Source organism: Dermacentor silvarum, chromosome 3 (assembly GCF_013339745.2).
Source record: "Dermacentor silvarum isolate Dsil-2018 chromosome 3, BIME_Dsil_1.4, whole genome shotgun sequence".
In the NCBI taxonomy this organism is placed as follows: Eukaryota; Metazoa; Arthropoda; class Arachnida; order Ixodida; family Ixodidae; genus Dermacentor; species Dermacentor silvarum.
The window spans coordinates 191,649,660-191,771,555 of NC_051156.1; the positions used below are offsets into that span (position 1 = coordinate 191,649,660).

Below are 121,896 nucleotides of genomic sequence, written 5' to 3' on the forward strand. Positions count from 1 at the left end.
CCGTTTTCTGTTTTCGACAGACTCATAGAAGTGCAGTGGCCTAGACAGAATTTTTTTTTCTGTGCCGGGGGAGGGGGGGGGGGGGGGGTCAATGTGTGAAGGCACCCACTGACCGGGGGCGAGAAGGGTGAGGGCGTGGGGAGGGACGGCTGGGCCGGTCTCATACACAGAAATTGGGTGGGGTGGGGGGTAGCACGTGCCCAATGCGCCACCCCCTGGTTACGCCACTGCAAAGGTCACCTATACTATCGCTCGTCTCACGACCAGTGGTAGGCTATCTACCAAGGCCCAAGTGATGCATGTCACCCGCTTAAAACCGTTCACTCCACGACAGACAAGTTGACTCACCCGGTGGGCTTCCGTCTGCGACGGGAGCAGTGTTGCAAACTATGAGTGCGAAAGACAACGACAGGTGGCCGTGCTATACGGTGTACTAGAAACTTTTATAGTACGCTGTAGTACACTGTAGCCGTGCCGGAAGTAGAAAGGAAGACGCCAACATCTACGACTTGCGTCGTTTCGTCTCTCGCACTCGCTACAAAATTACAGCGCCATCTAGTCAGGCACGTATCACTATATTGCGCAGATATACAGTCTTCTATCATGTCGTTGCCCCTGTTTCGCTCTGTACATTCAATATTAAAGGGAACCAACTCGCCTAATTTGTACAACTGCAATAAAGGCTGCCGACAACGTCGATGACCTCTTACCTCGGAGAGGGAGATCTCCTGCGGCCCAGTCTGGGCGTCGTCTCCGAAGCTGAGCCCCATGTGGTAGCGGAAGAGGAGGCCGCCCAGCGCGAAGCTCAGGCACCACTCCTGACCGTCCAGGGGCTTGCGCAGCAGAGAGATCTTGTCCAGCTCCTGAAGCTGTTTTTGTTTTTATTAGAAAATGATACACCAATCTTTGTGTGTTGCGTTTGACCTGTGGCCATACCTTCGTATCAAGTTTTATTTTCGCGCTGCTCTTCTTAAGAATGGAATACCAATTCGACCAGCAAGCCATCCCTCTGAAGCATAAGCAATGTCGAGCAAAACTTCAACACGGTATACGAAGGCGTAGCACCTTTACTGATGCGGTACTTGTCACACACCAAACATTCCCTCCCAGCACGTGACAAGAGGCAGAGGAAGACACAACGCGCTGACCGGTCTTGTCGCGTTCTAAGGCGCGCTGTTCTCGTCACGAAACTCCATGACTGCGCAAGAGACTCGCGCAGCTGTATTATTTTTTAACTTTTAGGAAAGCATGGGCCAGTGGGTGGGCTTAATTGACACACGCTTAGCATTCATTGATGGACCACTCTCGCATAAAGGGCACTGGATCGACGCAGAATATATGTAACTATATGTACAGTGGTGGTTTTCCTTTTACTACCACTGTCGGTATTGCTTGAATAAAGGGACACTAAATAAGAACACTAGTGACAAAGTGTTCTACGAAAACAATTGTCGTTAGTTTGACGGTAACATGTTTATTAGTAGAAGAAACAATGAACGGGTTAAGTCTCACCTTTGTAGCTTTGCGCCAAAATCCCAGCGCTGTATGTCAGTGTGAAGTCATCAAGTTTTTTTTTTTTTTTTTTTGTGTGTAGTCAAGCAGTTCTCCACTCAGTAAAACTTATTGAAGCTTGTTATGTTCTGTCTCCGGCTCTTTCAACACACGATGCAGTCAATCGCTAACTATTAAAAAAAGAAGTACTATAGGCTGGAGCAGTCGCTCCGGCCTATACAGTACATTTATGATTTGATGAAATTTGTGACGTCACGGTGGATAATGTATGAACTTCAAGGCGGCGCCGCCACCTATTCTTCGTTTATTGCGTCTTTTTCTGGCTTTTACCAAAAAGCCTTTTCCCACGGCAAGAGTAGCTTTTTTTTGTATTCTACGGGGGTCGATTGACTAACAGATAAAATAATTTCTTCCTTTATTGTCCCGTAATAGCTTTCCTTCGCTACGAATACGGAATTATATCATATCATAAAATGCGATAAAACGAACTCGTTCGCGATTACCTAAAACTCGCTGTAAAACGAGCCAGAATGAGCTGTTCCTACCAGAAACAGCTCGGCCATGTCGGCGCCGATGTAGCGCCGGTACGGGTTAGGCGCCCTCAGCACCCTGGTGCTCAGCTCGTGGTTCTCGGTACGGAACACCACCAGGTCGGGGCAGCTGCGCAAGTTGAACGGGACTCGCAGTTTAGTTCAGGGAGCAGTAAAAGGAGAATAGTTTAGGCTGACGCATGTTACAGCCCATGCACACTTGTGTTCTTTGTTTCAAACGCGATTAACTCACGCCGGAGTTTGAATCTACGAGCTGAGCTATCTCAATGCTGAGCAGACAATGCTCCGTTACGAAGAGCTGACGCGACGAGTATCGGGAACACGTTCACTGCAGGTTAAGGCACGAATGGACGAACACACGGAATAGGCATGACACCCACAAATCACAGCACTGCCCGAGTTTCCATCTTCACGGTAGAGCAGGCGCATTCGCCTCGTCACATACGCAGAAATTCGGAACGCTCTGCATAGTTTCGCTGCTATTCCACCACGCGAAATTGAGGTACAGTGTACGAGTATTTATCGGTAGGTTGCCACCTCGTGCTACGTAACGCCTACGTCGCACAGTCATTCATATCCATTCATAGCCATAGCCAGTCGCTAACACGGCAATGAGCTGCGCTTGCTAACACTCCCGAGAACTCTTCCCAGACGCGGACGCACTGGAAGTGAGAATAGTGCTTGGCTGAGCTTGTTGGTGGTTGAACATAACAAGAAAGGTCACCAGCAGAAAGCACTGACACGCACCGATCACGTGGCCCACGATAGATGGGGGCAAACGGGCAGGTGTCTCAATGACAGGACAAGAGAACATGAAGCATCTTTTGGAAGGAGCATGCTGCTTTTAATCGACGCCATTTACCATTGCACCGTACAATTTCACCGCACGAAGACTCTAGAAAATAAAAGTTGAGAGAAGCTGACGCGCGAAATTTTAGAAGCCATGGCCATTGACGGGAGCGGGCGATCATGCACAGGTGCAGCATCAACGCTACTGACAGGAAAAAAAAAAAAAAGCTACCCACGGAAAACCGGTCCATCAGCGTGCAGAAATGGATTATCCGCGGGACAATAACAAAAAAGGCACTGCATTGGTTGTGTTGTGCTATCAAAAGTGCCAAAATGAATATTGAACGTGAACCAGCCATGTGTCATCTTTTCTTCTGTGCATGCCAGTGATTTCTGCTGGAAACCTTTCTTGCTAGGGACTCGAAGTGCTGGTGAGCGATAATGTTGAAAGTTCGACTGCATCAAACATAGCACCTTGGATGTTCGGAGCGCATTACTTATTTCTCTAACTCGAGTTTCCATTTCACTACCAGTTAAAACGGCTATCGGTAAATGACTGCGGCTAAGCGCAAGAGCGGGCATGCGCATACGCACTCGACCAGTTTCTCCATGTTGTTGTTTGTGGCCAAAAAGGCGCCGTAGCGGAGCCGCAGGAACATTATAGCGTCCGGGTCGTTGGCCTTCAATTCCTAAACGAGAGAGAGAGAGACAGAGGTGATGCTTACTAATCGCAGACAGTAGGCGAACCTCAACGCCACTGAAATGCTAATTGTTGTGTCGGTGTTGCTCGCGTGGTCGCCAGTGCATAATCCCTCCCCCCTTATCTTCGACGCCACCCTCCTCCTGACACCGTGACCTATTTTCTTTCCATTCTTCACACTCCCACGCTGTTTTCTGTAGTGACCCCACAACGCCCTAAATGATATGCATGAGGCTTATCAGGAAAGCGGCAGTGAAATCTCCACAACTGGCCAGCCATCTGTAATGCAAGCTTCGCAAGACGGAGTGGCTATAAGAGATAGCTATTGCAACCTGTCTATACTCCATTTGTGTCGTTAGCCCTCCGCGAGTGGTCAAAAATTTGCGGACCACACCGACTTCGTCAGTATCGTCACGCCAAATCATGAAATCCGCGAGAACTCATCATCTCAAGATGACGTGTACGCACCGATTATACACGTTGAGGCTGAACAGGAGAAAAAAAAAGCATTTATTTCCGAATCTACGTCTTTCTAGTCATTAGCCCTACGCTATCAGTCAACATTATTCAATCTCCGCCCACTTCGCTTGTCTGTCACGCGACGCCACAAAAACGCGAAAACTCACCCTGTCAAAATGACGTGTACACACCGAAGATGCATTAATCATCATTAGCAGCAGCTTATTTTTTATGTCCACTGCAGGACGAAGGCTTCTCCCAGCGATCTCAATTACCCCCGCCTTGCGTTAGCAGATTCCCAACTTGCGCCTGCAAAGTTCCTAATTTCATCACTCCACCTAATTTTAGGCCATCCTCGAGTGCACTTCTCTTCCCTTGGCATCCATTATGTAAGTCTAATGGCACACCTGGTTATCCACCCTATACATGACCTGCCCAGCTCCATTTTCTTTCTCTTAATGTCAACATGGATATCTGCTATCTCCGTTTGCGCTCCCGATGCACAAGATGCATTAACGATTTTTTTTGTAGCGTTAGCTACACTGGCCTAGCCAAGCCCGTTTCGCGCGGCACACCAAGAGCCGTGCTGCGCATGCGCATGGATCAGTGATGTCACACGGCTTGCGCACCGGAGACAACGGAGCCGGCACCTCTCGCGCACTCCACCGCCGCCGCGCGCGACTCACCGCCGCCGGTCTGCGCATTCCAGAGGAGTGACGTCGTAGCCGTGGTAGACGCAATGGCGCCGGCGCGCGCTCGCTGTGCAGTCGCCGTCTGACACTGCGCTGGAGCCGCTGCGCTTCTGACTGGCGTTTGCCAGTGTGGTATAGCCATGGAGAAGGAGAGCGCAAATGCTGCTCAACAGCGCAGAAGAACGGAGAAGCTTGACTCATCGGATCCCGAAGTAGTTGCCTGGCAATTAGCGGTTGAGCGTAGGAGACAACCAGGAAAGTTAAGAATAATCAGCTGAACCTTTGCTAACGCTACGTATATCCTGGCATAGCCGAGCTAAGCCACTGCAACTTTTTTATAGCCGGAGACCGTCCCGTTCCGAAAGAGTAAGATGGCTGCCCGCCGATAGGTATGCCACTGGCTACTCGGAGCTAATAAACATTGTGCGAGGCGGTATTGCGTTCTAGAGCCCTTTCGGCACGTATGCGACATCGCTCTGCCAACTGCTCTTTACTGAGGCCTGCTTTTGGCAGCATATTTAACGCCCCTTGCACGCCGTCGCGATCGTCGACGAGCCATCCCAAACTAAGCAAGGGGAAGCGGACCAATCGCAGACGCCAGCACTACTCTCCTCTCCCGGTTATCTACTTTCACTGCGCTGGTTCAGCCCCACGATAGACCTCTCCCCTTCTGCGCGCTCCGCTCTTTCCGTCAGTCAGTTATAAAAGAAAAACATGTAACTGTAGGCAATTCTGTTCGCTATCAAACCAAACAAATGGCACCTCCTATAAACGAGGAGAGAGTTCGATTGGGCTGTTCAAACAACGTTCCGGGTCGCCGCACATGCTTGTGTCGGCGGTTACGTAAATGTGACGTCCGGAAATTGGAATAACATCAGAATGTAACATCAGAAAAGGCTCGCTCTGCCTTTATTCGAGCTGCTTGCTTTGCGTATCTGACGTTCCCAGAGTTGGCTACAAAAATTAATAGAGGGAACGTTGGCACTTGCGCCTTCGGGAGCTTCAAGTATATGGCGTTCCTGGAAGCATGGGAGAATGATGGTCAGTGTATGGATTTGCTTAAACTGTGCCCATCTGGCTTCAAGCGGCGTTGGTACTTCGCAAAATGATCATGTTCTACATACCACTGTGTGACAAATGCAACAATCTGCAATGAAAATGCATGCTCGCAGAGACCAATTGCCTTGCTGCGTTCAGAAAGAAAAACGTAGCCAGTTTCACGAAATGATATCTGTCCAAACAGCGGAGCTGTGGTCGTTCTGTTTCTGCGGACTATCGCGTATGTTTCTGCGTATTGCCCCTCACGCCGAGCAGCGTCCATCGTGCGAAGAGCGCGCGGCGCAAACACCTATTATACCCCGGCGCCTCTCCTCCTCCTCCCCGGCGCGCGCTCCGAATGGTCGGCTCCTCTCCTCCCGGCGAGGGGGTCACGTGACCTCTCTGGCTCTGCTGCTGCGTGACGGCGCACGCTCGACTAGGGACAGCTCCGCTGTTAAATGTTTTGAAATTTAGAAAGGATGAAGCACAGCAAATAACGCCGCAGGAGTTTACTAAACAAACCCATGTACTACTTACCATAATCCCCATGGTAACGAAAGGATCGCATGCCAGAGTTACCTCTAGCAATTTTAGCGGCAAACTCTACGCTTAGGCTCACTCCAATATTTGGCTTGCTTAGAAGTATTTTTTATCATATCTTACCACAATTTCAGCCTTTACAATTTAACTTTGCTCTTACACTCTTACGAACTTGTACTGTGTGTTCCTCGGCGTTGCAGCGAGCATCAGGAGGCACCTCAAAGAAACCGGTTTTCCTCCAGACCGCTCTACTGGCTTGCAACGTTGGAAATATTGGCCGTCTCACAGGTCCTTGTTAAGACCTAATGCTCGAAACAAACATGCTCGTGTACTTTTGATGCGCTTTTTTTTTTCATTTGTGTTGCAAGTTGTATTATGCCTCAGGGCAGCCTTTAGAATAATAACAAGGAAGCAGTCGCGAAGAAAGAAATAAAAAAGAACATTTTGACAAGCTCTACTGGTGTTGACCTTCTTTAAGGCAGCAGGAAAACTTGTGTGGTTCAGTGTAAATTAAATTCTGGGGTTTTGCGTGCCGAAACCACGACATGATTACGAGGCACGCCGTAGTGGGGGACGCCTGATCATTTTGGCCTCCTAGGATTCATTAGCGTGCGTCAAATGCACGGTACATGGGCATTCTGGAATTTCGCCTCCATAGAAATGCTGCCAGCGCGGCCGGGATTTGTTCCCGCGTTCTCGGGCTTAGCAGGGCAACGCCATACCCACTACGCCACCATGGTGCGTCAGATGAGTGTAAATTTTGTATTGTCAGACAGCTTGAGCTTTCTTCGCGTAGAATAGAAGCCGTCTCCGCTTCGTGCAAGTGAATTTTGAGGACGGTGTACATTACCGCTGAAAACGTCAATGAAAACCAGCCCGCTTCATTGAGAGAAATATCCGCACGTTCCACATTAACACAGAGTTGCGGCTACTTGTAGGTCGATCTCGCGGTGAATGTCATCTGTAAGACGAAGATACTTGGATCGTATGCAACGCGAAGGCAGTGCAAAGGCAGGCTTTTTCGCAACATTTGTCTTAGTGCGGAGAAGCCAGCTTTCAAGGCGCTCTTGAACGAATGATTGTGGCACTGGTGTGGGAAGCTTATGAAGCTTAATACGGGACAATGCTGACCGCACGATCACGCAAATAGGTGTTCGCATGTGCCACGTGTGCCTGCGGGTCAACGCGTCGTCTGCTGAGCCTTGAACTCATTCAAGAGTTCACGCCCAACTCGGGTCACGTCCGTTCGCGTCATAATTCACGCCAGTTCAGATGCCAGAACAAGATTCATGTGAAACTGGGCGTGAACTCAAATAAGACAAAGCGTTCAAAGGAAACGAAGGGATCAAACGGTGGTCAAACCAGGGAAGTCTCAATAGAGCGCTGCTGGTGGGCTACTTGGTTCATACTTGCAGGTTTAACAAGCGCTCACCTGAGATGGGACAAAAAGGAAAGGCAGACACCGCCTTCATTTGTCCGGACTAATGTGAGTGCTTGTACCTGCACGGAAGCCTGAGCCCGGGGCCGACGTTTTGGCTCGGGGACTAGTCTTCAATTGGGGGCCCACACTTGCCTTGCAGGACACTTGCAGCCTGAACAGGACGTCCTCGTTGATCGCCAGGGCGGGCGACAGGCGCACCTCGATGCCGTGCAAGCTGGCGTTGTTGATGAAGCGCGCCATGCTGCGACCGAAGCGGTGCCAGCGCACGTGGTCCGGCAGCCGCTCCCACAGGGGCGCCAGCGGAACCGAGGCCAGCAGCTGAGGCACCAGCGAACCGGGGCTGCCCAGCTTGCGGAAGGCCTCGAAGTTCACCGAGTCTGCAGCGTCGAGTTGATTGGCATATCAACTAGCGGAGATCAGCGTCGCAAAAGGACACTGTGGATATGAGAGATGCTGTAATTGGAGGAGCTCCGTATTAATTTTATTGCGACATCAATTATATGGACGCTACAGCCGCATTTCTCCCGTCGCTGTCGCCGCGAGGTTCCGTATAAAGTCCAATGGTGATAAAATCGTTGCCGCCCGCCGTATGCTGTGTGTGCGAGTGAAAGCGTGTGAGAGTGAGCTGGCGATCGCAGCTCAATCTCGGGCATGCAAGAGAAGGAAGCGGGAAGGAAGCGCGCCGTCTTCCGTCCCGCGCAACGCTCCGGGAAGGAAGCGCGCCGTCTTCCGTCCCGCGCAACGCTCCGGGAAGAGGGTAGGGAGGGAGGGGGGGGGGGGTGCGTTCTATTCCAGGCTTCGTAAAGCCGTCCACTAAATTGCTAGCGCAATCAATGTTTCGCCTTTCGGGCGAAAGTGCGACTTTTTTACCACCTGTGGTTCCTGAACCTGTACCGAAATCTAAGTACACGTAGGTGTCGCCCCCATCAAGACGCGGTCGTCGCGACCAGGCATCGAACTCGTGCTCAGCAGAAGAACGCTGTGAACACTGAGTCACGTGTGAGAGGATGACTTTGAAGCAGCGGTAACATTTGTGAAAATGTAGTGCTTCGCTTCTGTTTCTCTCTTCTTCAGGTCACTGTAGACTAGACAATACAATTTAGATAACTACGTCATAAAGAGTCAGTTCTTCCAGAGCGCCTCAAATAATTGAATGCATAACTTTTTAGTCGACCGCTTCAAAAGGCGTTCCAAGTACAGCGTGACTTCGGGCTTAGGAGAAAGGTGAATATTCACTTCACCGTAACCGAAGGTGGTGGTTGTGTGGTATCACAAGCAAATTAAGCGCGCGCCAGTCAGTCCAGTGTAGTGGTTGGAGGCCATACAATGACCGTGTCGCCTAACACTGACACAGTGGCCCTTTCAAATCTCCGCTTTTCTTGGAAACGCAGGGGGGGGGTCCTGTATCCCTTGTTATCGCGTTGAGAGCTGAATTCATTTAGCGTCTGACGCTGCGTTCTTGACCTCTCTTTGAGAAAAGTGTCGCCAGACAAGAGTCACCAGATGCAGCAGAGCGAGATAACTATAATGTTGGCAGCCCAGAATGTTCATTCAAGATGACCATATCAAACCAACAGATAGTGAACCCCAGGAAAGCATACGGGAAATTATTTGTCATGTTTAATTGAAATGCCGAAATGATAAGCTAAAAGAAAATGAAAGCAGACGAAAAAAATCAGCTTGCCGCTGGTGGGAGCTGAACCCATAATTTGTATACGTTTCAATTTAAAAATAATTTGAGTCTCCAGTCAACGCTGTGAGTGTGGCTGGACAGCGAAGCTGTAAACGATACCTTGAACGATTACGTATTGCGACGTAGCTTGAAATTATTCACATGGCGACATTCACATGCACTTTACCTAATTAGTAGCCTAAGACGTTTCAACGGCCTGCGCCGCTACTTCGTGCACCTACATAGAGTGGACCAGAAAAATGCACTCAACTGCACTTTCGCCGAGCGCCGTATGCGCGCTGCTCTTCAGGAGTCCTCACTATACGTTGCTTTCCCATAGCACTGTCACAACAGCTATCACTTGGTAGGCGGGTTCTTCTTTTAAATACGAAAGTGTAGTTACGTCACTCCCTTCTTCGTATGGTACAGCTGGTGCCCCCGGGCAACTGCAGATTATGCAACCGTAATCTTTACCGTGAAACACTTGTAGTCAACGCTTTCTTGCTTGTTTGTTCCTTCACAAGCAAGCAAGTGTTGGCCGCAGACGTTTCCCGGCATGCGCGAAGGCCTTGCTTTCTTTTTTTTTTTCTTTTTCTTTTCGGCTCACGGCCGACGCCGTCGAGGCCGCGGATGCGCGGAGGCGAGCGCCATCTACTGGTGCTGGAAAGAACCCAGCGGCGCACGCGGCGCGCGCCTCCCGCAGATTGGTTTTTTGCCCATGGACACGACAGATCCTTTGGGAAGTACAGGCATACAGCTTTGCTGTAAAACTACAAATAAGTTCCCCTATGCGTTCCTTGGTTTCATGATCTGTTAGCTTCATGCACTTTCGATTAACCAAAATGGGGCCTCTCGGTTTCCCTGCTTCTAGATCAGTTCAACATGACCGCCGTTATTCATCGCGTTCTTCCGCGCAACGCACGCGTATACATACCGGCAGGCAGGAGCGTGTACTCGACGCCGTCGCTGAATATGTCCATGTCGCCGGTGTAGATGATGTGCGAGCAGATGCCGGACAGTTCCGCCATGCCGGACAGTCGGGACACGCCGCACACCAACGTCGGGGGAGCGACTGCGTGTCGTGCATGCAAGGAAAGCGCCGATGTCGCTTTATTTCCCGGTGAAATCTGGACGAGTTGGTTACCGACATTGTTAAACGTACAAAAAGGAAACTAGCGAGCAAGAAAGAGTCTATCCAGACTAGTAAATTACTGTTCGAACCGTGATGCCATTAATTTGGCGTCAAATTCCTCTTGTTTTTTTTTTAATTCCGCGCCGATACTTCAGCGCAAGCGTGTAATTGTGACGTCATGGATGTCAAATTATTTTACCGTATATTTGTACCGTTCTGGCGCCAAAAAAAAAAAAAAAAAAAGACGAACAAAGCTGTCGAAACTTGTTACGAATGCAGTGGTTCGAATGCCTTTAGAGTGCAGTGCAGTTCTTCATCGAAAAACCACTAACGAGTACAGGCACAGGCGGCGTAATCGAAATCTTATGCCGTCACGACCAGGTGGTGCGGAAACTTGAAGGCGGCGTCGCCATTTGTCTTTTGTTCGTGTGTTTTTTCTGGTTAGCCAGACCTCCCATCGCATATTCTCGTCGCTGTTGTTGTTGTTTATGTGGTTGCTGTTGATGTCCGCTCTACAGTTTAGCGTGTTTTTCTATACCCGAAGGACAACTACTCGTAACGCTATTATTATTATTATTATTATTATTATTATTATTATTATTATTATTATTATTATTATTATTATTATTATTATTATTATTATTATTATTATTATTATTATTATTATTATTATTAGTATTATTATATTATTATTATTATTATTATTATTATTATTATTATTATATTATTATTATTATTATTATTATTATTATTATTATTATTATTATTATTATTATTATTATTCAGCCTAGGTAAATTACATGGACGCTTATGCTGAGTGACTTCGCTACTGATTGTATTGCTCTGATGTTGAAGCGTATATACTTACAGCTGTCAGCGTTGAGCCTCCCTGAAATCGAGAAAGAGTTTGTGGAAGAAATTATTGCAAGAAGCAAGAACATTCGCAGTACTTGGTATCAGTCGAACTACGTTACTCAGAACGCTTTTTTTTTTCCGTTGATTTCTGCACCCCCATCTTGGCGCGTCAGTCCAAATAATCTGGCATTTGACAGATTACGTCTTGCAGCAACAAATATTTCCATTTTCTGTATTGAAAAATTGGTACGGGATGTTACAGTTCGCTTATAGTGCGTACAAAAAACGCAGTATAGTTCGATGTCGCTTATTAGAATTTTCGTAATTGGCCTACATTTGGGAGCAAGGACAGCGCTTACCCTGTTGGTTGATTCTGTGGAGGCGAACGACTAACAGGCCTGAAAAGGAAGCGGAGGAAATATGTTATGACGTTGCGAGAACACGCGGCGCTACAGGAAAAGAATGCGAAACATCGCTCTGCTGAGTGTCATAACCTTGGAGGTTGTCTCTGGCAAGTGCATGGGGTGTCTGTCGCAGCGGCTTTCGCGGAGCTAGAGCACAGCTGGCAAGTGCATGGGGTGTCTGTCGCAGCGGCTTTCGCGGAGCTAGAGCACAGCAAAAAAATTGGCTGAAGTTTAACTCTTGTAAACGTAGCTATCACGAGCGAAAGGCATGTTTTTCTTGGTTTGATAATCTGGCCTCCCTTTGCTCCGCTGTTTCAGTAGCCAACCTTTACCTTTGCTTGAGATTTCGCAGCCTGCCGTCTAGCTATACCTACTATATGATTAGATTCAGCCTGTCGCTTGCGCTGAAGTGCACGCACAGACAGCCTTAACAGGCGCGCCATCCATGGCGAGACCGAGTGACCAAGCGCCGGCGAAGCAGCCGTTAAACCCTCCCCTAGTCACGTGGTAACGCAGCGGCGAGGCTCCGAGTGAGCGCAGCTGCGACGCCTGCTCGCAGCGGATCACGTGGCGTGACGTCACACCTGCCACACTTACGCTCCGGTGACTTAAGGACACTGGGACGCGACGAATGGCCTTGCGAGACATGGCGTAGTAGAGCTTTCGCTCTAAATCAACAAGGCTTGCTCCATGAGCATACTTCACTAAGTACAAATCCTATTGAACCCCGCCTGGGAGGTATGCACTGACGTCATCATTATGGTATGTAGTTAGTGCGGTGTTAATTTGTGGTATTATCCTCCTTAAGCTGTCTACAGCCAAGTCCAGCTGCACTGTGGTAGAAACAGTAAACATGACAACATGGAGCCCAGGACGCTCCTAGAACGAGGTGGGCTTTGTGCGTTATCGCAGCTGCCATTACATGGTGCAGCCATCTCGGTTAAAGAGTACGCGCTATCTCGACCGGTCCATCTGCAGCAGCACTGTGAAAGCTACAAGTAGGACTGGGCGCCGGTGACCTCATGTGACCACTAGCTCCCTCCATCGCGCGTCATGTGGAGTCAAGCGTACTCACTCTTCTGCTTGAACAGGTGACGCGTGGAGGCGGCCAGTCCGGTGAGCACGGCGAGCGTGATGATGAACCCGCACAGGATGACCAGTACGTCGGCCACCGACGGTGCCGGAGGCCTCACGCGACGGCGGGGACGCCGCCTGCGGCATTGGTCAGTTGTGTCTTGTTTTGATCTGACAGTGGCTAGACTGGCCCTCTAGCAACAGGAACTCGTTGTCCCTGTCCTCAATTATACGTGCTGTTCTTAAGCCGATAAACGGACTGATCCGCCTAAGTCTCAATCAGCGGTTTTCGTATGTCTTAAAGCGAATAGCTTTCTTCGTCCCTTTCGGCCGTTTTCGCGTTTGGTCGGTGGTCGAAGGTTGGTGGTCGGACTGTGCAAGAAAAACGCTCGCTCACTCGCCGTCATATTTCGGCGGTTGAAACAAAAGGAAGAAATGGAAGAAAGAATAACTGACGAATTTCTACTGGCGTGAATTTTCGCTTCAAGCAAGACTAGCTAGTCCTCACTCACTCACTCACTCACTCACTCACTCGCTCGTTCGCTCGTTCGCTCGTTCGTTCGTTCGCTCGTTCGTTCGTTCGTTTCGTTTCGTTTCGTTTCGTTTCGTTTCGTTTCGTTCGTTCGTTCGTTCGTTCGTTCGTTCGTTCGTTCGTTCGTTCGTTCGTTCGTCCTATACAATCATCGTTAATAGTTTCTACGCATTCTTATTTTTTATTCTCACTTGTCCCTGCTCAATATTGCTTCACTCGCCGTTAGTTTATATTTTTATTTTCAGTTTCACTTCATTGTATAAATATCGGTGCAATGGATAATAAAACCACAGTAGGAAGTGAGCGCTTGGCCTTGCCCCATCTACCTCCTTAAGTCACGACGTACACATTTGTGTACGCGACCATTTTAGGCCATTTCTGTGGAGTGGCGGCAAGGAATAGACCTCCAACATTGAGCTTATGATAAATTGAACATTCTGGTTACCAAAAGTATCTCCATTTCACTACTGAGTGAAACGCCTCTCTACAGATCACTTTGGTGACTATACTGTCGTTTTTGATGGGACGCTTCAAGTTAGGTGTTTCAGTAGCAATTGCGACCCATATTTTCCCCCTTATAGTAATGCTTGCCGTGAATTAACAAGAGAGCTTGTGCATTTATCTCGAGCGGATGATTCATTTTTTAGATGCGAAGCAGCTTATGGTCGGGGCTATGTCACTCACTGCCTCCCTCCCTCCGCCGTGCGGCGTCCACACCCCTACTGCGCATCCTCCTCCCCCTCCTCTCCTCTCCTTGTCTCCTCTCCTCTCCACTCGGCATTCCTCCTCTCCTCTCCGACGCTCCTCTCCTCTCCGGATTGCGCAACGAATGGCAACACCTGCGGCTCCGCGCGCGATAATGCGAAGTAGCTTACTAGGTTAGAGACGCGACGGTAGGCGCCCCAGAGGCACCGGCAACAGTCACCAACGCCGCGCGCGTTCGGTGCGAACGCGGGCAAAACGCCGACGGCGTCGACAACAGTTCTGCGCGTTGCTGGTGCTGCTGCACGTCCAAGTTTATACAGCTGATAAAACTACTTTGAGTCGACTCCCATGGCTGCTTCGCATACTACTCAGGGTTCCCCCTACGGGAAGATGGTGTAATTTTTTTCTATGAAGAAACGTAGCATGACTGACTGTACAACAAACAGCTATTTAATTACTTTATAATTGTGATGGCTCACCATCAAACGCAGAGAATATTTGCACCACGTTCGCTTGCTTTCACAGGAGTTTCGAACACGTTGGCATAAAGTTATGTGCACTTCACACATTTATCGACAAGTCGATCGTAGTTCGTGACTGAAGGGCATGCGCATCCGTTTTGCCTTAGCACTAAAAGCTCACTGTAATAGATCACCACAAGCCCAAACTGTCACCAAGGGGAAGGACATCGCACATACATCATATTCCGCTAACCCTTACAGGAAAATTCATTATTTCGGGGCATTCTGCGCACGCTCTTCTTTTTGTAAACAAAGAGCAATGCTTAGGTGATATAATGTTGCGGTCAATGTTGCGTGGCTATAATGTTGTGGTGAATTATTATATCTGTAATAGTTTACTTGTTGTTTTGTCAGTGTTTCATGCAGGTTATGCTTGATGTTGCAACACTATACCCCATGGTATAATTACGTTGAAGTTGCTTCAACATTATGTTACTTCTTATGGCACTTTTGTTTTGATGCGATCTGCATTCTCTTCGTGCGTAGTTGTGCTGCTGTGAATCCAGCATCCCTACATAGTGGGGGCTGTCGGCTCATCAAGCTGCCGAAGCCAAAGGTTTTATCCGCCACTCCTTTGCAAGCCTGTCTGTGTGGCTATACAAAAGTAAATTGATTGATAATGGTTTTCATTCGGTGCTCTTCCTCTTTCCCCCTAATTGTATAGTCTCCCTCCAAAGAGTGCAGTACACTCCCCAAAGGCTGTAATATACGCCCCAAATGGTGTATATACCCCCCCCCCCCCCCCCCCCTTCCAAAGGGTGTAAGCTTTTCTTAGAGTTACTTAGGTAAGTGACTTCGACATGGCGGCCACTCACCGACCTGTGCTTCGTGCTGCCCTTGCCCTTTTCTCCATCGTGTCCTACGGCTGCTTCGTCGATAAAGACGCGCTTGCGGTGGCCGTCACCGGCGGCCTGGCCCGCCCTCTGGTGGTGGGGGTGGTGCCTGTGGTGCCCGTGCTTCCTGGCGTGTGGCCTGTCGCCGCCGGAGCTGCTGCTGCTGCTGCTGCTGTTGCTGCCCGAGGACACGTTGCTTGGAGAGGGAGACGTGGCCAAGGACGCAGTCGCCGTTACGGCCACGGCCGCGGCTTCGGCTTCAGCCGGCGACCCAGCCTCCAGAGGCGGGGAAACTAACGCGGGGCCCGGGCTCGACTCGGGCGAGGGCTCGTCCGTCGGCGCTACTGGGGACGACGGTGCCTCTGACGGCGAAGGCTGTTCCGAGGCTGGGATGGACTCGGGTCTTTCGTCAGCTTGCAGGTCGTGCACTGCGTTAGCTAGTCGAATAAGACTGCTGGAGTAAAATCTACAAAGCCTTTGTTTCGCGAGAGATGTTTATCACAGGCCTGCCCCTTTCGCTAGTTATATTGTCGCGATGCACAAACACCAGCAACTGCGAAAACAGGGCAGGTCACTTTAATTAGGTAAACTGGAATGATTAGGCGTGGACCTCGTCTTCTCTTCTAGCCGCGCGAGATCCTCGTCTCTCTCGGTATGCCGCTTATTTTAGGTGGCAATATGTCCAATATGTCCAATATCTCGATTGGCTCGCACCTGCTCTCGCGAATAGTTCAAGTGCAAGAACTTTATTTTAAATATGGGCTCTGGGGCCGAATACACAAAACCTTTCGTTTGCTGTGGTAAGGCTGTCGTTGCTAATACGTCCAGCGTCACAGCTGACTGACACATGCACTGAACTTACAAATAGTTCTAGCGTACGAACCTTTCGTGAAAATACCGGCACAGATATTTGAATGCACTCTACGAGATAGCGCGTTGATAAGGCGGGACACTCTGCTACCGTAGGCGCCTTACCCGACGTCATCGCCTGTCGCGGGCCGTAAATTTTCAGAATACAAGAGCGCTTTAAACATATCCTAGTTTATCTCAGTGTCAACATTTGGCGCCGCCTATATTACGTATTGTGGCGTTCGTCTACAAGCTGGTACGTCTATCCTATGCCAAAGACAAGCGGCAGAGCGTGACGTCACGAAGATGCGGCAGCGCTCCCGTCATATTTCGGCGGTTAAAACAATAGGAAGAAATGGAAGAAAAAAAAACTGGCGAATTTCTACTGGCGTCAATTTTCGCTTGAAACAAGACTAACCCTCTCCTCTCTCTCTCTCTCACACACACACACACACACACACACACACACACACACACACACACACACACACACACACACACACACACACGCACGCACGCACGCACGCACGCACACACACACACACACACACACACACACACACACACACACACACACACACACACACACACACACACACACACACACACACACACACACACACACACACACACACCACACACACACACACACACACACACCACACACACACACACCACACACCACACACACACACAAACCAACACACACACACACCACACACACACACACACAAAAAAACACCCACACCACCACACACACACAACACCCCACACACCACCACACACCACACACACACACACACACACCACACCACACACACACCACACACACCACTCACACACACACACCACACACACACACACACACACACACACACGTCCAAGTTTACAAGAATTACTTGCAAACTGTCAGCTGCACTATGCCTGTTTGTTTGCCCACTTGCAACTTGTTTACATCACGTTAGCGACAGTTAGAACGGCATTTTACTAGATGGCAGTGGTTAGGCCGCACGTCTTCTCTACATTTCAACGGGTGTGCCTCCCATTACAACGGCCCTGCGGAGTGATGATTGGTACATGGAAGTGAATCAGATGAAGTGCACATGCAGCACTCATATTACGCAGACTACACCAAAAGGTCCTAAATAGGCTTTTCAAACAGTAAAGTAATCCATCCGCGAAATTCGTACCGACAGGCGGTGCAACGGCGGCTGCAGGTGTCACGTCGGGCTGCTGCAAGCTGTGCTTGACGGTCTCGCCCGTGTCGGGACTCGTCTCCACGACCTCCACTGAGTATTCTTGGCCGCCGTGGCGGAAGGCACCTTCCCTCGAGTGGCGCAGCGCTTCCTCGAGTTCGGCCTCTGACACCACCGCCACCATGTGACCAACTTCTGCGGCTTTTTTGCGGGAAAAGAGCGAGTTTTATGCTGGTATATATATGCATTAACGTCCGCGACGTAATAGAAAAGTGCAGTCATAGCGTTGCTTCCTGGTTTTAACCAAGTTTAGGTTTAGAAGTCCCACTTCCTGGTTAACACCGTACTGACCACACAACACATCCATTCTGTCACTCTAAGGGCCCATTCACACTTGCGACTAGGCGAGGTCGCGCGACCGATTGCGACTGGCGACCAGAAAGCTACTCAAGATGAACGGTGTTCACACTGACAAATGCGACCGACGAGTCGCTAAGCCGAAGTGTCTCACGATATGCCGTTCACGTCTGCTTGAAATGTCATCGCCGGGTAAAATAAGCGTCAGTGTATACGGACGTCCTGTTCCTTCGCGTCTGATTGGTTCAGCTGTTCTGCGACTGCGGTCTCGCTACTGAAAAATCGAGCAGTGAGCGACTGGCCCGAAACGGTCGCATTTCGAGAAAAGCAACCATTTGCGACTACTTGCGACTGGTCGCTTTGCGACCAACTTGGTCGCGCGACCTCGCCTAGTCGCAAGTGTGAATGAGCCCTAAGCGACTGGCCCGAAACGGTCGCATTTCGAGAAAAGCGACCATTTGCGACTACTTGCGACTGGTCGCTTTGCAACTAACTTGGTCGCGCGACCTCGCCAAGTGGAAAGTGTGAATGGGCCCTAATGGTCCACCGGTTATCCATCCTACGCATTACGTGGCCTGCCCAGTTCCATTTCTCCGCTTTATGTCAACTAGAATATCGGCTATCGCCGTCTGTTCTCTGATACACACTGCTCTCTTCATGTCTCTTAACGTTAGGCCTAACATTTTTCGTTCCATCGCTCTTTGTGCGGTCCTTAACTTGTCCTCGAGCTTCTTTGTTAACCTTCAAGTTTCTGCCCCATATGTTAGCACCGGTAGAATGCAATGATTGTGCACTTTCCTTTTTATCGACAGTGGTAAGCTCCCAGTGAGGATTTGGTAATGTGAGCCGTATGCACTCCAACCCACTTTTATACTTCTGTAAACTTCCTACTCAGGATCAGGATCATCTGTGAGTTATTGACCTAAATAAACGTACTCCTTTACAGACTCTGACGCTGACTGGCGATCCTGAATTCTTGCTCCCTTGCGAGGCTATTGAACATTATGTTTGTCTTCTGCATATTAATCTTCAACCACACTCATACACTTTCTCGGTTAAGGGGCTCAGTCATTTGTTGTAATTCGTCCCCATTGTTGCTGAATAGGACATGTCATCTGCGAAGCGAAGGTTGCTGAGATATTCGCCGTTGATTCTCACTCCTAAGCCTTTCCAGTCTAAAAGCTTGAATACTTCTTCTAAGCATGCAGTGAATAGCATTGGAGAGATTGCGTCTCTTTGCCTGACCCATTTCTTGAGAGGTAACTTTCTACTTTTCTTGTGGAGAACCAAGGTTGCTGTGCAATCCTTGTAGATATGTGCCAATATATTCACGCATGCATCCTGTACTGCATTACGCAATGTCTCTATGACTGCTGGTATCTCTACTGAATCAAATGCCTTTTTATAATCTATGAAAGCCATATAGAGAGGTTGATTGTACTCGGCAGATTTATCGATTAGCTGGTTGATGACATGGATATGATCCATCGTAGAATATCCCTTCCTGAAGCCAGCCTGTTCTCTTGGTTGGCTAAGTCAAGTGTTGCCCCGATTCTATTGGAAATTATCTTGGTGAATATTTTATACAATACAGAAAGCAAGCTAATGGGTCTATAATTCTTCAATTCTTTAACGTCTCCCTTCTCATGGATGAGTATATAGTCACAGTATTCGACGCTATATTTCGGTACGCGGAGTATATGTTGAGCGAGCAGGGCTAACTGCGCTGACCGAAAATGCTCTTTCTATACTTCGCCGCTAGCGCGAAGGCGTCAGCAGCTCCACAATGTTTATGGAACTATTTTGGCATTATCCTCTTTTAACTACAGTGCAGTGCCGATTCTAAAACGTTGCGGTTGAACAAAATCCCTCACGATGCCGCCACCATCGCTATTGCTTCCATCTACGTTATTATTGTGAGCCGGCATAGCGGTAATGGTAAATTGTATAGTCTACCAGGACGTACGAGATCTCCAGATAATAGAATTAATGTCTGAAGCAATTATAGTTACGGCGACCAAAATGGTTTCCAGTGCTTTATTTCATCTCAGTTTGTACACTTCTCTATGAAATAGCAAAGTATATGAGGAACAGTCATCTTAACGGGTGATCATTGGTGAACGTGCCACGAATACGCTTCGGCCATGCAGCGGGGCAATCGCTGAAGACGGCTATCTATAGTCGGATACGACTTAAGTCTGCAGTGAAGCCCCGCCCACGCCCTCATAACCACCAGCCACTGTTCCTCCTCGAGGCTGCAAATAGTTCGTACTTAAAACTTTCCCTGTTACTTAAATATATAAGGCGGTAACCACAAAATAAAATTATAAGTGCGTAATCTTATACGTTTTCACTCGTCTAATACAGTGAAACGTACAAGTACGACAAGTACAGTCGTATCAAGTACGACGCCATTTTGAAAAGGTCGCATGACGACGTTTTTTTTTTTTTTTTGCTTCTGTGATTGGCTGGCGGAGCAACACAACCCCTCGTGGTCCGTGTGCCTTTGTTGCTAAGTACTGTTTAAGTTGTATCCTACTATAGACAAACTCTGTGCCCTTCCTGTATACGGTCGGTATTACGTAACGATTCCTTTCGCTATATTTTCTTCTTTTATTATCGACCGTTCCGCGACCGGCCTATTCTGGCGATGACGTAGGTAGAACGCCGCCTGGAAAGAAACTGACTAATGTTTAAATAATGAGTGTCATGGCATGTTTCCGGCGTCTCAATGACTTCCGGTGCATGCAGCCCGCAAGAGCATATCCTTCGAGATCTGTTGGGGTTATTCACAGCCAACCGTCGCGGGGGCGTCGATTCGGACACACCACCTCCATGGGAGCAGAATCGTGGCATTCTGCCGGCTAAGCATGGCTCTTTGTTTTGCCAGCCGCTATGCAAACGTCACTCACCAATAGCCGCGGATTCCGGGGGCGTGGCCATGCCGTCCTGCTCCATGGCGTGCGTCGTCAAAACCGATTGAGCTCCGAAATGAAACAGCGCGAATACGAAAAAATAAATTGCACGTGCACACGTGAACGCTCTTCCCTTCTTCTTCTTCAGCTGTTCGGGCGCACCCACCAATGTTGATTGAACGAAGGCCGCCCAACCCTCTTCGCATACGACACATCATCATCGCCATCAAGTTACTCAAGTTACTGTGTAAAGCCCACCGTAAGACGACGACCTCTCGAACATATGTCTCTAGCAAGAAGGGTCTGTCGTGAGTTTGAATGGAACAGGCTCGTATATAGGTGGTTTCCCTTCGAGGAAAACCTCGTGAGGAGGCCGAAAACACCGTTCTTAAGGCGAACATTCTTTTTTTGCCTCTTCTTTCCACTTAGGTGGCGCTGCATTACCGAGTAGACAACTTGGGCCACTTGGTATGTTCAGATGCACATGTGACACTGGATATATGTGCCCAATTAGAAGAGTAGAACAAAAGGTAAAGAGTAAAGAAGTCCGCAGCAGCATATTCGGCTACGGAGAAACATAGGGAGAAAATGAGCGCTTATTGTTGGTCCCAGATGTCCTGGAGTTGAGTCCTTACTCTTCTTTTACTTTAAGAATTCCCAGGATGAACTCTACCAAGAACTTGAAGAGCTGTGGCTCGGAATCTTGTCGGAGCGATTGACTTTTTCAATGAGCTTGGTTGGAGGGGTGCGGGCACCTTGTTCATATATTCTCACATAAAAAAGTGAAGAGGGAATCGGCAGCAGCTGAGCGAAGAGGAAAAAGAAGTGAATTCATGTTACTGTTGCTGTTTTCTTGTGAAATGGGATGCAACCCACTCTGGGAGATCGGCATGAATGTATGTGAAACAGTATGTGAAACACAATTCCAAATTTTTAAATACTTCTTCCTCATAATCTTAGAGCCACTGGGAGGACCAATATTCAATAAACAGTTCGAAGGTATAGTCTGTGAATTTATTACGGAGTGTTGCATATTGCAACACTGGGCAGTAATGTACAAGACTGAGGCCAAGCCAAGTGAACAAACGTTTCTATTAGCACCATCCTATTTGGCGCATATCACATCCAAAACAATACAAAGCATAAGTAGGCCTGTTTGCAGCCTACGGGTGGTAACTTACAAAACAGTTGCGATCCTTGTTCAAACAAAGCATCACCTGACACTTCGAACAAGAGATATACGTGTACCTCCCTGAGCATGCCTTGCAGCGGTTCCGCCATGTATTCCATGTGGGCCAGTGTTCCTTGCTGTCTGTTCTGACATCGCGAGGGACATTTAGGCACACTTTCTTGAATGGTGTGACATTCTCAATTGAAGGGCACCCTGGTTGCGGCTTGTGCAAGATAAGGCTTGCAGCAAGATCAGAGAGGAATTCTCTCAAGGGTGTGGGCGACGATCTCTACTGCTGAAGGATTCTCTTCTGCATGAGCCATGTATTAACAGCAGCCATTTTCCGCGTATGCCAAAATAAATACATATATGTGACCTAGCCACCAAGGTTGCCTAGCAACCACCTCGCGGAGTGGCATGTGCTTCGCCTCCTCTCCGTACCGTGCACATGTTGCCTTGACATTGGACGTTAAAGAGAGGGACGGAGAGCATGCGCGCGGCGGGCGCAATTCTCGGGAGAGGGAAAGAGAAAATTAGAGCGAGAGAGAGAAAGAAATTGTAGCAGCACTGACTAGGCAACGCGCAGAGATGCTGCCGACGCCGCCCGTGTTTCCCCGCGTTCGCGCCGAACGCGTGCGGTGTCCGTGACTGCAGCCGGCGCCTCTGGCGGCGGCTGCAGTCACGGTGCCGGAAGTCACGGTGCAATCACGGTGTCAGAATTCAAGGCTGCATGGGGTATGCGAAACCTCCAAATATATAAATATCACCGCACTTGGTTGCAGCCTCTTCAAGGAAGGTACTCTCAACATCCGGGCGTCATGTGTAGAACCAGCGAAGCCAATGAAAACATCTAAAAACATGTTCTAGTCGTTGCATACTGCTTGCATGATTATAGTTGCCCACTTCATTCGGTTCATATGTGAAGACAGCAGTCGTCTGGCTTTAGAATCTCAATGTTACTGCCATCAATGCATCCCACAGTGTTGCGGAGAGATGAGGGCCATTTTGCTGCGGGCTATGTCGGCAGCGCTTGGCCAGCATATCACTTCAGCGCTAATCGATTGTAGAAAGTGAAAATTAAGCACCCTTTGCGTGTACAGCACGACCAACGACTCAGAAACGTCAAATCTATCTGCAATCGAGTACATGCTTGTTTCTGCTCTAAGGTAGCTCAAGGTTATAAGGAAACTCTTTTCTGCTGTGATTTGCGGACGACCGGAGAGACACTTTTCGGGTAGAACGGCGACAGCCTGAACCACGAGCACAAACTGCCAAAGGTCTCGGGCGACAGCCTGAACATCCTCTTGAATTCAAAGTCCAGGTATTGAGTTGTCACCAATTCGAGGTATCCGTTGACTCGGCGATGGTCGACCCGTGCCACTTTCTCCGAAAAGCGGAGTCAAATTCCTTATCGCGGTCAGTGTCAACGAGTTCTATGGCCGCTGCCAAGAAATATTCCATTTCCAACAAATGCACAGTGTTGAGCTAGTACTGCACCGCGCCCGTGGGAACACACGCGACGGACGCCAAAACCAAAACACGGGCCAGGAGACGAAGGCCTGCACGTTTCTGCACTTTTGCGCTCGATTTGACCGCTACACTGAAAGCGCTAGTGTCGTGGTACACTCACAGTGCAAGAACTGGCGCTGCACTGGCACGGCACTTTTGTGAACTAGTGCAGAAACTGCAGCCACGTAGGGAAAACATATACAATGTGGTGCTGTGAAATATTTGTCTTTATCAATGCCTGTTTGGTGGGAAGATCCGAAACAAAAAAATTAAGACGCTGGGGCAGGCTGGTCTGCTTAAGACGACAGCCCACATTCTTCGTCCGATGATTACCTATATACAAAGTGGGCAAATCAATGAAAGAAACAAATAAACGCTTCATACGACCTAACGCAAGAATGAAAACGTAATGGTTTGATGGTGGTTGCCGGTAGTGGTGGGCTGAGGAGTGTTTCATTCCTCAAGCAAGCCGTTATTTGTGATGCGTAGCAAGAAACTACCAAGAAAGAAAATAATCTTTTTTGCCGAGGTCGGATTCGAACCCGCGCACCCCCGGTCCCAAAGCGAGCGTCGTAACCACTAGGCTGCACAGCCTTTTTTAAAGATGATAGTCTTTCTTGGGGAACTTAAACGCTGAAAATTTGGTCTCTCTGTCTGTCTGTCACCCGATTCAACCACCCGGCCAAAGTTGGACCACTTGCTTACCGCCCACACTAGTTAAACTGGTACGGCTGTTCATACTTGTGAACGTTATCGATCACAAAGTAAATATTACGCATATCTGAGGCGCAACATCACTAGGTAACTATTAGGAGGTGTGTTCCTTTAATAGAAAATACATAGATACGTAACTCTAAAGACCCTAGTTTGTTAAGCTGCGCTGAAAATGCCATGCTATGTGCGCCGACGAACGACGTTCCCCGACTGCGCGCCGACGAGCGCCCTCTGCCATGGAGGAAGGAAACCCTCTGCACAAGCTCATGTTTCTCGATGTATTGCCAGATGGCGTCCATGTCTCACGCAGCGTAAAGCCCCTATATTTATAAAAGTAGCGCCATTCTTAGATCTTGCCGCCACCGCGCTCACCCGGGCGCTTCCTCCTCGCCCTCTCTTAGCCGCCTCCTGTCGCCCCAGCCTCCTCCGCTCCCCCATTGGCCAATCCGTGTCACGTGGAAGTTCGCGTCTTGTTTTTGTATATTTTTTTCTTTCCAGCGCGCTCCGACTGCCATTCTCGGGCCTGTGCGACGAAAGTGCTGTACGCACAAACGGATCAAACGTGTTAGGGACAAGAACTTCGTCGTGATGGCATGCTGCTGCGTCTTAAGTTGCCGCAACCGACAAGGCGAGGGCAAAAGGCTTTTTTTGTTTACCATCCGGCGTGCGCAAACGCTCGCTGCACACTTGATATTTGCGCCGTATCGCATCGTCGCGTTGCTACTTCCAAAACGGCATTATTAAGACCAGTTACTGACTGACGAAGCAAAATCGCGCCTCAAAAACGTCTCCGCAGGGCGCGATCGAAGTTTTCCTCGGATTTCCTCTGGTAGCGCGTTAGCTGTCGTCTGCCACGGCAGGCCCGACGCAGGCGGCGCCACTGTCGATATCGCGCCTCGATCGCGCTGGTCGCGCCGAGCGCGATAGTGGAACGGAGGAGGAGGGAAGTGGATGGCGCTACTTTTATAAATATAGGGGCTTTAACGCAGCGCCTCCTCAATTTTATCAATGCCAGCCAGATGCGGCCGATTCAACATAAAGGAAGCGCTGTCTGAGGCAGGGCAAAACATAAATGGCCGCTTGATGAAATAATGCGGTAAAATGAAATCTGTTCAAACAAACCTTCATGCCAGGACGGAAATGGTACGAGAACAGCATCACGGGTGGCCGCGGATCAGACCAGCACTCATGTAGTACGGCCGGCAGAAGACTATCGTCTTTCGACGACATTTGCAGCGAAGCACGCAGATACGCGGCAAATTTTTTTTTTTTCGTTCTTTATTGCCTTTATTCAATTCACACAGAAATACGGTGTACAATCATACCAGCCCATCAAGGGCTGAATAGGCTATACAGCCACGCCTGCAGGGCACGCATTTATGCGAACCATATGATTGCGCTCGAGCGTCGTCGTCTTCGTCCACAACTGGCGCGTTCGTACGCTCGTGCTCTGCGTAGTAGAGGTTGAGGAAAAGAGAAAAGATGCATGTTTCTGCAGCCCTTATCGGGAGCACGGCTTAGCATCTGAGGGGCGGGGAAAGGGGAATAGAAAGTAGGAAAAATGGGAGAAGGGGAGGGAGAGGGTAGTCGTCATCGTCTCTGCGAGTAGTAGAGGTTGAGGAAAAGAGAAAAGATGCATGTTTCTGCAGCCCTTATCGGGAGCACGGCTTAGCATCTGAGGGGCGGGGAAAGGGGAATAGAAAGTAGGAAAAATGGGAGAAGGGGAGGGAGATGGTAGTCGTCATCGTCTCTGCGAGTAGTAGAGGTTGAGGAAAAGAGAAAAGATGCATGTTTCTGCAGCCCTTATCGGGAGCACGGCTTAGCATCTGAGGGGCGGGGAAAGGGGAATAGAAAGTAGGAAAAATGGGAGAAGGGGAGGGAGAGGGTAGTCGTCATCGTCTCTGCGAGTAGTAGAGGTTGAGGAAAAGAGAAAAGATGCATGTTTCTGCAGCCCTTATCGGGAGCACGGCTTAGCATCTGAGGGGCGGGGAAATGGGAATAGAAAGTAGGAAAAATTGGAGAAGTGGAGGGAGAGGGTAGTCGTCATCGTCTCTGCGAGTAGTAGAGGTTGAGGAAAAGAGAAAAGATGCATGTTTCTGCAGCCCTTATCGGGAGCACGGCTTAGCATCTGAGGGGCGGGGAAAGGGGAATAGAAAGTAGGAAAAATGGGAGAAGGGGAGGGAGAGGGTAGTCGTCATCGTCTCTGCGAGTAGTAGAGGTTGAGGAAAAGAGAAAAGATGCATGTTTCTGCAGCCCTTATCGGGAGCACGGCTTAGCATCTGAGGGGCGGGGAAAGGGGAATAGAAAGTAGGAAAATGGGAGAAGGGGAGGGAGAGGGTAGTCGTCATCGTCTCTGCGAGTAGTAGAGGTTGAGGAAAAGAGAAAAGATGCATGTTTCTGCAGCCCTTATCGGGAGCACGGCTTAGCATCTGAGGGGCGGGGAAAAGGGAATAGAAAGTAGGAAAAATGGGAGAAGGGGAGGGAGAGGGTAGTCGTCATCGTCTCTGCGAGTAGTAGAGGTGAGGAAAAGAGAAAAGATGCATGTTTCTGCAGCCCTTATCGGGAGCACGGCTTAGCATCTGAGGGGCGGGGAAAGGGGAATAGAAAGTAGGAAAATGGGAGAAGGGGAGGGAGAGGGTAGTCGTCATCGTCTCTGCGAGTAGTAGAGGTTGAGGAAAAGAGAAAAGATGCATGTTTCTGCAGCCCTTATCGGGAGCACGGCTTAGCATCTGAGGGGCGGAGAAAGGGGAATAGAAAGTAGGAAAAATGGGAGAAGGGGAGGGAGAGGGTAGTCGTCATCGTCTCTGCGAGTAGTAGAGGTTGAGGGAAAAGAGAAAAGATGCATGTTTCTGCAGCCCTTATCGGGAGCACGGCTTAGCATCTGAGGGGCGGGGAAAGGGGAATAGAAAGTAGGAAAAATGGGAGAAGGGGAGGGAGAGGGTAGTCGTCATCGTCTCTGCGAGTAGTAGAGGTTGAGGAAAAGAGAAAAGATGCATGTTTCTGCAGCCCTTATCGGGAGCACGGCTTAGCATCTGAGGGGCGGGGAAAGGGGAATAGAAAGTAGGAAAAATGGGAGAAGGGGAGGGAGAGGGTAGTCGTCATCGTCTCTGCGAGTAGTAGAGGTTGAGGAAAAGAGAAAAGATGCATGTTTCTGCAGCCCTTATCGGGAGCACGGCTTAGCATCTGAGGGGCGGGGAAAGGGGAATAGAAAGTAGGAAAATGGGAGAAGGGGAGGGAGAGGGTAGTCGTCATCGTCTCTGCGAGGTGAAGAGGTTTTGCGCGCTATGAGAGCGAGAGAGAGGCGCATTCACGGAGCGGGTCTCCGGGAACGCGGTGTCGGCATTGCAAGCTGCGCTATTCAACGCGCGGCCGTAAGTCCGAGACGCGCGAAAATAAATTATCATCACCGTGAGTAATAAGATGAAACGTTCTCGCGCACTTCCGGAAAATATGCTGGGCTACGATCGCCCAGCTTCGCTGTTTCAGGCGTTGCGCGGCCGAGTGCAAGGTTAAGCGTTTTTTTTTTCGTTTTATTTTGTATTAGTGATAGACGGTACATGTATTTTTCAAGAGTAAATTAGATAAAAGGTTTGCGCCACATAACTGCATTGCGCCCCATAAGCGTGTTTTACAAGACATTATGATGTAAACAAAAAGCTATTGTAATGTAATGTACGTGTGTACTTTGAAAAGCAATGTAGGTTATACGAAGTGGTATCTCGTGGCCCTGCCGAAGCGACTGGCTTCAAAGACGGCTGGTCACCCTTGTATTTCTTATGATGTTGCGAAATGTGTATTTCACTTTATGTACAACAGTTCTCTGAACAAAACTTCTGCATATACACTTCAGACTGCTTACATGAGGCGCGCTCCTCATAGGTTTGGCTGTCGACGGAAATTAAAACACACACACACACACACACACACACACACGCGCGCGCGCGCGGGAGCCCTCCTGGCCATTTCTGTAAGTAATCCCCAAACGAGGGCCGTTTCTTACTGTCAAAATAATAATCTTGGGTGGTAGTGGTGGTAGTGGTGAATTCTTTATTTTGCCCAAAAAGAGGGGACCAGTCCAAGGACCGGCTGCGCTGGCTTAGAGGAGGTCGGCGGGGATCCCTTGGGATTCCGCGGCCTCCACCGCACGCTGGATGAGCTGGCGTTGGTCGGCTGGCTCGGAGGTACGTAGGAGGGACTCCCACGACTCTGGGGTGTTTGCGTTGTCGGTGTTGTAATGCGTACAAGTCCACGCCATGTGTATGAGAGTGGCCGGAGCTGAGCAGTGTTTGCACCTAGGCGTTATTTGTTGCGGAAAGATTTTACTGTATAAGAGGGGATGTGGGAAGCTGCCTGTTTGTAGTTTGCGCCATTGGACGGCCTCGCGCCTGGTTAGATCACGGTGTACGGGAGGATATATGCATCTTCCGAGTCGGTAGTACTGGAGGATGTCCGTGTCAGTGGTGGGTAGAGAATCGTGCGAAATAGTGCAAACAGAGAGAGAGAGAGTAGATTTTAATGAAGAGAAGGGAGGAGAGGTCGGCCTGGAGAGCGTGTCTCTAGCCTCCTACTCCTCACTGGGGTAAGGGGAAGTGGGAGATACAGGGAGAGGTAGGTGGCAGGTGATTATGATATCGTACAATGAGCTACTATTTACACACGTTGTCCAATACGCGGTTGTGCCCTTTTCACACACTACACGCAGGAGTAGTGTTGTCCAACACAAAAACTCATCGCGCAAACACATTTCGCGCACTGCACACTGCACAAGTCCTAGAGACGACCGTCTAAGCCCGTCTCACACATAAAGTTCAAAAGTGATCTTATGGTGCGCTGGGCATGATCAACGCTTCTCCATGCGCCTAAAACCTTGGCTTCCGAAAAGGGGCGGGAGTCCAAACAGTCAACACTACGCTTTAGTGTCCTTCGCTCGGCCGCATATTGAGGGCACACGCAAAGTATGTGTTCTATTGTCTCGGGAGTGTGACAGACGCTACAATCAGGGTCCCGTTCTCGTCCAATCTTGTGAAAGTATTTGCGAGTGTCCGCCACACCAAGCCGTAATCGATTGGGCAAACAGAAAATGCAGAATAGTTTGCAGGCGCTGTCACTTTACCGAATGCGTACAGTGAACGCCCATTGGGCGCGGTCGCCGTGGGGTCTCCCGAACCAGCTTCTTGCATGAAAGGTACTATGTGAAATATGTTCTTATAGTGTGCTCTCTGTATAACCAAACGGAGCACAACAGAATGAAGCCTCAATGCCGCGATCGCACGGTTTCGCAGCGACCGACTGCGCACAATAGACAGTTTTAGTATTGCGGAAATGGCACCACGCTAAATGCAATAAAATAGCGGGGTCAGACTGCGCATGCTCAGAACGCTATTTCAGTTTTGCGGGTAGCGTGCGTCCGCTATTTTTCAAATATAGCGGAGACGCTAAACGCTCGCTAAGTTCTTAGCGTTGCAAACATGGTGGCACCCTCAGCCCGAGCGCTTGACATGCAGGCTCGTTTCAAGGCTTGGCGTGGATCCACACGGCTAGTTTGGTTGTCGAGCTGCTCAATTTGCTGCTTTGACTACTCGCAGCTAGATGGTTTTGCGCTTAGCGGCGCATCGTTGTCTTACGCTATACTAAAACTCTATCGAACAGCGTTCCGCAAAGATTTAGCGTGCGTAACACGCTAACGCTAACGCAAGCATTTTCCGCAATACTAAAAGTCTCTAATGTTTCGCTTTCGCTGCGAGCGCGTTTTTGCACCGTGCCGTGAGCTTTAGGCCGCAGCATATGAACATTTGGCAGTACACAAGCAACCATTGTTGGGTGGACGCTATCAGAGCCGTTCAAAAATAATTTCGTTATAACTAGGGACTCTATATATACGACAATATAGGGATGCTATACGACAATACGTGATCTGCCATCGCGACGATTCAATCTATTTTTTTTTCTTCTAAATTCTTGGACGTTTCATTATTGTTATTTCTCATGTTGCGTCGCACTGTATGTTTATCGGTCTTTTCAGCGAGGAATTGCCCGCCGCTTCTTTTTTGCCAATCCAGTACATTCATTGTTTGGTGCTAACAGAAACATTAGCATATGCCATGTCTTTTTTGAATGTGCTTCTTACCGTTCCCTTTCCATTCTGGTGAACTTGCGTGTGCATTTTTCTTTATCTTTCTGTCTCCCCTTACCCATTCCCCAGTGCAGGGTAGGAAACTGGATATCTACCTTCCGGTTAAGCTCCCTGCCTTTCCCATCCAATTTATCTTTCTCTTGCCAGTATCCAGCATCAACAAGTTCACAGACCAAATCTTCATGACATTAACCGGGCAGCGCGCGTGGGCGAGCTTCTCAGCGCATGCTTTCTGCTAATCACCCAATATCGCAGCCCCAACGCAACAGAAATCTTACTCGCGGAAGTTCTTGCTACACACTATTGTGACTCGGGGTCGAGGACGAGAGACGGACTCTTGGAGCAGACGAAGAGGAAACGAAAGCTTTATACAATATGTACAGATATGTACAGATATAGCAGGGAATATCAGTTAATAGCTGGTAACAGCTGGTAACAGCAGTAAGAGCGCACCAGACCGACGGGGCGGCTGGTGGCGACTCTCTCTCACAAAAGGCCGGTTCTGCCTTAAATCTCTTTTTTGATCCCTCGTCGGCAGCAACGAGGCGGGGCGGGTGCTGACGTCAGCCGCGTCGCATTATTCTCTCGTCGCGGAGAAAACTTGTTCAGCTGGAAGTCACCCGCTTCTAATTTTGGATTCATCGCGGTGATCAGTCTTGGTGCTGAGAAGTACGCAGCGAGGGGGAGGGGGGGGGGGGAGCGCTTGTCACCTCGATGATGGGCATCCGGTCTGGCACAATAACACCCGAGTTGTAGCCGAGGGCTGCTTACTGGTTCTACGTTTCGCAATCCAAGCTACACGCAGCTTCTTGGCCTGTAGGTACGTGTGAAGGCTGACACCGGGCTCCGTTGCGTACGCGTCCGGCACTGCGGTACCGAACATTAGCCTACCATGTCGGACGCCTTCAAAGGCAGCAGCTATACCTATTATAGCGCTTTCAAGTGTTGTCACGCAGACACCAGAAGCAGGAAAACAACCCCACTTATTCAGAACCGTAGCGCAGGTGGGACTTTCGTTTTCAGCTCGCTTCGGAGCTTCCGAAGCAGACGACGCGGCCGCTGTGTCCATGGACGTGATCCCTCATACCACGTCACGCCGACGGCGGTGCCAGCTTTTCCAGTGGTGGAGCTCGCCCCCAATAGACCCTTTGGTGAAATGTTTTAGAGCACAGCTCTTAGGCTCCCGTTCCTGCGTTCTAAAACTTCTCGGGCAAGTTGGTGCGATTTGGAAAACATGATTATTGGGGCACGAAGGAGACACACGCAAGGGAGGAACACACATGCAAACAGGGCACTGTGCGTGTCGATCTGTATGTTTCTCCCTTGTATGTGTCTCTTTCTTCGGTAGACGCCCTTCCACCCTGGGGTCACCAGCAACTTACTGACAACAAACCCATCGGCCGCCTCCGAAATCCGGTCCCTCGTCCATCGGCTACCTTCCGCCGCCACATAGAAGAAGCAGATGCCGCACTCCCGACAGGTTCACTGGTGGCCTACACCGACGCGAGCTGCACGGACATACAATTGGTTACGTCCACCGTGGTGCCAGGGCACCAATCCATAAGTGCTAATTATGTGTACCGCCTGACAACTCCAATCCCATCGGTCAGTGCGGAGCTTTTGTCCATACGAGACGCAACAAACTTGGTGACAGCTGCTTCCACGTCGCAGGCACCGGTTATAATAATACGCACTGACTCCACCTCGGCCATAAAGGAGATTCGGAAGGTATACAATGCCCACCCTGTCGCAGACGAAATACACCGAATGACTGCACAGATGCCTGGTCATCTTCGGATACAGTGGATTCCACGGGACACTATTTCTGCCCACATACAAGCTGACACCACCACCCACAGTGAGCTGCCAATAGCTGTTGAAGCACCTTTTCCAAGTGAACCCCAGGGTGATTTCCTCCACCGCAAGGAAATTCTCCGCCGCACCACACGAGATTTAATTCCACCGTGTGGTTCAAACCTCCCAGGCGGCCTTACCCGCCAGGAGAAGGTGGTGTTGCGGAGACTCCGTGTGGGGGCGGCACTTACCCCATCGGTGACCTATATGCCTGGCCGCAACACCTCAGTAGACCATTTACGGATAGACCATCGCGTCCTCGGCGTAACCGAACGAACGAGCACGGCGAAGGATGAAAGAGTGAACGCGGAGTGCAGTGGCGGATGAAAGACGACGGCGAGAGAGAGGAGGACGCGAGGAGGAAAGCGGCGGAGGCGAAAGGGTGAGGAGGAAAGTGGAGTACCGTACGAGAAGTGCGTCACGGCGGTGACTAGACATCCAACGAGTGCGTCGACCGATAGCATATATGAAAACAAAGCACTGGCGTGGGCTTCGGACCTACTGCGCATGCGCCACAGCGAAAAAAAGATTAACCCTCAAAAGCCACTGAAATGGGTTTTGACGTGGGTACGAAGTGAAGGAAACACTAACGGATGGCGGTAGAAGTCATGGTCATGAGCATGACTCAGCAAAAATAACAATGAATCAGAGAAAAAAATATAGCACTCAAAAACCACTGAAATGGGTTCGGACGTGGGTACTAAGGGAAGGAAACACTAAAGGATGGTTGTAAAAGCAGTAGAAGTCATAGTCACGAGTATGGCTAAGGCTTTCGCTCTATGGTCTCCAAGTCGTAGCTAAAGGGACTCCTGAGGACTCATGACATGAATATGATGACATGCGTGTCATGTAGGTCATGAAAGAGCCCTACGTCTTGGTGCTCTCATGGTTGTTTCGTTAACTTGGTAGGCTCCCCGGACACTGCTTCGCTTAACATCGATTCCCACAGGGCGTGAGAACCGCCGCCTTTTTTTTCTTGGTAGTTCCTTTATACGCACCACAAACCACAAATTACTGCTGGCTTAAATAGCTTCGCTTTTAAAACATTCTCCAATATAGGGGCATAACGGTGGATTTCGCACGGATACTTTGGAGCCGATTTCAAAAGGGCAACAATGCTTGGATGCCATAACGAGGAACCCCCTCACCTGATCTAAGTAATACTCTCTATTTTGATCAAAATTTTCTTTAGCGCTCCCGACAATTGTTAAGTTTAAATAACATTCCTAACACGTTCAACGTTAAGCATGTTTCTTTTTACTTAATTATGACTGCATTCTTGTTGGAGACAACATATGTAAAAACTTGAAGTGCGCTTAAGCTTCGCCTTTAAGACTGGAACGCGATAGCGTTATTGGACGCCGTTGACGCCGACACCGTATTTTCTGCGACATTGGGCCCGATCTGTGTGGTGGCGCGGTCGGTTGTGCCCCGGTGCCGGGCACCGACGCGAAGCGGCGGTCGTTGGGGTGTTGCGTAAGCGCACCGTAGCCCCCCCCCCCCCCCCAACATCCCAAATAAAAAAAAATACTAGACAGTTTTAGCAGAGCGCCGCTTACGCTCCGCGTCGCTTAGATTTCACGCTCTGAGATACTGCAGGGAACTGCGTAGATTTCGCATTTGATAAGCGCGTCTTGCCGAGACGCGAGCGACGCGTTATCAACTCGGCTGCAAAACGACGAAGAGGCCCAGTAGACACGCTATCACGCTCCGCTCAGTCGGCTTTGTAGCGGAGCGAGGGATGCGGCCTTCGTTCCGCTAACGGTATGAGCGTTGTGCGCAAGCGCAATAGCGTTCCCGCTAAGCGGTTGTGTGGCATTTGCTAGCATATGAAGGTCTGAGCGGAGCGGACAGCAAGCGCTCAGCTAAAGCACTCTACTGCTCCAGTCAGGTCATAGCCTCCTATGACCTGATAGACTGCTCCTTCCCTGATAGTGAGATTATGTTTGGATCATCAAAAAAAAAAAAACACCGCATATCCACGAAGTGAATGATGATGAGTGGGCGAAGCACCGGCCGGGGGATCATTCGGGCAAAACGCCGGAAGCATTCTCCGGAAGCCCATGGCTTCCGGTTCCGGAACCGGAAGTTGACGGAGCGTGGCGTATATATATATATATATATATATATATATATATATATATATATATGTGTGTGTGTGTGTGTGTGTGTGTGTGTGTGTGTGTGTGTGTGTGTGTGTGTGTGTGTGTGTGTGTGTGTGTGTGTGTGTGTGTGTGTATACTGATATACTGTACATGTGCACAGTACAGCGCTTATACAGCGCTTATATAACCCTTGTGCAACGCAGCGCCCCTAGCTACGGACGAGAGAGAGAGAGAGAGAGAGCGTTGGGAACGAGAGAGAAAGAGAGCACAGCTGCGCCTCTAGCGGGAGCGGCGAGTACTAGCGTGGCTACGACCACACCGTGGCTACGACGGCGCGACAAGGGACAAGGCTCGACCCTACGGAGCTTCGCCCCTAAAAGTGATGCATTTATTTAGGAATACCATCGATTCCTTAACAGCTGTGCCTAGTCACCACCAGTCCAGCGTGTTCTGCGTTCCAACGCCGGCGGCGGGAAGCCAGCGACGCACAGGGGCAGACATTTTCATAGAGGAAAAAAATTACACCATCTTCCCGTAGGGGAACCCTGAGTAGTGTGCGAAGCAGCCGTGGGATCGACTCAAGGTAGTTTTATCAGCTGTATAAACTTGGACATGCAGCAGCACCAGCAACGCGCAGAACTGTTGCCGACGCCGTCGGCGTTTTGCCCACCGTTACCAGATGGTTGGTTTTGCCCGCGTTCGATCCCTGGCTGCTTATCAGGCTTTTTTCTCGTATACTCAAAAAAAAAAAAACGCTTAGCCGTGCACTCCGCCGCGCAACGCTTGAAACAGCGAAGCTGGGCGATCGTAGCCCAGCATTTTAGGGAAGTGCGCGCGAACTTTTCATCTTGTTACTCATGATGGCAATAATTTATTTTCGCGCGTCTCGGTCTTAACGGCCAGCACTGCGCATTGCATATATAGCGCAGCTTGCAACACCGACACCGCGTTCCAATGCCGACACCGCGTTCAAGGAGACCCGGTCCGTGAATGCGTCTCTCTCTCTCGCTCTAATAGCGCGCAAAAGTTCACCTCGCAGAGCACGAGCGTATATGAGCGGGCCAGCTGTGGACGAAGACGACGACGCTAGAACGCAATCATATGGTTCGAACTTCGCAATCATATCGTTCACATAAATGCATGCTTTGCAGGCGTGGCTGTTAGATTAGTGGTTACGACACTCGCTTTGGGACCGGGGGCAAGTGGGCTCGAATCCCGCCTCGGCAAGAAAGTTTTTCTTTTCTTCTTGGTAGTTTATTGCTACGCACCACAAATTGCGGCTGGCCTAAACAGCTTCGCTGTTAAAAAAAAGAATCCGAGGACACCTAAGCACTTAGTGAATGCGACAGCTTTTATGTCCAATGGAACGCCGCTGAACGATCCTTCGAACTCCTCGGGTGCAAGCCAGTGCGTTGAGATTACATTACATTATGGGTTTTACGTGCGAAAACCACGATCTGATTATGAGGCACGCCGTAGTGGGGCACTCCGGAAATTTGGACAACCTGGGGTTCTTTAACGTGCACCTAAATCTAAGTACACGGGTGTTTTCGCACTTCGCCCCCATCGAAATGCGGCCGCCGTGGCCGGAATTCGATCCCGCGACCTCGTGCTCAGCAGCCCAATATCGTGCTTCATAGTGCGTTGAGATGCTTAGCACGTTTTGACTTGGCCTTACCGAGGCACAGCTAGAACGTAGGCGACAGCTTGCGCGGACAAGGAACGCGTGCATAATACAGGCCTAAAAAGAGCGAGGGCTACGTTGCGTCGCAGCGATGCCCTCTCCCCTCATGCAACACCTGGCGCGTTATCGCCGCGATATCCATCCTATATATCTATCCTATCCAACCTCTTAGGCTGACCGAGTGGCCCCAAGTTGTCTACCAGCTTGGGCCACCAGGTCGTGATGCCGTCATGTCGTCATTCCTGCTATGTCGTCTGACTCTCGTAACGCCGTCGCCCTCACGACTTCTATACGCCGACACAGTGGGACAAGTCGTCTAATAGCGTGGGCCGCTACGTATGTACTCACCATGGTGATGCCGTCGTGGTCATTGCAACATCGTCGTTCCAGCTTCGTCAATAGCCTGTCGACATGCCATGGTTGTCAGGCCATCATCCTCATACCGGATTCATGATACAGTCGTCGTTACGCCATTGTCGTCATACACTCGTCGTCATCCGATTGCCCTCGTACCGTTGTCGTGCCATCGGCCTCACTGTGTCACCACACAGTCGTGTATTCGTCGTCATACCGTGGTCGTCGTGATGCCGTCATTCCAACTTCGTCATCAAACTCTCGTCATGCCGTCATCGTCACATTCGTCATACCATTGTTGTCACGCCGTCGCAGACACGCGCTGTCGTTTTACCATTGCCGTCACTTCAGTAACGTCACCCATTGTCGTATTCTGCCGTATTCGTCATACTGCCTTCGTTCCACCGCCGTCAGTCCTTCGTTATTCTATCGTAATTATACGCTGTCGTCAGTCAATCGTGATTATGCCGGCGCTGTCACGCCATCATCACGGCGTCGTCTTCAGACAGTCGTTATCATGCATCCGTTCTCATAGCGTCCTCGCCGTGTCGTCGTCGTCATTTTAGCTTAGTCATATACCGCCTTCGTCACGCCGTATACTCATCGTGCACTCGTCGATCGTCATCCAAGTGTCCTCATGACGGCGTCTTCACGCTGTCTTCGTTATACCAACGTCATCATTCTAGAATGTTCATTTCAACGTCGTCGTGCCGTTGTTGTCATACCAACATTGCCATTCCATATGGTTACTGCGTCGGCTTCATACAGATCGTCATGCGCCCAAACTCAAGCGTTACTATGGCAAGCGAGTGACATAGCAAACTGGAAGGATACCGGGTGATGCTATAGATATAACCATAGAAACAGTAATCTTAGAATGACAATTACAGTTGGTTAAGCAAACTTGGCTTCAGAAATGCGGTTTGTCACGACATTGCTCGAATTCTAATCGCGTTACCATCCACATTAATCGTGAGAACAGTTCTGGCGTCAATTTTTTTTATTACCAACTGTCTCTGCATGACCAACGAGATAACGCAGCGCGCGCAATGATAATGTCGGTGGCCATTGTCTCAGATAAGCGACGAACTTCGGCACGTTTGAGACTATATGGCTAATATAAAGAGCATATAGCGGCGGAAATTCTTCGTAATACCTCGTTTAGAAAATTCAAAAAAACAATTAACCCTATAAGAGTCGGCGATATACAGCAAGAGCAGCGATATACAACATAAACAAAAGAAAAAATAAAAGGAAAGGGGGAGCAAAAGAGGCTGTGCAAAAATATATACAGCGTGTACGTCTCTGATTGCCACTGTGCCCGACTTCTCCAGTTATGGTCGTCCTTCGCTGGATGCCGTTTTGATGCCATCGTGCACGTTGCAGGCAGGCAGCGTAAACGTTCGGAAACCGGTTCAACGCATTGCGAAGATAACCCGAGCAGAGGGCGCATTAAACAGTATGCTCGGTTAGTGCGCGCGCCACGGTGGCGTTCTGGTCCGCTGACGCCCACTCGGGGAAGCTGTGCAGACCGAACACCAGGGGGCCCAGGGTGTGGATGGCCACCAGCTCAACGACGACGCACACCAGGTTCATAACGAACCCGGGAGCCGCCTGAAAGCAGAGAAGCCGAATTTCAAAGTAGAGCAAAGAGATAACCCTGAAAGTGAAAGTTGTCATCCACTTGACTTTAGCACGAAGCTGTACACGAAGCTACTACGAGGACACATTTTTCTTGAACCGTGACGCTTTCTTTCCGAGAAACCCGTAAGGGTTTTCTTTGTAGCTTCGTGGCGTTCGTTCCGCGTTAGATACTGGGATCTAGGATGAAATTTTCTTCAGTTGCCAGACTTCCTTTATGAGAAACTTGTGCGTGTTCCCCTTAGTAGCTTCGTGCCACTGTCAGGCGGCTGACACGTCCAACTACGTTAACCAAGGCGAGAGATACAACTGCAATCGGCTACAACATCAAGCCTAACTCTGCGTATGTAAACCCAACGGCCCGTCAAGATGCGTCCGTGTGTGCACGCACCATGTCGACGATGCGGAAGTTCCCCATCTCGTAGACGATGGCGTTGGGTGGCGTCGCAGCGGGCAGCATGAAGGAGAACGAGCAGGCCACCACCACGGGGATGGCAAAGTACAGCGGGTGCACCTCCAGTGCCACGGCCTGCATGCCGCGGATGCATCCAGTGTATATATAGGGTGTTCTATTTTTTTTCTTCAGCTGCACCAAATTTTTTAAATTCTCAGCTCTCTATCTCTATCTTCAGAGAGCACAGTTCTAATCATCGAGCTAAATTACTCGACTTGTACGAGAAATCAAAGTGCATGTCTTCGAGGTATGCTGACTGCAATAAACACAGGCGCCCTTTGGATGCCTAATAAAACATTTGGTAGTGGCGCTTGGCTTGCCTGTCGTTATACCGTACGTGCACATGTGTCAATTTGTGCCCGTCTTCTAACAGCTGCGATTTCACCAATGTAGACAAACATGAAATGCTCCTCGAACCCGTGTATTCGTATAGGTGGCCTACAATCCGTATACTCGTCGCACAGTCCCACGGCGTGCGGGTTACTAAGGGCTTTGCTATTGAGGGGAATAGTGCCCACTTCACCGGCGCACCGAACAGCAGCGGCGACATGCCCAAGGAACAGGCTATAAGGTGTGGAGTCCAGGATTGACCGTGACTAGCTAGCCGCGGGGCTCGTACCCGGGGCTTCCCCGTCCATACAAATTTAAACGTGAACAATATACTAAACTACGTTATTTCTTTTTTTCCTTCTCTCTGGTCGCTAGCGCGTATTACACAATATTTGTCCCTCAAATGGTAGCTAAAGGGCGTTGAGTGTTTAAGGATAGTGAACCAGGAAATGCCACTTCGCACATTCATGCAATCCTTGGTAAGACGTGTCTTACGTTAATTTCTCTTTCCTACCGCGTTTCAATGTATACCGATGTTGCGTTACCCGTCAGTATAGTAGTGGTTCTCCAGTAGCCACTATATACGTATAGACTGCTGCGAGAGCCACGTGTACACAATATGATGACTGCGTACAGCTCCAAGCGAACAAGGCCCTCAACAGCTCTGACCGCCCGTCGCTTGTGCGTCGAAAAAAAAAAGAAAACTGCGGCAAAACGTAAGGCTGTAGGAACGTTTCTGGATATAGCGTCCACCAAACAGCAGTGGGGCTCCCGCAGAATGGGCACAGAAGAGGTGTGTGTGTGTACAAGTAAAGGCGTTCGCCGGACTTTAAACTGACCATCTCGAAGATGATGGGCAGCATGATGGCCGTGATGGCCGTGTTGCTGGTCACCTCGGTCAGCATGGAGGCGAAGAAGCAGAGCACGCTGACCACCAGGTAGCTGGGCAGCACGTTCAGGCCGCGCATCTTGATCACCAGCATGGCCGACAGACCCGAATCCTGGAAAACGAGGAATTAGGCCGGGAATGAACGCGATTGCTGTTTCAAGCGCCGTGCGCGAAACGACACCTCTCATTCTCGTCACCTTATTCGATAAGAGCGTCGCAAAGGCCTTGCAGCTCTGCCAGCTTGGCCGATATATTCTACAGCAATTCCTGAACGCAGTGGACTATATGGCTAAAGGGATAGCATACATCTGTGTGAGCGAAAGCATGGGGAAGAAAATGGTAGTTGTAAATGGAGACTAAAGAGAAACGCTAAAGAAGTTAACACCGAAAAACTAATAAAAATAAAAACTACTTCCGGTTAATTTTGTTGTAAGAGAAGAGAAAATTAAAGTCGAAGTTACATTTTATGAATTTCGCTCCAAACCTAGAGAGCCGCTATTGTCAATGTGACGTCATGGTTGTCGGAGTTTATTTATTTATTTATTTATTTATTTATTTATTTATTTATTTATTTATTTATTTATTTATTTATTTATTTATTTATTTATTTATTTATTTATTTATTTATTATTTAGGCTGTTGTGGCCCGGTAAATGTTTTTGAAGCTTGCCAGGTTTAGTTTCTTGGCTCTTTCAGAATAGCATGTATATAGTTCATCTTTACTAATAAAAAAATTAACTAGGCCCGACAACAGCCGTTGTCGAATTTCATGACGTCACGGCGAGGTGGTGCGAGGATTTCAAGAAGGCGTCGCCACTTGTTCTTCGTTCCCGCGACTTTTCGAGCTTACCAAGCCTACTCTCACAGTAATAGTGGCCTTCTTTAATATTTTATAGAAGGATAATTTAAAAACACAGCTCAAATTCGTTTTTCCCTTGGTGATATAGCTGTTATTGGCTCGGCTCTAAGTACGGGGGCTCGGCCGCGCTCCACGTAAGGTGCGTCGCTGCTCGCACGCGTCCGTTCAAGTCGAACTTCCCAGTTCCCAGTCGAACTTCCCAGTACCGCCGGGACCGGCAGTACATGTGTTCTATGTTGCGTTACCAACGCTTACGTTATCGACGCCTACGAGGTGCATGACCACAGCTGTGCCAGGAGCTCCGATGACTCGGGGCTATACACAGAGTCTGTGTGTGGAGTCCTCAAGCTTACTTTAAAGCGAAGTTTCCTTTGCCAACTGTCCCTGACTATGCTAAACGTGACTGATGCTCCTTCGCTGAATATCTCTCGCGCACAAAAGAAGAGAATTGTGTGTCCAGTGGTGCGTAGAATCAATCCTACATGGAATCTAGCCCCCCGGGCAACATTCAAATGCTCTAACCCTTAGGCCACAATCGTGCGCACGCTTCTCTCGTGTGGTACCTCTTCGAGACGATTGGCACGTGCTTCACGTCAAGCAGCACATGCTAGCGAGAGCACGTGCGCATCGCATTTTTTTTTTCTTTTTACAGAATTTAATCAACCGCTTCACGAAAGGATTACTTCACTTACGTTCCAACATGCGCGTTCCATCTGCACAATCTTCTTAAAATATTTTTTTTGGTTATACCTCCAAGTTTTAAAGAAGGTAGAATGTATAATGTGCATCCATTGCGTAATTAAACCCAACATTTAAATCATGTTTCACTCCTGTCAGGTAGTACACCCGCGGCCACTTTTTCGCCGTGAGCGACATGCCTTGGAGGCCTCGGCCAGCGTCATTCCGCCGCAGATGATGAAGATGGTGCCCCAGTGGATCTTGACGCTGGCCTCTTCCCAGGTGAGCAGCCCTTTGCTGCGCAGGCCCTGGCGGGGGTCCTTGGGCACCACGAACAGCAGGATGCTGACCAGCACCGCGGGCACCGAGGACAGGATTTGCCTGCAGTGCACGGCCACTTGTGAATGCTATGCGAACGTTGATTCTGAAGCGAGCTAGCGAGAGCCGCTACGTCGCTTGCTTAATTGTCTTTTATCCTTGCGGCTATCTTTCTTCTCTGCTCTTTCATTCTTTATCGCTCCATTATGTGGGTATAGTTCTTTATTTTATTCTATCCTTGAGTGACATCGAGTTCACGTATTCTAAATTATACACTCACTCATGCATTCATTCAGCTATCTGGTTGGCCAGATTGACGGGGCCTCTGCTCCTCATAAGACTCGATTACTCCTTAAGCTACGAGTGGAGATACTACGTAGTACAAATACTAGTCAGTGATGACGTGACCGTCACGAGTAATATACATATGGGGTATATTCGTTAGAAGTGCATACTGTAAAAAAAAAAATGTGGGGAACCAATTCCGGTTGCCATCAAAGAATGCATGTAGAAGGCTTTAGGATGCGGTTATATGTCGTACTATATCGCACTGTGTGCAGAGGTTGACGAGTGCACGTTCTTCGCACTTACTTGCCGTAGGGAAACAGGTTGGACCAGCCGGGGATGACGCGCGGGTTTTGCGTGAGCCACAGGAATATCATGAAGGTCATCAGCGCCAGCACGGCTGCCTGGTGGAACCTGCGGCATTCATCACATTCGTCGTGACTACCGATGCAGTGCAAAAAGCGCCAGTGTGGGGGCGCTCTGTCAGGCATCTACTGCATCAACAACCTGAATAACTTGAATTAACTGCTCGCATTCATGCATTCTTACAGCTTCCCTGTCGGTGACGTAAACGGTTGCCAAATGACTGCACGGAGTCGGTAGGAATTTGTTTCTTTAGAACGTTCCCACGTTTAAAGAAAAATTGTAACGTCGCATAAACAGCTCTTCACTATAAATGCATTAGGTTTGAAATGAAGGAATACTGGCACATGCTTACGTCATCGGCCCGAGCTGATGGTAGCGGCGCAGGAGCTCCAGCTTGACTCGTTCGCGGATCGCCTCTTCAGCGCCCATCGGTCTGCAGGGAAGAACAGTGTCGTTTAGCGTATAAGCAGCACTGTATAATTCCTAGCTCGAACCTGCACAATCCTGTTTCTATCCAAGGCACTTAATGCGCAGAATGCCGGCCTGTAACAAGTAAGTCCGGCAAAGGAAAAGATTTCTCAAGAAAGTCACAGATTCATCGAAGCTGAGCCCAGAACCACCCGTCCGCCCGCGTTCGTTCATTTAAGACTTGCGCCCTCACTACTGGCTGGCGTCGTTCGTGCTTGATTTAGCTCACAAGAATGGCTCAGCGAATAGGGGACTTCGATTTTTTCTATCAAATTCACGGTTTAATCAAAGGTAACCCACACAGCACCGTGTGTTGTGGATTATGATGCTACGTGCTATGTGTTGATTGTACGACACTTGTGTGCTGTGGCATAAAAGGTGATGAGGTCTGTGCGATTTGTGATTGCTTTCTTCGGGTTTTCTTTGCCAAATTTACAAGGAATATTTTTGCAACGAGCACTGGCATAAGTGAAAAGTGAAGTCATTAGCTGCAACGTGGCGAGTCAGCGCTTCTGCGTCACGGTGGTATCTCTCTATCTTTCTCTATATCTCGTTTGTTCGCCTTCTGTTTCTTCGTGAATATGAGCCCATATTAATCAGAAGCGAGAAATGGGCGAGTTGGTATGAAAGCATGGCTAATTCGGAGCGCAAACTGCTAGGACACAAGCAAAGGCACTAGGAGAGACAAGACACAACGCTGTGTCTCTTCTCGTGCCTTTGCTTCTGTCCTATTAGCTTGCGCTCCGCATTAGCCATGGGTCAATGTGTTACGAAGGAAACGCCCCGTGCATCGGACTTCTGGTTGTTCCACCTTTGTCACTTTCGGGGGAGTGAATGAAAGCAGTGGACCACTCACGTCAGCTTGGCCACTTTCCATTGCACGTACAGCCATGCCAGCATGGTACACATCAGCATCGGCGGAACGTTGTACGCCATCCACGAAAGGAAGGTGACGTCGTCCTGGCCAAAGAGCCTGCGCGACCACAACGCACCCGCTTGTTGCAATGTTCGAGGGCGTACGTCGCTCATTTGGCGTTAACGATCGCGTATATGTCCGCACATCCGCATGTCACAATATAACCAGTCTGCCTCGTGGACAGTATGTCATAAAGGGAAATATTTGACCTTCAACAACTAAAACCACTTTCATAAATCAGCACGAAAACAGCAACACTACAGCAACAGATTCTCCTGCAAGGCGGCGGTTTCTGCGCGGTGACACCGGTTTCGCAGCAAGCACAGAAGGCAGATAATTTCAGCTCAATAATGTTTAGTCGCCGAATGATAATGACTTATCACGAATTTGCTGTCTCCATTTATTGCTTGGCCAGCCTCACCGTGCCTGCATCCTTCTAAAAAAAATGTGCGTTGATGTATTATACACATTTCTCTCCTTCGACGAACGCAACATTGTACTTGGATCTGGTGACGTGCAACTGCTTCCATTGTTCATTGACCGGTATCATCGTCCCGCTGCACCAGATAACCGAAAGCAGGTGTTTATCACTTACAAGCTCCTCAATTGTCCGAACGGCCATTTCCGAAAGGTATTACCTACATGCATCGAGTAATGTATAGATAGCTTTCACGGGACGTCACGGACGCAGAGTCCCGTAGCGCTAGTACCGAAACATGGCGGCCACGATGACGTCACTGCACCTTATCGTCACGCCTACATAGTTTTCCTTTTTCTTTTACCGCGAGCGTTTTCACCGGATCGTCGGTGTTATCGATTTTTCGCTCGGTGCAAAACGTGCCTTTCTTGCTGTCACGTTTCTTGTTTACGCAGCTTACCCTAAGATGGCGGCCAAAATGACGTCAATGAAAACTATGTATACGTTTTTATTACCAAACGGACTCCCCGTTGCAAGCTCCCTATTTCACATGGTTTAGGAACGATCTACTCGGTAATCGGAGCTCGTCTTTCTGTAATATTTGTATATTCCACTCGATTAGGAAATTTTATTAATTATTCTAGGCATCCCTAGTTTTCCGCTCATTTGATTCGCCAACGCGCTCACTTGGCATACTCGGCCTGTAGGATTAGGTTGGGAGGCGTTCCGATGAGCGATCCCGTGCCTCCGATGTTCGCGGCGTAGGCAACAGCCAGCAGCATCGCTCGCCGCATCTCTCCGGCGCGCATGTCGTTCTGCGGCCTGCATATCGTAAACCGTATAATTAATGCGTTGGAGTGCTTCCATAATGAGGTAGCAATAATTATGTGTGAATGAATCAACCGCGATTACCTTAAACGGACTGTAAAGAATAATATAAAGTCAAACTATATTGACATTTTAGGCTTCTGTAATAATGAATTCATTATTCGTGTCTAAAAATAAGGCATTTGTAAGCGATAAAAAGACGAAAATAGAAAATCGGAGTGGCGCCACCTGTTTTAGACTGCGATACCTCCCGTGTGACGTCAGCACTGGCTGATTCACAGAGCGCAGCAAAAAGGGAAGTCACGTGGAGATTTCGTCAACCAATTGAAGGCAAACGGCATATCTTCCTTTGCAATCAGGTATACAGCATGTATATGTGCTATATAGTTGCAACTCATTCTGTTCATTTAAGACTACCATGGGTAGACCACGGAAATTAAAGACACCAGAAGAACAGCGTGAATACAATGCTCGACCATGTGTGGTGTTTGAGACAGCTTCGCTGGACATTCACGTTCGCAGGGTGGGATGGCGGCCAATTTTTGACGTAACTGACGAGCATGTAATGTCATTGATGTCACAACCTATCAGTCATGTTAGTCATACATTCGTACCCTTCCATGCTAATTTTCGTATATACCAAGTGAACGAGACGCCACAAGATTGTTGCCTACTTCCAGTGTACACGGACGCGATCTCCTGGAACCTAGCCCTTAACAGCTTCGCTGCAAAATTAAAAAAAATGCTCCGTGTACGTTACAACCGAGGAGCCGAACTTTTATACTAGTCCATCGGCGCAATTCGCGAAGGAACAGATTGGTGACAAGAAATTGCGAAGATTCCAAAGCGAGAAACGGGGTTGTACGGTTCGAGCTGCTGCACGGATACGCGTATGAATCCCTTAGTGCCTTCATCGATGATGAAGGCAGTGCGACAGGGTCGTCTTGGTCCCACATTCTGCAGGTGATCCATGAAAACAAGGCTAGGGGGGAAATGGGGAAAATTAATGATTGGTTACATAACTGAAACATTGCGGAAAAGCCTCGTTTTGACGAAGGAGCATGTAGCAGAACGGCAAAGCTTTCGATGGGAAAAGTAACGGGAGCGGATTCTTGAGCCCACTGCAGGGTAAATGATCCACAGCTTCCTCCGCACGTCGTGCGTGATCTATAGGCAACTCCTACAGTAGTACGTGGACGGAGTTCATGGTACTACGAGAAATCACACTCACTGCACAACGGCCGCATCCTCGCTAGAAACCTCTCGGTGTTCCGTGGATTCCGTGTCTGGATCGAAGAGGGTATCTGCAAGGATCGCAAGGTAAAGGGACACATCACATCAAAACGCTCCAAACAACTTCCATACTACTTTTCGTTCTTTATTCAAGAATGGCTCCGCATTAACTTGAAAGCACCAACTAGTCGGTTAGTCATTTTCAGACGAGAACAGCGCCAAATACATGAACGAGGCGTCTCGTAATTTTGCGCACCTTCACTTCGTCCTTGCGTTTAACGCCGTTTCCGACTAAAGACGTGTGCAGACACAATCGATGCATCGTTCGAAAGACACGCAGCTTCTTCACGCTATCGCATGATAGCCAACAGCCCCCATAAACTTCGCGAACCCTTGACGCTGTCGATACAATCTCCAATCGCTTCCAGTTGTATTTCCCTCATCTTTGACAACCACTGGGCTGCATCCGACATATAGCAAATTTGGTCCTATGCTTCCGACAAACTTCAGACGCTACCCATCAAAGATATGAACGCATATGTCTCTTTCGCGTGTAATGCCTTCAATAAGCCCAGCTTCTCGTACCGCTAAAGCTTGTCCTCAGTTTGTGGCAGCATTTCTATTTGTTAGTTCTAATGACGCTTACCTTTCCTATGACAAGTTACTCGGTTACAAGCAGGCATAAACACTTCCGACGTGTAGTTAAAATCGGTTACAGAAGTGCGCTTCTCCACAAACTGTATCGGATTGCGATGAAGCCAGCTCTGGTGACGCTTTCTTGACGAGCTCGGCTAAAACACAACTCTGTTTCTGTTTTGCAATAATGTCGCTCTGGAGCGGAGGCTACAGCTCACGTAAGCCACTCAGGGGAGCGAGACCACGCGAATGCACCTTTCTCTGCGCCGCGTATACTTCCGGCGGTCTCAAGTGCGGTCTCAAGTACGGTCTCAATTGCAATATTGATGGCCACTGCACGCCCTGTAGCTTTCGCTTCCGCCAGGGCCTGTGTTCACAAAGAAATGTTCACAAAGAACGACACGTCCAACACCACCCAATCGTGGTGTTGGACGTGTCGTTAGCGAAGTTGGCCAGTCTATAGCAAACAGTTCTTGCGAGCAAAAAACTGTGAATTCTACCTCTGCTGTCTTGTAAAATTTGAGCGTAGTGATACAACTCCTGCACTGAACCCCCCCCCCCCCCTCTTCCGCCTCTTTGGGTTGTCCGAAACGTTGCCCTATGCATACAGCTCAACCTGCGGTGACAAACCTTCGGACGGGCTTCTGCTGTTTCCATGAACTTGGTTGAGAGTGGCCACGACTATGGGCGTCATGATGGAGGCGGACGCGGTGTTGGGAATCCACATCGACATGAACATAGTCACCAGCATGAAACCCAGCAGGATTCTGCAAAGTTAAGCAATCAGGCCACAAGCACGAGAAGGGCTCCTTAAACTGCCGCATAAACGACCTTCGACCACAGCGACAGCACAAAACTATGAGTAATTTAGCGATGAGGGTTGCACGTGTTGACTACGAGGCACAGTTAATATAAAATATGCGGCGTTATTTAAGCGGTCAAGGAAAACGCCACTGCGAACCGAGAAAGTGACGTGACGTGACGTGACTTCTTCAACCAATCAGTCTCCGCTTTCTGAAGTTCGTGTGTCCAACAGATGAGTAGGAAAAGGAAGAAAAAGTCACTATACACTCACGGAGCGGCGCATGTTTATGTTTTGAGGCAACAACAACAACAACACGCACAGCACTCACTTACAACCTGTGCGCGTCTGCCCAAACTATCCGTTCCATCCGCTAAGAATGTGCGAAACTATAAGGTGCAAATTAGGTGCTTTGTATCGAGAAATAGCTCAATACTCGGTCACTGTGGATTTTTGGGGGGATATATCTGTGGCGGCAAGAGATTGAATTTGTAGGCGGTAAATACTCATAGCTGTCGTCAAGATCACGGAGATCACCTTCGATTGCTCGTCCCGATGCGCAGCAGCGACTTGAGGGCCAGTCGCTGATGCAAGCGACTCGTTTCCACGGCAGCCGCTACCGCCAGCGATCCGAACAGGACGAATCCGATGTTCTGGAACGGGATGCACTTGAATGACACTAGTCGTGACATGGGCGGAACAACCCGCAAGGTTAATTAATGTGGTAAAAAATTATGGATGAGAAATACATATAGATGTGGAGAAAAGAAAAGTGTGTGGCCACGTGGGCATCGCAACTGCCTCACTGCCTTGCGGGCACCAGGGAATGGTGGAGAGAATCAATAAGAGACGCGGGTGAGGTGTGGAGGTTATTAGGTATGAAAGAAAGGAGCTCTGCAGGCAAACAGGAAAAGGGCAGAAGGAAAAAAACTGATTTTAGCGACTCATTTTCTCAGCTCAATTAGCGAAGAAAAGATCATTTTGAATCTTGCAGCAAGTAACGGAGTATAATGTGGCCATTCTTCTTCTTTCTGGGGTTTTATGTGCCAAAATCAGTTCTGATATGAGACACGCCGTAGTGGACGGCTCCGGATTAATTGTGACCACCTGGGGTTCTTTAACGTGCACTAGAACGCAAGCACACGGGCGTTTTTGCATTTCGCCTCCATCGAAATGCGGCCGCCGCGGTATGTGGCCATAGTCATGCGCTCGTATTCTGAATCTAAACGTTGTCGAAATGCATGACGTCACAGGGCGCTGGTGCGGAAACCTTCAAGGCGGCGTCGCCACCACGTAATTCGTATTTAGGTCCTTTCTGGTTATACCCAACATCCCTTCATGGTAAGAGTGAATGTTTTACCTAATACTACGGAAGAGTCATTTACTAATTCAGCTTTAGCTTAAAGAGAGGATAAATAGACATTTATTTGTACATGTAAATTACGCTTCTACAATAACAAGCGTGGCACTGTTACCGTGAGAAGTGGCTCGATAAGTCAGAAAAGACACGAAACACGAAAGCCAGGCGGTGACGTCACCTTGAAGTTTCCGTACCAGCTCGCCGTCAGATCATGGACATCGAAACCGTCTGCTAAGGCCTAGTTCGTTTTTGTTGCGACAGCAATTATATGGACACTCCAGGCGTATTTCTGAAGTCGCCGTCGGTGTCGCCGTCGCCGTGAGGTTCCGTGTAAAGTTCCAAGGGCGATAAAATTGCCGCCATACGCCGTATGCTTCATGTGCGAGTGAAAGCGTGCGAGGGTGAGCAGGCGATCGCTGCTCAGTCTCGCGCACGCAAGGGAGGGAAGCGGGAAGGAAGCGCACCGTCTCCCAGTCACGCCCAACGCTCTGGAAGGAGGGGTAGGGAGGGGGCGTTCTACTCTGGGCGGCCCCTGCGCTGTGTTCTCGCAGATTAGGTCACGTTGATGCAAGACGCAGCATGAAGGTAAATTCTCCCGGTGCTGCCGCCGTGCTTCCTCACTCCAGCGTTTTGACAGCGAGTTTCCGCGGTCATCCAGTGAGATGTGTTCATGTTTGCTTGGGCGCGTGTGACACCATGCTTGTTAATTTAGTTAGTATGCCTATGTTCGCAAGTTTATACGGCCGATAAATCTACTATACTTACTTCGTATAGCTGCATATTTATTTGTTGTCGCAAACGATGGTTCGCCTTTCGGGTGAAACTGCTACTTTTCTCTCGATAAAAGTTGACTACATTGGATTCTAAATAGCCAAATACTGAATTTAGCATGTTTCAAAACTTTTACTTATATATATCCACGATGATTCAAATGTGAAAAAATAAAGGTAGCTTTGAAATTTGCGACGTCAGACTGACGTACCAGGTGGGGTTGGTGCGAAACTGGAAAAAAAATTCGGCTTGCATTTCTTCTTGGCATAATCAACTTATTACAGCAACATGGGCGGGAAAAATAGGGGTTTTAAAGACTAATTTATCAGTAAGCAAATTTGACGTTTCTCGTCGGTGTCCCTTTAAATCCCTCTTTAGTGTCCGTCCAACGAAGGAATCAGCCTTCACCAGCCGCGGTAGCCCAGTAGCTGCGGCGCTGCGTTTTTGAGCTCGAGGTTGCAGGCTGAACCCCGCCGCGTGGCGGCCTCATTACGATGGGGGCGGAATGCAAGAAAAAAAAAAGGCGCTCGTATACTTAAGAATTAGGTGCATCTTGAAAAAAAGCCCATGTGGTCAAAATTAATGCGGAGCCTCTCGTCCGTCATAATCAGGTCGTGGTTCTACGCGTACGTAAAACCGCCATAGTTACATTTTAATTAGGAGCGGGCCCTTAATTGTCGCAAGGGCGCTCACATTGAAGTACAGGGTGGTCGTCTTGGCGGTGCCCAGGATGCCGAAAAGCGGGAATAGCACCAGCGGCATGAGCGCCGTGACCGCCAGCGGGATCGGCTCGAGCGTCCAGTAGGCCGCCATCCAGATCATGGCGTAAGCGCTGAGGCCGGCCTGCACGTGCGACCGGAATATGTATACCGGATGTTCAAAATTAAGCTTTACATAATTTCTACAATTCGTCTGTGGCAGGTAGCATAATTCTTATCGTTGAGCCGGGTTATTCGAAGAGGCGGACGTCAGTAGCACGAGAAATCGAAACACATATTCAACTAATTAACGAAAATTGACTAATGAACTTCTTAGTTAATTACTTTACGGCACGTAATGCGATTTACGAATTGTAGCCGGTGAGCTTGCAAGACGCATCCACTTGAAATGAATTTCCAGGATGACACCAGTTTCGAGATATTGTTTCCCAAAGTGTGGGACGAAATGCATGGGCGTTCCAGTTACTTTTGTGCTTTAATGTATAAAACAGCATTTTGGTTAAAAAGTAAGTGGAACAAGGTGCATTTTTACGGCGAGTTGGATGGCGCATATCTCCAAACTGGTGTCATTCTGGAAATTCATCCCAAGAGGATACGCCTCGCAAGCTCATCGGCTACAATTCGTAAATTGCAATATGTGTCGTAAGGTAATTAACTAAGAAGTTAATTAGTCAATGTTTTTAATTAGTTGAATACGTGTTTCGATTTCTCGTGCTACTAATATCCGCCTCATCGAATAACCCAGCTCAACGATAAGAATTATGCTACCTGCCACAGGCGATCTTTAAAAATTCCCTAAAACTTAAAAATGAACACCCGGTATATCAAGGGTGAGCATCGCTCAACGAGGCGAAAAAAAAAAAAGTGACGGCTTTGAGATCACTACACCCAACACTCCCTACACTGTAAAATAATTTACACCCTTAACTCTGAGAAACGGAGCAAATCTGCCTATAACTCGCACTCTTACACCCAAAAAAGGGTGTACGAATGTGAGTTATAGACCTATTTACACACTTATTGACTTGCAAGGGCGTAAATTATTTTATAGTGTAGTTACAGTTACAGTGTCCTGCGCACGGGCCAACTGAAACTCGTGCTTTGCAAGTAAGTTGACCATGCTAAGCGTCCCCGCGTTTAAGTGCAAGGGGCCCTCACCTTCCGGTGTGACGTCACAGCTCGAAAAGAGGGCACCCGTTCTTGGAACGGCCGAGCGGATCACGAACATTCGAGGTGAGACTCTCATAGGAACGACAAAACAACGGCATCGTCGATGCAACAAACCTTCGTTTTATTTATTTATTTATTTATTTATTTATTTATTTATTTATTTATTTATTTATTTATTTATTTATTTATTTATTTATTTATTTATTTATTTATTTATTTATTTATTTACAGTACTGCCCAATCTCTTTGGAGATCATAGCAGGACGGGACACAGAATAAAGTACAGCAACAAGTCGTGAATTAGGAACAGGCGAATTTACAATGCCCAATATTCAAGTGTAACATAACACAGCGCGGCAACTTTTGAACATAAGCATTGTAACTGATGTCATTGGTAAACGGCAATATAAATCTGGCTGGCTAAGGAAGCGGTACAAAATATTACGAAAAAGCCGAAGTGCCGCCATCACAGGTTGGTAACATGAGCGTTTTTCTAAGCCTGTATTGGCAAGGCCCCGCCCTATAAGGACCTATGTTTTACGCGCCAAAATGGTCGCACAGACGCCTTTCGCGTTTGATAATTTGATAAATTGACATAATTGCGCGCTTAAGTATGAAGGTGCACGTGTTACAGCCTAATGTGGCGGCGCGCATGGAACCGAAACTGCTCTGCACCACGACGGACAGTTTAAAAAAAATAGGGGGAGGATTTAAGCTAAAAGCTTAAAAGCAGCACGTTTTTTCTTTCGAGCACTAAGAAACTGCATGTGACGTCCTAGTCTTAGTACTGATGAGGCTTGCGAAGCTACCGTTGAGACTGATTTTTCTATTGCCAGTCTCAGTTTACTTATGTAAGCTGAAATAAACTGATTGATTGATTGATTGATTGATTGATTGATTGATTGATTGATTCATTCATTCATTCATTCATTCATTCATTCATTCATTCATTCATTCATTCATTGACGTTGCTCCCAAGAGGAGTCAATGTTTCCTACATTTATGCGAAGGGCCTCCTTCGTATGTTCCTTTGCGGAGCTATAGAGTCTCACCTTGTTTCCCATGTATATAGGCAGCGGCAGAAGCAGCAAGGGCACCGCGAATATGTACCACAGCTTCCAGCACGAGCACACCTTGTGAAACCTCGGGCATAAAGGCATGCCGGTTCCTCACGGGGCAGCAAATCCTACGTGACACATAAGACAAGGGAAATGCACGCTGCTGTCAAAACCCTACCAAGCTGCGCATTTGTAAACAAAAGATGCGCTGCCACAGCATAGTGTTCGAAAGCGCCGAGTCGCGGTTCGGTACGAATGGAGTTTCATAGCTTAGTATTAAATTCGGTGGTAGCATAAGTACGGAGCAAAAAAAAAAAAAAGAGCAGACAACTGTGTCGGCTTTCCTGACTCGCCGCCAAAAGTTCTGCATCAGTCAAGTTTCATGCAATAGTTCAGTGACGTCCGATCACGTGATCCAGTTTCCGTCGGATTTCAATAGTATACCCAGGTTGGAGGGATTAGCGCCTCCGAGAGCTCTAAATTGGAGCACGGCACTCTAAATTAACGAGGCGAGTATGTCCCGAGTGTTCGATTTCGACCAGCCGAATGCAAATCGCACCGTGAGAGCGCTCTAGAGAGCTCTAAAGCGAGCAGTCGAATGCAGTGTATATGAACCAGGCAATGGTTTCCGAGTGTTCGATTTCGACCCGCCGGCTCTAAACTGCACTGCTAGAGCGCTCTAGAGCGCTCGAAAGCGACAAGTCGAATGTGCCATATCGTTTCGTCGTTTACTTGAAAGCTTTAGCACGGGGACAACTCTGATTTTCCTATATAAATTCAGGCCAAGATTCGAGAACAGACAAGGGTAAGTTCATCGCGTACGCGATGAGTAAAACCTCTAATACGCTGGCTGCAGAGATTATAGGCGGGCGTTCTATTTGTCATTGCATAGTAATCGAAAATCCGCTTGGCAATCCAAGCGCGAGGTCGTTATCGGTAGCTGCTACTTGGGCGAGACAATGGAACATGGTTCAGGCATTACCGAATCCGCTGGCAAAAGTTGCGACGCCGATCGGTAGGGCTGAAATTGGGAGAATCCCTCTGCAGCGAGTTGTAGATCCTTCGGATGAACTGGCAAGTATGCAGCGAGCTTTGCATCCCCCGAGCACCGATCTTCTTCTTCTACATTTCGCCTCATTCACCACGCGCTGGCGGAGAACGCTTCTTCTTCCTCGGTCGCTATTCGCGACTTCCGCCCAATCGACATTTTCTTTTTCTTTAAGACAGTGTCTTTATCGGTGGTTTACCACTACATTTCCGTATAGGGTATGTCTGTTTCTAGCCTCTTTCGTGCAAAGATCGGGAAAATAGTGCCGTCTAAAGCTGTGACAACGCTGACGATGATGACGATGACGACGATGATGATGAACCACAGGATGATCAAGGAAACGTGTTTTTTTATTAGTCTTAAGATTGGTGGCTGGTCCCCCTATTCCTGAAATCCGTTGGAACCATATAATTTATTTTGAGAGCCGCGTCGATGATGACGATGATAATGGTGATAATAATGATGATGATAACGACGATAACTGATGAAAAAAAGTTGGAAGGCGTATCAAACTCTGTTAGACGTCATTCAAATGTCGCTCCAGCACGGCTCTCACAATAAATCAAACGGTAAAAAAAAAGAACATTCTACCCCCCAGCTCACCCAGAGATACATTGTCTTTCACCGGGTTCTACAAGACGTTCAATCGCCTGCTGACTTCCCTTTTTATTTCTGGGAGTTGCCGCAAGCCCGCATGAATGCAACATAAAAAGTAAGACAAGAAACAAAAAGCTCAAATATATTCTTGCAACTTTGTTATTATTTATTTATTTATTTATTTATTTATTTATTTATTTATTTATTTATTTACTTATTTATTTATTTATTTATTTATTTATTTATTTATTTATTTATTTATTTATTTATTTATTTATTTATTTATTTATTTATTTACAACTATTCCTATCACCCAAAATGGGATTTTCACAGAACGAGGTTACAAAAAAATCACCAGCCCTTCCCCTGCCGACAAAATGGGGGTAAGCGAAGCTTGTCGTGTGTGTATCTGACCTTCATCAGGGTAACGTAAAGTTCGCGACATGTCACGGTAATGAAACAGACGTTTATTAAATGTATACATCGAGGGAAGGAAATATACAACGCAACGGAAAGAAAAGTTGCACGAAAGGGAAGCAGAAGTAGAAGGAAGGGGAACGAAAAGTACCACGAAAGGGAACAGAAAGTAGTGGGAAAGGGAAGGAAAAGTAGTAGGTCAAGTACACACAGGACAAGCGTCGCTTACCTCCATTTTCTCGACAGGGGATGGGTTGATGAATTTCTTTCTTTCTTTCACTCTCTTTCTTTTTTGTCCTTAGTGTGTGCCATTGAGCTTGGACCCTTTCTGCACTATCACCAGGATCGGCCCACTTTTCAGTGTGGTATGACAGTGTCATGCAGATAAATCACGATGGGGGCGATAGGGACAGGCCGCGGCCGGAGTGTGAGGAGTGCTCACTTTATGGGGGACCATTCAAGGCAAAGGTTTGCCGCGTGGGCAGCTATAGCTGTGGCTGCTTCTTGAAGTGTCGATTCTATGTCGCCATCCGAGCCGTACATGGTCCAAACCGTGATATCATCCGCATAAAGCGTGTGTCCCAAGAGTGGGATGCGGCTTAGAGCCTTTGCCATGGGAATGGGGGTAATATTGGACAGTAATGGGGATAACACCGCCCCTTGCGGGGTGCCAATGTTACCAAGGGTGAATGAGGGCATCTGTATATCATCTATATGCAGGGAGGCGGTGCGCCCGTTTAGGAATGCCCGAATATAGTTATAGGTCTCAGGTCATAACTGCAGCCCTTGGATGCTCTGCAGAATGGCACTGTGCTTAACCTTGGTGCAGCACGTCAAGAACGTTCTGGGCCAGGAGGCATGAGCCTACCAGGAGGCCCGGACTTGGGCTTTAGTTCCTTCGGGGCTAATAAATGTTATTTCTCTCTCTCTCTCTCTCTCTCTCTTAACCTTGTCAAATGCTTTATTGAGGTCTACTGCCAGTATTGATCGGGTGTGGTGCAACATATCATTAAGGACGGCATAGAAATCTGTAGCAGGGCGTCCTGTGCCGAGAGATGAGGTCTAAATCCTACCATGCTATGGGGATATGGGATGGGATTCCATGTGTTGCACGAGACGGGTGAGGATGACATGCTCAAACAGTTTGCCCAGGCACGAAGTCAGAGAGATGGGATGGAGATTTTGGGCGTTAATTGGCTTATTGGGTTTAGGGTTGAAAATTATTTTTCCATGCTTCCATTCTGCAGGTAGCTCCACCGTTTCCCAGCATTCATTGAAGTACTCGGTGAGAATACAAACAGAACGGTTATCTAGGTTTCTGAGCATGACATTGGTGATTTGGTCATCTCCAGGAGTTGAGTTTCGGAGCTTAATGAGGGCTGTTCTGACTTCAACCTCCGTAAAAGGGGCGTCGAGGGAGGGTTGATCGGAGCCTATGTAGTCGGGATATGATACTGCTTGGCCCACAGTGGGATAACTTTATTGAAGTTCACTTAAGAGTGCTTGCTGATTACAACGATTTTTATAGGTAAGCCTGTTGAGTGTAAGTCGGGTTTGCTTTTTAGTTTGAGTGGGGTCTATCATATGTCGAAGAAGATTCCAGGCCCTGGAGTTGGAAAGATTACCTCATAGTCCGTCAGATATTTGGTGCCAATTAGATTTACTAAGGGCGGCACTGTGCTCTTCTATTTGTTTTTGAAGTTGTGTCAGTTTGAGTTTAAGTTTTCGATTCTGTTTCTGGGTTTTCCAGCGCGTGAGAATATTGTGTTGTGCTTGGAATAGGTGCGCTAACCTCCTATCTGCAATGCGAGTTTCAGGGGTGGCGTCAAACGTTTGCACGTCCTGCTTGAGTTCTGTCATCCATGTGTGGCGGTTAAAAGGTGACTCTAATGTTTTGGCCTCTCTATGCTTGCGTAGATTATCCCAGATAGTCATCCGGACACGTTAGTTTTTAGCTTTTTTGGCAAAGTCAAACTTTATAGTTAGGATATAATGATCACTGCCAAGGGCCTCTTTGGAGTTCCGCAAGACTGGTGTGGGAAGATTGCGGCCTTGAAGCCTTGAAGTTACTGGCACATAGCGGCCATGATGTCGAGCTTCTTCTTCTTCTTGTTCTGCGGAAGCCAAGCGCACTGTCCACTACATGCATGGCTCCCCCCCCCCCCCCCCCTAGCGATGAAGGCATTGCCGTCGAGCGGTTTATCTGCTTCAGATGGTGTTGCCAGCGTCCATGTGAGCTGGCTTCAAACGGTCTATAGATATCGTCTCTTCGCGTCCGTTAACAAGGAGAGTACTTAGGATCGCGCTTCTGGACTTTAAAAGGACCGTCGTAAGGTGCTTGTAGTGGAGTGCGAGTGGCATCGTGGCGGATGAAGACATGGCTATAGTATGAAGTAATGCAGGGCTTATATACACGGTCTTGCAATCCTGACGAAGCGGTGGTGGTACGACAGTAGCCATAGTGGTTCGCAGGCGGTCGGCGTAAGAGTGTAGCTCGGCTGATGTCGGTTCCGAGGCAAAGAACTCGCCGGGTACTCGAAGTGTCGTGCCGAAAACCAGCTCTGCGGATGAACACTGTGTGTCTTCTTTCACCGCGGTGCGAAGACCTAGTATATAACCAGAGGCAGGCGCTCTGTCCATGGAATTGTTGAGTCCTGCGCACGCAGTGATGCCTTCAGTTGACGGTGGAAGCGTTCCACCATGCCGTTGGAACTGGGGTGGTAAGCCGTAGTTCGTATGTGTGTTACGCCTAGAAGGCGGGAGAGAGCCCGAAAGAGGGACGATTCGAATTGTCTCCCTCGGTCTGTCGTTATGGTGTGTGGGATGCCATAACGAGTGATCCAGGTGCGCACAAGAGCCTGTGCAACAGATTCTGCAGCGATGTTGCTTAGCGGCGTTGCTTCCGGCCAGCGGGTAAATCGGTCGATACAAGTGAGTATGTAACGTTGGTTCGCGGACGGTGGTAGTGGACCCACAATGTCGACGTATCCAGAGGTCGACCCACTACAGAGGTATCCAGAATACGTGGCGCATATCTCACATCGGAATCGCGTTGATTGCGCGCCTCGTCTGAATCGCATTTCTTCGTCTGCGCCTGCGCACGTTGCGTTTGCAGGCACCTTAACTAGATGGCGCCACCATACTGGCGGAGGCTCGGGTCGTCTAACGGCGGCAGCGGCGGCGACCATCGCCCATAACAGCTTGCGCTGTAAAAGAAGAAAGAACAGGGTGTATCGCTCGTGACACAAAAAAAGCGTGTAACAAACGCACGTCATCGAGCGAACACAGTAGGTGCACCGTGAGTATATACGGTATATACCGTGCCCCAGCTAACACGGGTCATGCTGTAGAAAAAAAAAAAAAGGGAAATGCTGTCAGATATGACAACTAACGGTGTTGTATTAGCAGTCGCCTTGCGCACACTGGTGAATTTTCCCCTTATCATTGATTAGATAATTAGTCAAAATTAATCGCCTCAAAATTATAATTGCTTGCATAATTGCATGAGTGCGAATGTCAAATGGTGCATCGTATTCGAAAATGAAGGAAGTCATTGAAGCGAGGGGTCCCTGGTTTCGATTCCGCGCTATTTTTTTTTTTTTCATAAAAGTAGACGTGGCTACCTACTACTACTATGACGACGACTACTACTACTACAGAGGAGGGACAGACCCACACCCTAAGGAGCTTCGCCCCTAAAAATTCCGAAAGTTGTGTCCGTAGCGCGGAATCGAACCAGGAACCCCTCGCTTCCGAACGCGCGGCGCTAGCCACTACGCCACGAAGCGCACATGGACACACGCACCACGATGACAATAAATACCCAACATTAACGAAAGACTGCGCGTTTCTAACGCGTTTGTGCTAGCGCGTTACGGCCCGTGTAAGAAGCTGGTGTAAGACGCTGTGGCCTCTCCGCCTTACCCCCGTATTCATAAACGCTCCTCGACTTGAACTTGACTTGCCACCGCCTTGGGCAGCGCGTTCGAAACGCGTTGAAGGCGGTGGCAAGTCAAGTTCAAGTCGAGGAGCGTTTATGAATACGGGGGTTATACTCTCTCAGCAGTCATGTGATGGCGTCGGCAAACGCGGTGCACGTTCCGGCATGTGTAAACGGCTGCATAAGACCCTGTGGCCTCTCCCCCTTACTAGAGAGTACTGCACGTTTCTAACGCGTTTGTGCTAGCGTCCCCTTAAGCGGGAGATGGTGCAATTATAATGAAGGGCGCTGTTATAAAATAGGAATGACGTCACATATGGCGCGTGTCATTGGTGGAAGTCAATCGTTCGATTTAGTGCGGCGAGACTGGGCGAATTACACGGAAGATTCACGGTTTACCGATGATTCCCTCGGGAGCTTCGCCCACTCATCATCATTCACCCCGTGGGTATGCGGTGTTTTTTCCTTCAAATTAAGGCTCCCTTCGTCTGTAACTTTCGCACTATTACTGTCAATGCTCTACGTCCTGGTTACCCTCTTTCCCTTGCTGCGGTTAGGCTACCGTGCCATTGGTTTCTCGTAATTCGTGTCTGTTACCTTGAGCGTCGGTCTTCCGCCACCCAGGCAAGCATAGATCCCAAACGCTGCTTAAACCAGGCTGACTTTTTTCTCACTCTGCTTCTGCAAAATTATATTTCTTTGCTTTCCTCTCTCCGTGTAGTCGGCACGCTAAAGCTAAAAAATTGGAGGACGCTTAAGCTTCCCCTTTAAGAGTGGAACGCGATAGTTTTATCGGGCCCCCTTCCAATCGCGTTGTTTCAATGGGCTTCACCGCAACACAGAACATGGGAAAGCCAGCTTACAAAGACCAAGCTTACACCGATCCCCTTAAAGTCGGCTTCACTTTTAAACAGAAGTACATTTCTGGGAAGACATTTTTCCAGGGGCAATATGTCGCCTCATATTAAAATGTGAAGGCCCTAGCACCTTTTTATTATTTTATCGATTGTTTGCTATTGCTCCCACGCGCGCGCGTGTCCAAAACGCATTAGGCAGGCGAAGTCCCAATTTGACCGATGATGATGATGATGATGATTTATTGGCATCTCCTTTGAAACGGGGCGGCGACAAATAGTCGCCTAGCCTGTTTGATTTTGAAGTTGAAGTTGGATTTATTTTCACCAGTAGTACAAAAAATAACAGGTGATCAGGTATATTATACATGTTCTTTATCTAGCATTTTTGTATACCTCTCATTAATCTTTTTCTTTTAAAAAAGTTTACCTTGTACCGCTACCTATGATTTTAAGAGATCATGTCGTATCAATCTTCTCCCTGCTTTTTTTTTCCTACCAGTACTCTATAATAGTCTCTTGCTTATCTCTACGGCCGATTTGATGTTTCCTTCCACTTTAAACCCAAGCGCCTCTGGGAGTTGCACGTTACCTACGGTTCTCACTGGGTGGATCCCGTCGCATTCCATTAGGATGTGCTGAGTGGTATCTCTGGATCTTTACTGCAGCATACACACGTCTCATCTAGTTCCGAATATTTGCTCCGGTATGTTTTGGTCCTTAGGCCTGCGCGGTCGGGGTGTCTGGTGATTTTTTTCCGCCACGGACGCGGACATACACGCCGACGCCGGATTTTCTGCCGCACGAGGCCCTTAACGATATCGCGTTAAAACCTGCGACACGTGTACTCTATGCCCTCCACGTGGTCCATTGACACACAGCCAACGTGTAAACTACACCGCCTTATTATTAACTCCTTCCACATTATTGGGTCAAACGTATTACAGGTCCACCATCCGTACACTTTCCGCTTCCTTTATTTATTCATTTCGCTAACATCTTCCTATAATACTTTCATTTTCATACGTACGAGTACAAGTCATGTACTCCACCCTCAGCCTGAGCAGACATCGACCTCTTCTCAAACTTGACGTCGCCAGAGTACATGTTCTTCCTGAGCACGTCTAGGCTGCGAGCACCAATGTCTTGGCAGCCCAGCCTAACACCTGCGATGAGGTACGGCACGTAGCGATGGACCGATCCTCTGTCCGCCACGTTGCCCGTCACTCCCTGGGCCACGCGCACCTTGTCTTTCTCGCTCTGGTGGTAGCGGTTGAGACTGCCGCTGTCCATGGCGCTGGCCATGGCGTCGAGGGATCCCATGCCGCGGTACTTCTTGAGACGCACTCCGTTGACGAAGAAATACTCGCCGGGTGCCTCGGTCGTGCCCGCCAACATGGCGCCCATCATGACGGTGGTGGCACCCAGGGCCAAGGCCTTGACAAGGTGGCCCAGGCAGCTGACACCGCCATCGGCGACCACGGGCACCCCGAACCTCCTCGCATATTCGGCCACCTTGTACACCGCCGTCGCTTGCGGCCTTCCGCACGCCAGCACTTCCTGGGTGATGCAGATGGAGCCAGAACCCATGCCGACGCGAAGTCCGTCGACACCGGCGTCGATAAGGTTCTTCGCCTGAAGAGAGGTGACAACGTTTCCACCAATGATCTGCAGGCTCGGGTATTTGCTCTTGATGTACTTCACCATAGTGATCTGGTAGAAGGAGTTGCCTTGAGAAGAATCCAGCACGATGACGTCCACGCCAGCTTGGACCAGAAGCTCGAGGCGCTGCTTGTCGGATTCCCGTGTGCCGAGGGCTGCGCCCACCAGCAACTGCTTGTTTTCGTCGTCAGAGGCCAGTGGGTAGCTACGACGCTTCTTCAGATCCGCGCGAGAAATGAGCGACACCAGCTCGCCCTGCGGGTTCACCACAGGAAGCTTGCCTTTCTTGCTCTTTTGGAGCAGGGAGTTAGCTTCGGTCAGGGTGATGTCGGAGGGCGCCACGACCAGGTCCTTTAGCGGAGTCATCACCTCAGACAGGCGCTTGTTGTGGCCTTCCGGCGGAATGAAGTCGATGTCCCTGGAGGTGACCATGCCGATGAGCTTGCCACCGAGCTTTCCGGTATCGGTGATGGGAATGCCGGCAAAACCGCGTGTCCTCTTCACGTCGACCACATCCGACACGCAGTTGTCGGGGCTGAGAACAACCGGGTCGTTGATGAAGCCGTTCTTGTATCTCTTTACTTTGTCCACCTCACTGGCTTGGCGCTCTGGAGTGCAGTTGTGGTGAATGATACCGATGCCCCCGCAGAGTGCCATCGCGATGGCCATGTCTGACTCTGTGACCGTGTCCATGGGCGACGAGACCAGAGGTACCTCGAGGGTGATTCTTTTGGTGAGCTTGGATGTGAGGTCTACATCTTCGGCTTCGAAGTCGATGTAACCGGGAAGGATGAGGAAATCGTCGTAGGTGAGCCCGTCGCCGGATCCAAGTAGCTGTTGGGCGGTGAGGCCATCCTCCTGAAACGTCGCCTTCTCCGACATGATCTTGTTCTTACTCATCAAACAATGGCGCTTACCCACTATGAGGCCTCGGCCAAAAAGCGCGTGATGATGATGATGATGATGATGCCTTATTTAATGGCACAATCCCACTGTGGGGGATATGCGGGTGGTAATATGATATTAAAACAAGGGAAAATGAATTGTAGATGAGACAGAAACCGATAATAAATGAAATAAAATAGTGTGCATTAAGGTAATCAGCCTTGCATAAACAGGTAGAGTAACATGAATATTAAAGATACTTAAAGTCGACGTAAAGAATACGTAAGTTAAATTTTTGAATAGTAATATTCTAAACATTATTACTTGGAATTTGTGGTTTAACAATGTCCTTAAAATTCGTAACTGAAATTATACACGAAAATACTTTTTATATCATCAATGCAAAGTAGTTCATAGTTGAAAAATCTTGAAGACATTGGAAAACCTTTATTATCGAAAGAAATATCGGGCAGTGATAATTTCAAAGCTACAATGACTTTCATGAATTTAACTCGACGCGTGTTTTCTGTAATGGAGAAATGCTAGGAAAGGAAGCGTTGACGTGTCAAGGTAATTGACAAAGTCGATGCTTGAACTTCTCACGTAACGGCGATGAACGTAAGGACCTCTGCGCCTTTTGTAATGAACCAGAAAATATTGACCATTTTTTTCTTTCTTGCCGCCGCTTCTCCTAGTCTATAGCAGCAGCTATAGCAGCAGAGCGAACAGCCCGAGCTCTCTGGCAATCACAGAACGGGTCGTCGTCTTCGAGCTGCTACCGAAAACACGAGGCACGTCTGCTTCATTACATTGGCCCCGTGTGAAACGGAGCCATCTTGGCGACTCAGGTAGCAGACAAGATGAGGGGGTCGTAATATGGCTTCAGCCGGTTAACTCTCTCTCACGACCGCGCGTGACGTTGCGATGTTCATTCTTCGCAACTTCATCCTTCGCCACGGTGCTCCTAAAGAGCTACTCAGCGATAGGGGTCGTGTCTTTTTGTCAGCAGCGATACAACCCCTCCTTCGCGAGTGCGAAGTGCAACCCTTTTTTTTATCCAACGGCCGTGCCAGTAATATCATTCACGCAGCCTTGTGAAGGTTTTAAGGACGCCGGCATGGGCGCTTTGAGGGTCGGCATGGAAATACGTGCAGATATCGGAGCGCATGTGACAAGGGATAGCCAGAAGCCATTTACGACCGTCAGGCATATAGTTATGGCGGTAGAGGATGTTGTCTCGCACGGCAAAGTGGGCTGCTTGACGGCGTAGCGTCCGCGTTGAAGGAACGACCGATGGAGCGGCAAGGTAGTCGAGCATCAGGGCAAGCGATGGGTCCTTGCGTTGCGTTGCAGTGAGTAGTGATGGGTCTGAGGTCGTAGAGGGAACGGAAAGAGAAGCCAAATCAGGTGTCATCGGCGAGCGGGAGAGCGTGTCAGTGTTGGAATGCTTTCGACCAGAGCGGTATACGACACGAATGTCATATTCCTGCAAGCGGCCAAACACCTCGGTGAAATGTGTCTTGAATGCGGACCAACTCAAGATGTCATGTTCGTGATTCGTAAACCATTATTTTGCGACGTCAGCAAGGTAAAATATGACGCTATTCAGTTTTGTCTGGTCATCCCACTTATTGTGAGCCCTTGCACGTTCATAGGAGGACAGCCAGTCTTCGACGTCATGTTCTCCGGTGCCGCTGAAGATGGTCGGATCGCGCTGACGGAGAACGCCGGCGCAAGTGACAGGGGCAACCATGGTACGGTGGCTAGATTGAGGGGCAACCATGGTACGGTGGCATCTAGCCACCGTAACCATGGTTTCAGTCGGGGCGTTGGTCGCGTCAGCCATGGTGTTGGTGGGCAACGTACGAATGTGGAGCTCCAGGGTGACTTGGGGGATCCCAGCACCTGCACCAAATGTAATGAGGTTTAATTAAATATTCATCAGTCCAGTCTAGCAGCAGCTAGCAGCAGAGCGAACAGCCCGAGCTCTCTGGCTGATGATGATGAACCTCTGGCATGGCTCGCACCCACTAAGGTGGGCTGGCAATCACAGAACGGGTCGTCGTCGTCTTCGAGCTCCTACCGAAAACACGAGGTGCGTCTGCTTCATTCCATAACTTATTTTTATTTCTATTTATTCAGTTTATGTATGGCCCTCTTAAAAATCTGTGTTACCAGTTAATTGACACACGCTCTGTTCTGCATGTTCGCCTTTACCCTTTGTATGTTCTACGGTGTGCGCTTCAATTTATCCAGTGTGGCTTACATGCCAGAGCCTATTCATTCGGAGCGTCGTTAGTGGTTTATCTTTACAAAGGCAAGCACTTGTCTGTGATAGGATTTACATTTACTGAGATCACTTGTTTAGGAATCTAACGTTTTCATGTGGCTTTCTTTTGCCAGTGGGGTTTGAATTTCTGTATTACGAACAGAACTAAAAGTAGTTTTATTCACATTAGCCATTCCCACAGCAGGGCATTGTGCCGTGTAGAAAAGGAAGAAGAATAGTTCAGGTCGATAGGCGGACAGCCGTTTTTACTTCTGTGACATTTTTTTCTACTTCCAACGTTATGGAGATTGTTCAACAACCCGAGTGGCCAAGGCAAGTCAACAAATGCGCGTTTTGTATTCGCACGATATGCTCGGTCGCGGTACAGGTATGATGAAAACATCAATGAGGAGGGGCGTTCAATAAGTGAGGCGTGTCGGGCAGAGCAAATGCTTATTCTGGTGTCGGGTCATCGGTGATTATTTAAGATTGTCTCCTGGTAATCTGAAGCATCGCATGTATGCTGTCTTACATTTCTTTTTTTTTCTGCACATATATTGTACAGAGGACTCTCATAACTTTATCGCACCGATTTTAGGGAATGGTAGCTGCGCCAACACTTCAAATCGTATCAGGCTGTCGTTTCACGACGTTTCTCCTTTTCTTTTCTCCCTTGCTCCTAGGACGGCTGTGTTGGACGAAGGCGTCCCGGAATACCAGCTTCGTCAGTCGGCAAGGGCTGAGTGAGTGTGACTTCGCAAGGCAGTTAACATAAATCATTTATATCTTATAAAAATACACCGGTACTTCGTTCTTGAGGCAGTTGTTCTTTGACTGACTGATTGATTGATTGATTGATTGATTGATTGATTGATTGATTGATTGATTGATTGATTGATTGATTGATCTCTAGGCTTAAAGCAAGCGTTGCGGGTTATCTAGAATAACCAAACCTGCACATATTCCACCCTAAAGGCCGGCAGGTTTTACATAAAGGAAGGGATACATCAGTATAAAGTAGGTCAAACAAGTTGTCATAAGGAAACAAAACTCGATAAAACATCAGTAATAATCTATAATACATCGGTAGTAACACAGACATAGCACACACACGCAAAAGTAACTTCAATGTAGACGCGATGAAGGTACTTACTTTTTGTTCCTGCAAAGTAACATGTGAGAATACCGGGGAACTTCTTTGTGGTCACTACAAGATACTATACTACTATGGAGTGAATCCCACAACGGGAGCTACTGATAGAGGAAGGAGATGGCTTTTCACTGCTAGTCTGCGGCCCGAGAGGGTGCGCAGTGAAATTGCTATGAAAATGTTATTAAAATGCTATTAAAATGCTATGGAATAACTCGGAGATTGCTCTTAGGGACCGGTTTATGGATTGCGTATCGTAATTCTTGATCGATTCAATGCTAATACGAACCGAAATCATTCGCTTTAGATGACTCGAACAGCTCGTATGCGCTGTGCAAGACATTGTGAACTGGAAAATCAGCGTTCTTCAGAGTCTGGCCTTTATTTCTTTCGGCACAAAGCAGCGCTGGCACCCGCGATGTCAACGGCGCCGGGGACACCCGTCAGAGGCTGAGCGCCGCAGGCGTCAGCAGCGGGCACACGAAGTGGTCCATGCTGTACTCGCTGGTCGTGGCCGGTGTGGTCGAGCTGAGCCTCATAGTAGCCGTGGTGTACATGCGGCGGATGGGAAGCGGCGGCGAAGGTGACGACCGCGTGTTCCGCCTATCGGGAAGCGACCTGCGCATGGTCACACCCTACGCCAACCACACCACCGTGGCCGACGTGCCCGGGCTGTGCGGAGCGATACCCAGGTGAAGCGCGTCTTACAGGATTTCGCATTACAATTCCCTTGATGGCGTAGCGATTTTTTTTTTTTTTTTGCAAGGGGGGGCGGGGGGGGGGGGGGGGGGCGGGGGGGGTGTGGGGGGTGTGACCCATTTGAGCGGACGTTGGGAGGGGACTGGGTAGGCCGCATTATGCCATCATAGCCACATATAACACAGGAACGGACGTTTGCAACAACTGTGGTGAATGGGAAACCCTCGAACACTTGCGGTGCAGTGCTTTCGGGTCACGTGGCCCCCTCACGCGCGGAAACAAACTCGCAAAGCGCAGTGCGACTTCCTGTAGCAGTCGGGCCTCGCCACTCGGCTGCTCTACGTGACCTAACAGTGCCGGTGTGCCCGTGCCGAATGACAAACGTTCTCGAGGAAGTCACTCCACAAGCGAACTGTGGATATTGTTTACTCACTCGCTATGGTATAAATAAATAGTGATCCTTTACTCTATCCTCTTTCCCTGTAGTTTTACTCTCTCTGCTTGTGTCAACAGACTGCGCTAGACGGTTATTGCAGTCAGTAGCAACTTCACTTCCCTTCTTTTTCCTTTATTTGTATAATTATTTAAATAAACAACCGATTACTACTACTACTACTACTTGACAGTATAGACACGCGACCATAACCGAGTCACTTCGCAGGAAGGTGTACAGTCGTGGAGGCACGGTCGCCGACTGCACGGTAGCCTTCGCGCTCTGCATGGCCGTAGTGGCTCCGCACCGGGTTGGCCTGGCCGGAGGGTTCTTCGCCACCGTCTATGAAAGGTGCGATACCTTTTAAGGATACATCTAATCCCCCCCCCCCTTTTCATAAAAAAAAATCGGAATAGCTTGCACGAGTGGCGCAAGGCTAAAGACACAGCGGAGCTGATCGGTTCCTAGCTAAGTTCTACAAAGTAATGCCAAGTGATGCTAAGTTATACGAAGTGTATAAGCATTTCCTCGTGGTCCGGGGCGTCGGAGAACGCCTCGCGATGCACTTGCAGTCCGAGCACACGTAGGGGAAGTTGGGCGAAAGCTATGCACAGTGTACGGGCGGCGCGCAGCAGACGACACGCCGGGATGACGTCACGGCGCATGAGCAGTAGCGCGCAGCTGGTGGGAGCTCGGCCGAGCCGCCGCCAGAGGCGCCTGCTGCAGTCACGGACACCGCGAGCGTTCGGCGCTAATGCGGGGAAACGGAGAAGCGCGGATGGCGTCGGCAGCACCTCTGCGCGTTGCCCCTTTGGCGCTGCAACAATTTGTTTCTTTCTCTCTCTCGCCCTCATTTTCTCTTTCTCTCTCCCGAGCACAGCGCGCGACGATCCGCGAGGTGGTTGCTAGGCAACGCAGTGGCAGGCGGCACACATTACGGCCGGATTACAAGGCATCTTAACTTCAAGTCAAGGCATCTTAACTTCAAACCCACGCTTGACTTGATGTAGATCACGCCTGTCGTGAATGCGCCGAAGGAAACGCAATTGGCGTCCTCGGAACGTGCAAGCCAGGCGTCATTTATATAAAGTCAAGCATGGGCTTGAAGTTGAGATGTATTTCTGAATATGGGAGTATACGTATATGAGCGTTTCTTGCATTCCGCCCGTACTGGAATACCGTCGTCGCGGCCGGAATCGAACCCGCGACCTCGAGCTCACCAGCGCAACGCCACAGCCACAGGACTGCCGGGGCGGATCTCCACGCTATGAATGCCTATTAAGAGCCCAGTTTTCTGTACGACTGCTTCAGATGTTTTTGTAGGTTGTCTCTGGATAACAGGAACAAATCTCGAAGGCTGTGCTTCTCCTTACTGCATGTACCGGAAGAAACTCCAGTACCGGAAACACGTCATAGACGCCACGTTTTGAACACGCGATCGATCAATCAATCAAAGCACGTTTTCTTGGACGCAGGAAATCCAAGCAGGTGGTCGTACTCGACGCGCACGCGATGGCTCCGCGGAACATGAGCGAGGCGGAGGACGTCAACGCTTCGAACCGTAAGCATCGCGGTGACCTGCTCGGAGCCGAAAAAAAAAATTCAGAAGCGAGCGCGTATGCGAGCGAGTGCAAGAGATACAAGAGTCTGCATACAATAGGGATCATCAATATAATACTGCACTGCTAAAAGAAAATGTAATTGTAGTTACTACCTAGTTGTCATACCGTTTACTATATACCTTGGTACAACTGCGCTTGCTAAAGATGGAGTTTGTAACATTACTGACTAAACAAGGCAGTCTCTGTTACTAATGGGCATCATTTACCAATTCGAAACGCAGTTGGCACCACCAGATTCAAGGCTTATAGTCTATAACGCACTTATCGGGCCCACGGGAATATGCGTTATAAGCTAGAATTTTTGTATCCGCAATTATTACTGAAGATAAACAACGTGTGAAAGGCTACAGAGGACGCACTGAAAGTGCCAGGCCAGCTGGTTCTGTTTGCTGTATTTGTGTAAAAATGTATGGAGGAATGTAGTGCTAAAGTAATCGATTAGATTTTTAGTAATCGCTCAGTTATTTTCGTGTGGCAATAATTGGCAACTGTAATCAGTTGTACTTTGTATTCTACTGTTGTGTGTACGTGCTTCACTGTATAGCCTTCACAAGTCCGATATATAGAACGTAAGTTGTTATGGCAATATATTGAATCAAAGAAAATAGAAAGGGGAATAATCATAAACGACATGAGTCTCAAAAAGCTGCGCAAGCTATCACTGTCACTGCTTCGAACTTTGAGAGAAAACACGAGGTTTTGTTTTTGTTCACTTGCTTGCGGACGCACTTTACGGCCCATTGCAGCTGCGTCGAGTGCCGGAGGTAAGTTCATGGCCACTCCGGGTTACCTTCCGGGGCTCGAAGCCCTGCATTCGCGGTTCGGTCGGCTTCCGTGGCCATCGCTGTTCGAGAACGCCATCTCGCTGGCACACTTCGGCTTCCCCGTATACCCGGAGTTGGCGGCCATCTTGGCACGCTTCCGAAACGCCATCTCGCGGAGACCCTCTCTCAGGTAAGCGGTACACTGGCTATGTTCACTCCGCTGTAGGGTTAGTATCTGTATTCTGAGAGCGAGAGAACGCGAGGAGACCGCGACCACATTTGATTGAAGATCCCTCTGAGGCAATAGCGGCTGGCGGACATGTCACCTCAGCCTCGGAGCCGGGAACGTCCTGAACTCGCTCTCTTTGTCATCGTTCCCGTCCTCGAACGGGGAGACTGCTTGCAGATGGCAACGCCACTACACGCGGAAGGAGCATCCACTTCCGCGAATCGGTTTCGATCATCTAGCGGTATTTACTGTGCACCTAAAAAGCACGGTAACCGAATAATTTGGGAGCCGCCTCCATTTTGAATGCCGTCGCCATGAGCGGGAATCGAGCCTGCGACCTTGTGCTTAGTAGCAGAATGACAAGCAGAGCTCCACCACTGCGGGTGCATCTTTCCTAGGATTGTGCTGCGCTCAACATTCGTGTTAGCCTTTTAAAGCGAAGCCTTCATTGAGAACCCTCCCGGAGTTTCCTGACCTTGGCTGCTTGGGGGCTGCTGCTGTCCAGCCGAATAGCCCACACTTTTAAATAAACTTGAATTACGTGCCAGATGCTTTTTCACTTCACTTTATTATCTTAAAGACCCCCAATTTGGGGGTATTACATAAGTGGTGGGTACATATATACAAAAAGAAGTTATTGGTTGACCACGATTGCACGCATGCCTTCTATCGGGCCAACGCGAACTAGCACTTTTGAGATTATCACCGCGTGTGTCAAATTGCGTAGCACGGGTACGAAGGAGCTTCGTTTGGTCAGCTTGTAACGTGGATGATGTGGTTTGGGCGACGGCCTTCGGTATGACCTTGCACTGACATTTCAGTAACGCAGAAACTAACAAAGATTTCATCACTCTCTGTGCATCGGAACGGAGCTTCGCTGTATGTCGATTCCAACAAGGTGCGTTTGATCTGTCACAATGTGTTTTTTTTTCTGTCTCTCTTTCTTTCTTTCTTTCTTTCTTTTTCTTTAGTTCCTTTTTTTTTCGCTCTCTATTTCTTTTTGAAACGAACATAATTCACCTTCCACCCAGAAAATAAAGAAAACTCTAGTGCTTTGTAAAGGCTGCTTACCCGCAATAAGGGACTTAATGCAGTGAAGCACGCTTGGACGAGATGAAGAGCTTCTGAGTTTTGGGCTAAATAGGCCTTGGGCTGTGCGTGGGCTCGTGCAGGCAGATTTTCTGGAACCGGCAAACCAACGCGGTGTACAGCGTGAACGAGACGCTGCTGCAGCCGAAGCTCACTCTCACCCTCCTCCGAGTGGCGCGCGAGGGCTCCAAAGCGCTCAGCCAAGGAACGCTGGCCAGGCAGTTCATCGGCGACCTCGAAGATCTCGGTACGTGTATGGGCGCATTGCGCTGTGAAACAACCGGCACACTCTGATATGACACGGTGAAAAAGACGACTCCGATAAACGAGAGGCAATTGTCGAGCATCCTTTTTTTCCGCTGATAGAAACCTAAGAAAGACACGTCGATGTGTGCCCATCCGTCAAAGTATTCAGTAAATCAGTCAAAAGTAAAGTAGTCGGAAATCTCGTATGAATACCTGCACGCTCCCGTTTGTGCAACCGTTCAGTATTTCTCCGCTTGACAGTCAATTCGTCTTTCGTCACAGGATCCATGGTGTCGCAAGAGGACCTGGTGTTCTACCGGCCGGCGTGGAAAGCTCCCGTGCGCAGCGTGCCCTTGGCCGGAGTTCGGCTGCACGCCCCGCCGCCTCCGGGCGGAGGTGTCCTGCTGGCATTCGTGCTGGCCACGATGGACATGTTCCGGTCCAGCAGGAAGGACTTGCTGAGCGACGGGCCACTCACCTACCACCGGCTGATCGAGGCGATCAAGTTCGCGCACCCGTTCCGGGAGGACCTCGGCGACGACGCGGTCGAGAACGTCGTCGACGTGAGCGTTAAATGACTCCTAAAACCATCTACGACACTTTGAACACATTTTTAAGCAGACAAGCTCATCGTGTATAGAATACTGCGACGATCATCTTTGGTTAACATTGTAGGCCACAAATTCAAAAAACAATCCCCGTTTTCCTGTCGGGGTTTTTTTTTTTTTTTTCGGTCCCGTTTTCGTACCTCATGACGCCAACAGGGTCATGCACATGACATCGCCAGTGTAAACGCTCTCGAGTGACTGGCCAACGAGGGACTATAGCGCCAAAGTGGGGAGAGCCAACTGTGTGTTCTATAGAAGATAAGGGGGCTGCTTGTCCATTGTGGTCACCGCTATTGACAATTCAGTATTGCTGAAGCCCACAAGGTGGAGGAAATTTCATGCATCCACCTGCACTGTGGCACGAAGCTACAAAGAAAACGTATACAGACTTTTTTTTGTATATTTGTGCTACTGTCCAGTTGGATGCTAATTTCTGCCTGTCACCAGCTGCCACTTTTACAACAAACTTTCGAGAACACAGTAGTTTAGGGGCCCTTTAAGCAGCAAACACTTGGCATATACGACGCGGCGTCCGGTCTGAAATACGGCTGATGAACCCTAGATTGATTAATATCAGCTTAGAACCTGATTGAAGTTGTTGAAGCTTCCTAGATGTAATTGCCGGTGCAAAGGTCGTAGATGGGATCGCAAACGGAATCGTGCCATGCGTCTTCTTCCGCACATATTCATCGTTGGTATACGAACGTTCTGGGGACTAGAAGGCCAGAGGACAACATAATGGCACCCCGTAAGAATAACACTGTCCCTCGTCATCCTCACAATCACACCCATAGGTGGACGAAGTATTCCGCAAAACTACATTCGATCTTGCACGAGAGCAGGGCACATTCGATTGACAAGATGGAGGGGTCGGGGGAGGTGGTGGTTCCCACTTACTTCAGTTCACGATTGCGGGCAGCGTGAGACAGCTTCGGGTCGGATACAGAAACAGCATAGAACTGAAACCACACCTCGGAAGTACTGTGGTATTTAAACGATTCAAAAGATCACCAACTACGCCGACCTTGCAGAAGGATGAAGCTCTGAATAATAATGCGGCACGAAGAGTAGCACGAAGAGACGAAACAGCGAGTCAGTGACAGTCGAGTGAATGCATATTGCGTAGTGGGCAGAGCACCCGAAGTGTATTTATTGTCTCCCCACGATGCTGCCGCGAGGTTTGGCCTCAACTATAAGAACCTACCCTCCATCCACTTATGGTCAGGCCTATCACGTAAGCCCAGTTTTCCTCCCTCATCCTTTTACCAAAGCGCGGGTATATGACACCCCCTGTCATACGGACAGTTCTCAACGACTTTCGTTGAGAACGAGGCATCGACACGAGCACGCTCAAAAGTACACGCGTGTCAGGCCCGTTATACTCTCCACCTATACACACCGCTGTAAGAAATTTCTTGGCTGCGTCACCGTAGCCATTTCGTCATGATCTCGAGCGGTCCGGATCCCAAGTGCGTTCGTTGGACGAACGCAGACGGTGGCCAACCTGCTGTCCCGCGGCCAAGCGCTCAAGACGAGCGGGCGCATCAGTGACACGTCCACCTACTCGGACGCCATATTCTACGTGTTCGACATGGAAATGGTGCGCGAGGCCATTCGCGGCGTCTCCGAGAAGGTGGCGCTCGAGCACTACTCCGATCTGCCAAGGGTCCCCGAGCACGACCGCAGCCGAGGCAGGCGCGATGGGAGCGTCCACTACGACCGTGCCACTAGGAAAGGGAGGTCACGGTAAGCCTAGCGCGTGCGGGGTAAACCACAGTCGTCGCGATTGAGGCCATCTCGCTTTACTTTCTTGCCGGCCAACGAAAAGAGGCAAATAGATCTCTGAATGAGTAATCTGCGAGTAGAAACTGATTGACAGTTCCTTCAAGACATAAAAATGCTACAGAAATGAGAACTGTCTGCTAATGCGTAAGCATTCTTTGGCTAGGCTGTTACTTCGTTTTTGCTTACTTGATTTTTCTAGCTTATGCATCTCTACCCATCGCTTCTCCGGTGCCAAATAAATGAAATCCGTGTGCTGAACGGTGTGGATATGAGTTGCCGGGAAGCTGCATGGCCCCTTCAATGCGGTCGTATCAACTGAGCCGGAACGCCGTCACGACCGGTTTCACCACAGCTGTTTTCTCCCTTTTTGTACCACGCATACAACATACAGCACACGGCATTCGTTTCAATAAATAACAAGGACAAAACAAGCATCCAAACCACATATGATAAGCTATGATATGATATATAATAATATTGATATGGCACTCCTGCTAACAATGCGAAGCCCGTAGCGCTCCACGCATACGTTTCCCCGTAAAGCGCAAACTGCCGCGGCGACGGCAGCTTGCGACGTGGGGAGTGGCGCGACTATAGCCTTTCAGATATAAAGAAACCAGCCTAGCAACTGATTTGCAGCACCGCTATGGGTTGGCAACGGATAATTAGGATTCCCGAAGAGCGGCAAAAGGAAAAGAAAATTCACGCAGAAACTCATCTGGGAGTTGTCTAAACATGCGTAAGCATTGTGCCCACTTGCTCATCTCCACGCAGCCCGGTGTCATTATCAATGTTACGAAACTTGATGCGACGAGCATAAAAGACAGCACTGCGGCGGCACGAACTGCTGCGGACGGCGGCGCCAGGTGGATTGATGACGCAAGCGAACTACTGCGCGTGGCGGCGCCAGGAGCGCTGATGACGCTCCGATCATTATAAGCCGCTATCGCTCTTTAGCGCCTTACCCATCTGCGGCGAACCATTACCAACCGTGATGAACCGTACTCGGCGGCGCGCGACCGCGGGGCCTATCTTGAAAGCGACTTGCGATGGGGACAGAGTGCGCCGAATGTTGATAGCTTCGTGTGCGCTGTGTTCTCGCCGCTTAGTTCGCGCTCAAGCGACGGGCAGCATGAAGGTCAATTCGCTCCTTGCTGCGAGCCCTATCTTGAAAGTGGTCGTCTTACGTGACGGACGGACGGACGGGTTTCCTCGTGGGTAGGCATAGCATAAGCATTTCTATACGACCATCAGCGACGTGCTGCCGCTGGTCGTATTGCCGTGGAATTCCAGCCCAGGGGAAGTCAGCACATCCACATTCTCCTAGGGTTGAATAATGCGCCGGATGAATAATTGAGCAACAAAGCATTGCATACCCCCCTCAGCAGTTGTAGTGGTGGTTTTCAATAGCTTCGCTGGACAGACACTTTCACAGGGCCGAGATGATGAGGCAATCTTTTTAGCGCCACAAATTATTATTATTATTATTATTATTATTATTATTATTATTATTATTATTATTATTATTATTATTATTATTATTATTATTATTATTATTATTATTATACTGTTATCACATGTACCAATCAGTTATACTGTTTATACTCAGCAGCCCCACGGCAGGCTTCTCTGCACACATACCCGCAATGCGTGAAAGTAAGCTTTCAAGGCGGCCTGACGACAACGGTTTTCTCTCTGACCAACTTTCGTTTTTTTTTTTTTTTTTTAATTGTTCCTTATCGCTTATAAAGCTCCCAATCGTCTACCTTTACAATACTATAACGATTAAATGTCTTACCTTCGCAAATTACGCATTTTTGTGCAGATTCAAAGCATTACACTTTTCGCGTGACGGACAGGTTTTTGCTGGGGTACTCGCCAAAGAAAGCTTACCCATTAAAAAGACAGTAGTCTGGATTAGGGAGCAGTGTTACTGGTTGGTTGCTCAAAGAGGATGTTGGCGGCCGAGCTTAATTAACAGGAGTGGGTGAGGAATGGTCATTTCCTAGATAAGGCATAACTGAATAGTTATGCTATGAAGAGGGAGAATAATCGACGAAACGCAGGACAGGTGTATTCAGAAACCTCTGGGAATTGCCTTCTACCTGCAAGTGAGCCCGATAGTAATGACGATGACGTGCGACTTCGTCCATTGTTTGGAGAAGTCGTACCTTATAGACTCTTAGAAAACGGCATCTAGCTGCAATAACCGTTAAATACTGCCCCCCCCCCCCCCCCCCAAATTCAAGCTTCAACGGCTGATAGAACCCAGACGCCTGCCTACCTGTTGTACTTAATACAAAAACTATAAAAAGTGCATCCATATATGGTTATCTTCTAACTAAATTTAGTTACTAATGGAAGTTCTTTCAAGTGTAGGACGAAAACGCTACGAGTTCTTAAACGATTACTCGGCTTCGTTAAGCTGCGTACGATGACATCTACTAATTCGTAGTTTATTCTAGCTGCGCGAGTTGATTTCTAGGTCTGCTGATGTGATCTCGAGCTATAAGCAGACACAAACTATGATGGCTTCTTTTTATTCTTACTTCTTTCACTGTGTGCATGTGTGTGCGTGTTCGTGTGTTTTAATTCATTAGGTTACGCTGTATTCCTCACCCCGCCATCACGTACCGCGCGTCCCTGCAGCTCTTCGAAAAACCGCACGCCGAAACACTTCGATGTCAAGCACGCAGCAGCGAACGCGGTGTTCCTGGCGCCTAACGGCGACGCCATCGCCTTCTCCGGCAGCCTTGGCATGCTGTAAGTGTGACGATGGTTGAATTCCTCGAAAGGCACCTTCCTGAAGTCTTCTTTTAACTCATAAATTCGAACGGCCGGTTCCACAAAATGTCAAGTGTATATATATAGCGTCGCTAGTGAATATAAGTACAAAACGCTTGGGCCATAGACTCGAGTGCGCTGCAGTTCAGGACGCAGCTTGTATCTGAACGCATCTCGTGACCTATATGGTCATGGAACATCTCATAATAAGTCTCTATTAAAGTTCGCGGGCTGTGATGCGGTGGCGTCTTCGTCGTTTTCTGCCTCTTGACTGAAGTGGCCATTGCGCTTCAATGACACTCAGCGGCAATATCCGACGAAAATCTGTAACCAGGCGATATCCACCCACTTGATTGCACTGAATTGAAGGTGTGTTTCTCAAGCAACTCCTCGTCATGAGAATCGCTGAGAAACGTTATCGAAGCGGAGTGTCTTCTGTCGAGAGGCGGCGCTGTGTTTCATTCCGCATTAGGGAGCCTACATGCAAGCGCTGTTTTCGGGTGGTGACAACGGTAAGGGTACTTGCCGCCGCCAGCTAAATTGGCGAGTAAAGTTTTCCGCCAAGTTATAGAAAGTGGGAATCAAAATGGCAGAAGACCAGCCGACAAACCACGTTTCCCGCAACCCTTGGTAACACCCCCCCCCCCCCCCCCCCGGGGGAAACTAACCCACTTTTTAAAATAAACTTTGGCCTCAGCAGCCAGAGACACATAGCGTGTGTGAGCGCAGTACATGGCACGTCTACCTTTTAGTTACACAGGCTTGTAAGCACAGTTTTTTTTTTTTTTTTTACAACACACTTCGAAAAACACCCTTTATATAGTGTGTACAAGTGGAAGGCAACGACAATACTTAATTCAGTTCATATTCTTGGCGTGAGATACTACCACAAGCACGCCACCGTGCCTTATAACTTGTTGCTTTATATGTAATGTATTCAAATAAAAGGAAAAGGCAACTTGTATATTATAGATGTATGCAGCTTTCGTGTGTGCATTGGTGCAAAGCTAAATTAAAGAAATTTAATAGATCGCGTGCCAACATGGGTACATCGGAGTGTGACAGAAAAAAGCAGGAATGCGCCGCGATTAGGAATCAAAATGGCTACTCACCAAATTTGGCGGTAAATAGCGGTCAAAATGTTGGTGTTGTCACCTCCCTAAAACGGCGCTTGCATGTAGGCTCCCTATTCCGCATTAGGAAGCCTACATGCAACGCTGCTTTGCATGCAGGCTTCCTATTCGGTATTAGTGCTCTCAGCATATGCAGGAACTCTCCTCAGTATATTTGCCCTTACTCAGTGCAGTCGAGGAAAAGTCCTGAGTCGAGGCCAGTTTTGGCGAATACGGGTATATTACACCCTTGAAAGCATCGGATGGTCGTACTGTATCGCACGCAGGATGGGCTCCCACGACGCCTCGGCGTCCACGGGCCTGGTGCTGAACAACGAGCTACACGCGTTCACGTCGCGCCTGCCCGACCGGTACCTGGGCCACGCCGGCGTGTCGCTCAACTTCGCGCGGCCCGGAAAGCGGCCCCTGTCGCCCCTGGCGCCCTCGCTGCTGCTGGACGCTGCCGGAGGACGGCTCGTTGCCGCTCTGGCCACCTCCGAAGACTTCGAGCTGCCGCAGTACGCCGCCTTGGTGAGCATGCACTGTTCGGCGGTAGCCAGTTTTTTTTTTTTTTTTTTTTTTTTTTTTTTTTTTTTTTTTTTTTTATACGCTAGTCTGTGCCGGCGATGTAACGCTAAAACTCCGGCTCCAGCGGCGGCTCACCGGCGCCGGAGCGTGAGTCATTAGGCACGATGCCAGCTGCGTAGGCGCACGCTCACGCCACATGCGCAGCCAATCAGTGCCATTTCGCTTCCGCGGGGGAGGGAAAGGGCAGGAAAGGGGGGTATCGCGCGCGCTGCGCCCGCTTCGTTTCCGTTCAGTTCAGTCTCGGAAAACCGATGGGACGGCCGCGCATTGTGCGTACCCCCGAGCAGCAGGCAGCTCTCGCCGAGTGCCGACAGGAGATCGCCCATGAAAGGGCACGTCGTCGACGGGCCGATCCTACGGTCCGAGCCGCTGAAGGTGCGGCACTCCGCCAACGCCGAGCAGATCACCTGACCTTCCATTGGTCACTGTCAAGTTGACTCACAAGAAACATAACCGTCAAACGCAAGGTGCACCCAGGACAAGCTTCGCGTACCCCCCTTTTCCGGTAGAGAAAGGGCCGACGGTTTTTTTTTTTTTTCTGTGGGGCCCGCACTTCACCTGGGAGGAGGATGGGGCAGGCGGGTGTTGTCGCACGTCGTTTTATGCCAGGTATCTTGATACACAGAAATTTCACGTAGGCCAGAAGGTGTCATTATCGAACAACATTGTTCCAATATTGGCCCCGCTTACATGCATGGCTACCTGAGTACAACACCCTAAAGCAGAAAAGCTTCGGCTCGATGTAGTACATGGCAAGATTATCTGAGCCCCACGGGAACGCACCGCCTTTTTTGTCTTCTGTTCCCACACTGTACAATCGCAGCAGATAAAAGCTCTTAACCATCAACGGCAGCGCAACTTGTTAGCAGTTATGAGCTTTTTGTTTTAATGGCTGTTTTAAATGAGAAGTCCTGTTTTAGACAACAAGCATTTGTAGAAACTTTTGAAATTGATTGATTAATTGATATTCCAACACAACAGCAGGGCTATGATAAACGCCACAGTGAAAAGCTCTGGAATAATTTAAACCACCTGAAGATCTTCAACGTGCATATAAATCTAAATTATGCCATTAAATTTCATACAACCTCGCGGTTAGGGTATCGAACTCACGGCCTCGAGCCAAGTACCAGAACGTCGTGCCCAGTGAGTCACCGCAGCGGGTCAGAAAAGCAGATAACGTATTTCTTTCATATTTTCCTGTCATTAAACTGTTTGCTGATGCCATATTTAATGACAGCTTTTGAGCCATGAAAGAAAAGAAGAGCTTAGCTGGCACCTTCTTCATTCTATGGCCAATCTGCATAATGCTGCACTGTTATGTTCCACAGTACACATTGCACAGAGCTGCACAGCCTTATCACATCCGTTGTATGCAGTGTTACGTAGCCGCAGTGAAAAATATTTTAGTGCACCATCGTGGACCGCCCCAAGCATAGTTTATGGTCAATCTGCAAATAGGCGAAATTATCCAACCGACACATATACTTGTGGGACTCAGACACAAGATGATCTAACGCGTGTCCTCACCTTTGGTCCGCGCTGTGTGTTCCCTGCACTAAAGATCACAATGCAGTAAAGCTGCATTAAAGGCCCAGTGCTGGCGAACAGGGGCGACATATTCACACTTGATTTTCACCCTTGAGCAAAACATAGTTCTCTTTGCCGAGAAAGTTTTATTGTACGCTCCTGCAAAATTAGTAAGTTATCATGCTTCTAAAGTATGAAAATTGAGGCTAGAGGCACGAAGCACGCTTACCAATGCATTAAAACAGGAGGTTTCATTTCTTTTAAAATGAACATTATCATTAAACCCCCGAAAATAAATTGCCCTCCACACTGCTGGTAAATGCACTGTCTGCAGTATTTTTACACGAACCGCTGCAGTATGTACTTACTGCTGGACATGTGTCACAAATGAAAACTTTAGACTTAAAGCTTTCTTTTTCTCATATACTGTGCCTTTTCCAGTGTTCCAAAACTTTTTCACTGATTTTCTACACCGTAAACAAGAAGAGGCTAACATTCAAAGCTGAAAACATCTTGAAAAAAGAGCTCACATATATATATTACAGATCTCAAGTTGTAAAACCTTTTTCTTTTGTGTACTATAACTACATGCAGGGAAAAAAGTTACACCAACTTGAAATAACCAAGAATAGATTCTTAGCCATGTTATGAATTAAGCACAAATCTTGATTTAGTACCTCCACTACAGTATGTCGTGTCCTCTACTGTGAAATTAGAATAACACTATGCCCCCTGCGAGGGTTTTCCTTTTTTTTTTTTCCAAAGATATTTTGAAAACGCACGTCCCGACATGTGATAAGTGATGGCCAGGGTTCTTCAAAAAATGAAATGATGCCCCTAGGCATGGAATGACACATTCATAAAACGAGGCTCAGAATTCCGAAAATGCTAACGCCCGTTGTCGGCAACTCAATTATAGGTCTGGTCTACAGACAATTTCGTGTACGTCCTGTCTGTGTGCCTCGGCGCAGGTGCTGTGCCAGCTGTTACTGATGAACAAGACCGCGGCAGATGCTGTGAGTGCATCCAAAGTCCGCTATCGTGCCAGCATCAAGGGCATTCTCTACGACAGCGACCTCCCACCGGTAAGGGAGCATAAAAATTAAGTGCGTCTTCGAGTGGTATTCTTGTGGCGTTATTAAAGAAAGAGTGGCAGTTTCGCCCAAACGGCAAGGCATTGACAGCGATAGCGAGGTATAGCATACATTGCACTCCAATTCCTCGTAGCACGCAAGGCAACTCCTTCTGGGCAGAAGAAACGCTGCCCTGGAAGCTATCAGGCGTCTCACAATGGATGGATGGGTGGATGCCATGAGCGTCTCCTTTGAAACAGGGCAGTGGGTTGCGCCCACCTAGCCCTTTTTCTTATTTTAAAGCAATAGCTTTAAGAAAATCCGGCAGCATCGGCATTGTTCCGTGTGGCAACCGTGGGCGAAAATGATCTACCAATCACAGAGCACCACACCCTGCGTGCACTGCTCGTTCCGTTGCAGCACCACCAGATGGCGCTCGGCTCCGCAGATCTGCGGCGCCAAATTCTGCATTTTTCGTATCCCCTCACAGCATGCAGCTGCAATCTCTTACTAATGGAAAGTTACAATGCATCCATGACAAACATCATTATCTCACTTATTGTACACAGGAGACCGTGCGGACACTCCGGAGCAAGGGTCACCGCATGTTTCTACTAGAGGACGATGTCACCAATGCCGCCGCCATTTTCAGCGATGAAGACCGCTTTGTCTACGCTGCAGTCAACAATCGTATCGGTGGTTATTGCGACGGCAACTGAATTCAAGCTGCGGCTACGCCATCTACAAAGGGCACGCACACCTATCTGCAGTGCTGGAGGGTGCCACACATGAATGATTCAACAGTTCCATGTGTTCGATCTAATATGTCATAGAGACTACAGCGTAGCACAAATTCGGTGCTTAATGTTTATTGAAAATAATGCAATGAACTCTAATGTGGAAGCTTTTTAGCTTGTACATTATTCAGCAAGTGATAAATATGGAAAATGAAGTCATTATGAAAGCTCATCTTGTGCGACTTGTGCTTCCTTAACAGGAGAGAAAGACATTATCATTACTATTGTTAGCGCATGCAGCGAGTGACATTGTGCATCTATCTCAACAACTTTAAAGCATGCTCCTGAGCTTAACAGTGAGTCATTACTATTCAAATCTCAAGTAAATATAAGGTTTTTTCTGTTTGTTTATCTTATCTGTTTTGTACTACAGTTCATTTTGCATCAGTATACTTAACCGGCAGAAATGAAAGCTCACTTTGACTATATCGAAAACAGCTTTCAGTCAACAGGGCAGAATGCACTGCAAAGCAGACCCATCATCAATGAACACAAAAGGCCAAATTCTACCATTTGTTAATATACAAAAAAGAAGATTGATCCAGTGACTCCATGTGCGATAGCCAAGCAAGCTAACCACCGAAGACTTTAATGCATTTCGATTTTGATGCACTTGCAAATTGTTACAAGGTGTGCATACTTATAATAAATTCACTATGCTTTTTTTCATCATACCTGGAAAACCAACCAGTGATTCATCATTACACATGACACAGAACAGCAACTACTTCGAAACATGCCGCCAGTTTATTTTTTACCAAGAGGTATATGTATATATTGACCTGCTCAATCCATATAATGATTTGAGACAATCAATAGACGAATAATGTATTGAAATGCATAGTCAGACGCAGGTGGTTTCATTTTATAATGTAAAAACAAGATCATCAAGCCAAGCCAGTTGGCCTATTATGCAACACCTCCTCCTTCCTTGATTCCACGGGTTCCTTTGTGCTTTTTGAATTCTGCTCTTCGCTCTCTTCCGATTCGCTTGACTGGAAATCAGAGAGAAGTTGTCTGTTCTTACTTTTTGCAGAAGACAAATGATAAGACAGGCAAGCAATGTTCTATACATAATACTTCAATACATAATAATACTTCAATACATAATAATGCTTCCATACATAATAATACTTCCATACATAAATTCCACACAGTCAAGTGTGCCAGCTTTTCATTCTACAGAATACCCATATAGTATCAAAGTGTCTTTCCAACCCTAATATGGACACCTTGCATAGTTCACATTTGGCGCAGGAACACGGAAATACTTGTTTTTCATGTAGAATGGTCTGCTGCAAATTCAGAATCAAGTTCATAAATGTGAAGGTATGTTGCAATGTATAATCATATACAAGAGGGGGGCCCAAAGTCAGTCACTCTGGACCTCCTTACAAAGCATGTGTAAGATGTAAAGAGCTATTGTAATGTGAAAAATGTAAAATGTGAGCAAACATGCTATTATAGTTGAGGACTTGATTAATATAAACGACATGAGCTGAAGACAATAGAGCACTATTATTAAGTACCAAAAAAATAAAATATATAGAAACAAAGTAAAAATTATAGGCACTATGTACAAGAAATTATGATAGCAAAAATACAAGTACAGTAGACTCCCACTATTTAGTTCTGGTTCGATCCCGACTTGAACTCCCGGCCGACACCAATACATTTCTATGTATCCGAAGTTTCTTTATTTTGATCCAAAAATTGGCCTTCACCAGATAACTTGAACTTGACCAGTCTGCACGCACACGCCTGACCTTTATGGTTACCCCAACAGCAACGCCTTTATTGGCAGCGTCTGTCTCAGTAGAGCCTATTGGCTACCATGAATTCATGAAACACAGGTCACCTCCCTGTCCAACACGCCTATTTTCAGCCTGCCCCAGGAAGATTTTCAAGAGATAACTGTAGCTTACAATGTCTAATTGTGGAATTTGGTCGATTCTAATGCATGCCTTTTTTTTTCACCCCAGAATATTGAGCAGACAACCACAGTCGCAGCGTTTGCATGATTTGCCGCAGAGAACAACTGCATAGCCGCGAAGTTGACTCTAGAGAAACAGTGCGGCAAAGCTGACTGCACAAGATCGGCCTCCACAGTGCAACACATAGTAGATCCTTGCTTATATTTCTTGCCAAAACACTGGATGCACGTTCGCTTTCCATTTTGATGAGGAGCTTAAATGTTATCACCACGTTAGTTTTCTACTTTGGACACATAGAAAGTGGACACAAGTTTGGTTCGGGAGTCTGTTAAATTCGGGCGAATACTGCTAAGTAAATCAGTGGTGTGTTTTGACATATTTTCTGTATCTTGTTTAACTCGAACTGCCAGATAATTTGATCAATTTCATCAGTCCCGTCAGGGTCGAATTAAGGAAAGTCAACTGTATAAGCACATTTTAAAAGTATGTGCAATATAACGCCCAAAAAACAATTTTTACTCATAAAGCAGTATAATGAATGGAAGGCATAAATCACTGAGAAGAAAAGGAAATATAACTACAGAACTAATGCACTTTTAAGAATGCACACGAGCTTATGACACTGACCGGGTCACTACTTTTTCCCACAACTGAAATCCTGCACCATTTGGACACTCACCTCAGAAGCAGCGCCGTTTTCTTTCTCGTCATCGCCATTGCTTGAGAGTTGCCATGTGGGAATGCTAGGCACAGGCGGAGTCAATTTCGGCGCGCTTGGAAACTGATTCCTGCAATGTGGATAGCATGGGAAAGGAAAAAAGAATAACAAAAGCCACCTCAAGAGTGGCTCCCCTGCACAATACACAAATCGGCAGCAGATTTCTCATAAAAGAACATTATAAAAGAGACATTAGAGGCCACTTCACATTAGCAGTGCATTCTCTCAAAACATTCATCTGCATTCCTGAGGTGGCAACCTTTAAGAATTTCACGTCCATGCTAGAGCACCTACCATAAAATACCGCGGAAGCGCCCACCCCACTTTCACTGAAGATTGGGTTAATCTAAATATGGGCTGTTGTCTGGTCGAAGCAGTAAAAACCAAGATGGCAGCCAACGAAAAACTTCTAGGCAGGGCTACGGTGGCTACGGAATCGAAGAAAGCATGTTTATTTTCTAATGGTAATTGATGGGGAAGCAAATACAGTGAACGACCGATTTTCTGGATGCCTTATTTTTCAGACATGCCTGATAATTCAGACACCTTCGCGGCACCGCCACGTACCTCATATAGTTAATGTATAAGAACGTCTGAAATTTCGGACGCGAGAAATCTTCGCCGTCGAATTTTACAGACTTTTTGCCATGACTACCAGGCCCGAAACAGCATTAATCAAAGCCACCACCGCCGCCATTTCGATTATCTCACCGCCTTGAACCAGCGCTCTCGCACGCAGATCCGCTGGCAGCCATAGCCACCACCATAGCAACGCGGCCTACCTACTACACGTTTGCTACCAAGCGTCTTGCTATTTGGTGCCGTGTTTTTCATCGAAACAATTCGCTGCTATTAACAATGGTGCCGACTCTGCCTTTATAATCCTTGCGTATGGCTTCGAAGCTTCGAAAACACGACACATACAATAATGCCGGTTCCCAAAAGTCAGCTTCGCCTCAATACAGCATTGTTATGCGCTGAAGCATATGCAAAGTATTGCAGTGAAGCCTATCATGAGTGGTTAGGGGCAACTGTCATGGGACAGAGTATGTATTCCTTAATTATACACATGTGCACCCGCCGTCTCCTATCACAGTACGAGCACCAATACGCCTAATAAATGTACCGGCAGGCCTTTAATGATATTTCGCACGAGCCTGTGGCGATTTAAGGCATTAGAGGCAGTAAAAGGCACACATTCATTTTTTCAGCTATTTTCTAGGCCCCTAGGGAGTCCAAAGAAAGAAGACGTTGACTGCATCTCCATCATCGCCCCTAGCGGTCTCGTAGCGACCGCAGTGGGGTGAATATTTCAGCTGATACTGGTGCTTTTGAGGGGGTGGGCGCTTAACATATAATATTCCGAATTCTGAAGTTTTGGAAATGTTAATACAGGGCACTTGTGCGAAACTGGGCGCTTCCACGGTATTTTACGGTAATAGCATCAGTATGGTCTCGCACGCTGCACTGTATTTTCATGTTTCTGGGTCATTCATGTGCAATAAAAGCTATCAAAAGTTGCTTGGTTGGATACAAGTTCACTTTCAAAAGCAATGTAATCTTCCTCCATTCATAACAATCCCCTAGGCTTGACAAGATTTTTAATCATTGTCAACTAGTTGCACATGCTGAGAAAAGAACACACAAGGTGGAACACAAAAAAAGTTCAAGTGCAGAACTTTCTTCGTATTCCTCCTTGTATGTTTGTCTACTCCTGTTTGGTGCAATTAGTTATTCGTTAAAATGAAGCAACTAGCCCCTCAAGATTTTCTACTTGACAAGATTCGGTCGAAGTCCATGATGTTACGAGGAGGCGCTACATGAATGTGATGGTATCTTCACCACAGGACTCTCGTCCTTGGAACTCTTTAAGAAATGGCAAGCCTCCATGCACGATAAGCTTGATCTATCTGCAATTCTGGCAGTGTAAATTTCCAATCTAGCTTGACCAATTATTTCCCGTTGGTGTCCCTGCGACTTACCTGTAGAAGAGCTTTGAAATACAGAAGCTCTGGCATCATGCTACACAAAGTGCCCAAATAGCACGACAGAGGGCATTTAGGTTAGAACATTTAGAAGAACTTCTCTTTTGCCAAGTGTCGTGAACGTTCGCAGCAACTAAGGCAGCCACAAGCCTATCAATAAATTGCATCATTAGCTGGCTCAAAAGGCAACTGCCCCATCACCTTCTATTAGCATAACACCAAGCAGATATGTAATTGGCAAGCCTGCATTCCGCGCCACCATATGGCACCCACTGTGAATGGGAGCAAGCAATGCAGAGACAAGACGTGAAACGACACAAAGCTGGTACATGCACTGACCTTTGTTAGACATTCTGCCCCCCCCCCCCTCCTCCTCTTCACAATTCACAACAAACCAACCCACCCACCATAAAGTGTTGCTGCATCACGTACCAATTGTACCCCCTCACTAACCTTTCAGCTACTCATTATCTAGACTTTATTCTTCCTCTATCTCAATTCTCCGAGCCTTTCTTTGTAAGATTACCAGGCCACCTACTCACACAGGAGGCAAGAGGAGAATTTCGCTCCCACAAGTTTCACGCTGTCATTTGAGTGAACCTGTGAGATTAATGCTAAGTATGTCAGGCAGCTCTGAAAAGCTTACCCTGCTTCCTCTGCCTCAATTGCATAAACTAGAAAGAGAGAAAAAAAAAGAATCGCAAAGGATGCTTGCAATTGTTTCCTTGTGCGGAGGGGCTATACGCAGCATGAAGGGCAAGGTCACGTGGCCCTTACAGTCACCTCACGATTTCCTTCTGCAATTGAACACAGCGGACTTCTTGTAACTGACGGCTGCACAGTCAAAGCGGAGCCAGACCTTTTATGGAAAGCCAAGTTGTTCCCACAGTAATAAATGTCACAATGACAGCAAGCACACGGCTGCCAATGAGGCCTCCAGACACAAATATGTATGTATATATAAGCACATTCTACTGCCTGTTTTCAGCGTAAATACTTCTACACCCCTATTTTTCTCCTTCTCGCTTCCCACTCTGAGCAGAGTAACAGAACAGAGGACTTTTACCTCAGGCTGACCTCACTGCTTTTCCTAAAATAATTTCTTTCTCGCTCTCTACACATGGCATAGACCAAATCCTGTTCAAGGCATCTGCTGCACACAAACCCTATTAACGTGTTCAGGTTCTCTAGCATCTGACACTGGATACAAGCATAAGTCAAGATTCATGGAAAGTGCCTTGTTTGTCACAGCACGAAGTTGCTTTTCTTCAAGAACATTGCCCTTGATTCTTGTTCGTAGTTAGCTGTACAGGCACACATATGAACCTAGTACAGAGCTTATAGTACATGCATAGGAAATGTGGCTTTGTGCTAGACAAAAAGAAGGTATCAGCAATTTCAGACAGTGAGAGCGAGAATGAGGGAGAACAAAACATGCAATGGGCGGTAAAATTCCTTTGGAGAACTCTACCTTATCTTCAGTGGCACCGGTATGGTCTGCCCTCGCCCCTCTTCTTCATACCCCTTCCCACTTTCACACACCACAGCATAGACCACAAAGCCATCCCTTTGTAAATAAAATTTATTCATTCATTCATCTCTTTTCACTTTTCAGCCTAGGAAGCATATCTTCCCAATGCAAGTGGACGGCCAATCTATGCTGCACCGAAACCTTCTCGGGGCCTTTCCCCAAATGTGAACCTGTTATCTCCAGATCTCTCTACATTGATATGCACCCAGGTTTCCCTCAGCGGAGGTTCCTTACGTAGTAGTGGCCGAGTGTGTGGTGTGTTGATCCTGTGTGTCGATTGAATTAGGGCATGCAACACCACGAGCAACATTTCACACGACATCTCACAGTATTCCACACAACACAAGATTTGAGTTAAAAGACTTGCTTTAGCGCAAATCACCTGCCACCAGCACAGTGCAGCACAGAGCCCTGTCCTGAAAGCTACGTCTGTCACCAGTCAGTAAGCCCTCAATGCATGCTTGCTGCCTTCAGCACCCACCTGCTCAGCAGCAAAGCCTTGACCGACAAGACCTCGGATTTGAGCTCAGAGATGGTGCGGTCCTGTTTCGCAGAGTCCAGGGCCTCCTGAGATAATTGCGGGGCAGCGTCTTATTCGCAGAGAACTTGGAACCACTCGTACAGTCTAGTGTACTGTCAGCGTCAAATGGCTGAATGCCACTGGAGCAGCAATCGATTGACAATGGCGTGATTTCTCATGACATGGACTTTATCAACTTCAGGCGCTGCGCGCACAATTGCGCACGACAAGATAGTGAATCAAAAGTAAAAAGACTGAAGAAGATTATTTTTTAAATGTGTCCCGTATAGTATCTTGAAGCACTTATTGAACCTGTGCTACGAGTTTGAATACTACGAATAAAGTGCATTATTAAACCAAGTTGGAAGGTAGACAGCTGAGTGTTTGCTCTCGGTGTCAGTACCTTGTCATTTAGTGGCTTTACTTAGTATTTCATTGTTCTTCACAATGTTTTACATCAGGTACTATATTTTTCCAAGTGGTTGAATGCATGCTAGACATTAAACAGTTGATGTTCTCACATGTGAAGTTCCTGCAGAGTGTTCTCGCATGAAATCTACATTCTATTGGCTGAAGAATGTGGATTGAAAATTCTTAATCTATTCTGAAGCTGTACACTTTTCTTGATTTTGAAGATGCAATAAATGTTGCAAAACTAAATTTTCAATGGACAGAGTTAATTGACGCTGGAAGGAGTTGCAGTTACTACTTCTACAATTTAAAATGCAACAGCGAGGACAGCTAAGGAAGACACAGAGTTGCTTCAGGGGCAGTGTATGTGTTGTAGTGACGTGCGTGACATGACAAAGCCCAACAGCACATGAGAAAACATGTCAAACCAATTGGCCCACTTAATGTTGTTCCTAGAATCAATCTAATCATTTGTACTGATACCCAATGTGAAAGTGTGCAGCTACAAACCAAAAGATAACGGACAGATACTGCACTGCGAGACATCACTATGATGCAGTCCAGTTGCTGCTTCAAGATGGGGTGCCCACTCTCACCTTGCGTCTTCCATCTTACTCCCACAAAAACAGCACACACTTGCACATCCATGAAATCCTCATTAGCATAATGTTACAGCAAACCTTGTTAATACGTACCCACTCAAAATAATTAAAACGTAGTTGTGACAACTCCCCGACCCAGTCTCCACATCACCTAATGCATTGATCGACCACTGAAGTCATAGCAGCTTACCAGTTATATGCTTACCAGTTAGGGTGTACCATGATCACTTTTTGTCGCGTAAAAGCTAACTGTGCCATCTCTACTCACAGTGTGGCTGAAGCTGCGCTGTGCCTCAAAAAATCTTCCGCTGTCCCAGAAATTGCAGAGACCAGTCTACCAATGATTGTGGCCTATCAATTTGACCTACTATGACTATGTAGGGTAAGTTACGTATCGCAACTTACCCTACATAGTCAGAGTAGGTCAAAGATTGCTGATAACACTCTTAAAGCAGTTTTCCCCTGTCGGCACCACCATGTTTAAATTTCTTCCACATAAATTATTTACGTCGACCGTAATACCACAAAATTCTGAAAAAGGAAAGAAAGCTAAATGGCAAGCCCGCCTCGCCAGCAACACACACCAGGTCACAACCAAGGGGTAGGAAAGAGAGCTTTACGTTCATGCTGCCTCGAGTCAAATTATTCATTTTTGCAAAACAAACTCACAGCTGGCTTTTGGAGCTTCCTGTCTTGAGCAACAGCCAACTCAAGAGATGCAACCGCCTCCCTAAGTTGCTGGATGGCTTCGGTGAGGGCACTGATTTGTTCCTGCACTTGGGACAGCCGGTCTGGTTTGGACTTTGGACCATCCCAGCCTCTCAGGTAGGGCTCCATATACCTCTGCAGCAGGTAGCACGCAAATGGCAAGTGCCTTTTTTGAAAACTCTGCGTTTTCCATGACATACGCATAATGCGATAAAAAATTATGGCAGTGACATGATGCCTTTTATAAACACCAAAATGGATTTCCAGACATCGGCAAGCAACACGGTAACGAAACTGACGTGCCCTAAAATTACAACAGGTGTCAAGTGGCTAGCTCTAAGCATGTTCACAGTAAAACACAGCTGTAAAAGAAAGACAGTGATGTTGCAGTTGACCAAAATGTGTACAATTGTGTCACTTATAGGAAGAAAGCTGACAGCCTACCTAGCAAATAAACGATCAATCAGTTCAGTATTTAGGAACTCCATCACCGTTTCCTAGGGGCAAAAACTGGTTGATTATTAGAACCAAAATTGCGTAACTGATGACATCAGCAATATGTCACAGATTTCAAGTTTATTATATGTGTCAGTCCTTCCCATGCAGAAGCAACCAACAAAATGCATCCAGGTTGCTACTTTCCTTGCTTTCTAATGTGATGATGTAGTTATTTCTTAAATGACAAACAAGTAACACTTCTTTTTGCCGATATTGCTAAAGCCTCCCAACGTCCCCACTATCTGGAATACAAATTTAAAGGTGAAGCTGCCACTTATCTTTAATGTACCATCCTGCCCAACTTGCTGAGCCCCTGCTAAGAATAAGATTGGCCTATTCGGAATCCTAGGAATGTACTCTACCAATTTGGCTGACTAATATTTCACTTTAGTGTGTTCTAAGGATGAAGCTCTCAATGCAGACTGCAAATAGCCCATCATAAAGGATGTGATTAGGGCACCTATCCTCCTCCCCCCCCAAGGCTTTCTTATTTTTTTTTTAATATAGTGTCAGATATATCTTAAATTATGCACCTTAACCAGTATGATACTATAAATTCAGCTGGCAACAGATAGTTCTTGAAAATGATTTGCAGGTTTTCTAATGAGTGCCAATAAACCTTCCATATTGTATGAGACAGCTATTTACAATTGCAAAAGGAGCACAAATTGATTAGTAGCAAAACTGTTTTCAAAAACAGTCATTGCAGAAACCTCTATCAGAAAACCTCTGACACTGTCTCAGTAATTCCATGCAGCAACTGTGGAAGCAACAGGTGTCTTGACCAATCAAGGAGAAAAAAAAAATCAGTCGTTTTAAATGCCAAAACCGCAATCCGATTGCAAGGCACGCCGTAGAAAGGAAGGGGGGGGATCTACAGATGAATTTCGACCGCCTGTGGTTCTTTAACGTGCACCTAAATCTAAGTACACGAGTATTTTTACATTTTGCCTCCACTGAAATACGGCCACAGCAGCCAGCTTTGGAGAGCAATCACATCTAAAGGCATCTGTCTCTGTTTTGTTGCCATCCTGCGCTTTGTTGCCCGTGCAAGCATCTGCATTTGCAGACCTCTCAGCCTTGCCCCTGCTGCACAGAACTATTGAGACAAAGTGTAGCGCCACTGTGCCCATTTCTTGCTGCAACTCCCACTTATACAGAGAACGGGCACATGCACTGAGTAGTGTTACTAATGCAAAAAAAATAATGGAAACAAAGGCTACCTTCAAGAACAAAGTACACCAACTTACATGGCCACTGTACAAGCACAAACTAGGAATAAAAATGGAAACCAAAAAAAAAAAAAAAACATTCAAAATAGGTATAGTTACCTTGTACATGTAGTAAGCGCCATAGCAGGCAACCCCAACTATCACCATCGATGAAGAGAAGTGGCTCAGTTGGGACCAGATTGAGTATTCTGAAATCAGAAGCAACAACAGTTACATCAGGTATGTGTCATGTGCAAATGTCTGAATGTCTTGCATTTTTCCCTAAGCAGGCAGCAACAGAAGTCCAGATGTGCCCGTTATCGTAGTTTCACCTCAGTATGACAACAAAATCTAACACACGCTTGGTGAAATCAAGCACAAAGCTGTGAAGCGAAACTTTCTTTGGGGCAAACGTATAAAGAGGTTACAGATCCAAGTGCTTGCTACAGGTCATTGCAATAGCGATGCAGCTTATGATTAAACCCGAGTAGCCATTTCTCACAGTTACAATTTCCAAAAATTCTAAAAACTATGAAATGGTAGCACAGAAAAGGAGAACAATCTTCAAAGGACCACAGTTATGAGTAGCTACAACCAATATTATGGCTGCCCATGTAAAAATGGTATAACATGCCAATTAAAACAAACTTAAGCATGCTCCTAACAAGCAGTCAGTGGTGTCATGCAATGAAGATCCCAGACAGACCGCGTAATCCTTGACAAAATAGAGCCAAGCCTCGGAACACCCTAAATAATTGACAACAGCTTTTCTATCAAGCGGTTCCATTTCCATTTACCAGGAGGCATATGCGTCATGACGCAGAAAATTGTCGCACGGGAGCAGACCATTGCAATGACCCGCCACCGTAATCCAGAGACTATGGCACTGCGCTGCCAAGCTGGAGGTTAAAGGATTCGATCCCTGCCGCCGCTGTTGCATTCCGATGGGGGTGGAATGCTAAAACGCTCATGTACTGTGCATTGGGTGCGAGTCAAAGAACGCCAAGTGGTCAAAATTAATCCAGAGTCCCCCACTACAGCGTGCCTCACAATCAGATCATGGTTTTGGCACCATAAAACCCCATAATTTCATTTAAACATTGCAACATTTTTACACTAGCTCCACTGCTCTCGGTCTGCTGTGCTCCTGCACCAGGCCCCGCAACGAGCAGCGGCATAGTGGACGGATGCGCGAGTCGGAGCGAGTTTCGGAACATCATGTTGCTCAGCTGCCACCATGACCACCTTTCGCATCATGACACTTACACACTTCCTGGGAAGTGAAACCGCTAGACAGAACAAATGCTGTCATGGTAATTTATTTAGGACGCTCAGAGGATCAGTATTTTTAGTGAGGTTACAAGACCTATCTAGGACCTTCATTTGTAGCAAAAGTATAAAAAGCCATAAATATCATGTCAGTACTCATTCAAACAGTGGGCAGTCATGTTTTGCAGCAAACGGAGATAAATAATGCATCACCTGGTTGTATCAAACGTGGTGGCAGAGGAGGGGGCAACTGGGGCGGTGACGTTGGGTATTGGACGAGTTCATGCTGGGCTACAGTGTTTGGATTCCCAATCCTTGCCCTTTCGATGGCCACATCGATTTCCTCAGGTGTCAAGCCTGCATGTTGTGTCAACAGTCAGGCTCTAAAGCACAATAGATTAATTTTAAAAACATCCTTTCAATAATACGCACCCATCATTATTTAAGACATCATTGTCTTTTCCTGACCGAGTGCTTCTTTAAGTGAAAGAAAGCAGCTAGCAAGCACATATGTGTGTAGTTATCGCCCCAACGGCCTTTAATAATGTTATTATGTCCGAGGTCAACAGGATCTTATAGTATTTTTACAAATTAGACAAATATGCTGCTTTGTTGGAAGACCCAAATTACAGATTTCAATACTTCGGTATTGAAATACCCTCTATAAATGTCTGCAGCAATCGATAACTCGTTAGTTTTAAGCACTGCGATTGCACTATAGAGAATTTCAATGCATAGCCGTGTTCTCAGTCGGAGAGTAATTAAATCACCGCGCACCTTTCTTGAGCAAGAACGCTCGTTTTTGAGAAAGCGGACTGCCTTGAACGCGAGGGTTTTCAAGGAAGTTGACAGCAGTGGCTATCTGCAAGAGGCGGAAAAAAAAGTAGGATAGTCGGCGTTCAGACACAGTGTTCTATAAAATGCAAACGGGGTATCAATTAATTTTTTGTGCCACTCACAAGGTTCTCCCTAGGTAATTGAAAATCCGGCGTTTTGTCCACACTTTTGTCCTCAGCAGTGCACACTTCCGACCCATCCTGCAAACGGGACAGAAACACGACGTCATCGCACATAACATAAGAACACAAGGGCGAGACGACGGAAAATCACGACGTGAAATGGTCCTCACAGACGTCGAGGGAGGGCTGTTCACAACTTCCTTGCCAGGTGCGTCGGTCGACGGACCCGTATCTTCCATTTCTCCCCTCGGCGATCAAAAATGAGCACTCGGAAGGCAAAGGGGGTACCGCCGGACCGTTCGGCGTGTTGGGATGACGACGGCGCAGCAAATTGCGCACTTTAGTGTGCACGCATTTTAAATAAAAGCAAGCGAAGACACTTCGCAAGAACCCATATACCAAAGGAAGAAGTCCAAAGTCGTCGCACCGCACCACACTCCCGCACGCGACGAGTACAAAAGTAAAGCAAAAAAACAACTAAAGACGCAAAGACATGCGCGAATCGGTTCGCGACTGCCGTGCCTCCTACACGGATACCATGCGGATATGCCGGGTACTCGATTTTTCACGCTGTTAACAAAAATCGTTTATTCGGTGCCGTAAGACTGTTTCGTGATAAAAAACATCTTTTGCTTGAGTTTTTTTGGGCGACGATACTGCGGGTTCAGAGTAAAAAATAAAAAAAAGAGGTGAAACAATAACAACAAAAACGAAACAAAACAGTGCAGCAGGTTCACAAAGCAAACAAGCCAAGCGAGGCGGATGGTGTGGGAGTCAAAGGGCTGTGCATCTTTTTGCTGGAATATCTCGATTCACCGCGAAATGGCGAGGGATCAGCGGGAGGCGGGCAAACCTTGCGGCTGGAATTAGCCTGCGAGCAAGTCGACTATAATGACTACAGAGGTGAGTTGACCCGGTTTCTCTCCCGTGTGGCTCGACGGGCAGTCCGAAAGCGCCAGGGGCACCCATAACATAAAACCGACAGATGTCAAACGGGACCACGTTAGGCTTCGTCCGGCCAGTTTCTGGTCGAAATAGAGAAATCACGAAAGCTTCTAACGCCTATCCGACGACTGGCCGAGCTCGCACGATGCAGGGATGGGCCACGCGAAGTGGTCGATGAGCGCTGGGGCCGCCCGATCCCAGTTGTCCTAGTTTGCCCTCTGGAGCCCACCTCTGCTTTTGATGAACGGTGTAACCGGTGTTGCAACGTACGAAAGTTCTGAATTTTCTGGGCTTTCTTTCCCTCGGATCGTAGCTACGCTCAGGTTTGGCGCTAAACGCACGTGAACGATCTCGTTGCGAGATCTGAGGCAGCCGATAAAACAAGCCATACCATCGTGTCCGCAGTCGTGTCGCATAGTAACGTACAGCGTGTAGGCTGAATGAAACTCCTGCGATGCTGCACTTAAGTCATAACGCGGCGTTCCGAACGACTGAATACGGCCAGGAATGAGATACATAATGCGAAGTTTTAACTTGGTACTCTTTTGTGCGTTCGATTGCAGGATTTGGCAGGCAAACCGCACAAAGTGTGGAGCTGTGACAGACAAACCAGAAAGAGTGTCGTCGCATCGTCTCTGGATGAACTCCGAACAAAAGGTTGGTTTTGCGGGGTTTGCGATCGCTGTGTAGACTTAAGTACCTGCATGGTATAACCGCACTCGTATTTACCTGTCGTTTGTGAAGCGAATATATTTCTCACCCGTTACAACAGTCAAAACTAGTTTCGCCTTGATTTTTTGGCACTGCTACCTCTGAAACATTTGAAGTGACTGAAGAAATCTTGCAGCATTTTTGTAAGTACCGTGCAGGAAAAAGCACGCGGCAAATCATTTTGACATTTTTAGGATTGGGGGATGCTGCAAATTTGTATCACAAATATAACAACTTGGGAGTAAGGTTGCTTCCATTCCATTCCACTTCTCCAGTCTTTCATGATGAATAAAAGAAAGGGCTGTGTACTGACACATTAAATATACAAAAAAAGAACAAAGCCTCATTTCATATAATCCACATTTGCAATTCTAAATTATTGTCATAACTTTTGTGTCCATTTCTGTCATTGTAGCCATATGACAGTCCTAATTTAATTCTAATGAGCTAGAATAAGTACCATCAGTAGAGGCTCACTTCTGCATTTAATGTTTGTCATCCACCTTGAGTTATTGGCTTTACTCATAAAAGAATCACTTCTGAGTTGAATGTTTTGTCGTGTATTCTTGGTCTTTGTCATAAAATCAGAAAAATACAGTCATTGTTGGTATTGAGTCGGGTCAGAGCATGCGCTTTCAAGAAGATTGAGTTGTTGGCATTTACTGTAGGTTTTGTATCATTTGAAGAATAATAATCTGCCGCTACTGCATTTTTGCTGAACAAAGCCTCACTAGCTGTAGCTATAACTTCACGTTCTTCTCTTTTCCCCTTTCATTTGGTGATAACATGTTTCCTTAATTCATAAGATGTGCAATAAAATTAACTTATGGACATGTGTTTGAGCTTTGTATTCGCTGCTGTAGAATTTTTCGACAGTGACTGACTTGCATTGAATGTAAAATTCAGGTGATAGGAATGATTCACCAATCTTCATGTTGAAAAACGGGATTCTTTGGAAACATTCCAAAATTCGGGAATGGCGATAAATTTAGAGACAGAAATCAGCACAGTACATCACTAATACTCATTAAGTAAAGAAGGGATCCTCCCAGAGCCCACATTTCATCAAGGGGATTTTTTTGTCAGGGCCTGTGGTGACCCCTTTGCCCAGCATCTGTTGAAGTGTTACACGAATTAATCCTTTTGGAAACCGCACAGAAACATCATTTGGCATACCACTATAGCACTGTGTTTCACATAGATTTAGCCTTTGCATTCACATACTTTACATGGTTAAAAAAAAAAAGAACATTTTATTATTATAGTAGGCATGACAGCATGATGTATATTGGTGTAGTATTTGTGTCCTAGTCATTGGCTTTCCATGCATACTGTAAGAAACTTTTTTTTTTTTTTTTTTGAAGCAGACATGGCAGCAGGCACAAACGATACAATAAAATTTGTACTCACTGAAACGCAAGGACATAGAAGACACTGCATGCTTGACCTAGCCTGGCTTGTGTGATTATTAACGTTAGTCTCCATCACAGTCATTAAATTAGTATGTGTATGTGTGAAAATGAATGTTGGAATTATACTATTTAGCAACAACAGTAACGCTTTTGAAAGTAGAGATTTCTTGGATGGCAGGTAGTTCGACCGCCCCCAGATTGTACATAAATTCAGAAGTAATCAAGAAAATAAGATACTAGTGGCTGTTTAAAACGTTCTTAATTGTTTATGTTGTCTTATGCTTGCATACTACAACATGCATTCTACATAGCTGCCACCATTATCAGGCCACTTGTTGCATAGACAGCATCAAATTTTGCAGCATTGCATCCCCGAACAATTACTTCTGTGATGAATACAAAGTGTGTATGACATGTTTGACGTCTTTGGCTTTCGGAATATTCCAGTCGCTAGGAACCCTTCATATGCATAAATAAACATGTATGCACAAAAGGCTGCCGAAAAAACACATTCGAAATTGTTGGCTGCTCACAAATGTTCTCTTGAATACTTGTGTGAAATTATTGTTAATATACATGGTTGGGTTCCTCACTCCCCACCACAAACATTTCATGACCTTCCTTGACTTTTCTAACTAATTTACTATCATGGCGGAATGAAATGCGAACAACAGAGCGCGCGGCTCTCGGAACATGCTGTGTCTAACCATCACTCACCTAATCAAAATTTTGGTATCATGCCGATGGAGCGCTGCAAGCCTCTGCTTTCCTACAATGCTCATCGGCAGTTGGATGCACTGTACTGCGTGAGAGGCAGAAAATATATGTATATATACTGTATCTGCTTAAACGATAGCACAAGACAGTACAATAATGACGTCCAAAAAGGATACGGTAGCCACTTGGCTGAACACTGCAAGAAGTGTGCATGTGTTTCTATGTTTGCCAACTTGATTTTTTTTTAAGCAAAGAAAAGACTAAAACAGAATGCAAAAAAGTTAATGTGTATTACAGAAAAAAAGCTAGTGACGACTGCTTCAGCTGTCTGTCTTTGGCACTGCATGAGAAAGAGTTATCATTTCTTACGAGGTGTCCATAGACACTTGAATTCATTGAGTGTAGGCATGGGAATCGGTTGAATCATGCTATCTTTGAGATGATGATGTGTGGCTGATGTGCAGATTGTATAAAATAGTCGGTCATTTGAAATAAATGCTATACTCTGTTTCAGTAGTTCTGTGCAGCAGAGCCAGGGTTATGCGACCTGTGAGCGCAGATTCTTGTGCAGCAAGATGTAGTGCCACAGTTCCTAACATGTTGGACTACTAAATGGCCTTGACAAGAGGTCTTGTCGGCAGGTGTTCACTTGGAAGCTTCTCTGCTGGCTGCAGGGCAATGGCGCGATTTTGCTTCGTTCTTTAGTAAATTATTTATTGAACCTCTATGATACTGGAAATAGAGTTCTCCACTTGTTAGAATGAAAGCGTGCAGAGAACGAAAAAACTTTGAGGACACTTAAGCTTCGCCTTTAAATAGATCCCTGAATGCTTGTCAGGCTTCCTGGCAACTGCAGCTTTCTTTTTTCTCCACCTTCACCTCTCCGCGTCACTACCATTTTACGCTGCCAAATAGGTGAGCGCCATCTGGATGGTGTTTTCGCAAGTAACCTACCCGGGCGTGCCGCTGTTAGTATGGTACAAATGATGGAAAAGGGTTTTGTGTTTGAGTTTCTTCGTAACAGAATTATGTTTTCTCGTACATTCAAATTACAATCCGACACCATCATGTCTGTAGGTTGTAGTTAAGTCGTACTTTATGATTTTTCTGACGGATTTTATTTTGAGAAATTCACTTTTCTTCACTAACGCCCCAGCGCCGCCACGCGGGAAGCCTGCATGGTCAGGGTAGTTCGAGATAATTGTCTGCGACACTGGGCCCTTAACGCTGTTGCGTTAAAATTAGTTTGATGTTGCCATACAGGCATTATTTGCATTTTAAAAGTACAAACAATTAATTGATTTGACTGTGGCTAAATTCATACGTGTAGTTGGCACAGCCACAACACCACGGAGGGCTCCCTCCTGAGTATTGCTTTATCCTTCGCAAGAATGGTGCCCGCAGACTTGCTTGTGTGGTATCGTTCCAAGCTGCTCTTTTATGCGAAAGGAACGAATAAGTTGGTGGTGGAACATGCTTGGAGCAGTGCGGAAGGAGTGCAGTAAACGTGCACAAATTCTGATGAATAAAACAGCTGCACTTACGAATGTCAGTGAGTGCACCGTGTACAAGTGGTGTTACAAGAACGACCAAGAGATGGCACAGCATCCTGTGCGACACGCTGGCCAAGGGCTTCTTTTGAACCCTCCACTTCCACCATCTCTGCAACCCTCCTGCTGCTCTGTATCTCGGAAATACCTTGAAGATGCACGTTCCTTTTGTGGTGTTTGGGCGAATATGGAATGAATTTTCTACCACTGCTATCACAACAGCCGATCTCGCTGCACAGTTGCAGCATTAGCAAATGCTGCTGCCGCTGCCTGCACTGCAGCGCTCACCACTAGCAGACAACAAGGTGCAAAGGGGCACCTTTAAGGTGCGTTCACCCTCCTGATTGGTTGAAGAAGCCTGTAGCTTCTACTGTGCTGCAAGGTACTGAAACAGAGTATAGTTGCTAGTGCCCATCTTATCATATGTTTTCCTTTTTAACACTGCCAACAGAAAAAGAAAAAAAATGTGCCGTAGCACATTTCACGATGACTGTTGACGGCAATGCGTCTGGCATTGAGTCAACATAGCTACACAGCATATTGCCACCGTCAAAACGAGTTATGTGTGAGACGTATACTGCAATGGGACTCCTCTTTCGCGCTTCCCTAAAAACACTCGGCGCCATCTAGCACCGATGCCGCGAAGGCTGCGTGTGGCCTCCAAAATTCATGGTGCGCCGGTGCATGAAACACTTGGAGGCGCGTCATGCGCCAACCGAGCTCTTCTGTCGCACTTCTTTCTGGACACGCTGCGCCATCTAGTGGCGCTGCCGAGAAGCGTGGCGCGCCGCTGCCTCGCGAACATCGAGACTTGTTCCCTCACTTGTCGCACACCCACTGGAACATACTCTGACCCAAGTTGGCGAGTGGTTCATTGAAGAGCAGCATATACCCAGTGCATTCATAATGCACCCTGTAACCGAACTTGGCATCAAAGACGTTCATTGAAGAACAGCACCGACAGAGTGGCCCATACCCAGTGCTCCAAGTCGGCGTCAGAGATTTTCTTCGAACAGCGGCACCTACCCAGTCCCGCCTTTACCGTGACCCATGTCAGCATGAAAGAGGTTCGTTGAAGAGTGACACATACGCATCGCCACATACTTGGTGGCATTTTTTAATGCTGGTCATGAGCCTTTTTCAAAGCTGTTAAGTTGGATTTCTCGCGTAGGTGGACACCCACCGTAGGGGCGGCAACGTTCATCACTAAAATGTGTGGGGATGCTCTACTCCCTCGTCCCACGACAATGTGACTCTCACATCTCCTGATGTTTGGGTTTCCCTGCACCACACGCACACACACATTGTGCATAGAAAATCGCACAGGCAACACGCAAATTTGACAGGTATATAATATGGAGACATCGGGTTGGCCAGTAAGGCATCATAGGCTTCTGGCTACCTTGCTGCTTGTGGAACAGGTTCCGCTGTGCGTCACATAATGCTTTTACGCTGTACTGCTTTGTTCAGTCTATGCTTCGTTCCATACATAGCAGGCAATGCTACGAAGCTCAATGCCACTTCCCTCACTGCTCACACTTGAAACCCCCAAAAATGGTGCGTCACATACTGGGAGCACAGAGGTGCACAAATTATACGTGACTTGATGTAACCTTACATTCACAAGTTGTAATTATGTGAAGAATAGTTACTTCAAAGAGAGCATTGCAGATCAAAAAACATCTGCACTGTGAAAATGTGCAAAGTGAGACACCTACAATCGCACTACTTGCACAGTTTCCGCAACATTACCGGCTAAGTATGAAATGAAATGTAGACCTGCTAAAAAGTGGCCTTTTATATAAGCCCTGGTTTGCTGACCTGTGGTCGAGTCTTGGTGTAACAAACACGGATAAAATGAATTATAGGATATAACAAAGTGGCTCAAAAATGTTTCTCTCCAATGTCGGCATGTAGCAAATACAGTGGAATGTCGTTGATACTATCTTCACCGGAACCGGAAAATAAATACTATCATCCAACGTATTATCCAACAAAATCTTATTATTAGGCAAAGAAAAAAAAAACATATTCCGAAAAACGCATTACGCAGAATCGTATCAACGAGGTTCCACTGTATATGCTTATAACAAATATTGGGTATAACAAAGGTATTTTCATGTTGGATGTGACTTCGTTGTAACAAGGTTCGACTGTATATTTATTCCAGGCTTATAGTTAGCAGGCTGAACCCTTTGAATACCTCGTATTAGCGTGCTAGAGGTTCCCACAGTTCCTAGCATCTTGTTCTCTCCTGCCAGGAGCTGCCAAGTTAGGATACAACAACCCGTTCGACTTGAAGGTCGTGCTCGAAACAGATGGCACCGAAGTGGAAGATGAAAACTATTTTCAGCGAGCTGAAAGGGACACGATATTCCTAATGCTCCAGCCAAACGAAAAGTGGCTACCACCCGGAGTCGAGGCCCTCAGGGCAGGTAAGCATCTCGAGAGAGAGAGAGAGAACACTAATATTCTTGCTTTCCCATATTCAGCTGGTGTAACTTAGCCCACAGCTGATGGTATTCGCAAACCCTTTCTTTCCTCCTTTCTCTTTCCTCTTTACTCTGCTCTCTCCCTGATAATATATTGTGAGCCTGTCGCATTTCCGTCATGTGGATAAGGACTGGTGGTGTTGCATTAAATGTTTATAGCCTCATTTTGCACGTTAATTTACTGCTGTGACACTCAAGCATAAATTTGGCAATCCTTCAGATACCAAATGCAGTTTTTTTTTTTTTTTCCTGGGATGCTAGTTTGTATCATTTGGGGATGTCAATAGCCTTGGTTATGTGCTTTAGCTTATTAGTGTCATTTTGCTCAATAGACCTCTAGCTCAAAAAATTGTGACTCTGGTTTCATGCTCTGTGCAAGGCTAGATGGCTAGTTGTTTATGGCAGAAATAGCATTGAGAGGTTTGAGGTGCACTACTTTTGGCTAACTGCAAAAGAACATGGCATTTTGATTTGCGCATGTAATGCTGAAGGCACATGATGTGCCAAACAGGACACTGTGCTTTTGTATGAAGCCATAGTTTAGGTACTACACACTCTACAGCATTACTTGTAGCATTAGTTTTGTTTTGCTACTGCACACACTTGACTAAGGGTCGCACTTGTGTATGGAATGATGCTTCAAATTTGCAGTCAAAAATCTGGCAGGAAAACAAAAAAAAAAAAAGGTCAGTGGAGAGCAGTTACACTTCACGCGTGGATTACATTTTTATGCGGCTTGTTCCACTGATGGTAGGAAGCTACCATGTAGTATAGGCTGGGCCGCCGTCTACAGTGTGTGCAAGTTGTATGCCAGCTTCAATATCATATCGCTGCATTGACTCCCTGCATCCGTACAAGGCTGCATTGCATCATAATCATGGAAAAGAAAGTGTGGGCCTTGAATGAGTTCATAACAGTGTAGGGTTCAGATAAGTTCTGCTGTGCATGGCTGGTGACCATTTTTAATTTCGAGCAAAGAGATCTATTTTGCTGCCTGAGTGCCCTGTTTGTGATCTATTTGTGATCTAGTGATCTATTTTGCTGCCTGAGTGGAGGAACTAATCCTGACAGATGCGTGAAGTGTCTACCGCATCTCCTCCGGAACGGCAGCAGCGCGCTCAGTGGCTCAGGTGACGCAAGCAGTCGTACCCTCTGGGTAGCGTCCCATCATGGCAACTCGCTGAACTAAAGCGCACCAACGGCTGCCATTGCAGAGCGAGCGATTGCACTGGCATTGAAAAAATAAAGGAGGCGCTGGGGGGGGCCCAAATTAAGTCTCTTAAGAAATTCCCGATGTGATATAATGAAATCTCCCAAAACATGTTGCATCATTTGTTTTGTTTCGGAATGCCTTAATTAAAGTGGTCACTGGACATGCCCAGCCAAACATATGTGAACACACCCTAAGCTTGATTTTCGGATCTTTGCGCCACCACAGCTCTTGACTTAGCATTTGTACACTTCGCACCATGCAAACCATTATGCCTAAACACATGCATATGTGGCATATAGAAATATCTGAAAAAATAGAAAGGGCTGAAATGTGTGCGCTGTCATTCCTCAGATTTCGCTTTTGGGCTTTCCCTCTTTTGCCATGTCATTTTCTGGTGACACTGTGTTATTGGTTATCATTTATTGGCCAACCTATATCTGCTCGAAAAGAATGAGCATATGTTTAGTTCAGCATTTGACTTATTTTTGCGCCAGTTGATCCAGTTTCAACAAATTAAATACCTGTATACAGAATGCAATGTTTGTTGCATTCCCCTACTTTGCCTGAGTTTGGTTATATATTTGTGATAAATCTTTGTTCATATTTTGTATGTGCATATTCTTTTTAGTTTACTCCGTGTGGATTTATTTCATGTCCTTATTTTCTTGTTAAACTTTTTGAGCTGATGCCAATAAAGTTCTGTTTACTTTTTCGCTTTTCATTTGTTTGTTTTTCATTTGTTTTTGTTTTTCAAACACATACACTTGTGTAATGGCCATCTCGAGAACATGACACCATGTCACTTTCCCTTTAAAAACAGGGGAATTGTGGCCAGAAAAGCAGCTCACTGCACAGTTCTGAACACATTCTTTGAAAGAGAGCTTTTGAGTGCTTTGTTCATGTTTGGATCGCAACTAGTTGACTGATTAAATGCAGTTTCCTCAAACATACTGTTACTGATTATGTTTGCATGACTCAAATTGTAGTGTATCACAATATCATAGCTGCTCTTTACTGAAACCTTGCTTGCTTGAGTTTGGTATGCAATATTGAGAGCAGATATTAGCACCATTAAGATCCAAAAAAAGTGCAGGCATTAGGCTGTCTTGATCAGTACACTAGCTGCGTCTTGCATCACTGCAGTCCGTGCACATGTGCAATCACGTTCCAATACCAAAATTCTCTCGGGTTGTTCTATCGACCCTCGTCCCTGCTTACCCCACTTCAGCCATCACAGCAATACCACGCATCGTGTGCGACGCCATTGCCAGCCTGGAACTGATGGACCTGCAGCCCTCGTGGAAGATCATGGACAACAAAGGGCGTGTTACAGTCGTACTCCACTGGGACCAGCACGAAAAGTGCCAAGGGCGCCGCGTACCCGGCTCCGAGCCTGGTGGGGTGCTCCGCGTAGAAGTCTCCTCACAGGAGGCGCAAGCTGCCGGAGCCATGGACGCAGGCACCGTCGGCACTATTCCGCGGACTCGGCTGACGCTAGAAGGCTTGGGACCCCGGCCCGAGACGCGCACACTGCCTCCTCGGACGGCGTCACGCGACTCGACGACGGCTGCCGCCCCCTCCTCGAATGGCAACAACGAGACGGGAAGCCCCGACCACAACCACGCGGAGTGTGACTTTCACTGCGCTGCGCTGCACGGGTCGCACCAGATCCAGGTGAACAAATCGGTGGCGACGTCGCCCATTCAGGAATTTCCTCCGCGTGGAGGCCCGTTCCCTGGCACCTCGGGCATGCAGAGGATGGCGCCACCACAGCAGCCGTCTACGTCGGGTGGCAAGGGCCAGCACGTTCGCTTTCTGGAGGTGACGGAAGAGGCACGGATCCCCGCCGTTGACGAATCGGAGTCAGACACAGAGAACACTGCTTGCGAGGAAGAGCAGCTAACGGAGCGTTACCTGCTCCTGGTAGACCAGCTCTCGCTAGAACAAGACCGGCACCTCACCATCCGGGACATTGGCGTCATCCTCGAGAGGCTTGGGTCGCGCATCGTCGACGTGGACCGGCTAGAGCGTGAGCGGGAGAGTGCAGACGTTCACAATTGGACTATCAAGGCGACGCTGCGCGGCGAGGTGCTCAGGGAAATCGGAGTCATCTACAACGGACAGTATTATGGCATTATGGAACACCCCGGGTACTTTTGATAAGAGGTGTCAGTGCTTTTTGGTGTGTTTCCTTTCCTTTCTCTTTTTCGGCTCACGTAGAGGCCATATGCCAAAGAATTGCCACTGCCACTTTTTGGGGGCACGGGAGAAGCCTTGCTTGCCCGGTTAAATGGTGGTGCTAAAAATCACTGCTCCCTTCGACATGCCAGCCAACACCGTGGCATTGTATCGGGTTGCAGCAATGCACCACTAGCTCCTTTGATGGGTCACGTAAGCACAACTAGGTCAACATATGTAGTAGCAAGTGCCACCAGTGTTTAACATCCCCCCATACTTTTCCTACTCTGGATTGAAGTGTCGGCTCACATTTGAGTGATGTTATTCCTGCTCACCACGCTGTATCTTCTGTGTTTTTTGCTTGGTACCTAAAAGCTTTCTAGAGGCTATGAAAACGGGGTAGTATGCCTTTTCTCATTCAAGAGGGAGCCCTCGGTCTTGTTCAGTCCTATTTTTCTATGCACGTTTACATTGCCCATTCTGTAAACCCGATCTGTCTTCGTGGGCCCCTTGTTTCCTTTTGCTTGGTGCTAACATCAGCCCTCCTTGTGGCTTCTTTTTTTTTTTTTTTTTTTTTTTCGAAGGCTGTTTCACTTCATCTCATCAGTGGCGGCAGGCCGCCTCTTTGCCCGACCCGTGGACTGCATGAACTGACCCTCTCACAACACCCGGCCCTCGGAGGGCTTTTAAGTGGTTTAGGATCCAGGCCTTGCACTTTCCCTGCTCAAGACACTTTTTCTGCAGTCTCCTTTCGCCGCAGCAACTTTTTCGGGCAACCCCCGTTCTCCGAGCATGGCACCACACTGACCCCTCCCCCATTTCCTCCTCCCGACCGGTATGCAGTGTTTGTTGCCCGACGGCTTTGTTTGTCACGTTCAGTGTCCGCCTGTGGTGGGTGCGTCTCTTTTCCGTTTACCTTCTCTTTGAGTGCTCTGGACTTTGTGCCGACTCACTGCCACTGCCTCGGAACATATTGATGGGAGGCGTTGCTCCTATTTCGTCGGCTCGTTCCTCTGACCGCCTCAGCAAAGTCTCCGCTGGCTTTGCCTGACTGGTGCGGCTTGCCGGACTGTTTGCGTTTGCAGGCATAGCCACCTGTCGTTTCCTTGCGTAACATTCCTTCTCAATTCCTTTTGTACTGTGCCCATTGTGGCCGAGCTGACGTCTTGACAAAGGCTAGCACTTTCAATGCATGAATTAATTGTACATATGTGTGTGTGTGCGTGTTTGTATATATGTGTGTGTATACGAGGAAAAAAAAAAGAAGACAAATGATGAACATCACCTTTTGGACAGTACAACATTTTCACTGTTAACAACAAACATTTTACAATTCTTGGAGGTTTATCGCAAAAGCCTTCAAGTCGATGTTTGCCTGTCAATTCTTGGATGTTGCTGTTTGATGAAACTTGGTTGGATGCAGGCATCGTGTTATAAACTTATGTTTCTTTGCAAGCATGCCACTCATGGGAGGTCAGTCTTAGTGGAGAATTACTTTTAAGTCTTCACGTTGCGCATTACTTATAGTCCAGGTTACTTGTCAACTAATTTTACACAGTAGAACATTCTACATTTGTCCCAGCTTGGCATGCTGTTGTGATATTTTTGTTTGCTAATTTCAGTCATTCCTATTCTTGGCTTTAAATTATTTCCAACCTGTTGTTGCATGTGTGTCGACCAAGGTGTCAGTGCTCAAACCGGTGGTGTTAGGAGAGTGCGCTAGCGCGCATGGACACACACACACACAGACGTTACACACTTTGCTGGCTCTTCACAGTTTTTGCGAGAACCTAATCATCGAGCAGACTTTTTTTTTTTTTTTTTTAATGCTGTCATCTTGCACGTAAGTTGTTTCCTGGCCATCTCTGTCCGAGATCCGTGGCGTTGTTGATCGAAAGTTACATTGATTGTTGCAGAGTTGTCGAATAAGCAAAGTGGAAGATGTATGCAGAAGTTTCCTAAAAAAAAAAAAGACAAGGGACTCTCATTTATTGTTTATTTTTTTGTATTATTATTATTATTCTCATCACGCGTGTTAGTAGACGTTGACATGCTGGCTGCAAAGACTTTTTCAAAGTGGGAGAACACTCGGTCATCCCCGCTGATGAGATTGCGAGCTTTTTGGGTGAGCTCATAGATGGCGCTCTAGGCCTCATCCCCTCCCCCACCAACCTCCTTTCCAAAAGCCTTGCATCTCTCTACGCGGAGAGCAGAAACGTGAGAGTCGTACGTAGTGTGTAGGTGTGTCTAGGAACTGCTGCCCCCCATTTATTCTTGACCTCTCTTCACCTTCCCACTTAGCTGCCAAAATGGAAGTATAAGCCCGTTCCCTTTATAAGCTACTTTCAACACCCCCATTGTTGGAACTGCCATTAAGAGTTAAGAAAAAAAAATGCTAAGTAATTATTGCCATAGTTTTGTAATGTACATAGGAGACAAAAGAAAAAAAAACGATATATATATATATATATATAACTGATATCTAACAAATCTACAAGTTATACATGTACATATACTATACATGCACTGTGGGAAGTAACCCATTTCCTTCTGCTACAAGCCTCTATGTACCCAAGGGCCACCCTGTTCTCCACTCCTTTGCCACCACTTATGCAGACATGACGACGAGGGAGGCAGAAAATCTTGGCATTTTCAAGTATTCTTTAGGTCTTCCGTCGGGGGCAGTCTTCTTCAATCTGCCGTTGTGTTTTTCACCGTCAGGGTACGATGACGGAGCTAAGTTTGATAGTAGGTCGGTAATGAACCCGTGGGTGTTATAGCAGATGGGGATGGTTACTGGTTCTAAACCCTGTCGCCTTTCGTACGCGCGAGCCAGCGAACCAGTGCTGCATTTTCCCCTTCCCCCCATTTTGCTCCTCCTCACTTCCTCCACAGTTTAAACTCGTTGCCTGTTGGTTTGTTCGCGTTGGAGGCTTCGGTGAAATTGAAGTTATTGAGTGTGACCGGGGGAATGCTTTCGGACTTGCCATGAGGAAAAAAAAAAAGTTTGGGCCAAGAGAGAGCACGCATCCTGCAGGGAGTTTCATGAAAGGCGTGATTTGTGGCTGCTTCTCTTATTTATTTTTTTCTTTTTTCGATGTCATGTCGTGAGCAACTTGGGGTAACTAGACAGGTGAAAGAGTTTGCTTCCAAAATGTATTTCAAGAAAGATGCATGTTTTGAGTGACAGGGTACATATGTTGACTTTTATGATGCACTTTTGCTTTGATTTGTTTGTTTATTTTTTGTGTATGTGACGCTACAATTTCTGGTGGTGACACATGTGGTCTAGACGTTCAACGTTCATGTTAGCTGACTGCAAGCCCAAATTGCAAGTTATAGATAAGGAAATATGTCGCTTCATTTGGAACTTGTTATTTCACTGCGCTTTACTATTGGGGGATCAAAATAAAGCAACAGGTCCAACAATATTTTGTTTAACCAAAGCTAGCTTTATGTAGTGTACACTTTATTACACCGTTGTGTTCTCTGAGGCCAGTGATCATTTCAGTGCATGGTCTGAGAAAGGGGGAGATTTAGCTTAGCTTCAGAATCAGCGGCAATCGTTTTCTTCCTCGTATTTCTGACTGAAACATTGCTGTAAGCACTATTGTGGTATTCAATGTGATTAACTTGCAGATCCAGTCGCAATCAGACGCTCTAAAACTCAGCATCTCATTTATCTTGCTGCAAGGTTTAGGTGGTATCTTGTGAAAGTACAGTAGGCCACAGTTGATGCATATTTTTTAGGACGATAGAAGGAAATATACAGTTGAACTTCGATACAACAAATTATTGGATGTAACGAAGTAAATACATGTGTCTCTCCAATATAAGGGTGTAAGGAATATATGCTTATATTGGATATAACAAAGGCACTTTCATGTCAGATGTGACTTTGTTTTAATGAGGTTCAACTGTATAAATAATGGCTGCATGAACATGGGAGTCTTAGGGCATTTTACAATGACTGAGTTATTACAATGTAGCAACCACGAAATCATTATAGCCAAGGATGCATCAAAGCAATTTTACTTTACAATGTTGAAGGTGACTCAATACAGCTACATAGCCCATGCATTAAAATTTTTCAGCTAGTCCTGTTCTAGCTTTATAGCTATTGCAGGATGTTGTTAATCTTAAAGGAGGCTGAGTGACACCTGTGTGTAAAGCCTAGTCTGTCTGTCAACTTTACACTCGCAGGTCAACCAAGTCTTGTCATTCTTTTCAAAAGTTGTTCGGTGCATGCACGTTTGAGCTCAAGCACTCTGTTACTGCTGAGCTGTTTTGTTATGACTGGTCAAGTCTTGAGCTAATTACCTGCATTGCTCGCGGTTATGGCTGTAGTGCAGTATGCTCATTTGCTCACTTCGTTAATGTTTGTATTAGTGGAAATAGATATCACAAGGACGCGAGCAGTCTCCAGAACTTGTTGCTGTACCATTTGCTAGCGTCTTGCGCAGTCTCAAGACAATGGGGCTTATGACACTTGTCTAAAGAGATGAATTCACTAAGAGCAAATCCTGGCTGCGTCGTGTCATGGCCATGCAACTGCTGGCACTAGAAAGCTCTGAAAAGTGAGGATGACTTTTCGTCTTCCTCTTCAGAACTTTTGAGTTGTCTTAATACAACTGCAGGCCTGTCAGACGTCATGGCTTGTCATGTGCATAGTAGTGACGTCGTTTCTTTTGGTGAGGACGGTACGTGTGCTTGCAGGCATACGTGTTCTCCTGTCCTTCAAAAATGTCATAGTTGCCTCAAAATATGATGCAGTGTGCTCTTTGGTAGTCACCGTAGTCACTTTTGTGGAAATATCGCACAGTTACCGTAGGCGTCACCTGCCTAGCAGACACCAGTTATCATGCCATCTACTGGAGCGGCACATCAAGCGAGATTCCGAGGCAAGCGTTGTGCTGTAAAAGGCAGGAGAATGCACCTGCCTGCAAGCATGTTGCGAAATATGCACCCCTTTGGCTGTAAAGAAAGCAGGCAGGTCTACATCAGGTGGATGGAGCAGCAGTAGCAATGGCATACTGCTGCTTGTCCACTCCGAAGTTTGTATTGGCAGCTACTCTTTTGCGATAAGGCGTTCTCATTTTTAGTCGGGCCTAAACTTTCGCAGCTGTGACATTAACATAGATTCTTGAGGCACTGGGCCTTCGTATGGGAGAAACAAATTTTTTCTTTGACTTGTCGCTCTCATTTTGTTTCAACAGCTGTCATATGCTGCAGCGTAGAAGGTTGAAGCTACATTTATTACGTCTAATTGTAAAATGAGCTTCTTCTCTCTTTTTCACGTGCTTGCACACCAGACAGACACTATTTATTACTTAAGATAGTAATACTTAACTTCATTTTTAAGAGCATGTTATTCCAGTTAACAAAGATGCTGCCAAGTGCCGCATCACAACTTAAAAAGTTCTTTGTATACTAGGGTTACATTGAAAGCAGAAAAGCAGCGCAACAGTTAGCGGGGGGGGGGGGGGGGGGGGGGTAGTAAGGCTGGGCAAAAGAATTCTTAGCCTGGAGCTAACGTTACGATCAGAGGGACGCATCTCTGTCAAGATTGTCGAAACATTAGCTCTAGGCTGTGGCTTTTCTTGTTTGGCCATTGTTCATCACTTTACCTCCTTTCCATCTTTCTGGGAACACTTTGTTTTATTTTGGTGGCAAACAAGAAAGTTGGGCTCTGGCCTAAATGCGACTTCATTGCGCCACGGCAAATACTAAACAGATTTTTTTTTTTTTAAAGAGATACGCTCACTGTCGCATCACATCTAGTACGGCCCTGACATTTCAGCTATGTACATTTGAACCCTTGTTTCAAAGAAAACCACAAGATGTTCTAACCTCACGGTGAACCTTGCAAGACTGCCTATGATATGCAAAGCTTATGCTTCCCTTGTGAGAGGTGGTTGAGAAATTTGTGGCTGGCAAGAAAGTCGTTTCCTGCAAGAGCAAAGTGGTGTGAGAGATTTCACTCTGGTCACTCATCTGTCTTCTGAAGATCATAATTTTATTCTGCGAAGCTGGTTATGTGCCAGCATTGTTGAATTTGACACATGTTGTTGATGTTTGCGCACATTTAGTTCTCAATGTTTCACGTGGCAGGGGGCATGCCTGAAGTATGAATTGTTAACATTGTCCCAGGGCGTTCCTTCCTTTCATTTACTGTATATGTATCTCACCGGTTATACGATGCCAGTACTTATATAGTTTTCTTTCTTTTTTTGTACATCATGTGCCAAAAGTGACATTGAACTGCCTCGCTTGCTCTCATTTGTGAAAGCAAGTTTGGCACAGGTTGCCGGACGTTTCGCTTTGTATGGTGGTTTTAGGGTGACCAGATCTGCTAATTATGAGTACTCTTGTTCTTCGTCACTTTTGTGCAGGCAAGTGTAAAATTTTCCAGTCACTTGTTATGTTGTCTTTCCATCTTGTGTTGACATTCCAGCTTTACTAACTTTTTTGTGGATGACCATTTGTTGTACATTCTACCATCACACACCATTTCCGCCCATAATATTTCCATACAGTCCAAATTGGAGCTTTTGTAGAAATCCATATTTTGCAAATGAATGTAAGAGCAACTAAAATGGTACAAGCTGCTTTTCTTACTTTCCAGCACATTGTTTGAAATGCTTTTCTTATATATATATTTTTTTTTTCTTTTTCCCTGAATGTTTTTGACAATTTCAACCATCTCTTGAAACTCGTAAAAAAGTATCACGTAACACTCTTCTTTTAACCTTTTTACGATGTGACATTCTTAAGATGGACGTCTGCTCATTTTTTACTTTTGGATCAGCCACAGCCACTAAGTTTAGCGTGTTTTGAGAGGGCTGCGTGCTCATTTGCATAAGTTCGTCTGGTCACCCTGACTGAGTTGTTTGATGCACACATGTGTCCACTAGAAGTGGTGGAAAAAGAAGGGGGGTTCCTGTTGGTGGAAATTAGTTTTGTTGCTTCTCAAATTCTTTTTATGAAATATATTTATGTATGCTTTATACACTGTCCATTTGGATGTTGTGCGAATGTTCTGTCATTACTCAACGGCAAGGATTTTTCTCATTCATTGCTCGTCATGTGAGCTCTGGGGAAAAAAGTAATCCACAGAGAGTACCTGAATAATGTTTCTACCTGAATGTGGCAACTAATGTTTGCGTGCATTGCGCAGAAGTCAGTCTCATTTGAGTATGAACACGCACTATGTTGAAGTTTATCGAGTTGCTGATATTTGCGTGATTTCTTGCCCATTTGTTGTTGATGTGCATTGCACGGGACTGTTTGTTGAATATGCTGTTGCATGTGGCACTCTTCTCTGGCACTTGTTCTTTGAGCTTCTCATCAAGAGACCAGGGATCATGGCCCTGTTTACGCTTTGACAGGCTAAGAAGAGCACAGATAGCTATCTATCATTTAGAAATGTTCTTTGAGCGGTCTTTGTTTGGTTCAGTAGCAAAGGCTCAAGGTACACGTAAGGAGAGAAAGTTCTTTTTATAAAGGCTCTGTCTGAACAATTTTCGTACACCATTCCATCTTCCGTTAAACGATGCAGATTGTGTTCACAAAACTTATTTGCAGTGCATCAAGTGTGATTAAAATAGCCACTGACAATTCTCTGCATTGTTCAAGTGCTGCTCCCGCGTAGAGACACGGTAATGTACCCTCGAGAGCAATGGCACATGGGGTGCCCGAATTTGCATTCACGAGGCCACAGCGACTCAGCACCTGTGTCAAAACATATTCGGCAGGAAAATATTGAGCAGGAAAACTGGTTGGTACTTAATAAGTATGTCGTACTTGGAATTCGCACATCACAAGTTACAGTGACGGCTTCAAGGCAAACGTAGTGTTCCGTGTCATGTTTCTCACAAGTGTACTGCATCTTGTTAATGTCACCAGGTACTGACAGTCTGTTTGTGCGTACTATTAACTCTCAATTGAATCTCGGTGATAATGGCATGTACGTTTACGTGTAGGCGGTTCTTCTAGAAAACGGTAAATTAAATGGGCACTGCTTCCACACAGTTACTTTAATTTCTGCATCTAACTCAAAGGTTAAGCTAGCCTTTGAGGCACTGTTGGGGATTGGTCACTGCTTGCCTCATTCAGATGGTCACTGCTCACCAATGCTCATCACAATGGCGTACAAGTTCTCTCAATGTGTGCACTCTTGCAGTGTCTAAATCTGTTTTATGCTGTCATTGTTTTATGACGTGTTAGCCATTTTACTTGGGCATTGTATGCGATGATGGAACGGGTTACATAAACACTAAAACAGTATAAATTTGAGGTACTCAAGAGGGCTTGAAGTCACTTCAAACACCCTTGATTCAGCTAATGTACATTTATATTTTATAGTTGTCTCTTGGTGAGAAACGTTCTTCTGCTATCAAACACCATTTCTTTAATCCTAATGGAACCATGTGGCTGCCACTTGTTGCAGAGTCTTTGACCATTCAAAATAGCTCAGCATAAAATACCATTCACTTTATAGCAATACAATAATTGGTGCATGTCCCTTAGATTTTTTTGAACACACATGCTGCATTGTAATAAATGAAGCAAGCATTGTAAATCATTATTAGCACTTACAAACGACGCTATCATGCATTGACTCATCTATGTACATTTGCTGCGTAAGGATCTTTTCAGCTATAATAACTTAACTGAACAGAAAAAAGGACACAGCTTGGGTCTAGAGCCTTGCAGAGAAGTCGAAAAGTCTTTGGCAACGCAAGCAGCTTGCTTGAAGAATGCTCTTGAGTTAGCAGTAGTCCCAGTTTTTGCAAAGTCATTTTGAGGATCTCGCACTTATACGCTAAATCAGTTCTAGTCACCGACGATAGAGTGCGGGGCAACGATGCAAGTGGAAAGCACGACAGTCGTTGGCAAAAGCATGCTTGATGCCATCGCACTAATTGTTGTCTCGTTGTTAGAAGACGCCTCCTTTTTTGCAAGCAGTGCAACGCAGTTTACAAGCTATACACGCTGCCAACTACAAATATGCACAGGAAACCATGCACCTTATTTCTTTGTTGCCAGACTTCTTTTCTGCATGCTGCCGCTGCTGATACTATGCTGTTCTCAGGCTTCATGCAGTGCAGATTTGGAGCGTGCTTTCATTTCTTTTGGGAAAGTGTCTGGCAAACATATTTTGAGGAAGAGAAGGAGGAGGAAGCAATTGTAAAAACAAGCTCTCTCTGTCCATCGTGACACAGTTAACACAGTCGTGACAGTCCCATCCTCTCTCAATGATACTATTCGTTTTTATACTCCGCCCCAGAGCGGTCCTTGCAGTGGTGCACGGGGCCTGCCGGGCAGCACTCAGAGTTGCTCATTTCCGAAGACACTGTCTTCGGTGTCGTGTGCCAAATTGATCGCTGGGTTCTTGCGTTCCGGGCCACTTTTTGGGGAGGTGCGGGGCAGGGCGAGGGAGGCAGTTCGTGACGGCCATTTTATCGGCGTCTTTAGACGTCTAAGGATGTCGTTCCACATGCCGTAGCGTGTGTTGCAACCCCGCCCCGCCCTACTCCTCCAACGGCATCGGTTCTCAGTGGCGCTTTCTGTTTCTCATTCGTGGCGTGTCAGTGTCATCTTGAAGCCAACTATTACCGCAAAGTGTGTGTTTTATGATGTCTCAAGTTTTTTTTTTTTCCACGAGCAGTTTTTGGGTGTTGCCTTTGTTTCTGCGATATTGTGTGTGTCCCTCTCTTGAGAAGGGAATCACTGCCACTTGTTAATGGGACCGTTGCCATTGCGCCGGCTCCCCTCTGTGCCAACTTGCACGGGGGCATTGGTCAAAGCGAAACCGTGGGTCAGGGAGCAGCAAAGTTTTTTTTTTTTTCTCTCTCTCTCTCTCTCTCTGCGCGCAAGTGTTCTCTCTTCCTCCCTGGGGCAAACGCCAGTGAGAAGAGAGTTCTGTCTGAAGCAGCGAGCGAGTGTTACCGCGTGGTCTTTTTGACTGTGGACGCAAGTCTCCGTGTGTGTGCAGTGTGTCAAAGCCCGTTTGGGTGGCCCCCCACTGTTTGGGTGTGTTTTGTTGCAGCTGGTTGGCGCATTCTTCCGGGAGGAATGCAGGGTTGAGGTTATATATGAGATAATCTAATAAAAGTAAATAGAGTTGTGTTACTAAAAAAAAACGCCGGTCTGTTGTGGTGCTTTTACACTCCGATACACTCGCATCACACACAAGTTTGACACTTTTGTTGATGGTAGTTCCAAATGTGCAAGCATTGCCTCCCCCAGTGCATCCAAAGCTACTTGTTTCGTAAACAGTGTTATACAGCCATGTGCGAGGTTTTACGTTTCAATGATCATTTGGGGCGATGCAGTCACTGTATCACAAAAGCCCTCTTTGACATTGAATTCGTATTGCCCACGGTGGTGACACCTGTGGCGATGGATTTCTAGATGCGGAGAAATTGCCTCCGCTATTGTGTCCAGAGCTCCTTGCTTCAAAAACACTGTTCCATGCCTGAGATGTTATTGTGAAATCGTCACTCTAGGCAATGCATTCACTTTCACCTGATGCAGCTCTTAGTAGTACAATGGCTCCCTGTATCGCAGAAGCATTCTTAGATGCAGCAGCATTTCCGCTGTTCATCATGTTGGTACGCTTTTTCAACAACTCCTTGCATGGAAATAACAGTTCAGTCGCACTTGCTCTCGCTCAGTTGACCAGTGAGCTCACACAGAAAGTAACACCCTCCAAAAGGGACCTTTACTGACTGATTAAGTCAGACATGGTTTTCATATGGATCACGTTCCTTCGCCCAGAGTTTAAAGAGACACCAAGGAGAAACATTATCCGAGCTGTACTAGTAAGCACAAGAACAAAAGATGAGCGTTGACGTCTTGAAGTTCCCGCGCGAGCTCATCGTGACATCATGGATTTTGACAGCATCTGCTCGGGCCTAGTTAATTTTTTATCTGTACCTTGTATTCCAGAGGAGCCAAAGGTAAAGCTTAGCAAAGTTCAAGAACTTTTACCGAGTTACAACGGCCTAAATACAAGGAAATACTTCGAAATTCGTGATGCCACAGTGACGTTTCAGCACTTTTTTTTTTTTTTTCCGAACCAACCTATTACATTGAAATTAAGGAAAGTGGAGTTCTAAAAGAATACTTTCTAAATGGATGTAGTATTCCTATTAAATTGCCACACAAGTGTTAAAACACACCAGCTGGCCTGTGCTGTATATCACAGTGCACCTTCAAGCTTAAGGATGAAGCTGCTATTCCCCAAGGAGCGTGCTAGGCTGTTCACTTGACGTCATTGAGGCTGTACTTAACTGATCGGTGGTGCATGCATGTGCTGGTGTGCATACTGCATATGCATATAAATGTGTATACATGCAGTCAGCCCATGCTCTTTCATACCCTAATGGAAAAGCAGTTTTTGTTTGGAATTACCTGGAGTTTAATGAAAGCGTTATACATTTACTGGGCAAACCAGCATACACACTAAACTATATTCATGCATCCTTCTCTTTACAAGTACCAAAGGAAATAAAAGCATAAAGATAAAGCTAATGAGTGCTTGTGGAAGAAGACTGTTCTTTTAGCAGTCTTCTCATGGTTTAAAATAATTGCATAATATTAACTGCCAAATGAGCATGTGGTGCTTTAGAACAAATTATTCTATGTTATATAGAGTAAGCAGCTTTTATTCGAGTTTTTATCCTTGCTTATACTGGTAATCACTGAGAAGTGTTAAAAACAGCAGGACGGGCAAAATTTCAAGTTTTTTTCTTTTTTTTTTAACTGAACAAAATTTTGACTTACCCGAGTTAGGATCATTACGAGTCAACAGCATCTCCATTACAGTAATGCTAGAGATATACATGTTAACAGCAGCACTGGTAGCAACATCCTTTGGCACTGTGTTCACACATTTTGTTCATTATACAGAGGAACATTGTGTTCCTGTGCCCGAAACAAGTATATTATCAATAAGATTCAACTGATTATGCCTTAAGCTAAGTGGACTGTTGTTATCCTTTTTAGTGCGAGTTCTGCAAGCTTTTGTTTAGCTCAGTGTCAGTCCCATCTCTGATATTTTGGTATCACATCAGTGGTAATGCTTATAAATCAGTCTTTCTAACATTGCCAGAGTACATACTGTGCCTAACTCTCCAGAACTACGGTGCTCACATTAGGCGATTGTGGGCTCTGTGAACATTGCCTAGCATTGATAGACATGGGTGTCCTTGCTCCCACGTCATTATTGTCTCTTGCAAGCATACGAAAACTATAACATTGTGAAAGAAACGAAAAAGAATGTACATAAACGAATCGAATTACCTTCAACTGTATGTGTTCATTCCCATGATCTGCTCTAAATTTTTCTTTCGAGGATGCTTGGCCAACATAGGGAATATTTTTTTAATTTTTTTTCGCCACAGAAAGAAGACTTGGATTTGAAAGATAAGTTGGGAACTCTTGCATGCATATCCAAATATGGGACTTGAATGTGCTCGGTTGGAACTTTGAAGCTGTCACCAAGCTTTGTGTATGACCACCTGTGATGTTAACTAGATGACAGCACCATCAACCATATTTTACGACCACTTGATAAACATGTACAGTCCCTATATTAACCATAAGTCCTTACACCCGTCTCTACTCTTGAAGAAAAGTAACGTAAACTGCTAAAATGTTGGGGTGTTATTGCATCAGGGTCTTAACTTTCTTGTCTTCATTAACATATGCCGAGAGGACATCTTTGAGATTTCACAGAGTGAAATTAATTTTAGCTGTACATGGCACATTTAAAAGATGAGCTTCAGCACTGCGACTGCGCAAAACTGGCACACCTAGCATGGCAAAAAAAAACAAGTAAGAATTGTAGTTGTAAGGGGAACAGGAGCACCTGCAAATGAAATGCTAACAATGAGATTATTTATTTATTTATACCTTACAGGCCCCTAGAGGCATTGTGTAAGGGGGGAGAGTATGATCAAAGATGATAACTTATGCAATAATTAGAATACATATGTGAATACATATACAAAAAGTACATATATGAGATCAATCATAGGTAATATATTGAGCACATTCCGATTGTCAGTAATGCCTGGATTTGTTGAAAGTCTTTACACCTTGCAAAAAGGAAGGCAGGCCATCCCCTACGAGGTGTGTTGTCAAAGAATCCTTACATTTAGAGCATGGCCCTATATTTGGCAACAACGGCCTCATGCTCGCATTGTTCCTGGTTAATAAGGTAAGACAAGATGCTCAAGTCAAAAGAAAAAAACAAAGTATGTACTAATTGTCATGTATTGCGAATTTCTTCGTGTGCTTCCCAACAGCCGAATTTAACCTGAAGTCATTTCTCATAAAGTGCGTCCTTCAGGCCGTTTTCCCTGTTGTCACTGCGAAAGCTTGGGAAGTGCAAATTGATCGACACTATATGATTCTGTACCCTATCTTGAATTGTGCTTTTGTCTTATCTTCTCATTATGCCTCACCACAAAAGTTTGAGCATGTTAAACAGCAGCAGGCGGTCAAAATTAATAATCTGAAACCACCTCCCATTGTGATGTTTGATAGCCGCGATGTAAATTTGGAATGTACAATACAATTTGTTCAGGGTTAACTGTGAAGGTGTAACAAAATATTCGTCTCATGTGGCTTGGCCCACATGGCAGAATAGCTTAATTGTGCAAGCAAACGGAATAGCTTGGGAAAGCAAACATGTCAATGTTAGCACAGTAGACACTGCAAGTTCCTAGTTGGTCCAGAAGTGTTGTCACGCATTGCATGCAACGGATGTGATGCACGCTGAACATTTCCGTTGTGGTCCAACAGTGGTCAACAACACTTTCATTTGCACTGATACTTTAATTTAAATACCTTAATGTGTGCATTTGCTAATTTCTTTGCAGGTTGTGATGTTGTAGACTCTAGTAAAGAAAACTCCTACGTCTTCAACCGTGAGTGCTTGGATCCAATCATTCTTCTTAGGCACTTGGAGATGGACACGGGGAAACTAGCACTTTTCACGGAAGAGCAGCTTGAGGTATGTGGTCTCAGCCTATGCCATTCTGCTGCTCTTGTGGATGCCCCGTAAAATTATGCCACATTTATTCATATAAGGCCTACACTTCCATTTGTCCATCCGTCCCTATTTTTGGACACCACTCCCTTCCCCCCCCCCCCCCCCCCCCGCATAAGTAGGACAGGGTGCCGATAATTCACAAGTCACTGCCCACAGACACTTTGCACCATGGTGCAACTGTTATGCAAATTATTATACCACTGACGGCCAACTTGGAAACTTTCCTTCAATATGTTGAGTCGCTATCACTAAAGCTAGTCTGCTGTGGCACGCGTCACAGTGGTGGGCATGCCCCAGGTAAAACTAATTTTCTAAAATTTTGAGCTCCCGAGTTGGGTGTCCAAGCCTTACCTTGATTGACTGAAGACATGTGCATTATTGACAAGCATTGTGGTAAACCTCAAGTCTCTGTTGCAGTATCTCTATGAAACGGGCCGGCATGCTTATTATTTAGTCTCATACTTACTTCATGCCGCATGGCAACCCAAGCAAGTAAAATACAGCAGAACAAGGCGGCATCTTTGGTGCGTGCACTTGGAATTCCCCAGCTATTAGAGCTAGCCTGGCTTCGCTGGAGAACGATTGAACCTTGGCTGGATTTGGGGTCTTGGTGTCGTTCTTCTAGGCCACAGCTGAGTCTGGGAACTCACATCTCCACCGCACCGAGTTTGACCATACCGTGATTTAAGCTAGCTAGTCTTTTGAGCTGTTTATTGTGGATACAAAAGCTTGTAAGACCTCTGTTCAAAGCTTGTGTCTGATATAATTTGAGAACCGGCCGCCGCATTTCGATGGAGGAGAAATGCAATAACGCCCTGTATGCTTAACAAGCACTACAACGCTTCCCCCATCTCCGCTGGTCTCTGGTGTTTGCGATAGCAGAGCCACAGCAGACTAGCTTTAGTGATAGCGACTCAACATATTGAAGAAAAGTTTCCAAGTTGGCCACGTGGTCAAAATTAATTAATTTGAGAAAACATGGAAGGCGGGCATCATTGGTCTTCCATAGTGCGTAAACCTTCCTCTTCTTCAATGTATGTCTTTCTCTTCTGACTATTACGGTAGTGCATTGTAAGTTTTTCTTTATTTTTTGTTGCTCACTCCGCTTGTTCATGAATCCAAGAATGCTGATGTGTGAAAGTTTGTAGTTGCGGGAGAGAATCAACGCAGGCAGTGCGTCACCTCTGGGCATAAATCAAAGCAAGACTACGGTTCATAGAAAGATGGAGTCCCCTTGTCGAAACATTGGCTCCAGCCTAAGACAAGCCTTGTTCAACCGCTGTTGATCAGCTCTTGCTAGTCTTTTTCATGGTGATTTGCATTCTCTCTATCAACTGCTTGTGCCAAGAGCTGCTTTGATTCTCAACAGGTGCTTGCGGACATGCCGATGGAATCTATGGACCCTGCTCTGTTCAGTGGAACTTTTGTGGAGACTGTGATGGACACATGTGGAAGGTTACTAGTGGAGAAGAGAGAGGCGCAAGAAGCCATCGAGCTCATTAAAGCTTTCTCACAAAGCAGCCAGAGTGACGTCGATGATTCATCACTTGGGTAAGCCAACAGCAGAGAGTCAGTCATGCAACAATTTCTGTGGTTCTGGGAGTGCATTCGGGCACAACTCTAATAAAAAATTCTGAGAATTGTCTACTAATGCCTGGAGCATTCTTTGGCTCGGCTGTTACTTCGCTTTTTCTTACTTATTTTGCTAGCTTATGCATGTTTACCCATCATTTTTTGGGAGCCAAAGAATGAATTGGTAGACGATTCTCATAATTTCTGTAGCATTTTTTGTTGCTTGTCTCTCCTGCTTAGACCATAGCATAACATTCCAAGCAAAATTCCATTCCGTACAATCACGGGCATTATAATCTTCTTCTTCCTAGTTCTGTACAATGTTTTATTCTGAATCACCCAACCTGCATTTCTTCTCTGGAGGCTGGGAACCTGCTTCTCCTTCGATTTGAATGTCTCATTGTTTCTGCATCGCCATAGTTGCTTGTGCTTCATCTCCGTCATCTTCTTTCCAAAAGTGTCTGTTACTGGGCTAGTCGGTTCATATTGCTCGGTAGACCATAAAAAATTATGGTTGCTTAGTGCAAACAAGGAAGGACAGAAGGGCTCTCCACTAGTCCCCTTCCATCCTTCCTTGTTCGCGCTAAGCAACCGTAATTTTTATGGTCTACTGAGCCACCTTCTTTATTTCTCTCTCTATTCTAAGGTGACCTAAGTATCCGTATACTTAAAGGTGTGGAGATGAGCTGCCAGGAAGCTGCATGGTTTCTACTTCAACACATGTCTATGTGCAGTCGTGAAGTCATCTTCATTCCTTCATTCATGACGACGTGACCAGTTCTTTTTATACTTCTTTGTTGCATCATATGACTAGGTCGAGGCGATGTGACCAGTTTGTTTTTATTTATTTATTTATTTATTTATTTATTTATTTGTGGAGATGAGCTGCCAGGAAGCTGCATGGTTTCTACTTCAACACATGTCTATGTGCAGTCGTGAAGTCATCTTCATTCCTTCATTCATGACGACGTGACCAGTTCTTTTTATACTTCTTTGTTGCATCATATGACTATGTCGAGGCGATGTGACCAGTTTGTTTTTATTTATTTATTTATTTATTTATTTATTTATTTATTTATTTATTTATTTATTTAAATTGATGTTAAAGCTACCAATTCGTCTACAGTTACACTATTATAACGATTAAATGTCCTAACTTGGCATTACGAAACAGACACGTTTTCTCCAGGGTACTCGCCAAGGAATGCTTACGCATTAAAAAAAAAAAGGCAGCCAGGAAAATTTACTGCTTGAATGCAGCGAGAAAGTGCACTTAGAGGGAGCAGTGGCATTCCTTGTGGCACAACATCTCCCATAAAACACAAGCATGATTTAGAAATGTAGGTAATTTGGCACGGTTCCGCATGTGTTGGGGTAGTTAAAGGGATCTAAATGTGACTGGCACATGTCATGTCATCAATTCTCATTAATATTTCGATTAGTTGATTCATTTGAGAAGGCTTAGCAAAGCTTTGTGACTTGCCACTGGCACAGTGGAGGCGAACTGGAGAAGGTGCCAGTATGGGGGTGGGAGTGGCCAGCGTGAGAACTGGCACCAGTAATGGATACATGTACTATGTGTTTTCACCAGCAGCCATCACTTGCCGTTCTATAAAATTATTATTTCATCTCTAAGGGGGCACAGGAAAGACTGCCCGTTTTCCTGCCTGACCTTACAAAGAGCTTACACTTCTGTTTTCTCAAGCCTTCGTAAAGCCTTCGCGATGGCTCAGTGGCTATGGCATTGTGCTGCAGGGTATGAGTTCGCAGGTTCGACTGCCAGCTTCTGCAGCCGCTTTCTGATCAAATCAAATCAAAGTTTATTTGTCAATACAGCATATACATACATAAAATCTGACCTGCCTAAGCATATTGTGCTTGTTGGCTGGTCAGGCACCATTTGGAGAATCTTTTCAAAGAAATAACTTCGCTGGGGGTGTGTACAAAAATACTCATTTACCGTGTAGTATTGAGTGTGCATTACAGAACCACAGGTGGCCATAGCTAATTTGGAGCCCTCCAGT

At 46.9% G+C, this 121,896-nt stretch overlaps 8 protein-coding genes and 1 long non-coding RNA gene across 9 annotated transcripts in view; 2 read left to right on the forward strand and 7 right to left on the reverse strand.

Annotated features, from left to right (window-relative positions):
- Positions 1–3,537, reverse strand: part of LOC125944118 (uncharacterized) — a 5,951-nt gene extending 2,414 nt beyond the window's left edge. Inside the window, exons 1-3 of the mRNA XM_049664088.1 lie at positions 3,447–3,537; positions 2,058–2,172; positions 711–869 (exon numbers count right to left, since the gene is read on the reverse strand). Coding sequence (XP_049520045.1) covers positions 711–869; positions 2,058–2,172; positions 3,447–3,511 — 339 coding nt within the window. The 5' untranslated portion in view covers positions 3,512–3,537. The remainder of the gene's footprint in view (positions 1–710; positions 870–2,057; positions 2,173–3,446) is intronic.
- Positions 3,538–10,334: 6,797 nt separating this feature from the next.
- LOC125944119 (uncharacterized) lies at positions 10,335–11,789 on the reverse strand. Its single transcript, XR_007466136.1, has 3 exons — positions 11,741–11,789; positions 11,395–11,415; positions 10,335–10,466 (listed from the first exon to the last, which is right to left on the reverse strand). It is a non-coding gene; the product is annotated as an uncharacterized LOC125944119 (long non-coding RNA).
- A 1,057-nt stretch (positions 11,790–12,846) lies between these two features.
- On the reverse strand, positions 12,847–17,724 carry LOC125944418 (uncharacterized). The gene is made up of 3 exons (XM_049664878.1): positions 17,490–17,724; positions 15,437–15,887; positions 12,847–12,997 (listed from the first exon to the last, which is right to left on the reverse strand). Exons 1-3 carry the CDS (start codon positions 17,677–17,679, stop codon positions 12,847–12,849), a joined length of 792 nt encoding a protein of 263 aa, XP_049520835.1. The 5' UTR covers positions 17,680–17,724.
- A 19,555-nt stretch (positions 17,725–37,279) lies between these two features.
- LOC119444156 (solute carrier family 13 member 2) lies at positions 37,280–43,715 on the reverse strand. Its single transcript, XM_049664879.1, has 7 exons — positions 43,436–43,715; positions 42,464–42,544; positions 42,052–42,159; positions 41,343–41,523; positions 39,556–39,717; positions 38,324–38,461; positions 37,280–37,905 (listed from the first exon to the last, which is right to left on the reverse strand). Exons 1-7 carry the CDS (start codon positions 43,606–43,608, stop codon positions 37,744–37,746), a joined length of 1,005 nt encoding a protein of 334 aa, XP_049520836.1. The 5' UTR covers positions 43,609–43,715; the 3' UTR covers positions 37,280–37,743.
- Positions 43,716–47,208: 3,493 nt separating this feature from the next.
- Positions 47,209–53,639, reverse strand: LOC119445102 (solute carrier family 13 member 2). The gene is made up of 5 exons (XM_049664880.1): positions 53,473–53,639; positions 52,485–52,618; positions 50,237–50,386; positions 47,950–48,065; positions 47,209–47,377 (listed from the first exon to the last, which is right to left on the reverse strand). Exons 2-5 carry the CDS (start codon positions 52,590–52,592, stop codon positions 47,209–47,211), a joined length of 543 nt encoding a protein of 180 aa, XP_049520837.1. The 5' UTR covers positions 52,593–52,618; positions 53,473–53,639.
- A 6,695-nt stretch (positions 53,640–60,334) lies between these two features.
- Positions 60,335–61,936, reverse strand: LOC119446332 (inosine-5'-monophosphate dehydrogenase 1). Its single transcript, XM_037710742.2, has one exon. It carries the CDS (start codon positions 61,906–61,908, stop codon positions 60,367–60,369), a length of 1,542 nt encoding a protein of 513 aa, XP_037566670.2. The 5' UTR covers positions 61,909–61,936; the 3' UTR covers positions 60,335–60,366.
- A 2,527-nt stretch (positions 61,937–64,463) lies between these two features.
- Positions 64,464–80,910, forward strand: LOC119446333 (scoloptoxin SSD14). The gene is made up of 12 exons (XM_049664881.1): positions 64,464–64,495; positions 64,846–64,905; positions 65,714–66,004; positions 66,673–66,795; positions 67,920–68,005; positions 68,813–69,020; positions 70,232–70,395; positions 70,677–70,957; positions 72,495–72,748; positions 76,971–77,214; positions 79,773–79,886; positions 80,444–80,910. Exons 1-12 carry the CDS (start codon positions 64,464–64,466, stop codon positions 80,591–80,593), a joined length of 2,007 nt encoding a protein of 668 aa, XP_049520838.1. The 3' UTR covers positions 80,594–80,910.
- Positions 80,911–81,526: 616 nt separating this feature from the next.
- LOC119446334 (peroxisomal membrane protein PEX14) lies at positions 81,527–93,532 on the reverse strand. The gene is made up of 9 exons (XM_037710744.2): positions 93,188–93,532; positions 93,018–93,095; positions 92,836–92,920; positions 92,272–92,415; positions 90,910–90,998; positions 89,042–89,215; positions 87,321–87,406; positions 83,285–83,393; positions 81,527–81,666 (listed from the first exon to the last, which is right to left on the reverse strand). Exons 1-9 carry the CDS (start codon positions 93,254–93,256, stop codon positions 81,559–81,561), a joined length of 942 nt encoding a protein of 313 aa, XP_037566672.1. The 5' UTR covers positions 93,257–93,532; the 3' UTR covers positions 81,527–81,558.
- Positions 93,533–93,718: 186 nt separating this feature from the next.
- On the forward strand, positions 93,719–109,685 carry LOC119446336 (uncharacterized). Its single transcript, XM_037710745.2, has 4 exons — positions 93,719–93,920; positions 94,526–94,619; positions 100,614–100,787; positions 103,286–109,685. Exons 1-4 carry the CDS (start codon positions 93,909–93,911, stop codon positions 104,215–104,217), a joined length of 1,212 nt encoding a protein of 403 aa, XP_037566673.1. The 5' UTR covers positions 93,719–93,908; the 3' UTR covers positions 104,218–109,685.
- The last annotated feature ends 12,211 nt before the right edge of the window (positions 109,686–121,896 follow it).

What these genes read in the sequence shown, in the direction of transcription:
- LOC125944418 (XM_049664878.1), bottom strand. Translation starts at nt 17,679, where the DNA reads ATGGTGGCGGTGGTGTCAGAGGCCGAACTCGAGGAAGCGCTGCGCCAC. An exon ending in CGCCGTTGCACCGCCTGTCG is followed by an intron (nt 15,888 to 17,489) that starts GTACGAATTTCG and finishes TTATTCGACTAG; the next exon opens with CTAACGCAGTGCACGACCTG. An exon ending in AAGGGCAGCACGAAGCACAG is followed by an intron (nt 12,998 to 15,436) that starts GTCGGTGAGTGG and finishes CCAATGCCGCAG; the next exon opens with GCGGCGTCCCCGCCGTCGCG.
- LOC119444156 (XM_049664879.1), bottom strand. Translation starts at nt 43,608, where the DNA reads ATGAGCGACGTACGCCCTCGAACATTGCAACAAGCGGGTGCGTTGTGG. An exon ending in TGGAAAGTGGCCAAGCTGAC is followed by an intron (nt 42,545 to 43,435) that starts GTGAGTGGTCCA and finishes TCTTCCCTGCAG; the next exon opens with ACCGATGGGCGCTGAAGAGG. An exon ending in TGCCCATCATCTTCGAGATG is followed by an intron (nt 38,462 to 39,555) that starts GTCAGTTTAAAG and finishes CGCGGCATGCAG; the next exon opens with GCCGTGGCACTGGAGGTGCA.
- LOC119445102 (XM_049664880.1), bottom strand. Translation starts at nt 52,592, where the DNA reads ATGCCTTTATGCCCGAGGTTTCACAAGGTGTGCTCGTGCTGGAAGCTG. An exon ending in CGACCACCCTGTACTTCAAT is followed by an intron (nt 48,066 to 50,236) that starts GTGAGCGCCCTT and finishes ATCCCGTTCCAG; the next exon opens with AACATCGGATTCGTCCTGTT. An exon ending in ATCGGGACGAGCAATCGAAG is followed by an intron (nt 47,378 to 47,949) that starts GTGATCTCCGTG and finishes TTAACTTTGCAG; the next exon opens with AATCCTGCTGGGTTTCATGC.
- LOC119446332 (XM_037710742.2), bottom strand. Translation starts at nt 61,908, where the DNA reads ATGAGTAAGAACAAGATCATGTCGGAGAAGGCGACGTTTCAGGAGGAT.
- LOC119446333 (XM_049664881.1), top strand. Translation starts at nt 64,464, where the DNA reads ATGGAGATTGTTCAACAACCCGAGTGGCCAAG. An exon ending in CGTCAGTCGGCAAGGGCTGA is followed by an intron (nt 64,906 to 65,713) that starts GTGAGTGTGACT and finishes TTCGGCACAAAG; the next exon opens with CAGCGCTGGCACCCGCGATG. An exon ending in CGGTCGAGAACGTCGTCGAC is followed by an intron (nt 70,958 to 72,494) that starts GTGAGCGTTAAA and finishes GGACGAACGCAG; the next exon opens with ACGGTGGCCAACCTGCTGTC.
- LOC119446334 (XM_037710744.2), bottom strand. Translation starts at nt 93,256, where the DNA reads ATGGAAGATACGGGTCCGTCGACCGACGCACCTGGCAAGGAAGTTGTG. An exon ending in AGCGTTCTTGCTCAAGAAAG is followed by an intron (nt 92,416 to 92,835) that starts GTGCGCGGTGAT and finishes CACAACATGCAG; the next exon opens with GCTTGACACCTGAGGAAATC. An exon ending in GCGCTTACTACATGTACAAG is followed by an intron (nt 89,216 to 90,909) that starts GTAACTATACCT and finishes TACCTGCTGCAG; the next exon opens with AGGTATATGGAGCCCTACCT.
- LOC119446336 (XM_037710745.2), top strand. An exon ending in GGATGAACTCCGAACAAAAG is followed by an intron (nt 94,620 to 100,613) that starts GTTGGTTTTGCG and finishes CTCTCCTGCCAG; the next exon opens with GAGCTGCCAAGTTAGGATAC. An exon ending in AGTCGAGGCCCTCAGGGCAG is followed by an intron (nt 100,788 to 103,285) that starts GTAAGCATCTCG and finishes ACCCCACTTCAG; the next exon opens with CCATCACAGCAATACCACGC.